The sequence below is a fragment of the Panthera pardus genome, unplaced genomic scaffold (genome assembly GCF_024362965.1).
Source record: "Panthera pardus isolate Hobbes unplaced genomic scaffold, ASM2436296v1 HiC_scaffold_26, whole genome shotgun sequence".
Taxonomy (NCBI): domain Eukaryota; kingdom Metazoa; phylum Chordata; class Mammalia; order Carnivora; family Felidae; genus Panthera; species Panthera pardus.
This window is the reverse complement of record NW_026526832.1, coordinates 16,279,202-16,404,020: the sequence shown is the minus strand read 5'-3', so window position 1 is coordinate 16,404,020 and position 124,819 is coordinate 16,279,202. Positions and strand designations below refer to the sequence as shown.

Below are 124,819 nucleotides of genomic sequence, written 5' to 3'. Positions count from 1 at the left end.
GAGCCGTCTCTGCTTGCCTGAACCAACAGGAGAAAGAGTATTACTGCCTTCCTTCACGTGGGATGGGCCCTGGGCAGGGAGGCACAAGCGTTGGGCTCTGGCCTCAGCTCAGCCTGCGAACCGCTTGTTGTGCAGGATGGGACAGGAGTCTGAGGCCTCTCTCTCGGCGGCTTCCCATGTGGAGAGGGGCGGGGCCAGGGGATGTGCATCCCGGGGTTAATTCTGGCCAGTCATTCCCTGCGGATCTGTCCGGTGCCCATCCTCCTTCCCGTCCTCATTCTAGAGCTCTCTCTTGTCAACCTTCCACCTTGACGATAGTTTTTCTACCAGATTTTGTCATTCTCTGGCACAGCTCAGCGTGCTCATTCCTCCTGGACGCACTTCTCTGCTCTGCCCGGAGGATGGTGAGGAAGTGACATCTCCATGGAAACAGGTGTTGATCCCACAGTTGCTTAGCGATGTGCTGGTGTGCTGCAGGATGATGTAAGCCGCGCTCTGGTTTCCCTAGGGGCTTGGCGTCCTTTGATGTGTCTGTACTATTGGAGTTGGGATGATCCCTCGCTTCTACCCTTCTTATGCAAAAGTAAAAGACAAAAAGAACTGGGAACTGAGCTCCATGGGGAGGAACAGTGTTGTAAGAGGAGCAGTGTTAGGAGTCACAGGTGAGATGATGGTGACACCTTTTGCTGGAGGCCGACAGGCTTGGGGAGCCTTGGACGTTGTGTGCAGGGGGGCAGCTGCCGGCCAAAGGAGAGTCCTTGGTGCTCCCCCACCATGCTGAGGGCGGCCACAGTGCATTTCCCCTCCAACGGCCCCTGTCCGCACCCAAGCTGCCCTAGCCTTTGGGACCAGAACGCAGACGGAAGCCTACACACCAGATCTCTAATACTTAAAATTGTAAAACAGGCCAGCAGATTGTTAAACAGAGTATATTCAATCCTCTGGCCTTGGCGACGTGGCAGGCAGAGTAGTGGCCCGCCGAAGACGCCCACGTCCTAGTCCCAGAAACCTGAGAACATGTCATGTTACATCAACATTGTAGGCAGAGTTGAGGCTGAGGAGTTGACTTTATGACACGGAGGTTTGTGGCAGATTATCTGTGTGAGCCCCGTGCAGTCCCAGGGTCCTCAGAAGCGGGAGAGAAAGGCAGAGTGGTGCCATGTGAGAAACCCTCGACCGGCCTCTGACGGCTTTGGAGATGGAAGAGGCAACAAGTCAAGGGATATCGGTGGCCTCTAGAGAAGCCTCTAGAAGCTGGAGAAGGCAGGAAGACAGATCGTTCCTTCGAGCCTCCAGAAAGGAACGCAGCCCTGTCGATAGCCCTGTCGAGACTTCTGACCCACGAACTCTAAGATAGCAAATCTGGGTCAGTTTAAGCCCCTGGGGTTGCGGTGGCTTGCTGTAACTGCAGAAATCAGTACAGCAGGCGTGGCCTGTGGGGATGGGCACAGCCACAGGAGACAAGAGTGGGTCTCGTGCTGGGCACGGCAGAGAGAGGGGCCTTCTTGCCTGTGTAAGTGCAAAACTGGTCCTACCACTGGAGGAAAAAAATGCCATTTCCTTCCTTTGGTAACTTTCACAAAACAAAACAGGGGCACTTGGGTGGCTCAGTCGGTTAAGCGTCCGACTTCAGCTCAGGTCATGATCTCACCGTTTGTGGGTTCAAGCCCCACGTGGCGCTCCGTGCTGACAGCTTAGAGCCTGGAACTTACTGCAGATTCTGTATCTCTCTCTCTGTGCCCCTCCCCACTCTCACTCTCTCTCTCAAATAAACATTAAAAAACAAAACAGAGGAAAAGAAAAAGCCCAAGCAAACCAAACTAGCCCAAAGCTTCCCCATAAAGCCAAAGCAAACTCTCCACGCAGCAGGAGAAAGTAACGCAGCTCTTCCGAGTGAGGAAAGACCGTGGGGCCTCCTGGACTGGCGTGCCCTTGCTCACTGGACTCCACCGCTAACTGACCGTGACCGTGTTGGGCCTCAGGGTTCTCACCTGCGAGATGGAACTCATCGAGTACTCTAGGCAATGAGGAATTCTCTTTTCCTTCCCTTGGTTATCCGGGCTAAAATGTTCCCCTCTCTCTATTCCGCGGACCTACGTCCTACAGGCCCAAGGCACAACGCACCTCCTCCAGAAAGCCCTCCCTGACCACGCTCGTCTGCAGTGCTTTCTGGCTGTAGTCCTCTTACAACCTTGCTTTCTTTGTGTATAGCGGCACGGTATGCAAACTTAGAATAAACTCATCCATTCGATGACTGTTTCCTGCCCCCAGTCACTAACAGAAGTGCAATGCTGGCCACTGCAGGTCTCACCAAATCATTGTTGGGCAGCTGATCATCAGGCTCGGGACAGCTGGGTCCATTCAAATGAAAGCTTGAAAGAACGTGTCAAGCTTAGGCTTACCTTCTCTGCAGACAGCTGTGGCCTGTTTGACCCCATGATCTTGGAGCCTCCCAGACTCCTCCTTCCCTGGGACCACTTTGTCAGCCTCATGTAGGCCCAGCCCTGCTGGGTCCCTGCGTAGATTCTTTCCTAAACCGGGGAGAGTTGAAAGTTCAGCGGCTCGGGGGAATTTGCCCTGGAGGCAGCCTGGCCAGGCTCCTTCGCTGGCCTGGAGCTCAGGTCTACTAACAGGCTGTTTTCCCCGGGGCCAAGCCCCGCCCCCAGCTCTTGTTCTAGTTGCCATCTGGGTGCTCTGGGCCTTCACAGCCCACCCAAGTTCTGTCTCTTCTACAACTCACCCTGGCTGGGGTCTGCAGTCCTGCTCCTGAGACCCCGTGTCTTCTGTATGACCTTTACGTGTCTCCTGCTCTCGGGACACCTATTGACCTGCCTGCCAGGACACTCACCCCCCACCCATGGCTACCCTGCCCTGTCACAGCCTCCCTCCTGTCCTGTCTCCTCTGTATGCATCGTGGCTTCCCAATAGGATTGACTTTACCCTCCTGCCTGCTCTAGATCCGCCCCACTCTACTTACCTTACCTGGTGCATGCACAGCTTCAGGTGCGGATGCCTCTCTGCTCGGCTCTGGCTTGTATCTCTTTTCATTCCTTAATTTATTTGTTCACTTAGTCAGCCATCCAGCAAATATATGCCTAAGGCCCGCTCAGTGGCAGGCAGCGTGCCAGAGGCTGGGTTCTGTGCTCCAAGCCCACGCAGGATTGACACCTGAGGCTTCCCCCTCTGTTCCTCCCTGAGCCCCCACGTGGATGGTGGATCTGATCGTGGCCACCTGGAGAGCTGTTTATACAATTACATTAACCGCACAAGGAAGAATAATAGATTCTATTAGCTTACAATGCTGATCTTGCTAGAATTCTTTGGTATAACAAGCACTGGTGATAATAAGTTAACCCATAAGTGCTACATTTAATTTTTAGATATGTCATTTCAGATGTGCCTTGAATCTTTCAAGAAGTCCTGGCTGAGACTTTTTTACATCCGGGAGTTGGGAGAGGAATTGTCTTCAGCCAGTTAGAGTTCAAGAAAAAGATCAGCTTGGCTGGCTGGCCGACGTGGCCACCAGGAGCAGCCCGTGCTGGCAGAGTGACCTCGGAAGCAAAGCGAGAGTGTCCGGCGAGGGTTGTAAATGTGTATCACGGTGTGAAGGTCAGCGTCATGTGGCGGCAGACAGCACTGCCGTGCCGTTGCTCCCGCGCTACAAAGTCAAGCTAGAAATCTGAACGCTAAACATGTTCACAACAAAAGCACAGCAATAGTTACACATTTTTAAAAAGCTGTATATTTATTATCGTATCCCACGGGGTATTTATACTGGCGACATTTGGCTCCAGCTCAGTGTTTAATACTTGGCCATTCTGCATTTGGCCAAGATGAGTGTTCCGTGCACCTCGAAAAGGATCTAATTGAGACTTTTGTGTTTCTTTCCTTGACAGATATTTTGTCCCAGTTAAAAATAGCGCTTCACACAAGAGCTGAAAACAGGCTTCTTCACTAAACGCTTCCTCAAGCTGGTTCTCAGCCTCCTCCTGAATCATTACCCTCGAGCCAGTTCGCTGAGATCTCAGGGAGATACACGCCAAGAAACGCCACACTTCCTCCGGGGAAAGTGCCAGCGGGTGCCCACCCCACTGCGGTCGAACCAGCCCAAACCAGGTCTACGAAGTCAGGCAGGGCTGTCCATTCCAGGACCACCTCCTGGTCTTCCTCAGGCGAAGAGGAAGGACCGCCCCTTCTGACCTGGTTGAAGGAACCTGCAGTCACTCCCGGGTCTCTATTTTACCACAGCCTGTTAGCAGCCCAGAATAGCTCCCGAGCCTTCCATTCCGTGCTCCGGGCAGAGTCTTGAAATGTAAGGAAATGGTTTTCGCAGTGTGCCGAGGAGGCAGAGGGGGAGGCAGGGATGGAAAATCCAAGCATCCCTCCCGAGTCACGGCGAAGAGGCAACCCATGTTTTCAAGTCAGTCTGGATCTCAAACATTGAGTGCCACTTGCGCGATGGGTTTCTGCCATTCTTCCCTCTGGGATTTAGAAGAAGTCGTGACAGCCTGTGGAACCATCCAGCTGAGTACGGGGACAGGTCCCTGAGCTGGCGGGAACTGTTACTGAGGCCTCGCCCACACTGAAGATCATAATGCCATGAAGAAAGTTCTGGCAACTCTGGAAACCTAAGGGAAAGCATGCCTGTCTCCCCCACCCCTGCCAGTATTCAGTCACATATGTGCTCTTCGTCTTCTGTATAACTTCCATCTTGGCACGTTTGAGAGAGAAGTTTGCTGTGTTTGTCTGCCCAATGGGCTGCCTTCGTTATAGATTGTAAATAACTTCTCTCCAGAATTTCAAGACTTTCTTTTTTTCTTTAGGATGACATTTAATATTTTCCATGCAGTTTGCCTTTCTGGGAGAATGTTCTCAGGGATGAGTAACTTTGGGTTGTCTTCCTTTCAACTGCTTTCCCTATTTTAAAGGTCTCATTCTTATATATATTTTTTCAAAGTGATACGTTTGATTTGAGGTTTTAGGCTGAAACCCAGCTTTTTCGTACAAATTCCTGCCCATGTGCCATTGTTTTATCTTCTAAATGAGCTGACAGAATGAAGCCTGCTGGTTAGCTGAGACCATTTCGGGTACTGCCTCTCGAAGTAAGGTCTGTGCGACACCCATGTCCACAATCAGTGTGCTTCCTGGAAATGCAGTCTGCTGGGGCTAGTTGCAAATATATTGAATGAAAATTTCAGTGGGGCAGGAGGAGGCCTTGGAATCTGAACTTTTCACAAGGGCAGCAGGTTGTACCTGTCACTGTGGAGTTTGAGAACCACCATTCCAGCTGAAGGAGCAGGAGTGACCTTTACCAGATGTCCTCCCCACCTGCTTTTCTCCACCCATCTCCTCGAGCTGGGCTTGGGTCTTCTTGCTGGCCCTGGTAGCTTTCAGTAACTTTCATACGGTTTGGAATCTTGACGGCCAGGCCGCAGGCAAGCTGCACTATCAAAGCTGGGCCCCATGGAGATGAATTTGACCAGGGTACCTAACGTGGGGCTGGTTAGGCAGAAGGGGGCGCTTGGGAGGTGGATGCTTCCCCCAGTTTCCCCCATAGAGGCAACATTAAGAAAATGATGACATTTGAACTGCACATGGAGATTAACAAACGAGGTTTCCCAAGGCTGTAAAGTGCCAGTCTAGAGGCTCTGGCCCGCCACCCCCCGCCCCCACCCCCCAGCCTGGTCTGGCACCTCAAGAGCTGAGGAGACATGCATTGGAGACAGCTGAGGAGCTGAGGAGACATGCTGAGGAGACAGCTGAGGAGAGCCTGTGGCTCTCATCCAGATAAGAAATGAATGGTGGCCTGTAGAAATAGAGAGGAGGGAACCAAACAGCACATATTGAGGGGAGGAATTTAGACTTAACCGATTGCATGGGGTGCCTGGGTGGCTCGGTTAAACGTCCGATTCTAGATTTCAGCTCAGGTTATGATCTTGCGGTTCGTGCGTTTGGGCCCCACATCAGGCTCCACACTAGTAGTGTGGAGCCTGCTTGGGGTTCTCTCTCTCTCTCTCTCTCTCTCTCTGCCCCTTCCCAGCTCACTCTCTCTTTCTCTCTCAGAGTAAATAAGTAAACTTAAAATACCCCGACTGATTGGATGTGGGGAAAAAAAGAAGAGAAGGTGTCAAAGGGCTGTGGGTTCTGAGCCCAGATGGCATGTTGGGCCACGGACAGAAGTAATGACAGAGCCCAGCCTTGTTGCTGCGGGAGCTACTCCTTCACTCCTCACCTCTCCCCTGTGTCCTGCCTGAACCCACATGCTCTTCCCTGGTCATCTGTTCCAGGCACTACTCTAAGAGATCTGAGGCTGCAGAAGGTAGAGATGACTGCTTTCCCCTCCCAGCCCCTGGGCTCCTGCTAATAACGGTGCATTTCCCTATTTTATTTTTTAGTCGAGAGAGGCACACACAGGTTATATACCTTGTTCCATGACTTGCCAGGGGCTGAGGTTGGGGATTTACCACCGGCCTTTTCATCCTTAAATCAATGTTTTGTGTGTTTTCACAATTATCACCGACATTTCCACCTCAGCCCACTGACAGATAACAGATAAATTTTACTCTTTCTAGCAGTCTTGCACTGTGGGCAGGTCAGGCTTCTCAAGTGCATTCTACGGGGGAGGGACTCCCAGGCTGAGAGCTGATGAGGCTGCACCAAGTCTCCTGGCCAGCAGGTGGCAGTACAGGGAACTACCGCCCTGAGGATGGCGCCCCCTTCTGCCCCAGCGAATCATCAAATCCCTTAGCCCAAAGTGCAATCGCTCTGTAACTTGCACCCCCAAATCGGCTTGCCAGTCCTGAATGGCAGCAGGAGGGGGTCCACTTCCAGGCTGCGCAGACCCAGGGGACAACTTTGGGGTGGGTTAGGTATTGTGGAGGCTGAAATTTGTACATTTTGAAGAGTGTCTTTAGGAAAAAACATGCACACATACACTATTGCAAATTTCACAGCAAACAGGGACTGTGCAAGTGAGGGGTCCTGGAGACGATGCTTCATTGTCTCCCCAATAACCTGCCTCTGCGTAGCCTCTGCGTAACAGGCTGAGCGCTGCTGAGGGCGCGCAAAGTCTTGGGTCACTTTTCCCTTCTGCTTGCATCTTGCCTGGCAGAAGTGCAAAATTACAGTATCTTTGCATTTGAAAACAGCACTGTCATCCCAGAGCCCTCGGGGCCCATTCTACATGTCAGGCTAATTATTAGATGATGAAATAATGGTTACAGTGTGTGCCTTCTGGGTGAGCTCAGCAGCTGCTAAAACACCCTGAGAGGCCAAGTGACATGTTCGCAAAGAGGGGAAGAACTGAGGGTTTCAGTTCTGAATGGTGAAAATTCCGAGCTGAAGCTGCCTCCAAGGCAGAGGATGGGAGGGAGGCTGTGTCCCTGGCTGGAGGGGCCTGCGGCAGGTACAAGCCTTCCCCAGGGAAAGGGTAGCAGTGGGAATTTATGGAGCCAGTTTAGCTCTTTGCGTGCATTGTTTCCTTTCATAACCCAAGCAACCTTTTAAAGTGGGAGCTATTATTACTGATTACTAGATGAAAACCGCAGCCACACAGCTGGTAAGTATTGGAACCCAGATCGCCCTGGGCTAGGATCCCCAATCTCTCCTGCCTTTTTTTTTTTTCCCCACGAACACCCAGAGGCCTCACCTTGCATTTATAAATGATATCCTCTGACTTCGCCTTTCCTGGGGACCTCCCTTGCGCAGGGCAGTATGGGAGGTATGCCACCAGCAAGACGACCCTTAGAGAGGGTTGCATTAGGTTGATGATTTGCAGATGTGCTCTGTTGAAACCTAGGAAGTCCATGGACCTTCTGGGAAGGGGGAAAGGAAAGGGAGGGGTGGGTGGGGAGGGGTGGATCGAGGGATAAGGCAGCTCAAGAAACTCCCCCCACCCGCCACCGCCCCCAATCCAACCAGAGCAGGGAGCTCCACCTTCACACGCTGTGCTGGACTGGGCTTCCTGATACACTTTTGCTGGAACAGAGGGTTCTGTGCGCCCCCAAACGTTTGCAGCTCCATGTGGACCCTACTAGCCCTGCACCCCCCACACTGGCTGGTTGGGTGGGAGGATTATGCCAGGTTATCCAGGGAAAGTGAAGGAACTTCTTTCTTACAGCAATCTGGTGAAGTTTATGAAGCCCTCTTCAGAGCAAAATTTTTAAATGCATTAAAGGAGAATACATCCGATTACAAAAGGCCTCCAATCAATCGCATGGAAATGCGGTTATCAAAATATTTTTAAAAACCTCAGATTTGTGATCCCGTATTGCCTGTGCTCTTTTGTGAACACATTAACAAGATCAGTGACAGGCCTGACAGGCACCGTAATTCTGAAGTCGTGATGAGCTTAAACAATAATTTAAGACTTCTGCAACAAGTGCGCTGTATCTGTGGATTCTACTGGTGACAAATCACAGACGCTGCTAAATTTGTCTGAGGTCCCTTGCATACATTCATCATAGCACTATGCAAAAGCTAGTGCTTTTAGAAAAGCTAAAGTTTGGCCAAGGTAGTGAAAAATAGAGATGTAAAAACCTTCCGTGGACTCCTTGAATTGTGCCCACAGGCCCTAATGTAAACCTATCAGCACAGGACGTGTGAGCTATTCAAATTCTCACCCATGATTCCGGTGGTTGGCATTTTCTTCTGGGTTCACGGAGCCCTTCGTGCTTAACTCTGTGCTCTAGGTCCTGGTGGCCAGTGCGGAGGGACATTTGTCCACATTTTCACTGAATTATGATCCAAGTGCCTCTGGCCTGGAGACCGTCCCTTGATGTGTCCCTCCACCTGGGAAAGCTGCAGGAGGAAGCCTGTGGGGTTCGTCGTAGGTCTGCGGCATCTGATCCATTGCCCCAAGACCAGCACACTCACTCCTGCCCTAGCCCATGCTCAGGCACACACTACAGGCTCATTCCCCAGGAGAGAGACTCCAGAAAGACCCATCAGGTGGCCTTCTCGGCTCTTTCAAAATAACAGAACATCGCTGCTGCAAAGGCATGGGACTAGGCAGCCGGCAGAGCTTCAGAGAACTATTTTGGGACAAGTGGCTTATTTTCTCTCCCTGTGATGATTTGTTTTCAGACTCATTCACAGAATGCCACGGAGGCCAGAGGAGCGGAGGAGGGGGCGGGGCTTCCTCCCGGCCCGTGGTGGGAGGAGGTAGGGGAACAGGGCTCAGCCTGCCTCTCCTGCTCCTGGGGAAGGAAACTGCTGGTGAGAGCAGTTTGCGAGAAACCCCACTGTGGTGGCCTATCACCTGTGGGGTGGCCCACCATTTGGCGGGCTATTGGCTCAGGCTGGAAGATGGAAAAGGGCTGAGCAGGGCTTGGAGAAGCCCAGGTAGCATCAAGAATGTCAGAGCTGGAAGGAACTGCAGAGGGCGTGCAGCCCACCCCCCTCGTGGAGCAGATGAGAAGTCAGAATATGGGTCCCAGAGGGTCGGGGGCGGAGCCAACACTGCCGGCCTTCATCCCCTCTCCTCAGGGACCATGTTCCTTCAGACTCTGCACGTTCTTGCTGACCTGGTAGTAAAGCGTACATTTCTCTCAACTCCTCCCAGCCTCTGAAGTGAGGCTCAGTCTGATGCCCCAAGTCCACTTCCGTCCACACCCTCCGACAGTGAGGCCTAAGCCCACTGAGGTCTGGGGCCAAAGGCAGATGGTCGGGCAGGCAAGTTCTCCAGGCCCAAGGCCACATGGTACGTTAGGGAGGATTGCTTGAGGCCCTTGGCTCCCTCTCTATGGGACTTTCCTCTATGCACAGCACCCAACCCCAACTTCAGAGGTCTAGTATCTGCACACCTTCCTCCCCTGGCCTGTGAGGGGAGGGGGGCTCAAACTCACGAACAGGGAGGTCATGTCCTGTCCTGAGCCGAAATCAAGACTCAGATGCTTAAATGACTGAGCCCCTCAGGCGCCCCTGAAGGATGTTTTGCTGGTAAAGAGTATTGGATTAAAATGGGTTTAAACTGTTCTGAGTGGTAGCCTTCTGCCAGAGGGAACGCTAGGAGGGGTCCTGGGAATCTGGCCCCTCCCCCGCCTCACCCCTGCAATGAAGGACACAGCCCTTCCCCCTACCTTGCCCCTTCCCCCAGTCTCTGATTTCCTTCCCAGGAGATGCGGACTTCCAGAATCTGTGCTCCTTGACTGGTCACATGCTCCAGCCCCTGGCAACCAGATCTGTCACCCTCCCAGGCCTGAGCAGTGAGCAGGGAGGGGACACAGCATTCGGACTTCCGGCTGCGAGGAGAACCTCATGCTGCCCCCAGGGAGAGATGCTCCGTGGCCGGGATGGGTCTCAGCTGAGCCCACCCGGGATAGCAGTTGACATGGAAGCAGATGGAAGTTTGCAGTTCAGCTTTCCCAACAAAAACCACTTGGAGTTTATGTCCACGAACACACCGTTCCACGTTTCTGCCCAAATTCCTCCCATTGCTGCCCAGAAGCCTTTCCATTGCAAACAGCCCTACCCAGCACTCGGGAGGTCAGAGCCATCCATCACTACCAGGAGTTTATTTCAACCGAAATACTTTAAGTCCCCTCTGAGAGCCAGGCCTGGGGACAGGCCTGGGGACAGAAAGCCAACACAGACAGGGAGGAGGGCAGAGGCCACCCTTTCGTGACCTCATTTTCAACTTTGTACCAGGGACACAGCTGTCACTTCACAACATGATTCGTCCTCCAGCAGACTTGCGATGTACAGATTATCACCCCATTTTACACGAGGAAACTGAGGTGTGGAAGGCTGAATAATATTCCCTCCCTGAAAAGATGTCCATGTCCAAATCCACGAACCTGTGAATAGTTTCCCAGACTTAGCAAAAGGAGCTTTGCATATGTGATTGGGGATTTCAGGATGGGAGATTATCCTGGATTATACAGACGGACCCGTGGAATCACAAGCATCCTTAGAAGAGGGCGGCAGGAGGGCCAGAGTCAGAGGAAGAGGCTCAGTGATGAACGCAGAGGTCCAAGTGATGCTGGGCCACCAGCTGAGGAATATGGGCGCCTCGAGACGCTGGAGAAGACACCGAAAGGGATTGTCCCCTACAGCCCGAAGGAGCGCCGCCCTGCAGTCACCTTGATTTTAACCCAGTGAGACGGACTTTGACGCCTTTCCTCTAGAACTGTGAGAGGCTAGAACTCGTGTTGTTTAAGGCACCAAGTGTGTGGTATTTGTTTCAGTAGCCCCAAAAAACTGATGCATGAGGCATTGCTCTCCTCAAGGCCACAGAGCTGGGAGTGGCAGAGGTGGCGTTTGAACCCGGGTCTGCCTGTCTCCAAGGGTTCGGAAGATGCTGAGACACTTTTCACCAGGGCTTGGAGCCCAGGAGGAGCTCTCGCTTGGCCAGGTAAGGGAGGTGGTCAGGCCCGCAGCAGAGCTGGAGGCACAGGTGCAGAGTCCCTTGGAGGGGGCTCCAGGAGGAGTCAGGAGCTGAGAAGGTGCTAGACCAGTGATGTCCACAACCGTGCAACGGCCCCAGGAGCCTCCTCCCAGAGGACTTGCAGCTCTGTGTTCCCACAGGGATCTGGACACAGCGGTGCCCCACTGTGAGCTCAGCTGGCTGAGCGGGCAGGGTGGCCTTTCCTTGGGCTCGCAGAGGAGCAGAGCCCAGCTCTGCATGACCAACCACGGGGCCTGGGAGAAATCACCCAGTGGCTCCTGTCCTCAGTTTCCCCATCGGAAAGATGGGGGCGGCTATAGCTACCTCATTGGGCTGCTGGAAGGGTCTGTTGTGTGTGGGTCGCAGGGGAGCCGAGTCTCAGCTGGCATGTAGTTCTTGGGCCCCGAGTCTCCCCTCCGTCTGGCTGGCAGGTGCTTCTGCTATACCGGTGGCCAAGTGATTTTGATGGCACCTTGGGTCTGGCCACAACATCTGGTAAATTCGCCTCTGTGGTGCTTCTTTCCTGTTCTGAGCTTCCATTCCCCTGTAATAGAGAGAAGTAGCCTCTCGAGTTCTTTCCCGTGGGGGAGACTTCTGGCAACCCTGCCCCTCTGGCCAGCAGCCCTTTAACAAAGGAGCACACCCCTCCTGCTTCTCCCCTTGGCCAGAATGCTGGGGGAGGCCGGGTACAGACGTCCCTCTGCGCTCATCTTCCTGACTGTGCCCTGGGAGCACAGGGACGCGGGGGACAGGAGAGCAAGAGGGGAGAGCCAGCACCAGCAGTCTCTTCAAGTGACTCTTTCCGGATTTGTTGGGAAAATTTCGTTTGGGGACACATCTACTCATGTGGCTATATTTATCTGTGAGAGAGGCAGGGTATTTTTGAACGGATGTAATTTCTGGCTCTTTCCCTAGAAAAGAAACTTCTCATTCCTATTCGTCTCTCCCTGCCTCTGTGTCCGCTGCTCACACCCTTCTTCTGTACAAACACTACATGCACACACAGACACACACACATGCAGACCCACACACGTACACACATGCGGCAGAAATGCAGATTCTCGGTTCCACAATTACTATTCCGAGACTCTCTGTGGTTGACTCATGACTACCTCGTGTGATAGACAGACAGAAAGCCTGGAGGGAATAGAAAAAGCACTGAAGAAATTGTGGCTTTGACATTTGTTTTCTTTCAATTTCACTGCACACTCACTACGCCTGAGAGAATGAGGTGAGGGTGGGAGAGAAGGACCCTAGAGCCCCCCCACACCCCCACCCCACCAGGCTGGGGGCAGGCGGGAGGCCTCAGGTTGTGATGAGCAATTTGTTCTCTGGCTCCAGTGAAGGCTGCTGGGCAGACGTACCCTGCTTGCAGCCCACCCCAAGCGGAGCACCCGGGTGAGGAATCTGCAGGAAGATCCCGGATGGCCAGGCAAGTTTGAGAGACACCGTGGTGACCTCCTGCAAGGATGACTCCTTCAGTTCTGCATTTAAATTGAAATAACAACTGGGAAGTCAATCAGGGAGGTGGGAGACTGGAAACGGGGCTCCGGGTGTCTGTAGCTACATCATGGACAGGTTGTCTCCGGATAGCGAAGTCACAAGGTTTTCTTAGAAGTTCCTCCTAGAAGGTTTATGATTTTCGGTTTTACATTTACGTCTCTTCCCAGTATGTAGCTTTACAGTAAGTTTAGTAAGTCTTGAAACCGGATAATGTGTGTTCTCCAACTTGGCTTTTCTTTTTTCAGAGTGGGTGTGGCCATTCAAGTTCCTTCCCCTTTCCATGGAAAATTAGCATCTGCTTGTCAATTTCTTTTCGACATTTTGCTGTGGGGTCTTTTTGACCCTGCACTAAATCTACAGATCGACTAGGAGTGAGCTGACTTCCTCACAAGCCCCCACTTTAGGGATTCCCTTCGTGCCTGTTTCTCAGAGAAATATTCTCTTCCTGCCCTTGATCCCCCTTTGTTATACGTTGCTGTTGGTTGTTAGCACTCCTTACCCTGGGGGTGAAGGTGGGGGTGGGCTGGGGTGGGGGGGACACTTTCTGCTGAGCTCAGTGTCAGTGTTAGGCAGGTGCGGTGTCCCTGTGTCTTTGTCAGAGGCTACTTCTGTCACCCTGTCCCTCCCCCTCCCTAGATTCCTGGTCTGTGTTTCCACCCCTCTGTGAGGGGTACAGCGTTTACTCTCCCTTTTCCTGGACACATCGGGTCCTCACCTGTGCCCTAAGAGTGACAGCATTTGCTGCCCTTTTCCCAGTGGCCTTAATTCTTTTTTCTAAGGGCTACAGGGAGTAGGATCTGTGCAGGCTTTGTCTTTTTCCTGAAGCACTGTTTGCCCCAGACCGGATCCAAGACGTTTGTTTGGGCTTCCCCACTCCTCCCTGCCCACTGTCCTTCTTGTGAGCGCCTGGTGTGGTCCATGGTGAAGGGAGTACAGGTGGCTGGGTCTCTGCTTCCTGCCTGCACCTCCTGAGGGACCTGTGCCTTCACGCAGGCCCCACACTTGGCCTTTAGCAATGTTCAGAAGTTTGGTTGAGTTCTTCTTTCCAGCTTGTATGGTGTCCAACATTTGGAACAGGTAAGCGAGCACCTGGGTCTTGTCTCTCCTTGGAGGTGCTTGTTTTCCCTAAGACTTCAGCTATGTGTATGCCCTCTACCTCACTTCTTGAAGGGAAGAAGGGGTCATTTTAAGGAAAGGGGTCATTTGGTAGATTATTTGGCTTTTATTTTTGATAATGGTAAGAGTGATGCTCTTTGCAGCAATCCTGAAGCCTTTTGAGACTAAAAGTCTAGAAGCTTAATTTATTGAGCGGCGTTAGGTGATCTTTAAAAATGGAATTTACGGGGCACCTGGGTGGCTCAGTCGGTTAAGCATCTGACTTTGGTTCAAGTCATGATCTCATGGTTCGTCTCAACTGACTGAGCCACCCGGGCACCCCATTCTTGTATATAGTTTTAAATTGAAGTTCTGAATAAGCTATACAACCACATGGGTCTCTGTTCAATAACATACAATAAAAAGTCTACCTCCCTTCCCTATCAATCCACCCCCCCCCCCCCCCCACTCTCTCCAGGAAGCCAGCGTCACAGCCCCTTTCTTACCGTTTCGGGAATATTTTAAGCGATGACCAGAGCAGACGGCTATTCTTTCACTTACTGCGACACAAGTGATCGCACACTGCACACTGCCTCTGTGTTTTCCCTGGGCAACCTGTGATTTGGAGACGGTTTCTGACCAACACAAAGGGTTTTCTCACTGTCAGGAGCTGCTGTCCCTCAGGGGTCCCTGCCTCCAGAGGTAGCCACTGGGGGGTGGGGGTGGGCAGGTAGACACTCCAGGTTAACCAGAGCTAACTAGTTCTGACTGCCTGTGAAGCCGCAGGCTCTGCCTTAAGCCCATTAAACAAATGACCTTAGTAAGTGCTCACAAGTATCCCTACGAGGCTCGAGGATCTTCAGCCCCAAGTAAGAGAGGAGGAGCCCGAGGCTCCAACTTCAAACAAGAGCATCTCCCGGACAGTCTTTCAGGGTGGAGGGTGGGGCCCCACTGGTCAGCTGCCCTGTCCCCACACCACCAGGCGCAGGCTGTCAAATGAGACCCACAGGAGGGAGGACAGAAGGCAGACTCTGAGTAGGACAGGCTGGTGGTCCCAAGGCGCGGTTTGGCCCAGATCCACTGGCCACCATGCCCAGCAGGACACACATGTGCACATGTGCCTTCCCTGGGGACATCTGGGGATGAAGGGATTAGAGGCCACGGAGCACAAATGCAATTGCTAAAGGAGTTCAGGCAAAGGAGGATTAGCTGGGGATTTGGAGGAACTTTCCCACAAACCACTGCGGCTGCCAGTGGCAAAGATCCCTCCGGGATCCGAAGAGGTCCTGTTGGAGGAAGCAGAGACAAGAGAACACTGCTTTCCTGGGGTCCTCGGCACCTCTCGGAGGGCCTAGGCTGGGCCTCGGGGGCCTTGACCGACAGGAGCCTGGGCTCGGTGGGCAAGGGCACCCTCGGGGACTCGGGGCCCTGGCTCCTACTCGCTTCCCTCCTTGAGCCTCAGGTGCAGGTGCGACTCCTGAACCCCAGCGGGCCCTGAGCGTGGAGGGCACTTGCCTACAGCTGTGGGGGGGACTGGGTTTGCTCCCGGCTTGGCCCCACTGCAGACGCTCCCATCGGTGCCCACGGCAGACAACTGTGCCCTCCACACATCCGTATTGCTCCCCTGCGTCCGGCATGGTAAGAGCTCAATAGACAGCTCCCAAGGATCTCTGGGAGGCTCCCGTTCCACGGCCCCATGCTGCCATCTGGCTGTCCCAGGGAAGGAAATGACAAAGATGAAGAGGGGATGAACGGATAAGGCTGACGCTGGGGATTGGACGTGGAGCTCTCCCCTGCACCTGTCCTCATGCTGTCCACTGAGCATCTCATCTGAGGACAGGATACCGAACATCGCATATCAACTCAGGTGCTATTGCCATTTGTGTGGCCGGAAACATCACTTGTGTTCTTTTACTTAATCCTTACCACAACCCTGTCGGGTAAAGATTTTAGTCTTTCCAACTAACAGAGGACAACAAGGTTCAGAGATGTTGAGTGACTTCCCAAGGTCACACAGCCAGGACATGGCAGAGCTAGGATTGGCACCATGATCTGTTTGGAGCCAAGCTCATGCTTCTTTGGGCTCTACATGCTCTTCCCAGAGAACCTCCCAATCCTCTGACGGGCTCTGGGCCAGGGGAGGTCACCTGGCAGGGAGGACAGGTCCGACCATGAGAGAGACTCAAGGGGAATCAAGAGCTGCAGCCAAGGAAGCATATGCTTTTGTCCTCCATCTGCCCTAGACAGATAGGGGCACAAGGTCATAGCCCTGCAATCTTCGACGTTATCCAGCCATTTTCCAAACAAGCATCCCATTTACAAAAGGTGGGCTCAGAAATGTGGATTCTACGGCACAGCCTGGGAGGAAATGTATGTCTCTGGGAACCTTAACAAAACAAAATTTTCATGCTGATGCTTTGGGTCCATGTGTGTGCGGTATTTCTCCCAGAGCATTTGAACTGTACTGTACAGAAAATACTGTCACAAGGAAAGACTTTACAAATTGGCTCATAGTTGGCACTCGGTAGTGAATTCAGTGAAAGAAGCAAGGAAGGAAGGAATTCCAGATGGGGAAACTGAGGCACAGAGAGGGAGAGATATGTTCCCAAGGTCACAGAGCTACCCCAGAGTTGGGTTTAAGACTTGGGGCTCCTGGGTGGCTCAGTCGGTTAAAGCGTCCAGCTTTGGCTCAGGTCACAGTCTTGCGGTTTGTGGGTTCGAGCCCCACATCAGGCTCTGTGCTGACAGCTCAGAGCCTGGAACCTGCTTCGGATTCTGTGTCTCCCTCTCTCTCTGCCCCTCCCCTACTCACGTGCTGTCTCTCTCAAAAATAAATGAACATTAAAAACATTTTTTAAAAAGACTTGGGTCTCCTGGTACCCCTCTGCTCTCTTTCCACCCCCTGAATGGCACTCGGAGTGGCTACTGGATCCAGCAGCTGGAGGGAAGGTGTCTGTCCCAGGTGAAGGCACTGAGGAGCAAGTGAGGATTTTAGAGCAGGGGAGTTGCCAGCCAGAACTCTGCTTTTGCCAGATAGCCAAGTCCTTCCCTGTTCTTTCATTCGGCTCTGAACACTTTTTTTCTGGAGAGAGGGAGGGACAAACTGATCTCACAAATCCTAGTCCTGGGCCTGTTATTATGCCCAACCCTGGGCTGCATTTGTCGCCTGTCTCATGACGTTAACGAGGTTACTTGGCCCAGTTCTCAATTCACTCAGTACACCTGTCCCCACCCTCCAGAGGGCTCCCCTAGCAGCCGAGGCAGTGACGGAGGTGATCATCAGGCTGCTCCCACCATCGGGGCCCTCCGGGGTCTGCAGGGGGCTTCAGATGAACCCCTCATTCAGTTACCATGGGCCTCACTGTGGGCCCCACGGGGCCGGGGCCTTCGATGTCACTATCCTACTTAATTCTCCCTCAGCCTTAAGAGGCAGTACTTTTTCCCTTTTAAATAGACATTGGTGTTTTGAGCAGTTTTAGGTTCAGAGAAAAAGGGGAAGTTGAGAGAGTTCCCGGATACCCTGTCTCACACGTGCACATCCTCCCACCGTGAACATCTCCCACCAGAGCGGGACCCTTGTTAGGTCGCCAGCCTACACTGACGTATCATCGTCTCCCCGAGTCCACAGTTTACCCGAAGGCTCCATTTGGATGCTGTACGTTCTCCGAGTTTGGACCAGAGGCGGTACTTTTAAGTGCCTGTTTCCAGAGGAAGGCAGCTGGGCCCGGAGGGTGAGGATTGTGCCACCCAGCCGAGAGGTGGCAGGATCTGGGCCTGGTCTGTCCCACTCCACACGGGGCCACACGGCTTCCTGCAGAAAGCGCCCTGTGTGGCAGAGGTGGCCGCTGGAGACAAGCCTGAGCGTGTGGAGCTGGTGGGGCCACAGACGCACGGAAGCCCACATCAGCCGATAGGGAGATGCCTTGCTTCTTGCGCTGGTTGGGCAGTGTGGCATGGGGGGGGCGGGGTTCAGTTGTCACCCTTTTGTGGGATTAAACAAGCTGCCACTAGAGACATGTCTGAATTTTCCCCCTTCCTGGATGTGATTCGAGAGGTGGCCATTTCTCAGAAGGATTGATCAGCTATTGTAACGTCGGCGCCCTCCCCACTGGGGCGCTTCTGGGGCCTCCTGGGCTGTGCTGAACCACCCCTCCCAGGGCAGCAAACATTCGGCCCCTCTCAGGACCGGCCTGGCTCTGCCCTGGCAGGACTTCAAGCCTGGAGCTGCTTCCTCTCACAAGGCTACGTGGGCTGCCAGAAGGGACATGGGAGAGGTGTTGAACCCTAAACCCCAGCTTCTTTGCCCTACTTTGGCTTTGGAGTGACACCCCGGGCTTCTAAATTTCAGCTCTGCCTCATATCTGTGTGGCCTTGGGCAAGACCCTCAGCTTCCTCATCGGATAGTGGTGGTATTAGTCTCACGAGAAGGTTTAAGGATTGGCGATGAAGGCACAGAGCTCCTGGCACATGGAATGTTCTCCAAAAGGGGGGGCCTTATTCCTGAGCCAGATGGGATTACCTCTGGCAAGCTCTAGCTCGGAAATGCCTCCCATCTAGAAAAGATGCCTAAAGAGGCTGCAAGACAAAGGGGCAAGGAGTCCCGGAGCCCAGCCTCCAATTATCCAGCTGACAAAAAGGAATCAATTCTACCTCTGTTACAGTCATTACAACTTCATCACCCATGAAGCAGATCCACGCGCCCTATTTGATTTTCATTTCAGAAACCAGCTATCAATAGTGACCTCTCCACGGGGTGCTGGGGCTGCAAGGAGCTTGTGAGCCTGAAGGCTCCCTCCCCCATCAAAGGCCAGGTGGCTCCTCACTTTCTACCTCTGGTCCAGTGGAGGTGATGCTCCTCTCTTGGAGTGCACCAGACCTTGGAGAATTTGTAGGATGTAGGGTCCAGCCTCCTCCCCCCAGGCTACTGAATTGGAAAGTGCAGAGGTAAGCCCGGGAGCCTCCATTCTTACCAGGTCTCCCCATGTCTCTGGTTTGGGGATCTCTGCCTCAGAGCATCCACTGGGCACCTGCCTCCCTAGGGAGAGAGTGCAAGAAGCAATGCCGGAAGTTTATGTGAGTTCACAGAAGAGGAGAACAGGATCTTACTGTCCTTTATCCTTTACAGAAGGAGGCACTGTTAGCGTGGTGGAGAAACACAGACTCTGGAGTCACACACACATCAGTTTGAACACCATTTCTATCCCGTATACTAGCTGCTTATCCTTCTCAGCTTATTCCCAGCTTTTCAGTGCCTTCTCAACATTAAAATGGGAATGCTAAAATCTATTTCAAAGAATTGTACGTGAGCTCTTATGAAATCCATGAGGGACATGCACAACACAGGGCCTGGCACAGCGTAGGTGCTTAACTCCAAACCCAGCTTCTTTGCCCTACTTTGTAACACTGGACCCCGTAAAGGTGTCTCAGCTGGTGCAATGCCAGCCCTGGACAGCAGAGGGTGCGAGAGGGACACCGCAAGGCATACGGAACAAGAACTCCCCCTCCTGGCTCCAGGGTGCCTTTTTCTTCCTCCAAGGACTGCTGGTGGCATCTGGGTCCCCTCCCCCAGGGTGCTCTCTCCAAGGAGTTTTGCTGGCACCCAGAAGGGGGCCTCCTGCACTCCACTCCAGCCTGCTGGTGCCCCAGTGAACTTCCCCACCACCCAATGGGCTGTAGCCACACTCTGTCCAGCATGGTCTGAATCTCATCCAATTTCTTTGTTCCTTCTTTGGGTAACTTCCCTCAGCCCTAGAGGTGGCAGCTGCTTCCTGCATCTTCTACACCTGTCTTCCTTAGAGTCCTCTATTGCCCCTTTTCATAGTTAACTACCTTTCACTAGCTAATAGTTCTCTGTATTAATTTTCCCTATTCAAACAGCAGGTGTGATTTTTGTCTCCCGACTAGACCCTGACTCATAGTAGGTGTTGTACAATGACGATTCACCTGCTCTCCATCTCCAAAAATGTGTTTCCACCTGTACTATTTAACGACCAGGGAAGATTATCACTCACCACATCCCCAACCTGAACCGGTGACTTCCTTTTCCGAGGGATTCCAGAGTGCCACCTCGGTATACCTCCCGGGGACGGTGCAGGGGGAACCGTGAGAAGTAAAGGGAAACAGACTCAGCGATGTCTAGCACTTTTGCAATTTGCATATTGGAAAAACCCAAGGTCTCTTGTGGAAATCACACACCACTCAAAGACTCTACTTTGGGAAAGATTAATAAGCCAAAGACCAAAAATTGGTGATAAGGGACATGGCTCAAGAGGTCGAGAGCCCAGCTCTTCCAGTATCAGAAATAAGGTGGGACTCAGGAAAGACCCAAACAAGCTCAACCTCTTTGTCCTCAGCTGTGCCAAAGTAGTGTGAACACCTGGGCCCGGTGGCGGGGTGGGGGGGGGGGGTCCTGAAGCCTCTGTACCAAATCCATTTCCTACTCTTTGTGGTTTGTGGAGTCAGTATATGGAGGAAAGTGTGTTAAAAAGAACCCATCTGCATTGTTCTTTAGGGATATATGAACCCTATGGACCCCACCAATGGGGCAAGATTCTGGCACCCCAAATGGACAAAACCAGGTGAACTGCCCTGACCCCAAAAGAAAGCTCAACAAGGCTTCTTTCTGGCTGGTTTTGTTACTTTCCCCCACCCCAGCAGCTGGCAGTCAGGATGGAGACATCCTAGGCCTGAAACATCTGCGGTCAATGGACCGGCTGTGTGGTCCTGTCTCGTGGCTGTGTGGAGGTGGGTGTGTGGCAGGACTGGGCATGATCACGTGGGTGGAACCCCAGGGCTCTGGTGGAGAAATCTGTCTGGGCTGTGCCTTTCCAGTAGGGACATCCTGCCCATTGTGTGGGCCTAAGATCCTTGGCTATATGCTATAAGTCACGGGGTCTCAGAGTCTCAGGGGACAAGGCAGCTGGAAGAAAGACATAAAGTCCAAACTCCTTGTTGGAAGAAACTGACTAAGGGCAGATGGAGAGATAGTTGCAAGACTGAGACTATAACCCAGGGCGCTTTACTCACGCCGGGGGTTACTATTTAGCGGTAGGGAGTAGGGTGCTTGGCAAGCGCTGAGTGGCAGACCTGGGCTGTGACTAGTGGAGATGGCCACTAGGTGTCACTGTCCCACCAGCAGCAGCGACCCACTGTGGCCCGATTCCACCTTCCAGGGGAATACCAATGCTAATGGCCAACCGTGGAGTAAAGGGGCTTTTGAATTTGGTCACAAACATTGTTGAGGAGCAGTGACTCCCAGGCCGAGGGAAGAGAGCACTGTTCAATTTGTTTCTCCAGAGAGTGGGTCCCAGTAAGAGCTGTCGCTGCCACAGCCTCCTTTTTCCTGGCTAATAGCTGCCCCTTAATGATGATTATGGATTAGAATCATTAGGACCGGGTCCTTTGAGTTTGTGATGTGGAAGGGACCTTAGAGAACTCCAACTTCAGCCTCTTCGTTTTAGAGAAGGAGACCCAGAGAGAGAAGGCCTGAACACACACACAGCTGGCTGGAGGCAGAACTGGGACTTGAGCCTTGAGCAGGACACTCCAGAGTCCTTGTCCAGTGCTCTGTCTGCTCCACCGTGCTCCCTTTCTTTGCATATTTTCACTCGTTTGTTCTCGTTAGCATGCATTGAGCACCTCCTATATGCTGTTTTCTTTTTCTTGTGGCAGAACCAAATTGGATACTCTTAAAGATGTAAGATATCAGTGACCAAAGCAGGATGACCCAGATGGGGATCAGTTTCTTTTCCCTTGGTCCAGAGTATTTGCCAACATCATCGACTCTTTATGCAAAACACGGAGGAAAGGAGACCAGAATCGGAGGCAGACAGGTGATAGGACAGTTCCACGGATGTCGCAGCTCAGATGGTGCATGCTCCGGGTGGGTGGGCTGGAGGTGCTCCTTGAGAGGGAAGGGACCTTTGGAAGGTGGATGCTTCGAAGCTGCAACAACTGTGGCCGCCAGGGGGCAGTGTTTTATCACATCCTGCGTGGTCGCCGAGTGTTATTTTTCCCAGTGCTGAAGAAAGTAAATCTTTTAGGGGAATAGGGGGGTGTTTACAATAAGAGTCTAAGCGTGGAAAAGAGAAAGATATATCGTCTGGACTTGAAATGATCTCTCAAAGTCAGTGATTTCATCGTTCTGCCTGTCTCTGCTTTCACTCCAGCAGCTATATAATTGGCATAGCTGTAAAGCTGGAGAATTATGTCCTTGGGTCCAACCCCCTTTCCTTCAGCTCTTCTCCCGTGGTGCAGAGTTGTTCATAACCCTAGGAACTCTCTGGGGGCTTTGGGCGGTCTCAGAAAGAATGGTCTAGAATCTTGTTAGAGATGCCCCAGCCTGTGGGGCCTCAAGCCAGTCCCCCTGCCTCTCCTCTGTCCTCCGCCAGGCTGCAAAGTCAGGCCCAATCACCCGTTCTGCATCTGCCTTCTCAGACACAGCCATCACCTGCTTTGCGGCAGCCCAGGGCTGCTGTACTCGCCATTGACCATTCCGCAGGGATATTAAGCACTTTTGGCTTGGCTTGGGGGATGGTTAATCAACAACCTTGTCAGAGTGATGGATTCTTCTAGGATTATTGCTTAATTAGCTTGTTTGAAGGGAAAAATAAAGCAGGACATCAGTCGTCTGGGGAGCTGGGAAAAGGGGGAGAAGGCAGCTGGGAGCGGGGAGGAAGGACTCCTGGAGATCCACCCGACAGCAGTGGAGTGTGGCTGGGGCAGTGCAGGTGGGAGGCGTTAAGCTGGGATTCATGGGGCATCTCAGGGCCACCCCGGCTGCATCGCTCAGTGGAGTCACAAAAGCAGTGACATCTGAAATGTCACCCAAAGACTACAGGCATCACTGGGGGAGCTTTAAATAAAAGCAGATTCCCAGGCCTAGCCCTAGACTTTCTGGATCAGAATCTTGGAAGCTTTTTGTAATGTTATCCCCAGTGATTTTGATGAGCAATGACGTTTGAGAGTTATAGGCCCAATATCGGTGTCGGGCAAGTCAACATTTTTGCTGGTAGTGGGTCTCCGATGACAGGGAGCCATCACCCACACCCCCGTCCACACCCATGGTCCATCTTCTTCTTTCCGTGATCTCCTGATCTGTCTTGTCCTCTGTCCCTCCCATCTTACTCATCTGTCTCTATTGTTCCCTTCCCAGGCCTCGTTTGTCTGCCCCACTGGAATCTTCCCTCTTCTTCTGGCTCTCCATATCATCTGCGTGTCTTTCCTTCTCTCGCCCTGTTTCTCTCTTTTCTGCTGGCACCTGACACTCCTTACATCCCCTTCTATATCCTCTCCTGTCTGGAAGGGACTGGAAGCCTGAGAACAGCCTTGCCAGGAGAGCTCCCGCCAATTGTAATGGGGTGGCAACTTCTTCTCTGCGCCTCAAGGATCTCATCTATAAAATAGCAAGGAGAGCCTGGCCTCCCTGCTTCCCTCATGGAGTGGCTGCCGCTGTAGAGCTTCTGAGAGTCTGGGGGTCAGGGGGCAGGTGAGGCCTCGTCATTTGTTCCTTGAGGTCCCTCACCCTTCCCCACCCTCTGCCTGGCACTGGCTGTGTTCCTTGCCCTCTGCCTCACTCCCAGGGACAACAGAGCCTGTTCCAGAACCACAGGTGAAGGCTGGCAGAGCCAGAGTGTCTCCAGTCCTGCTTTGGGGGATTTTCTTGACCTTGGCTGAAGGGTGAGGAGAACCCTGGGAAGGTACAGCCTGGGATTAAGATGCCTAGTCTGTCCTGTGCCAGGGCTAAGGATCAAGGCCCTTCCCTCCTATGGGGACATGAGGACAAAGTCTCCCCCCACCCCCACCTTCCAAGCAGAGAAGCCAGGTGTGCCCACAAGGCCCATGCAGAGCCTCCCTAGGCCCTCGGCCTCCAGTGCTTGTGTGGCTGTGAGAGTCAGCTTTTCAACTAATCAGCTGAGTAAACTCTGCCGTATATCCTGTTAGTTTAAAGAGAAAATGAGACTGGTTCTTGAGCAAAGCCTGTGAGGGATAAAACTACTATTTTGTGGACACCAATCCAGTGGGGCAGAGGCAGCATGGCCATGCTGGGCTGTTCACCGCAACCCTAGGTCTGCAAAATTCCTTCCTTCTTGTCTCCCAGGGCCTCAGAAGACCCAGAAGAAGTCTGGGGCGACATGTAGTTGGGGCAGCAAAGTGCACAGGTGTGTTGGTTTTCCACCTGGACATTCAGGTGAAGTCCTGCAGGAGGTGGGCTCATTCATTCTTTTGGTCTCCAGCTCCCCATCCCCCTCCCTTTTTAAAGCAAAGTCTGTGTTGATCTGTTGGTACCAGTGTTTCACATGCAGAAAATCTTATGTAAGAGAGCAGTCTGACAGCCCAGCAGTCTGAGTCTTTAGGCATTAGCTCTGTCTACCTCCTAAGTCCATGCTGATAACTGTGGCCAACTATCCTGACTAAGCATAGGGCCTGGAGGTGAAATGACCTGGTCCGAGGTTAGCTGTGTGGCTGTCTCTGCTGTACTACTGACATGATCATGAGCACTTTGCAACAGCCCCTGTAGGGTACAGCTTAGGTGGCTGTGCTTGTTCCTCATTCCAGGATGCATCCACTTCCAAATGCTGACTTTGTTCCTGAACATGGACGTTTGCAATGGCATATCCCTGCCTCGTTCCATCTGCCTTGGATGGTGTCTGTTCAGAAAGGTTACAACTCAGGAAGATCTCCACCCTCCTGTCCTCTTGAGTCCTATTTGTAGGACTCTCCCACTGGGGCATGCTTCCAGGAGTGCGTTCTCAAACTACAAATTCTCCTGAGTGGGGTATGGCCCTGTCACTCTCTGGAAACTCTTCTATGTTGTAATGGGCCATGATGTTTGGGAGACACCTTCATGGATAAAGAGGGAGGTAGGTACCTGCCTTGGTGGCTGGATTTCTCTTTCCCCATTTTTTTTAATCCACAATTATGATTCTACTTCTCACAGAGTCCAAGACCTTTGTAGAAACTGTGTTTTGTTTTGCCATTTGGCTGTGAAACAATCGGGATTCAGACAGTGGAAGTATGGTCATTCTGCGACATCCAGCAGACTTCTCCCTTATCACCCTCTGGACCCATGGGTGGGCAGACTGGCTCACTCTGGCTTTTCCTGGAAATGTATTGGACTGGAGGGAGGGGGCTGAGATGCCTCTTCCTCCCTTCTTTCCTACAGTGGAATGTCTCCTGCTTCATCTTCCAGAGCATCCCAGGCTGGAGTCCCGAAGTATCCAGAGGACCTGCTCTGTGACCTTGGGCTTACTAGAACCTGACCCAGCTGAGGCCCTGGCCCAGGCTCCTTGAAGGCAGCTTTGACTACGTTTCAGGGAAGGGCAGGTTTCAATGTGTCACCACCACAGAGGCAGCACCACCTGTTCCAATGAGAGCCAGGTTCTTGAGTGACTAATGGAAGCTTGTCCTAGAGAAAGACACAGACGCTCAAATGCAGAAGGCTAGGGGAGAGTAAAGAAGCTTTATCTTCCTTTGAGTGACCACAGATGCCTGGGCCTGTTCCCACAGATACTGTTTGGGACCACCCAACAACAGCAGAGAACCTGTACCACCTGCTGGTGAGGCTGGACCAGTTCCATTATACCCATGGCTCCCCAGTGGATGGGAATGTCTCCACCTCATTCTCCAAAATTCCTCGGAGGCCCCCTACCCACTTACTCTGCCCTTAGTCCGAACTGCAGCCCACTGGGTACCTGAGTGCCTGTGGCAGAGTGGAGGGAAAGGTGGGGAGATACTCTTCTGACTCCATGGATGGGTTGGAAGGGCTGAGACAAGAAGCAGCTAGAATAAAAACAGCTCTGTCCTCTGTTCCAGCAGGATGCTGGTCTGATGGCTGTGGATTCTGGTACAAAAGTGACTTTTCTTAAGTGCCCATCTCTTGGATGAAAGAGTTCTTGCATGGACATTTTTTTTCCTACAGCTATAATCAGCTAACTTTCCTGGCCGTGTGGTAAAGAAGAAGCCTTGATTCTTCTTTTCTATCTCCTTCCTTTTCTCTTGAGTCTTAAATTCTTGTCTCTCAGTCTAGTTACTAGGTTGCTTATTTATTTTTTCATACAAGTCTAGCCTAATGTACACAGTTTAAAAATCCAAATAGTATAACAAGGTGTGAAGGAAAAACAGCAGTCCCCTGTCCCATTTGTGTCCTAAATTCCTCTCTGCAGACTCTTTCTTCTGATGCCTACCTCCATATTTCTAAGTGATATGCCTGCACAGTTATCCCTGGAATTGTCAATGTTAAATGCCACTGACTGCTTACGCTGGAAGATTGGGCTGGCATGCTTCTAACCTATTCCATACCTGCTTTTCTCCATTCGATTCCCAATATATTTATGTAACTTTTTGTTAAATCAATAGTCAATTTTTATTTTAATTATGGATGTACTGTTCACTGCTGACTGAAAAAAACTCTAGAATCACTTTTCCTTTTTTTCCTATAATTCTTTGTTCTTCCAGGAGTTAATAATTACCTCATTAAAAAAAATCTGCTTAATCTATGTCATTATCCTAACAATTCTTCCAAAACTTTCCAGCAAAATTTAAAAATCCTTCTGAGCACAATTTTATCCATGAATAAGTAATCAGATAAACTGCTGATTCCATATTTCCCAAAGATCACTCTTCTGGCTCCTTGCTGGTCACTCCCTCTCCCTCTCTGTGGGACTTCCCCAGTCAGTGAAGGGTTGTGTTCTGATTCATCTGCTTCCTGGATGCCAACTCTTCCTCCTTCTTGCCTTATGTCATTGGAGTACCCAAGTCATTTTTTCCAGCTGGATACAGTTCTCTTTAAGAGCCAGGTGTGGAGGCACCTGGGTGGCTTGGTTGGTTAAGCATCCAATTCTTGATTTTGACTCAGATCATGATCTCACAGTTCGTGAGCTCAAGCCCTACATTGGGCTTTGTGCTGACAGCGTGGAGCCTGCTTGGGATTCTCTCTCTCCCTCTCTCTCTCTCTCTTTCTCTCTGCCCGCTCATGGTGTCTCTTTCAAAATAAATAAATAAACTCAAAAAAAAAAAGGCCAGATCTGGAAGGTTGGATACCCCAGGTTCTATAGTCATCTCCAGGTGTATGTTGGCCAAAGCAGGTAAGGAGTTTCACCTTGCTACAGGCAAATCCAGACTTCCATGTCTCAAAAAGAATGTCTTTGGTCTGCAGGATACAGGGGATGGATTTACTAGAATAGGAGAAAAATGTTGTTGGTAAATCAGCAGGATCGGGGCCATTGCCACTCACATTTCACTTTCATGCAGAGTAAGAGAAACTGGCCCCTTGCACAGGACAGTTTACTTCCATGTAGTGGTAAATTGTTACAAATAATAATCTCCTTAGATTAAAGCACTTCACTACCATATTGAGGGTAAATAAACATGAATGTGGATGACATTAGCTAGACAAACTGTCAGCAGAGTGTGACTACAGTACATTAAAACTCTAGACTTGAAATCAATTACTATCAATGTAGCCTTAATTCTCCAAGCACCATATACCAATGCATTGAGTTTTCGTATTTTTTTTAAGTATGAATTTGATATTTTAAAACAATGTTAACACAAACATTGCCTGCAAGATGATAATGGGGGTACATGCTTTGTTCAAAAGAAAAAGAAATAGATATGACGTGAGGGGAGGAAGAGGAGTTGTCTGATTGCACATTTCTATATCCTAATTTACTAAGTCAGAGCACAGCAGATGGGTTGAAGATGAGAGAGAGAGAGGGGGAGGGTAACAGAAATGTCCCAATGGGGGTACATGCCAGCTTGCCTGGTGGGTCCAAAGAGACTGATGAGGGGGCTTTAGTAACCCTAATCCCTGGGGAGAAGCTCACTTAGCTCCTCTGACAAGGCCTTCACTTGTTCCAGTGATAGCTTCATTGCTCAGAGGGCCAAATGAACAAGGAGAGGGAATTTTCCTTGTGTTGGATGTTGGCCAACAGTTAGAGTCTCTTTGCTAACCTGGGAGTGATGGAAATCCTGGAGGAAAGTAACTTTGACCTCATGGTAACAAACGAAGGGAATGTTGGGCAGAGTCGAAGTGTGCCCTGGACTCAGGAAAGCATATTTCAAATGGGTGAGAGGCTCAACAGGTCAGACAATAGCCTTTTATAAAAATATATATATATAGGTCATGATGTACTGGAGATTATAACAAGATAATGTTAATTATCTACTTTCTAGTAGTCCTGATGAGCAAGAAACTAGACAGATAGCTGGGAGTAGGAAGAACTGGGTTGAAGACAACATTTACAAAAGTTGGGACAAGAACAAATAAAGGAAGACACGAACCTGAAAGGGCATTTCTTTCAGTCATTTGGGAAGTTGTTATTGAGTAGTTTCTGTATGCCAGACTTTTGCTATGTGCTAAGGAGATAGCAGAAAAAAGACATATCTAAGCTGATAGTCCAGCAGGGAATACAGATATCAAGCAGGTAATTAAAGTGTGTCGAATAAGCAAACTACAAATAGAGGGGAACTTCCTCAGCTTGACAAATATTTAACATTATTCTTATTGACAAAAGACTAGGTATTTTCTCCCAAAATCAGGAACACCAAGCAGACAAGAGTGTCTGCTTTCTCCATCTTTAGTCAGGGTTGTACTAGAAATTCTAACCAAGACAATTAGATAAGTAAAATAAAAATGGCATCCAGATTGGGATGGAAGAAATAAAACAACTTGCAGGATTGCAGATGACATGATTTTGTATATATAAAGTCCTAAGGAAGCCCTTAAAAGCAATTAGAATAAATGAGTTAAGCATGGTGGCAGAATATAAGATCAATATACAAAAATCAATTTTATTTCTATACACTAGCAATGAAAAATCTGAAAATTTAATAATTTATAATAGCATCAAAAATACAATACTTAGGGGCGCCTGGGTGGCTCAGTCAGTTAAGCGTCCGACTTCGGCTCAGGTCATGATCTCACGGTCTGTGAGTTTGAGCCCCGCGTCGGGCTCTGTGCTGACTGCTCAGAGCCTGGAGCCTGTTTCGGATTCTGTGTCTCCCTCTCTCTCTGACCCTCCCCTGTTCATGCTCTGTCTCTCTCTGTCTCAAAAATAAATAAACGTTAAAAAAAATACAATACTTAGGGGGCACCTGGGTGGCTCAGTCAGTTAAGTGTCCAATGTCAGCTCAGGTCATGACCTTGCCATTCATGAGCTCAAGCCCTACGTCAGGCTCTGTGCTGACAGCTCAGAACCTGGGGCCCGCTTTGGATTCTATGTCTCCTTCTCTCTCTCTGCGCCTCCTCCACTTGCACTCTGTCTCTGTCTCTCTCAAAAATGAATAAACATTAAAAAAAAAATACAATACTTAGGAATAAATTTAACAAAAGAAGTACAGGACTTTTACAGTGAAAACAATAAAACATTGCTGAAAGAAATTAAAGAAGATCTTAAAAAATGTTCATGGATCATGTTCCTGTTCATGGATCAAAAAGCTTTATATTGTGAAGTTGGCAATACTCCCAAACTGATCTACAGATTTATTCAATTACTATCAAAATCCCAGCTGCCTTTTTTTTTTCTGACGAATTTGTCAGGCTGATGCCACAATTCATATGTAAACACAAGGACCCCAGAATTACCAAAGCGATGTTGAAAAAGAAAACAAAGTTAGAAGATGTAAGCTTTCTGATTTCAAAAGTTACTATAAAACTATAGTAATCAACACAGTGTGGTACTGGCATAAGGACATATAGATCACTGGGACAGAATTGAAAGTTCAGAAATAGATCCTTACATTATGATAAATTGACTTTTGAAAAGAGTGTCAAGATAATAAAATGAGGCAAAGAATAGTCTCTTCAACAAGTGGTCCTGGGGCAATTGGATATACACTTGCAAAAGAATGAGCTTGGACTCCTACATCACCAAAATTATCTCAGAATGGATCGAAGACCTAAATGTAAAAGCTAAACTATACAACTTGTAGGAGAAAACTATAGGAGTAAATATTCATGATCTTAGATGAGACAATGATTTCTTGTGTACAACACCAAAAGTTTAAGGGACACACACAAAAAGTAGGTATGCTGGGCTTCACTGAAATTAAAAACTTGTGTTCTATAAATGATATAGCCAAGAAACTTAATAGACAACCTGTAGAATGGAAAGAAATGTTTGCAAATCACATATGTGATAAGGAATTTGTAGCTAAGATTATAAATTCTTACAAGGGGGCAACAAAAAGTTAAATAAACCAATTTAAAAACGAACAAAGGATCTAAACAGACATTTCTCCAAAGAGGGTATACAAATGGGCAGTGAGCACTGAAAAGATTCTCATCACGAGCAGTCAAGGAACTGCAAACCAAAACCACAATGAGGTTATCACTTCACACTCTCTAGGATGGCTCTAATAAATATGACAGACAATAGTAACAGTGTTCACAAGGAGGTGGAGAAGTCAGATCTCTCATTCCCTGCTGGTGGGAATGTAAATGGTGCAGTGGCTTTGGAAAACAGTCCCTGAAAATGTAACATATAGAGTGACCATGTGACCCAGCAATTCCACTCCTAGGTATGCACACAAGCGAAATGAAAACATACATTCGTGCAAAGACCTGCATACAAACATTCATAGCAGAATTATCCACAACAGCCAGGAAGTAGAAACAACCTAAATGTCCATCAACTAATGAATGGATGAATAAAATATGGTGTATTTACAAAATGAAATCTTATTTGGCACCAAAAAGGAATGAAGGCTTGATACATACTGTCACATGAATGAAAGAAATCATTACATGACCACGGTTGCATGACTCCAATTATGTGAACTGTCCAGAATAGGCAAACCTATAGATTCAGAAAGCAGATTAGTGGTTTCCCAGGACTGGAGGAGTGGGGCAAAAATAGCAAGTGACTGCTAATGGGCATGAGGTTTCCTTTTGGGGTGACAAAAATATGTTCTAAAATTATATTGTGGCGATGGTTACATAGCTCTGTGACTATATTGAAAATCACTGGACTCTGTATCTTAAATAGATAAACTATATGGTGTGTAAGTTATATTTCAGTAAGGCCCTAAAAAAAGTATGGAGTGGGCAACAACAACAATAAAGGGTTTGTTACGATTAAGGAAGTGTGATAGTGAGTAATATGAGAATCCAATGGGGTTAAGACACAAAAGGATCAGGAGTTATGTAACCCCAGGGCCGAGTAGACAGTAGGGGCAAAGGGTGTGAGGTTGACAAAAAAAAAGAAATATCGGAGGAAATAAGGTAATGCTGGTCTGATGGGAGGAGAATGAAGGAAGGAGGAGAGACACAAGGTATGGTTAGATAGGTGGGCAGGGGTCAGATGATGCAGGCCATGTTCATGACTTTAGACTTTGCCTAAATAGCAATAGCAATCGGAAGACATTGAAGTGTTTCAACCTGGAAAGTGCAATGATCGGATGCACATTTTATTTTTATTTAGTATTATCATATTTTTAGTTTTAAAGAGAGAAGGAGAACCAGCAGGAGAACCAGAGAGAGAGAAAACCCTAAGCAGCGTCCATGCGCAGCATGAAATCCAGTGTGGGACTCAATCCCACAACCCTGGGATCATGACCTGAGCCAAAATCAAGAGTCAGACACTTAACTGACTAAGCCACCCAAATGCCTGTGGATGTGCATTTTAAAAAGTGGGCCTAGACTGCAGGAAATTGACTTGAGGGGAGTAGGTGGGTATAGGAAAATCAGAGGGAGCCGAGGCAAAAGTCAGGGCGAGAGATGATGTCTGAAAAATCCAAATGGAATAGTTTGAGGGGAAAGTGGGAGGTGAGGATGTGGAGACATCTTGTATGAAGTTTGGTTGTAAAGGGAGGAGAGAAATGGAGTTGTAGCTGGAAGGGAATATGAGATGGAGAAAGTTTAAAAGATAAGCATGTTTCAGTGGGAATTGGAAGACTCCAGGAGAGAGAGTTAGTATTCAGAATATGGAGGAGAGAATTCATTCAATCAGGCCCTTGTGAAGGGGGAAGTTAATGAGATCCAGAACATCCTCAGAGGCATATGCCCTCTAGCATAACAGGAGGAAAGTGGGAGATGGTGACAGATGAAAGTGAGTTTGTGGATTTGGAGGCAGAACTTCTTCATCCTCCTACCTCCAATCCTGCACAGCAACCCAGGAGCCAAGAGTGAGTAGATATACTTTAAGAATATGACATCAGAGGGCAGCGATTAATGAGGAAAATGGGAACACTCTCAGGGATGATGATAAGTGTTAATGAAAGAGACTGAAACACACATAACCATGTATCTTATACTTCCTTCTTACATAATGTTCAGAACAGGAAGTGTAGAAAAAAGTTAAGAGGGAATTGGGATCCTGTACAGGAGAAAGGATAATGAGAACTGTCCAGTTATTTCAAAAGTTCAAGTGTTAGGTCCTGCATGCTGAATTAGCTTAAAGACAATTGAAGAATCATTCCTGACGTTAGAAATCATGCAGATTGGAATAGGAATCAAGCAGATTGGAAATGGGAAATATTCAAATGTCCTATTTTTAAAAAGGAATGAAAGGGGAAGTCAAGAAAATGCAGGTGAATCTAATTAACTTTGATCTCTGCAATGTTTGTTAACTTGTACTCATTAAGCAGCACCAAGAGTTCATCAGGAAATATTTATGCTAAAATATTAAATATTATTTTTTTATGGAGACAGGATCTGCCTCTTGACTTTAAGGTGCACAATTGGGAGATTAAACAAAAGCTGTTTACAAAAATAATAGGGACCCCAAAGGTGCTGATCACAAGACCTGATCACAAGACCTCTACATAGCAGAATTGTGTATTTCAAAGGGACACTGGCATTTAGAAAATGGTCACCAATAGGTATCAGATAAGAATCAACAGGGATGAGTAAGGAGAGACCTCAGTGAGGCAGCAGAGCTATCTTCAAGTATGAGAAGGTCTTGCGTGTTCAGTCTTTTTTCTATGGTGGTCCAGAATAGAACTTGAAGCATGGGTGGAAAGTTCCAGAGAAGTAGACTGTTGCCCCTCAATAAAGAATACTTAAAACCTGGAGCTGTCCAATGATGGGGAGCACAAAATGTTGAGCACCCCAGTCCTGGAAGATTCTAGCAGACTGTTGGGGCTACAGTAGGGTGGGGTGTGGACTATGTGACTCTAGGGCCTGTTCCTTGAAAATAAACATGTAGAAGAAACGTGACATGGGCATTAATTTTTTAGCACACTCATGCTAGAAATATAGATGCTGATGCCTACAGATATCTGAATAGCTGCAAAGCAAGGCAGTGGTAGATCTCAGGCTGAACCCAACTCTCGACTCCCCAAGTCTGATCATTTCTATTGCTTCACACATTAGCCTTTCCTGTGATGAGTGATTGCCATTTCTCTTTGGAATTTCAAACGACAAATTCTAGAATGAAACTGGACCACTATTATACACCACATACAAAAGTCAACTAAAAATGGATTAAAGACTTGAATATAAGACCCGAAACCACAAAACTCCTGGAAGAAAACATCAGGGGTGAACTCCTTGACATGGATCTTGGCAATGGCTTTTTGGATTTGACACCAAAAGCAAAATCAACAAAAGCAAAAATAATCAGGTAGCACTACAGCATACCAGAAAGCTTCTGCACAGGCAAAGAAAACCATCAACAAAATGAAAAGGAAACCTGCCAAATGGGAGACAATATTTGCAAATCATATATCCAATAAGGGGTTAATGTCCAAAATATACAAAAAACTCATACAACTCAACAGACAAAAAAACAATAATCCAATTAAAAGTGAGCAGAGAGGATCTGAATAGACATTATTCCAAAGAAGACATAAAAATGGCTAACAGGTACTTGAACAGGTGTGGAACATCATTAGTCATCAGGGAAGTGCAAATCCAAACCACAATGAGAGATCACCTCACACCTGTTAGAATGGCTATTACAGAAAAGACAAGAGCTTACATATGTTTGTGAGGATGTGGAGAAAATGAAACCCTTGTGCCCTGTTGGTGGGAATGTAAATTGGTGCAGCCACTGTGGAAAACAGTATGGAGTTTCCCCCCAAAATTTACAACAGAACTATCATATCATCCAGCAACTGCTTTGGGGTATTTATCTGAAGGAAACAAAAACACTAACTGAAAAAGATATTTGCACCTCATGTTCACTGCAGCATTATTTGTAACAGCCAAGACATGGAAACCACCTAAGTGTCCAACAATAGATGGATGGATAAAGAAAAGGTGTTTTATATACAAAGGAATATTAGTCATGGAAAAGAAGGAAATCCTGCCATCTGTGACAACATGGATGGACCTTGAGGGCATTATGCTAAGTGAAATAAGTCAGAGAAAGACAAATATTGTATGATCTTACTTATATGTGGAATCTAGAAACAAAACTCATAGGTACAGAGATTGATGGTTGCCAGAAGTGAGGGTGGGGGTGGGGGGCAAAATGGATGAAGGTGATCCAAAGGTACAAAGTTCCAGTTATAAGACAAAGAAGTCCTGGGGATGTAATATACAGCATGTGACTACAGTTAACAACACTGTATTGCGTGTGTATTTGAAAGTTGCTAACAGCTTAAACTGTAAAAGTTTTCCTCACAAGGAAAGAGTTGTAACTATGTGTAGCGATGGATGTTAATTAAACTTATTGTGGTAATCACTTCATAATATATACATATATGAAATCATTATATTGCACACCTAAAACTAATACATTGTTAAATGTCAATTATATCTCAATAAAAAATAAATTAACAAATAACAATTCTAAATCCCTCACTCATGACTTTCAGGCCACATGCTTTCATGAATGTCCACTGCTCGTTCCATGCATGGCTTGAGGGAAACCTGCAGCATTAGCCTTGAAATTCAGGGGCGCTGTGCAGTTGAGCCCTGACCCACACAAATAAGGGCTCTGTAATCTCTGGGGAGGTTGTTCCCAGGAAGAGAGTCTTGGGTACAGTTCCTGCAGGAAAAGAGGAACTGTGCTCCTAGAAGGAAATGATTCTAAAGCTGCCACGTCTTACCTGGACTCTGGGGTCTGCTTTACTCCTTGCTTCAATTGTACATGACCAGGTTCATCCACTGAGAAATAAGCATCATTGTTATGACATAACTTTACATTTGTCAGCAAATGGTACCCTTCCCTCTTGAAAGATCTCAGTGTAGTCTCATAAAACTTTTCCAGCTAATTTGAACCCCTTAAGAGACCTCAACCTGCCCATAACAGCGTATATTTTGCTACTCTCTGAGTAGCTAAGCAGTGAGAGGGATAGCGGAGGTTGGCCAGCTGGCTGGGCCAGGAGGCTCTTTCTAAAGCTCAATGGGAGTGAGTTTAATGTACAGTGAGCTCAGCAGGTGTTCTTAAGTTCCCTCTTGGATTTATGACTCCCACATAATCCTCTGCTTTATTAAGCTATTGGGAAAAAAATAAAATCTGTCTGCCAAGATCCTAAAGCAGCCTTGGCAGCCAGTAATATATAAAGGCAGTAATTGGAGGTGGGGGGGGGGGGTGGGTGGCAGCTTGGCTGGCCTTGGACAGACTATCCAGTATCCGCAGGGAGAAAAATGCCCCCTGGAATCAGGAAAGGAGGGGTGGCCTGGGGCTGTGCCCTGTGTCTGGGAGGGGAATGTACCTCACCTCCATTTTTGTCAGGTAGAGTCCTTTTCCGTCATTGGAGAGGTTCTGGAAAGTCTCTAAAGAGGAGGAGAGGAATCAAGACAGGCCAAGGGAGATAAAAGCAAATATGGTGATTCCGCATACTCTTTCACTCTCCACAGTATGCCTGGCCTCCCTCCTGGTCTCTTCCCAGCAAACCTCACTCTGTGGGACAGCCCAGGGCCCATCTCTTCAGAAAAGCTCTCTGTCACTGCTTTGGCCCACATGCACCTCTCCCTCTTCTAGTGCCCTTGCACTTTGCACTCTTCTACACACGGCCAAGGGGATGTGTGGGCCCGTCTTATAAAGTACTCCACATGCAAAGTTTGGGGAATCTCCCTTGTCCAACTGAGAATTCTCTGGAGGCTTATGCCTCAGCCTTCTCTTCCGTACTCCCAGAGCTCTGTTCCCTCAGTCTTTATTAACCACCCAGCTCAGAGATGGGGGTTTACAGAGGTGCTCATGCCAGGGATAGTGAGGATTAGGATGAGGCCAGACCCCACTTCTACCCCAACCACAAGTCTCGAGCTATAGTATGGCTTGGGATTTCACATAGGATTTCATTATAAAAAAGTGTCCAAATGTTTGACCCACATAGTCGAATTTCTAGAGCCTTGGGAATGCTTTCCTGCCCCCACTTATCTACTTATGAATTCCTTCATCAGAGACCCCAGTCATTCATCACAAAACTACATAGTAGGTTTAAACTGTAAACACCACAGAGAAGAGACACAGTGATTAAATGAACTTCCCGAAAGAGACACTAAATAGGGTGATGAAGAAATGAGAGACCTACGACAGAGGAATGTACTGGACAGAACGGGTAAGGATGCAGGGTACCCAAATTGATTACACCGTTCCACAGGCTAATGCTGTTTCTGCCTCTCGGAGCAAGGGCTCCTCACGCAAGATGCCAACCACCCCACTACGGAGGCCTTCCCTGGGCCTGGAGCAGGAGGGCATTCCTGGTCCTCTCCTGTGTTTTTTTTTTGGTCATTGTGAAGGTCTCCAGGATGTCCCCCAGGTGACACTTACTTGCCATGGCTTCAAGTCGCAACAGGAAGCAGACCAGGCTGGGGAAGCTGACCCTGCCACTGTGATCACTGTACCGGAGGGTCATGAGATCCAGAAGCTCATTGCTGACGGAGGTCTCTGCAAGGAACTCTGGGCCATGGGGTGGGCTAGTGAGCGGGAGGAGGCTGGAGCAGGTCTGGTCTTCTGACGTGTAAAGTCTGAAAAACCTGCTCAGAATGGTGGCCTTCTACCACTGTTTCCTACTCAGCCTGGCTCAGGGGTCAGTTCACTCCACTTTGTACTTTTTTTTTTTAATGTTTATTTATTTTTGAGAGTGAGAGACAAAGCATGAGTGGGGAGAAGCAGAGAGAGAGAGAGGGAGACACAGTATTTGAAGCAGGTTCTAGGCTCCGAGTTGTCAGCACAGAGCACAACATGGGGCTTGAACTCATGAACCATGAGATCATGACCTGAGCCAAAGTCAGACACTCAACCGACTGAGCCACCCAGGGGCCCCATTCCACTTTGTATTTTTATGGTTCTATGGTTGCTTCCTTCTTGTTGGTTGCTGGGTCCCAATGACATTGTTCTGGAGTTTGGCCAGTTACCAACTCAAGATACTCAAGACACTGACTGCGCTGGGGACAATCATCTGCTAATTCCCATGTGAAATGGGAGCTTCCAGGACACCCAGAGTTTGCTCCCAGCCCTGCCTCTGTCAGGCCTCTCTCTGGGTGACTTTATAAAACAGCCTTGTTCCCTAACCCCATGACTGTGTGTGGGTCTTACAGGTGGGTGCTGCTAGTGTGAGCAAATGTGGTTCCTGGAAGTGAGAGTTTCAGTCCTAAGTTGGATCACCAGGAAAGAGGCTGGTCCTCAGAGGGGAGACCACAGTCAGAAGGTGGCCACGGGCAGGCAAGGTAGAGGTGCCTTGCTGTCCTGCATGTCTGGTTATGAGCTCTAGGAGGCACCAACCACCTAGCAGACAAGAGCAGACTAGCAAATGGCCATGGCTGCAAGCTTTGGTGGGCCAGCAGAACCTCGCAAGCCAAACCATCCATCAAGGGGATGAGCCTGGTGGCCTGTGGGTCCCATGCACCAGAGACATTTCGTTTCTCTAGCAGAATTAATAAAATGTGAATTTGAATGCCTTTAGATAGGATATGTACTCTCCAACTTGCCACATTCAAAATCACCCTCTTTTCTTATGGTTAGCTCCAGTGCCCTTTTCAGTTATCTGCTTGGTCCTTGAAGACTTTTTAATTGGATTCCAACTATTCTCTATCTTTCTCCCTTTTATTATTCTGGAGTCATTAGTGTGGTCTCCTATGGGATTTCATTTTTCTGTAGCTATTCAAGGGTTCTCGAAGCGTAGCCCCCAGATCAAGAGCATCAGCCTCACCTAGGAGCCTTCCAGAAAGACAAATTCTTCAGCCCCACCCAAGCTCTCCTGAATCAGAAACTTTGGGTGAGGGATAAGGCTCATCAATCTGTGCTTTAACAAGCTTCCAAAGAGTTCCAGGTTTGAGAACCGCTGCTGTCTACTATGAAGAATTAAGAGAAGGACAGATGCTAAGACATAAATATGCTTCTTCCTGCTCTCCAGGCTAGGAGTCACCGGAGGAAGAACCACAGAGTCCCTCTTTCCCTGGCATTTACCTGGGGGAATCTGATCTTACGTTTTCCCAAGGAAGGTGGCAGTTTCTGGACTTAACCTTTTTGTGATCCATTTCCTCCACTGGTACAAGGCAGATAATGACTCCTGATCACAGAGTAGTTGGGACAATCAAATGTGATGACGTGAGTGCAGGTTCTCCCTGAACTCTGAAGCTCTTAGGCATCTACGGTATGCTTATCATCATCCGAGGGCTCAGAGTGCTTGCACTCTTGAAGCAGACAGGTGTCATTTGATTTCATTTTGCTCCAAACCTTCTGTGAGGACAGTACATCCACAGGCTCATGGGTGTTTAACCCTGACAGCCAGATGTTGACATGGAAGTGTCTCTAAGGCAACCTTGAGTTTTGGTAGGGTATCAATCACGCAGGGTTATTTCCCTACAGTAAGAGTTGTTCTGGGATACAAGGCAGTTGGGAAAGTTGACTGGCACATGGGAACTCAAGTTGGGGAAGACGGAGACTGAGTCCTGAGCCTGGAGGCCCACAGATGCCGGTGTAAACCAGGACAGAGAACCTGTTGCTCTGTTTTCTCCTGACTGTCGGCACTGGTCTTGCCTACAAGCAGGCTAAGGGTGTGCACGCCTCTCTCTCTCTCTCTCTCTCTCTCTCTCTCTCTCTCTCCTTCCCTCCACCCACACACACATGCACACACACCCCACCATCACTGCTACCCCAATCATGACACCCCCAAGGGGCCCCTGCTTTACCCGCATCCTTTATAGCCTTCCACAAATCCACACTCAGGAAAACTCCGGAACGTTTCTGGATGTTCTGGAAAACACTCTGATTTGGGAAAAGAAGCAAGAAGTCCATGTCAGTGCCCTTGCCCACCTTAAAGAGGATGTCCTGGGCAGAGAGAGTTCTCAGAAATCCCTTTTGCATCCCTGGAGGCATAAACCTTGAGTGGATCCAGCTCAGAGGCAGCTCAGCTGAGGATGGGGGGAGAGGCAGGAATGGGCTCCATCCGGTGAAGTCGATCACACTGGCCGCCAGCTGCAGGGCCATGGGTTCCTCTCCCAGGCCTGTGCCTTCCTCTCTTCCGACCTCCTGTCTTTCCTTCCTCACCTCCTAGACTGGGCTCCTGACACGTGGCAGCTTGCTGCACTCCAGAGGCTCAGAGTTCGCTAAAGACTTTGCATAGGGTGGTGGTGAAGATTTGGCAACTGAACCACTGGGTTTAAATCCTGGCTTGACTATTTACCAGCTGTGTAACCTTGGGAAAGTTAATCTTTCCAGGCCTCAGTTTCCCACCCCCCTCCCCCCTGCAGCACCGTGCAAATTACATCACCTGCCTCATGGGGACTGTAGCTCAGGGTCAGTGAACAAATCTGTATGGAGCACTTAGGAGAGCGCCTTGCACAGCAGTGAGCACTGTGTGGTGGGTAGGCGAGGACTGTAACTTGGGTCCTAGCGCAGCTGCAGGAGGTAGTGACTCTAAGCCTTCATCTCTGTGCAGGGCAGCTCTCCATGCACCCGGGACTTTGCTGCCTCTCCCTAACTCTCCCCGGAGCCCCGATCAGCATCGCACTTCCCAGGTGAGGAAACAGGCGCCTGGGCAGGTGACTTCCAGGGAGTAAACATGCAAGCGCCACGCGACTGAACTTGGGCTCCTGGTCTGGGACCTGTGCTCAGCTGCCCACAGGAGCTGTTCTGAGGCAAAATACCCCCAGCCCGTGTGCGAGTGACTGAGGCCGACTGGGGCAACAATCACTGTGAAATAGCAGCCTGAGAACATTTTCGGGCCTTCTTTGACTTTTGATGAGTATAGAGCAACTCTCAAATGGGATTCGCTTGCTCATTTGGTCATGAGTTCGGTCACTGGTTCAGCAGTTTTGAGCGCCTGCTGTGTACTAGACACTAAGAAAGGCATTGGAGGAAGCCGATGACTATGAAGGGGCCCCTGCCCTATGATCTAATGGGGGGACACATCAGCCATTCCAGTGTCCTCAGAAAAGCCAAATGACTCCAAGCCAGGGATTAGGCGACACATCCTGGTATAGCCACATGAGAATGCTTCATCGTATTATTGTAGATTCGGGTGTTAGGAGCTGAGGGGGAAGCACCCAGGCCTGGAGGAGGCAGGCAAGGCCTCAGGGGAAGCGACTCTTGCGGCTGGACAATCAGTGTGGTAGATATCGGCCAGGCTCTACATCACACACCTGGGGTCTGAAAAGAGCGAGTGGGATGAGTACAAGGGCTTCTCCTGGACCCCAAAGTAGGGTCTCAGCTAAAGGGGCTTGCATACAGCTCTGATGAGTTCAGACCTCATCCTGAGAACAACGGTGAGGCCACAGGCCACATCTGTGATGTTGTCATATCTGGCACGTGGATGGGAGGGGAATGAGATGAATTAGTGCACCGGGGGAGTGTCTCAGGGGCCCGGGGAGGACGAGGAGGGCAAAGTGGGCTGGTGGCTTTACTAGAGTCCACGGTGACCCTTCTCTTCTCCAACCTCCTAGAACATTCCTCACCCTGCCACTTGCTCAAGCATTGCCTTCTAGTAGTGCATGTATGTCTCCCTGAAATGTGACCCTTCTTGAGGGCAGGCCTGGTGAGTTCCTCCTCTTTCATGCTCCTAAACCCTGTGGGGGTCAGGCACCCAGCAGATATTTGCTAAACTGGACAAAAAGAGAACATTGCCGGTACCTGGCACTGGACGAGACGGCTCCACAGCCTTGAAAACTCCTCTTGCTCAAGCCTCCCATTCACTTTGAGCTGGTGGGGAGTTAAGAGTTAACCATGCAGCATGCAGGGAGCAGAGGCCCTGCCGACAGAGCCGACAGAGCCGGAGCCGTTCTATCCATCAACCAGTCCAGTGTCACCTGGACATGGCCCCACAGCAGCCGGCTCCCACTGTGTCTGAAAGGGACCTGGCTTAGCTTTAATTTACAAAGGAAAATGGACAATCAGAGGGAGAAAGAAGCCCTGAGGAAAGGAGGTCAATATCACTTGCATCCAGGGGAAGAGAAAGCCCTGAACACAGCCTGTACCGGGAGGGGTGGGGCCCCTGGCAGGGGGGAGTGGGAAGGAGCATGAGGGGTCATTGCAACGCCTGCAGCAGCACGAAAGGCAAGTGCGCATAGACACAAATGGCATTAGAGCCAGACCCGGTCACCCCGTAAGATGGGTTTAATGAGAGCTAATGCGAGGAAAAGAATCCGACTCTGAGTTGCTGCAGGGGAGCGGGGGGTGGTGGGAGGAAGGGCAGAACAGACCTGTCTGTTTTGCAGGGGTTTGGCAGACCCAACCTCCCCCAGGGCCACCGGCCCCAGGCTGTGGGGTGCCGTGGGCCACTTTCATTAATCAGTGGGGTTTAGGCAGTGTCTCCCAGTGATTCCAAACCACAGCCAGCAGAGACAGGGCCTGATTTATGACTTCATCAAGAGGCCCTCTTGTTCGACAATGGCCGGCCTCCCATTCCCAATCCGGCCTTGTTAACAGTGAAGAAGTGGGGGTCGGCTGCACTCCAGGGAGGCCGTGTACACAGAGGGATGAGCCTCAGAGCAGCAGCTGGGGGGCATGCCCATGGGGGGCTAGTCTCTCCTGACTGGATGGGGCAGCAGGGGAGAAATAGCTCATCGGAGGGAGAAGTCAGGACAGGAGTCAGGAGACCTGGTTTTAATTCCCAGTCCGGCCACTGGTGTCCCTGGAACCCGAGCACATCTCTGGAGTGCTCTAGCCCCAGCTTCCACAGCTTCAGCTGCAGTCTGGTAGCAATCAAGGGGTATGGCTGCTGTGTAGATCAAGGCATTTTCTCCAAGTTTCAGGGGTTGCTATCTTCACTTAATGGGGACTTGGTGAATAAGGAACTTAATGAAGACTTGACCAGTGGCAAGGGGAAGGGCAGAAGGAAAATAGCCCCCTTGGTGTTACAGGGAGGCAGTGTAGAATGGTGTTAGGACATGGATTCCGGAGGCTGAAAACTCTTCAAACACAGGCACAAATTCTGACTGGCTGTGTGATTACTTAACAAATTACTTAACCTCTTTGAATTCCTTCTCTTTACTTCTTATATCATGGGGGCTTTTTGCAAGAACCACAAGGAAAGTCCATATACCAGTACTGTTCTTGGTGTGCCATAGACACTTGATAGATGGTAACTACTGTCATGGTTGCTATGCTTGTTCTGGAGAGTCAGTGCATTGGTATAGAATCCACAGAAGCCCAGACTCTCTGGTGAGCCCTTAGAACCAAAGAAGAGAAAACACTGAAAGCAAAAAGGTTCCTAACATCTGAATTAGACCCCTGGGGAAGCCCGCAGAGCAGATGGGCTCTTAAAGTTGCAAGAGGAGCCGGGGTGTGGGGGGCTGCAAAGGATACATCCATCAGGGCCACGATGCTCCGGCACTCATCCAAAGAGAAGGTGTCCCCTGGAGTTCCTGGGGGGCAGAGAACAGGAAGTATGGAAACGTCAGGGGTGGGGAGTGACACCAGACTGGCTCAGCAGTGGGCATGAGGTTGGGGCCAGCAATCCTGTGGGTCTGACCTTACCTCTCAGGAGCTCTTGGTTGAGAAGGCTCTGAAGCTGGGTTGCATCAATGTCCAGCCCCTGATCCAAACAAGAGAGGAATACAGGAGTCCCATCCATGCTCAGGAGCTGAGGGGCATACCTGCCTTATTCTGGAAAAGCACTCAGATTTCTAAGCCCTTGCTTCCCACCCAGTGCCCACCTACCTCTGCCATGAAGCCTTTCTCGATCGCTCCAGGCCATGGTGATACCCCTCCCCTGAACATCTGTAGTGCTCATCACTCCTAACGTTGGGTACCATGTGTGGGTCACCTTGCATTTATCTCTTCATTTATTATGGGGCCGGACAGCAGTGGTTCTTTCCTTTCTGCCTTACCTGGCACTTAGGAGCCCCTCAGGAGGAGTATTGTTGAATGAATCAACTCAGCCCTGAAGGTGTGTTTCCCCATCTGCCTCCAGGAAGGGATAGAGAGAAAATATGACTAGCGAGTGTGTGAGCATAAGTGTGAACGTGAGTGTGTGTGTGTGTGGTAAGAAGAGATGAAAGTGCCAGAAATCTAGGCTAAGACAAGCCGCTCTAATTGAGCACATTACTTAGCATTAGTTTTCCTAGCTACTGAAGCAAAAAGGAAGACATGGTTTTCCTTGGATTAAAAACGGGAAGCAGTGGAGGCTGAGGGGAGAGAAACTTTTCCCAGCCGGAACTTCTGAAGTTGTTAACTGCATTCGATTTTCTCCTAGGGACATTGAGCAGCTTTATGGGCGGTGTCTTCCATGATGATTCTATAGAGAAGCAGAGCCGTGCTGTGCATGGCCATTTCTTATGCGTAGGCTGGTAAAAGCTGAGGGGGTGATGTCACATCACATCAGCACCCTGGGAAAGCTTTACATGGGGGAGGGAGCCGGAGTGAGGTCCCTCAGCTGCTGGCTTTGCAGAGTGGTACTGGGTCAGGTGGAGGAAAGTGTCTCATTGGGTTCTTCCGAGAACCAGCACCCTGTAGATGACAGGCATGCTGTCCCCAGGGATGGCCTCACCACTCAACTGAAAGCAAAAGCAGTCCCACGGCCTGTCCTCATGGGAGAATCCCTCATAATGCCCCCAAGAAAAACACCCTAACAGTGTTTGAAACTGGCTCTCAGTCATCCCTCCAACATCTCATTGGCTGGGTTATGTCAGCAAAGTCAGCATTGTGTGCCCACCAGCAACAGAGTTCTTTCCTCAAAAGAATCATGGCATGCACTTGCAGACCAGTTGGTAAGGAAACTTACCATTACATGGAATGTAAGTTACCAACTAGAATGTAAGTAGCTTTGTGACATGGATGATGTCTCCTTCCTACTGCACGTCCCTCTATCCTAGGACAGCTTGTGATTTGGACCCTGCACCCAAGAACCACCAAAATGTTTGAGGAGATGAGGAATAGAGATGAAGGCTGCCTTAAGCAAATTCCAAAACAATTGCACATTTTCCTCCACCACTTCGATGTAGGATTCCTGAGGAGCTGATGCCAAATCTTTGTGTGGTGCTTAGAATGTCCTAGGTATTTTGTCTATGTTTGCCAATTGAATAAATGGTGGATAGATGGACATCACCTAACTCAGAGGCTGAGAGGTCCTTACTTTCTGGCAGGCAGACTTGGGTTACAGTACCATCACCACTATCATGGCTGATGAAGGTAGATCATGGTAGTGGTAGCAGTGGTAGGAAGTCACTGTGTTCGCTTGAAACTAAACAGATAGAAAGAGATCAGGAGAGAGGACTCAGGGAGTGCATGGACAAACATTTTGCTTTCAACTTTCATTTGAGGCTACAGCCTCTGAGGATTGCTTACAGGCTGTGCAGAATGATGCCAGGCTGGCCCTGTTCAAGGGTGCCCAGCCAAGAGATGAAAAGGGGCTGCAGTCCAGTCTGTTTCACTTCTGAGATATACACCTTGGCACAAAGCTGTGTGTGTCTTTTACTTTAATTCCTACAAAGGCCCCATATGGGCTACCAGTTATCCTCTATGAGGAGACATTTGGTTGTTATTTGGAAAAACCCTGATTAGGGAACCTGTACCATTTGTCATATGACAAATTATATTTTTTATTTCAGATGTGCAGGTGCATGAACCATGTTGAGGATTTTGCCATCTGCCCCTGAAAGAAGCTTGGTCTCAGGTCTCCTAATTAGGTCCTGTTTGTTGCCTTGGGGCAATAACCTTAGTTTGGACATCTGCTCTGGAGAAGCTAATCTGTCTTAATTCAATGTAGATTGACAGAGCACCTTCTCTGTGCCAGGGACAGTGATAGGTATTGGGGACAAAGAATGCATATGGTGCCATCCCTTCCTCTGGGAGCTCACAGACTGGGGATTATCATCTGGGAAGACTTTGTCTTGCATCAAGTGAAGTGCCTTCTAAATCAGCCAGATGTGGACCTGAATCCTGGGCCCATATTGATTTTAAGGAGTTCCATATTGAGCGGCAGCTCGTAACACTTTCCCCTCATGACAGCCACATTCTTCATTTCTCCTTGTTTTTCCCTCTGAGCCCAGGCTGCCTGAATAATTTCCCTCTCAGCAGCCTCCTAGTTACCCCATTAGCCCTCTGAATGCCTGGCATCCTTCCTGTCCTTGGCCTCTGCCTGGCCCAAGGCCGACATGGGACACATGATCATACCTATCCATCACTTTGCACTTCCCAAACCAACATGACTATTAATGGCAAAAGGCCCATTGTGCAGAGCCCTTGGCAGATGTTTTTATCCTGGCAAGTCAAGGAGTTCTTTATAACGGTTTATTAAACCATTAAGAAAAACCTCTGTGTACCTAGGTGGCTTGGCAGGAAAAATATCATTGGTGCCTTCAATGAAGCTGGCTAGCTCCTGTGAGGAATAATGTCAAGCTGGAGGGGGTGAAGATCAGGAGAAGGAAAGATTTCAGGGGGTATTGCCAATTACTTGTTTAAAGATTTAACCTCACCCCATAATTAGCCCCATTCTTACCAAGCTGTACACCCCTCCCAGATGTCTCCTAGTTCTGGTTTGGTAGCCCTATTAGTTCTGGAGACATCCAGGGAGAGAGACTGATAAAATGACCAACTACATCACTTTTCTTCTCTGTATCCTGATAAGGGCCTGGGATAAGTTTCCTTTCCTCTAGTCCCACCATCACTCATCCCATGCTAAAGACTGTACCTGGTGAGCGTATTTGTGGAAGATGCTTCCTTGGGAGCCATTTTCCAGAAGACTTGCCTGGATCAAAGGGAAAATAGTCAACATCAAATTTCTGTGGAAGGAGGCTACCTGTCTTGGACAGTGAAGGCACAAGAACCACTCCCCACACCTAGATCTGAGACAGAGGCTTCATCTAGCAATCGAATAAAATTTGTAGGGGAATGGAACACTGGAGTTTGTGGAAGAGGATTGGTTCCAGCCTGACACTGGAGGCTTGGTCTTTCCCCTCTGCTCTGCCCCTTTGAGCCATCATTGGCCCATGATGATGGTGTCTCTTCTCACTGGTCAGTGCTTTAAGGTAAGAAAGGAGACAGAAGTTCTTGGGCATGGGATGTGGTCAAGGAAGCTTGCCAATCAAACCTTTCCACATACCTACCTTTAGTGTTGTAAGGCTGAAATTGCTGCTTGGGTTCCTAGAAAACCAGGGAAACAGTGTGACAAAGGATGAAAAACTCACTATTTAAAGGAGGCTTGAATATGGAGGACACCTTAGGTGGCACTGGACATTTATACCAAGGATCTGAGTGGAGAGACTTCAGCACAGCAGGTCCTGAAGTGGGCAGCCATGATAGTCAGCAGACAGATAAACATCATAACCACATATCTAGTCTTTTGATTGGACATCGTCTGGTCTTCAAATTATTTAGCAAATGGTTCCTTTTCACAACCAAGTACACATGCACAATGACCCCCATTGCCAAGATGGCAGATAAGCTTTGTCTTATGTTCCAACTCTGGTGGCAGAGTGGCTATCTGGCATACTGGACCAAGGCCTCATCCAAGCTCAATTGTAAAGATGGCCATGATGAGATCAATGTCTGCCTCAGGTCCAACAGGGGGTAAGATGCCCAGCAGGGATATGTATTTGCTGATTCCAGTCTTGACCACTGACTTAGCAATGAAGACTCTCCATGATTGGGCTCTGTCTTTCAGGCCCATATTTCACTGTCTCCCTGATGTACCCCACCTTCTGGTCACATTTCAGACAACTGCCAGCCATGCCATATACCACCTTCCTGTGCATATGGCTGACATCACTTCTATTTCAATAGGCTCTATGCTCACCCACTTCCCTGATTCTGGTCATGCTGTTTTCTTCAACCTGCACTACCTTTTCCTTTAAACATTAGATTATGTTTTCCATCAAGGGATAGCTCAAATGTCATTTTCTCTAAGAAGCCTTCCTCAATCCCTCTTGCCAGATGTGGGTCCTCTTACTCTGTCTTCCCATGTGACTCTGCACTCCCACTGAGCAATGGCCACATCCTGCTCAATAGTCTACTTATTGGTAGAGATTCTCTTGCCACCCTTTGTGGTGGGCTTCTTGCAAATGAGCCCCCCATGTCCCCTGATGCAGTACATGCTGCACAGGATGACACAATGTGTTCTTATAAATTTAAGTGAAATAAAACAGTTTGAAACCCAGAGTTTCTGTACCTGTCATCATCTGGCATTTTCAGGAAGATCCGGAGCAAAAACTCAACTTCTCTGTATGTGGCGATGACCACCACGTAGGTCCCAGGGCTCAGACTGAAGTACTTTGTGAGGTTGCACTTGGTTTTAGAAACTATGCCCTTGACAGCATTTCTGAATTGAGAAAAGAAGGTGGGTGGCAACCTCTTCCAGAAGGGCTGGAACTGGAGGAAACATGAAGATGGTCAGAAAGCCCCTTGTGTGCATACGCCCAGCCCCCAGGAGAGCCCGCCACCTTCCAGACACCACATCATTCACCAAAACAGCATTACAGGCTCCAAAAAGGGTGACACTGCTTACCTGGACTTTCAAAATGCCACAGAGTTCAGACTGTCATTTAATAGAAACACTGACATCACAACGAGTGTAAAAAAAAAGTACGGCACATGGTTTCACTTCATTAAATCCCACAGTAGCCTGGGTTTTGGGGTTTATGTCTCTGCTCATATATAAAGACTTCCATGGAAACTAGTGAAGTTGTTCCAACACTGAATGACTTTTGGAGCCCCAGAAGCCCCTTCCCTCCTGAACCTTCCGCAGGATGCTTTGGACTGTATATAGCACAGCAGAGTTGGACTCCTTTATTCCCTCCATTTCATCTTCCCAGCAGAGCCCTGGAATTTCTTCTCATTGGAGAATAATAGGTCCTGATCATTTTCCTTTTATTTCAATATTTTCTTAGAGATAAGACAATAAATATAATGCAGTTCCCATTACCAGATGTCACATACATATTACATAATAAAAACCCCTTACTAAATAAATTTTCCCCAATACAGTCGAGCATGGGGGTTCCATCTAGAATGGTTATGCAGCGTGAAATGATTATTTGTGAGCTCTGCCTTGGGGAAAAACAGGGAGAAAGGGAGAGTTTCTTTTCAGGGGGTGGAGACAGGGCTGAGCTAGGAGATGAGACAGGAGATAGGTCACTGTCCTGGGTGGGCAGAAAGGGCTGGGTGGAACCTCCACCGTGACTTTGCTGACACTAACAGTGATCCCAGTAGGTTTGGAGCCTCATTTGCTTGAGCCCTTGTGGCAAAAGCAATGATGGGAACCATTCTACTCCAAAAAGTCAGCACTGCCCTGTGGCTCTGGGTGTGTGCGTGCATATGTGTGTGCGCGCGCACATCCATGAGTGTGCACAGAAGTGTGTGTACCTCTTGCAGTCCAGAATTTCTCTGCTTCCCTGCTCGCCTCCCTCCACTGGACTCTTGCAGCCTTTTCCAGGCTCCCTATCTTTCAGAGCAGACTCACTCAGTGGCAGCAAGAAGCATGAGTAGGTGGCATGGTGGTCTAGTGCTCAGAGGACCAGCAACGAATTAACACAGGCCTAGTTGCACAAAGACCTGACCCTGTAGTTCCAGGGATGGGTCTTGTACCTTTTCCTGGGCCGAGTCCCCACTCCTTTCTCCAGCTCTGGGAATTAAAACACTGATCTGTTCCTTGTGCCCAAGTGCCTCCCTTTGAAACCCTTTAAGAAGCTCCGCTTCCATGACCAGGGTGCCCAAAACCAAAATCAGATCCTAAATTCAACTCTGTGGCTAGGCCACTGGTATCAGGGGCCTCCTTGCTGCCTGCTTTCTGCTTGGGCTTCTGAGTATCCCCTGCTTGAAGATGCCCTGTCCCTGACCTCTCTCTACCTATTGGGGCACCCCTGGAAGGCCCAGAGGAGCTTCCCTGGACCCACCAGCATGCTACAGGGACTACCTGTTGGCTGTGACTTCATCTTGCTCCCTCCCTGCCATCCTTGGTCCCACACCTGCCCTGGCAGCAACAGCCCCACAGAGCCCACATCCATTTAAGGAGTCTGAGTGCCTGTAACTCCATCTGTCCTTCTCCATCCTTACTCTTCACTCATCCTGCACCAATGCGGGGCCTGCTTAGGAGAGGGAGCAAATTTGGTTGTAAGAGAAGCTAGATATGCCCTGAGGTGCATTTGCAGAGTGTGTATCCTGTTTGTGGTAGATCTGGGGGTGATGAAGAACATGAGGCTAAAGTCCCTCTAAGATGCCATTAGCTCTGCTTCTTTTCTTAAGTGGGAAAGAAAGGGCTCCATCAGTGTTATCTATTGGAGGCCAAATGCTTGAGGATAGTTTTGTGGTTCCAGACCCTCTTAGATGTCAAACCAGAGAGCAACTCAAGGGGTCCAACCCCCAGAACAGGACAGCAAACACACGTCCTGCACTGTTGACCTGTTCAGAGATTCTAAGCTTGCATCCGTCACAGGACATAACAAGAATAAATTTGCAGCCACGAAATAGCAAGAGATGTGCCAAAGTTATGGTGTTAGAAGAGGCATAATGCTTTACCGATGCACAGCAACAGAGGCAGGAGAAGGGGCTGAACCGTACCTGAGGGTCGACCTGTGGGGAAGAGAAAGAAAGGCAAACTTTCTAAACCAAACTCAGGGGCAAGCAGATCCCAACAGCCCAGCTCCGGACCCTGCATTCCTTCTTCCTGGGCAGCCAGCCTGTTCCCTGCACCACCCAGGGGACGGGACCATTACTCATCCCCTGTGCAGAGATGTGAAAGAAAACCTGACCCACTGTAGGTTGTAGGGGGCTCAAGGGGGAAGGAAACTCAGCTCAGCCAGGTGTGGTTACTCTTCACAGCAATGATGATAAAAGAGAAGGGAAGAGAGAGATGTTGACAGGGTTGGAGGTAAGACAGAACCTAGATCAGATGTCAGTTTCTCAACATCAGGAGTTCCAATGTGAAGAAACTTCTTTTATTTCATCATACCACTGAAAGATATGGTGGGAATTTGTTCTAGGCCCCCAGTGTTCGTAAGGAATGTCTGTGTGCATCTGAATTGGGAAATGCCTACTTTTAATCTTGAACTGAATATTGCACTGAGGACACAGCCCTATTTTCAAGCCACTCTGCCATCTGCAAGATGCTTCCATGTAATGTGTTGGATTGTCACGGTGACCCTGAAAGCAGATACTGAGACCCTGTTTTATGGATGTAGAAATAGTTCCAGCAGTCTAAGTGGCAGAGAAGGGAATAAAGCAAGCTGCTTTGCTTCCTTGGTGATTAAGACCCACCACCCGGCAGTGTCTTCTGCAGTTGGTGTGGGTTTCGGTTCTTTTCCTCTGCTGATCCTGCCTAACACCACCCACCCCAACACACACAACCATGTGTACAGACCACCAGATTTTCCCAGGAAGACTTTTCTGGAGCCCAAGAATGAGCTGGAAGCTCCCAGCTTGGGAGAGCAGCTTTGGGGTGAAGATGAAATGACTTGTCCACCCTTGTCCTTTTTCTCTGTCCTGTCTTCTGTTTGCATACCACCCATGTTTGTTCTGATGCAAGGCAGAGCAGTGCTTCCGTAGGAGTTGGGAGTCATGGGACCATGCCAGGGTAGGAAGGCCATATACATTAGTCGTGCAAGCAGCACTGCCCGCAAACACCATCAGAGCCCTGCAGACTTCTGGAGGTCTACTTGCTGGCATGCACACAGCCTGTTTCTCAGCCAAACTGTGAAAGGAACCCAAGTGTCTCTTGAGCTGCCAAAGACTAGATGGTTCTCTGGTGTTCAGCTCAATCAGGATCCTGTAAGATCCATTGGGACCTCCTGGGAGCCTGAAGAGACCTCAGGTTTGAGTTCCTTTTTAGCAAAGTGTACAGCTGAGAAATGCATCTCTGGCTGAAAAGTAGATAAATGGGCTCAGCAGTGTTTAAAAACAGATAGGATTATGATCTTTCCAGGGCTCCTGAACTGTAAAGACTTTGGGCAAACTGGTTAACACAAGGCTGCTATGATGTCCAGCTCTGGGGCACCAGACTCACAGGTGGCAATGTGAACAGCATCCCCAGTTGTGCAGTGGGGCAGCCCTCTTTCCCTCTGTGGGCTCCTGTCTCTCATCAGAAGAGGGGTGCAGTCCTGCGTGGTGCCCTGAACTATTAAACTATTAAATCCTGGCTGAGTAGACCAGATGCCTCCATTCCTTCCCAGCCCCTTTCCTTTGTTCTTCCCAGAAATAAGAGTTGGGGGTACTCTGAGGATGAGAATCCTCTCAGAAGGCACCTGAATCATTTGGGATTCTTGGCTGGAAGCAAGAGATACCAATCAGCGTGGGGTGAGCAGAAAGCCATTTATGGGAAGTCTAGAGGATGCAGCTGAGAAAGTGGGTGGGAAGGAGGGAAGACAGCTATGCAGCTGGACACCAGCCCAGGATCTGCCTACACTGCTGCTGCCGGGCCCCAGGATTTGCTGTACATAATCCCTCAGCTGGTTCTACCACTTTTAATGACTTCCTCAAGAGTCCAAACCCAGAGTGACCAAAAGGGGGGGTGGGCAGGCATGAGAGGAGCATCTAATTGGACAAGTCTGGCTCACACACCTACCCCATTTGCAGCCAGGGGCTGGGGAGAGAGAGTATTTGGTCTCTTTGGTTGCCGCAGTGGGGAATTAGGCCCTGCCTTCTACCAAGTGGAAGAGAGCGTTCAGGTGTCTGGTGGTGAGAAAGATGACAATTGTCTACTATTGCATCCTTAGATGTTCTTTTCCAGCCTCAACAGGTTTCAGGCACCTCAGAAGTACTGTGCCAAACCCCAACATTTTATTTTCCATTGATTTCATGCAACTGGGAAGCAGAAATGGGCTCAGAACAGAACCCAAAGGGCTCTCCTCCTTCTAGAGCCAGAATCATTGTTTTCCTTCAAGCTGGGAGCATCACCAGGAAAGCAAGTGCCTCCGCCTTGCTGAGAGACCCAGACCGGGGACCAGGAGCTCTGGTATCAAGTACCTTCCCTTCTAGCTGGACCTTGGGAAGGTCACTCTTGCTCTCTCAGCTTTGGCTTTCATATCTATAGAAGTAGTGTTTGAAGCGATAAGTGTGAACATGCTGAAGTACACTACCACCATGAAGTCTTCTCATTGGAGTGAACTACAGCCAGGACTCAGGACTGCTCCAGCATGAGCAGAGTACCCAGGATCCCTGCCTGTCATACATGGGTTGACCCATGGTTCTGACTGTTGCCTTAGTCTCAGTGAACAGGAATGAAGATTATTCCTAGGGATGCTATAATCAGAGCCCCAGCCACAGAGGCTTGGAGGACATCTGGTGCCCAATCCCCAGCTCTGCCATTAACTCTGACCATATCACTTCACCTTGCTGGGCCTCAGTTCCTTCAGCTCCACTATAAGGACAAGGGATCCTAGCATTTGATGGGTGTGGTATCATAGTTATCCAGGTCAGTCCATAGAGGGTGTGGAGCATATGATTTAAGAACCATACACTTTATCTTTGGGATGCGTTAATTTGGTGGGGCACCCAGGTGGATCAGTCCGTTAAGCGACCGACTTCGGCTCAGGTCATGATCTCACAGTTTGTGCATTTGGGCCCTACCTCAGGGTGTGCGCTGACAGCTCAGAACCTGGAACCTGCTTCGGATTCTGTGTCTCCCTCTCTCTGCCCCTCCCTGCTTGTGCTCTCCTTATCAAAAATAAATAAACATTAAAAATTAAAATTATTTGGTAAAGAAGGTGGGAGCAGAGGTATCAGACTTTCTTTAGTAACACTTTTAAGTAGTCTCAAAAAAACAAAAAAAAGAATTCTCCCATTAGCTCCTCCCAGTGGGATGGGTGCAGGCTGGTGGGTGGAAGGATGACCCCTCAGGAGCTGCAAAGGTGGTTGGGAGGGCCATGGGTGTGAGGAGGGGAGGCCAGGTAGAGAGAAAAACCTGGCTTTGGATGAGTGGCCAAGCAGATATTTGCAAGCCAACCACCAAGACTGGATTTTGGTCTAAATACAAGAGAAAAACATACCTCCTGGTTTTACATCCAGGATTTATTTTTTCCTTTAAACTCCTCCCAAAGTTTAGCCAATGATTCTCAAACTTTCATGCACGTAAGCAGCACCCAGGGAGCTCGTTACAATGCAGACGTTCAGACTCCAGCTATAGAAGTTCAGATTCAGAAGGTGTTGGATGGTCCCAGGAATCTGCATTGTTAAACAGTTGGTCTTGGACCAGACTACTTTTTGGATAACAAACATTTGGGCTTGCAGCATACCAGGAAATGCTGACAAGTGACACGGTTCGGAGGTGTGTCCCTCTGTGAACTTGGACTAGCCTGATCTCCTCTCAGGTTTTCCTGTAAATTTAGAGTTGAACCAGGTGAACTCTATAGCCCTTTGGGTTTTATGTCTGAGGTAGTTCATGAAATCTCCCAGCCTAGTCAGCTTCTCTCTCTGCACAAGGAATACACAAATGTCCGAAAGGGCAAGCCCCAAAGCAGGCTGCCTTACCTTGAATACCTTGAAGGTTAGTGGAAATTTCTCATCTTTTGCCTTTAAATTTTGCGGCATGATGTTGAAGGACATGACGACATTGTTGTCTTCCATACTCTCTGGCACAGAGAAGATGAACTGCGTGTCCCTCAGAAGTTCTTCTGCATGAGAAAGAGCAGTCACTGGAGCTCAGTTCAGCTCCTATGACTCCCAGATGGGGCCATGTTGGTTCAGAAAGCTCTGGTGGGTTGTATTGGACACTCTGGATTTGGAGACTAAGGGGCAGGCCCCAGGACCCACGACTACTACTTATAGCACAAGCTTCTTTGTTTTGTGAGCCTCTGTCTCTTCCTCTTAAAAACAAGAAGGGGAAGAATATTCCCCACTGGGTGAAATGTTTCTTAAGGTTGAGGGCTATTTTTAATCATAAGTGGAATTTCAGAATCCTCAGGTATGTATGAGCTTACACACTGGCGATAACCATCAGAGCCTGGAAATGATGTCAATCCCCAAGCACCAGGGGAAACAGAGGAAAACAGGCAGAGAGATGGTAATTCATAGCACTCCACTACCCAAGCATGCTCCTCGGAGCCAGGGCAGGAGACAGAAGGAAGGTGAGGACTGTTAGATTCAGATACATGAAAGAATGAAGATAAGTCAAGATAGAGCTGAAATCAATACACATCCGCAGGTTCGGGTCACAACTGGGAAGCTCTGAGAGGGGAATGAGGAGACACAGAGGCTTCCTGTGAGGGCTAGACTACATAATGCATTCAAGTGTACTTAGCAGTGCAGGGCAGGTGCTCACGCACTGGCTCCCTTCTCTCTTTCTCTTGCAAAGAATCACTAAGAACAGCCCCAAGGTACCGTTTTGGTTAGTTCATTGATATGCACTATATCCAGGGAAGGGGACTTTGGCCCCACAGTCAGACAGATGGGGCTCTGGAAGGTGAATCAGTACATTTGCTACCCAAGTATGACTCAGGAGTTTCTTAGAGTCCATCCATGACCACCAGAAGTGTGAAGATCCTTTAGGTTGAAAACAGGGGCACCCTGGGGTCATTCAAGCAAACCATTCTCAACAGGCAGGTGCTGGGGAAAGGGAATGCTCATGTCTAGGTGCAAACACACCCACATTCACACTCACACATACGCAAACTTGTTTGTGTAGCTTCTCCTATAGACGATGTGTGAGCACGCTCAGGTTCATGTTCATAGGGAGCTATTTCACTCATCTGTGTCACAAATGGGGAGCAGGAGGTGCAGCGAGAATATGTGACCCTCCCAAGGTCACACTTAACATTTACCTCAGGGGAGCCCAAAGACAGGTTCAGAGGTGCCCACTTCTGAGATCTCAGTATGCTGTTACAGGATGTACCAACCAGCATGGGACAGGAATATTCTCCCTTATGTCTGGATGGGGCAAAGTGATGGTTTAACCCAGGCCCCGACTTTTGCCCAGTGTTGTTTCCACAGCTCCCCACCATTCTGGGTAATGACTGAAGAGTGGTCAGCCTGTCTTTCTGGGAGGCATGTGGAAGTCAGTAGGACAGTGGGAGAGCAGGACAGGGCAGGGGAGGCACACTTGAGATTCTCCCACCCAGCCCACCCAGCAACTGTTTCCCTTGGAGAAACACAGCTGTCCCTTTAGGCTGACAGATTCCTCTCCTTTCAAGTTCAGGCTAATGGTCCAGAATCAAAAGCCACTGAGACTTGAAGCCAGGACTGGGCTAGGGCTGGAAGCTTCCATCTGGCAGAATCATTACCAATGTCATCACTACCTGTGGTGTTTCCTGGAACTTCATGGTTCTTAAACATCATTTGGGACCATCTTTCAGGAGGCATGTTTCCATGGTTTAGACTGACTGGAAATTGGTTACATACATATAGGCAGGAAAAGTTGTCTTGGAAATCTTGACATGACATCCTGTTATAAACAGATACACATCATTTCAGTAGTTTTATCCCTAGGGTGGGGGTTCCCATCTCCCCACTGTACCTTTGTCAATTCTAGTCTCCATGGACTTACCACTGTCCTACCCCAAGACAAGGGCCTCATTCTGGCTCATTCACTATCAAGTACCTTTCTGTTCCCTCCAGGGGTTGAGAGAATAGGACAGAATAAAATTCTGGGTTCTGCATGTCTCTCTCATGGCCAGAAGGATGGCTCTTGTCTCTCTCTGCTCTGGGTCCTATACACTGTTAAGAAACGCCTTTCCCTTGGTTCCTTTGCCAAATTCATTGCTGAATCAGAATAAAATGGGTTCAATACCTAAAACCCCATCTTGTACTGTGATTACAGTGGAGATATTGGAAATATTTTTCCTTTCTAATTGACATTTGTCTCTTGGCTTCTTAATAACTTAGACCCAGTCTCCTCTTCACACATGCTAAATTTTATTTAAATATGTTATTAAGTAAACCACAAACCTCTCAGGAAATGTCCATATTATCCTTTAAGATGTGAACACATGGCAGAGAATGGGTTTTTAAAACATCTAGTCCTGCATAGCTGCTGGGCGAGGATATGGATGTCTCACTCAGAACTCTAGAGTCAGGGCTGGGAGATTAATACTGAATTGATCTTTTGGAAGACTCTGGAACCCCAGGGTGAGACTGTAGGTCCTAATGGGATGGCGTAGAAGATACAGGCATGATAACCAGGCATCCTGGTTTTCAGGAAACTGTTGATTTCAAAGGTTTGGTGTCAGTATTCCCTTTTGCCATTAACATTTCCTGGAAGTTCTGATATTTCAGACTGAAATACCTTTCACACAAAGAGAAAGCACACAAATAATTTCCCATCCAAAGCTTTCATGTCTTGGTGGAAAAAACAGTCTCCTTCTACATAGGTCTCTACAAAGCTAATCTCTAGTCTCACAAAAGTGTAGGGAAAGGGGGAGGGATTGAGGGTGTGGGCAATAGTTAAAGTTTTAAAATGTAACTTTAAAAAAAAAATACCAAAACTCGCCATCGTCCTTATTCTCATACAGCAGTCTTCTCCATTGGTGGTGGGTTTCCTGCCATTCTGGTGACCTGGGCACACAGAGACAGACCACAGGGTGAGATCTCCCAAAGCGTTTCACCTCAGCAAAACATGCCCCAGCAGAAGTCCTGTCCCTCATTCATTCTGGGGGTGCAGGTGGAGGGGGTCATTGTACCTAGTGAGAGGATTCGGTCATTCTCTGTAGGCTGGTGGCTCCCAAATTGTCCCCAGCACGATCCTCTTTCCTGAGCGTTAGATGGATACATGCTAGGGGCTATGCCACATCTCCACCAGAGCCCATAGTGATCTGGAAACCAACCTACCCCAAACCGTACCAGTCCTCTGTTTCCTCCCATTGCTCAAGTGGAAACTCAAGAAGCCACTTCCTCGTGCTCCCTGACATCCAAACAATCACCAGATAGTAATGATGTAGGATTCCACCTCTGAAACCCCTCTCAAAACTATCCACTTACTTCCCTCCTTCCTGCTGCCCTCCTAGTTCAGGAAGCCTCATCTCCTTCTTGGACTTCCCACCTCCCTCCCCATTCTGCCATCAAAAAGAATCTTTCTAGAAGAGAAATCAGATTCTGCCATCTCCCTGCTTAAAATACCTTTTCTTCTCAGGATGAAGCTAAACCTCCCACATCAGAACCTTGGCCTCTGCCTACCTCTCCAGCCCTACCTGAGCAGCTCCCTACTTCCCCACCCACCCCACACTTGAATTCTACCCTTAGATCACAATTGTCCTCATCTCCTTAGTAATACCTGTCCTGCCCCCATCCTGGCCTTCGCCATGAGGCTCCCTCTACCCAGGAGACTCTTCCTCCTTTCAGTCCTTTAACCCAATGTTATTCCTCTTTCCTCCTAAAAGGTACCTCTGCTGGGAAACCTTGACTGTTCCCCTGTGGTGTCTCCACTTCACCTCCAGAGTCAGTGTCCCTCCTTGGGACACACACGGCACCCTGTACCATTCCTGTCTCAGGACTTAGTGCCCTATGTTCTAGTGCTTGTGGATTTCTCGCTGTCCCTCACTAGACTCCGAGTTGCAGGAGCTCAATGAGCGTCTCTCACCATTACCTGATCACAGGGGCTGGCACAGGCCTTGGCAAACAGGCATGAAGCAGTTTTCTGCTTGCTTAATTTATACAGTTGTCCAGTTCATTGGGATCATGTTTTCCAGAAGCTAGTCCTAGGGTCTGTGAAGGAGGAGGCCCTCACAGGCAGAAGGGAGCAGCTGTCGCTCCCTCAGCCCCCTCCTAGTGGCAGAGACATGTGCATAAGCAACAAGCCCCAGAGGCACAAACATGCAATGAATTTATCTCTAGGAGTGGCTTGTACCGAGGGCCTGGGTCAGCTCTGTGCTGGAAAAACAAGGCAGGGACCACCACTCAGACTTCGGGCTTTCAGGCCGAGCCAGTCAGATGTGTTATTGTAAAATGGCAATTTTATAATTAAGTGATAATTTCATTTTCTGCAGTGCGTAAGGGAAAATAAATGTAGTGTAAATCAATATGCTATCGATTCACGCAAGTTTGCCTTTAAGTGTGTGCGTCTGAAATTTCAATTATAGCAGAGATTGGACCATTCAGCTCCTTCTATCCATTTTCACTCCTTAAAAAGTAGGGGGGAAATCGACCACCTGCATGGAGACTTGGCCCTGTTTCTGGTGGGAGATGGTGAGCCTAAACGCAGCCGGTGTGTGATCCTTCAGAGTTAGTGTGGCCAGGTGTGCTCCCGTTCCCTGCTCTGTACACGACTCCCCTGTCAAAGGGCCTTCACAAATCCTGTGCCCATAGGGTGTAAATCCAAATTTATGAGGTGGCATTGGGCTCTCTGGCCCCAGCCCCCAGCATTTCTTTTCCAGGTTCTGCTGCCGCAGGCCAGTTTGCTCGCCCCAAAGAACACACTGTAAGTGATCCCAGCTCAGCACAAGGTCTATACTTCCCCACCTTCCTGGTGACCTCTTCCCAGGTGAGTCATGCTTTTTTTTTTTTTCTGTTTGAGTTCAAGTTCGACTCTGTGAAGGTTGCCCTGAACATGCCAACCCGTGGGAAGCTTCTCTTCCCTAATCTCTGGTGCCCCTTGCTGCCTTCACTGCTCATGAGATATTTAGCATAGGGGATGTGGGCAAATTATCAACTCAGTTAAATCTGTTGCCTCTTCTCCTATGCAAGGCACATGTGTCATTGACGTGTGCTCTTCCTTCACTACAACCCCAACAGCCAACCCAGAATCAGGGATTCTGCCAGTCACAACACCCCTGGGCCATATTGGCAACTTGGGGTAATGACTGAGAAGAACTGGCAAAGGCCAGAGGTTAAGATTTACCCTGGGGGAGGAAGGAGGCTACCCCAGGGAAAGAGGAATGAATAAAGGCAAGATAAAAGGAGAAAGGGGAACAGAGAGTAAAAACACAACGCTCTCCAGTGGTTCCTGCTGTTGCAAGTTCATCCCCCTTCTGCTGAGGGGATTCAGCAGCCCTGTTCTCCAGGGGGCATCTGAGACCCACAAGCTTCCTTCTATGAATCCATGTTGCTTATTCCCTCCCTTCCGCCTGCCCCCCCCCCACCCCAATGGACATTAATCTTATGTTTGCCAAGTGCCCACGTGAGCTAGCACACGCCAGCTGTTGGGGCTCAAAGAGGATCAGAGTGACCCTTGCCACAGACCAGCCTGTGGCATCATGCCAGGTTCTGGGCAGCCAATAAGCAGGACAGGGACACTGGCCAACTCTGTGTTTGCCTTCCAGAATGCACTTCTCAGTGTATTGGTTTTTACTGCTCATTGGGTCCTGTTCACCTGTTTGTCTGAATGCTTTGCATTTCCTTTCAAGTCTTCCTCTCTTTCCCACCACTTCCCCTCCCCTCGCCCCTTGCTGGCTGCCTTGGGAGCAGGTAACCTGTCACTGAGTGACCTATCACTGGCCATCTCATTCTTAATCGGCAAGGGGGTGGGGACCAAGGATCAGTCTTCTTGGCAGCTGAGAAATGCTAGCCTCGTTCCAGGGAATCACTGGCCACAGAGCTGGTCCCCATTGGCCAGCCAGGTCAAGAGAGTAGCTGCCTGCGACATAGCCAATGGGCATCTGACACTTACCTCCATTCACTTCTATGAACAAGGTTGAGTCCAGACATCAAGTGGGAGTCCAGATCAGTAGGGAGGATGGACAACCCAGGTGGCCAGATCTTTGGCTCAGCTCCCCAACTGCCCCCCAAAATGAAGTCTTTTCCTCATGGTGTCATCAGGATCAGAATCGCATGGGATCCCTTTATGGGATGAGGCTCCTCCTCTCCATCTCTCTCTGCCGATAGAACTTGGCTTCTTTCCTACTCCCTCCCCAACCCTCAAAAAAAAAAAAACAAAACCTAATTCTGGGTATGTGGGTTCACGGCGCTGGACTGTAACCTTCTGGGGGATAGATACTGGGTCTTGTCGTCTGTACATATCCCACAGTACACAGTGCACTTAGTGCAGAGAGCACACAGTCGGTGTCTAATAGATGCCTGGTGAATGGCATCATGGGAATATGATTTGGGCCCACAGCCGCACACCGGTGTGAACCAGACAGGCCTGCAGTGAGATCCACAACAGGGGAGACAGAGGCCACCCTCTGGGGGCGGGATGTTCTCTGCATACCAGATCTTCAGGAAGGGTAGAGACAGGGTTTCAGAAGCCATACCCGTCTGCCCAGCGCCCTCTCCATTCCGTGTTGCCCCAGGGGTTCCACAGGCGGATAAGATCCTCCCAGCTCCCCCGGTATTGAATCTGCAAAGAACAGAAAAAGAAACTCTCAGGACTCTCCAGCAAAAGTCAGCAGAAAGAGGGGATATGAATGCAGCTGTTTTTTACCTCCAAGGACTAATTTAACTTCTGACCTCATTTGGCTGCAGCCAGAAAAAAAAAAAAAATTGAAAGGAAAAAAAAATCAATGTGTCTCTGCTGCCTACGTGGGGTGGGAATGAGGGAGGAGGAAATGGCCCCTCTCTCTGCTCAGCACCTCAAAGGGTGGGCACAGCTTCATCATCCCGTATCGGTGCCTCCTGGAATGTGGGCTGAGACGTCAGAGCAGGTCAACAGCATGTGGTGCTACAGAGGGGACAACCTGATGGGTCCCCAGCCTCCTGCAAGTCCCGTCCCCACCGGTCTCTCCATTCGACAGACAAGGCTATTTCCCTGCCTGCGGCCCACAGGCAGCTGTGCCGGGGTCTCCACGGTGTGGTCCTGAGCGACAATGTGGAGGCGGCAGACCAAGCAGGAGTGGGATGGCCTGGGGGGCAGGAGAGCCCCTCATAGCTCTTCTCAACCTGCACCTTGGCACTGCCCCAGGCCCCCATTACCCGGCCTCTGCCAGCACCACGATGGGCTGAACTTCTCTTCCTTCCCCAGGCACCTCCTGGTCACCAGCTCCCAGATACGGAGGCCAGCACACGTGCTTCTTCGGGCCACAGAGGCCAGAGGGCAGGACCGTTGACAAGTTACAACGGAATAGTTCCAACCCTTTGAACCTACATTCCCAGATCCAGAAGCCCTCGGCCTGGTGGGGGGAATTAAAGCATGGTTCTGTTGTAGGCATGACACTGATCTGTGCTAAGGTCGTCTGTGGAGGCCAAGGCCTGCAGGGGTGAGAGAAGGGCCTCACTTGCTCAGTGGTTCCAGGTCAGAGGCAGCGGACAAAGCCAGAGTGCAGGGTCACCATATGCAAAAGAAATCCGCATGTGAAGCCGGGCTGGGAGCCAGGTGCCGGCTGAGAGCATTACATCCTTCACCCCTCACCCCCACCCCCCGCAGTGGATGTTTATAGAACCCTCGTCTTGCACAGGAAGAAACGGAACACCAGAGAGGTTAAGCAACTTTCCCCAGGCCACAGAGTAAGTGGCAGAAGAATTCTCACTCCAGCCACTGTCAGTCTCCTAAGCCCAGGCTCCTGATTTGGAGATGGGAGCAGATAACGGCTTCAGCAATCCAGGGCCAGCCCACTCTCTGGTGGGGCCACAACCCTGACCTCGCATCTCACCCCTGGGTCACCTGGCCATGGCCCATGTCATCACCAACAGGGCAGTGCCATGAAGGAGCAACGCAGTGAGACAAGGGCCAAAGAACTTGGCTTGGAGAAGGTTCTTTTCCATCCACTTCTATCTGGCTGGCGCCGTAGGGGAAGGTGCTTTGGCTTTTAATGCCACATGGGAGAGGAGAGGCTCCTGGCACATGCTCAGGTTTCCCACCCCTCTCTGTCCCACCCCTAGGCACTCTAGGCTTTGCACACACAGTCGATTTATTAACTGGCAGTGCCTGATGGAGCAAGGGCATGAAAAATGGTTGCCCGGTGGCCCAGAAAGCTTAATGAGCCACCCTCAGTGCCTAACATAGTCGGGGCTCAGTTGGGCACAGGGGAGACGAACGGCCAGTGAGTGGAAGGAGCCGTAAGCAGGGCTAAATGAGGCATGCCGATAAACACTCACCCCCTTGCCCAGGGGAGGCAGCGCGGAGCTAGGTGCATAATAAAATATGCCAATCTCATTTATCTTCCTGTGTCCCGCCCAGAGGAGGATGAGCAGATTAAAAAACACACTGCATTTATGGGCTGGTTTAATCTTAGCACTTGTGGTCAGTTGTCACCTCCTCTTTCTGGAGGAGAAATCTTTAACCAAGTCAAATTCCTGGGCCTTGGCAGGGAGGTTCAGGAGTCACACTCAAGGCCAAGGTCACAACTACCTCTGAGAATGAGCACTTGTTTCACTCTCCTGGCTACTTACTATACCCCTGGCCCTGGTCAGTTCCCTCAGAAAGGGTATCCCTGGGTGAGAGGTGACCCGTGTTATCTAGTGTAGGATAATATTGCCTCATGTGTATTCTATTAAATGCTAGTTCTGCAAGCTGTTAATAATTCTTCTGAGAAGTGGTTTCATGATTAATGGTAGATTAAGACCAAGCTGTCCCTGTATTGTCAGTACTGGCCTCCTTAGAGCCTTTAACATGCTAATATCCACTGTGAATCTCCAAGGGGATATAGTGAGCAGCATTTCCCAAGGGTATTTGGAAAACTGCTTTCACAGAGGATCTCACCAGGCTGGACTCCTTACAGCACATGCTAGGAGGTGTTAGCAGACCCTGAGTGGCAGGAGGGGAGGGAGGGGCAGGGGGGATGGACCATCCAGGACAGTTTGATGGCCAACACTAAAGGGGAGGTGTCCTGTTTAGACCACTCACTGTGCTATAAGAACAACTCCTAGTGTGTGCTGTGGGGGAGCCAACATTCAGGCTATGAACAGAACCATCAGGAACCCAAACCCTGATTCCCGTATTCACCTGTATGGGCTTAGCCCTATGTGTTCACATGGTCACTCTATAACCTGGCAGTCACTTTTATCCCATGCCCAGCTCTGCGGGAACACACATTCCACGGCCATCTGGACCTCTTAATTCACAAGTCCCTTCTCCCCCATGTTCAGAGGAGAAACATAGACTGTCTCCATGTATAAATGGCCTTTTCCAGGAGTGGCAGAGACAGCATGCAGGTGCCATGGCTCCTTCATTCCATGCCCAGCACCGATATCATTCTTCGATCACAGCTTTTCCACTAAATCTGGAAGCAGTGCCACAGTCTTGTTCACACATAATCCAAGCAGCACTGCCAATGGATCCAGGTTGGCACACAAGAAAACCGATTTGCTACCCGTAGCCTAGACTTTCCACACCTGGGACAGGGAGTCGTGGGAAGCAGAGTGTCTGTATATGGCCTGGAGTGACGATGGTACTGGCCGTCCCCACTGAGAATTCTGAGACGGCCTTGGGAGAATTCAGGGGAGGAGAGTCTGGGGCTGCTGCGTCTAGGATCTCTTCTGGCCAGGGTTAATCAGGACAACCTCCTCTTTGCTTGTGGGAAGAAATGGATTTTGAGCTCCTCGTATACATTCTATGATGGAGGCGGAGGTTCAGTGACATCATCTTCACAGGCCAAAGACAGATGCATTCATTCACTCATGCAAGTGTACTCATCCATTAATCCAATGAGCATTTATTAGGTACCTACTGTCTCCCAGGTGCTGTGCAGAAGAAGCATTTTGTGATGGATCTCCTTAAGGAGAAGAGTATAAGGCAGAAGATACTATCTCTGTTTTGTGGAACACTTGCCAAAACACAAAACGATGAAGCAACTGACCTTAGGTCCCCGGACAGGAGGTGGACGGATACAGGGAGAAGGAAGGCAAATGTAAGAAAGCATGCCAGAAATAGAACCCGACACCATACATTTTATGGCTTATAAATACCTGTGAAAAATGTACCCTGGAGCTTGGACCACTGTCTCTCAGGGCCCAGAGGACATCATCAGACCCCATGAGTTGCGGGAAATAGAGAAGACCGGGGAACGTGTGTGGGAAATCACTGTGTGTGGGAAACCACACAACTGTGTGATAGGCACAGAGGAACTGAGGAGACATGGTGTCTAGGCCCAGCCATTTCAAGTAGCTGTGTTAACCCTGACCTTCCCCTCACAGGCCTCAGCTTCTCAATTATGGATGGAGGAGGCTGGACTTTAGCAGTGTTTTCCAGACCAAATGATACTGCACGCAGTAATCACATATACTTTCTTCCACCTAAAGTCAGTTTCTGCATCAATGGGAAGAACTGTGCTCCTCCTCTGCCCCCCCCCCTTTTCCATGGGAATAAAGTCTAGCTGGGCATATGGCGGCCTAGCTAGAGAGTATGTTTCCCAGACTCCCTTGGGCCTCAGCGTGGCACTTGGTTGATTTCGGACTAATGGGATCTGAGAGGAAATGGGGTGTGTGTGTGTGTGTGTGTGTGTGTGTGTGTGTTCTGTGATGCGTGCTTCTCTATGGATGTATAACTGTCCCCTGGTCTCTTCCCTGGCTGGGAGAGGAGGGACTTGGAGCAGCTGCCCTGGGCTCACGGGTAAAGGCCCCATGTTGCAGATGACAGAGCCACCTGTCAGCTCTGGGTTTGCCCGCTTACCTCAGAGAGAAATGAACCTCGTTTGAGCCCCTGTATTTTGGAGTGTCTTTATGGTAGCAGTTTAGTCGGCACATAACAAATAAAACCCTTTCAGAGCAAAACTTGCCCCAGTCAATTGGGTGGCTCATTCTGTTTTCCTTTGGGGCTAATCCCACAGTCTAGCTAGACACTCAGCCTGCCTGAGATCAGGTCAAGAATGGCAAGATCGCTAGTAGGCATCTGGGGATAAAGATGCCGGGCACCAGAGTTTCTGGATGAATAGAAGGAATATTTGAGGCTGTCCACATTGAGCTTGCTGAAGGCATGTGATGCTGACCCCTGCTTAGAGGAGCAAGAAAACAGGGCTCAAACCCTGGAAGCCTTACCCACTCGGCTCCGGTCACTGTGTAGGCATGCTGACTCACCAGGCCATCTTCCATTCTCCTGGCCTCACCTGTCGGCTTCAAAGGACGAAAGCAGACCAAGCATTAAGCATTCACAGGCTCTTCAGAAAAATAGAAAAGCACAATTCAATCAGCAGCTAAGCTGTGGCGGGATGAAAAGCATCCCACTGACTCACACTGGAACGGCATATGTTCTTGGAACTCTTTTCTAGAGAGGCAGAGTTTGAAGGCTGCTGGGTGGTTGAGGCCCCAAGCATTTCGTACCTCAGGAAACTGCCCCATTACTGACAGAACCCCACTGAGTCCCAAGGCTGACCTGGACTGTGTGCTCCTCCAGTCACTGGTCACCAATGACACACAGCACAAAACACGTCAGTGGGGCATTCTGGGGGAGTTGGGAATACCCACCACCCCTGTGCCATGAGTAACTAACTGGGATGCAAAATGCATATTAGTTTTCAGGTGGCATTTCAGATTGGGGGTGTGTGACTCAAAGCTCATGTGTTTACAGGGTAAAGGAAACATCCTCACGGATAGGGGGCTGGCTGTCTCAGAATAGACTCCGAAATAATTTGGAGGATCACCCAAGCTTTTCAAAATGGGACACACTGACCTTGGGATGCTGTCTTTGGAGCCGGTGAGAATCAAAGAGCGGCCCAGTCACTCCAGACCCCACTGCTCACATGAAAGCACTAGGTAAAGGCTTTGGAGTCAGGCAGCAGCATCTGAACCCTGATCAGCCACTTGCTGGCTGTGTGATGGTGAGTGTTTTACTTGGCTTCTCTGAGCCCATTTTCCTCTTCTGTAAGTGAATTCTGCAACCCCTCTCTCAGAGGGAAGGCTGCTGTGAGGATTCAATCAGGCGGCCTCAGTGAAGGATGGTCTCCATGCTCTGTGATGTCTGCTTGGCCATGCCCCTGACTACCTGAATGGGTTGGTGGCTGGACATTCCTGGGCGAGGAAGGGCTCCACCCAGTGTCGGGAGTCTACTCACCGAGGCCGGGGTGCCGCAGGTCACCAGGGAGCCTGCCTTGGCTGCTGTCTTCAGCATCATCACCAGGTCAGAAGGAAAGGAGTGCAGGTCGATGCCAGTGACCACCCCTCCTGTGAGGTCCACCAGGGCATCAGGAAGGAAGCCGTAGTGCAGGTTGAGATAGGACCCACGAAACCTGGGAGGGGGAAAGTCACAACCGCCCCTGTGGCAACTTTGGTGAGATGCGCCAGGCAGGGAGGTTGCCCACCTGACATCCGCATATTACCCAGAGAAGGAATGCCTGATCTGCACCTGCACTAGGGCCATCTGCCTTCCATTCACTAAGATGGCGTTTCCAGCAAAGTGCCACTGTCCTTCCCCTGCTCAGCTGAGGCTGGGCAGCCTCACAAGCAGCAGTATTGTGCAGAGGTCAGAAGTGCAGGTGCTGGAGCCACAGGGCAGGGGCTGAATCCCAACCTCTCCTTATATTTAACCGCTTAACCTTGGACAAGTTATTTAACCTGGCATGTGGCAAGCCCTCAATAAACACTGGATATTCTGGTGATGAATGTCCACTGTTTCCTGTTCAGTTTAATGATAGTGGTAAGTACTCATGTGAGGGATACTGTGCTAGGCACAGGCTGTTCAAAGATGGGCAACCCCCTGTCCCTGCCCTCCAAGAGCTCAGCCAATGACCCTGATGCCTGCTGTGGCCACATGCAGCCTCTGTTCTCATGTAGTGTGAAGCATGGTCCAGAATTCCTACTCTCAGGACTAACCCACTCATCCCAGGATCATCAGGGATGTTAGTCAACTTGACTGAAGGTAACACAGGTGAGGACAAGTCCTACATAACATGACTTCAAAGCAAGCCACCTGGAACCCTCGTACATGTTCTGTAAAGCACTTCTTCCCACTCTTGTGTGGGGTTTCTGCCCCTGCCCAGGGTTATCACCTCATTTCACTTCCTCCCCATTATCCCCCAAACCTGAGTAGCCCCAGTCACTCACTAGAGAGGCTGACAGATTCCAAATTCAAGAGCCAAACCACTCGGGTTCAACTCCTGTCTTCCCCTCTCATGAGCTCTCAATCCTGGGCAGGAAGCTGAGACTTTCTAAAGCTCCCCTTGTTCATTGGGGAGTGGGCATGTAACAGTCCATGCCTCGATGGGCTGCTGTGCCCCTTCTGCCAGTTCTTGCATGGATGACATGCAGAAAGTATCTGGCTTGCAGAATGCATGCTTGTTACATCACTATCAGGCACAGCAAGGCCACCCTCGCTCTGCTTCTACCTCCACAACTGTTACTTCTTTGCAACAGCCCTCTGCCATGGGGACATTTCCCTTAGAATGTCTACTTTCTGCCCTTGGGGTTCTGTTTGCTATGAGAGTGAGTGGATCATCTTGGAACAGAGAAGAAATGCCTGAGGGCCCAGGGAGAGCTTGGGGAGGAACACACCTCTGAGTTTATCCAGGTAAGGACAGTGGGATGGGCATTCCAGGGAGGAAGAATCCCCGAGCCAAAAAAGCATGGTGGAAGGGAGCCAGTGATGGTGCTCCTGGAAGAGAGGCTAGATGGACCACTGAAGCAGGCCAGACAAGGGCAGAATTGTTTTGAGAACTCAAGTTCCTGTCAATGGGGTCAACCGAAAAGGCTCCCAGGGAACCCTAAAATACAGGCAATGCAAACCCACAAAGGACATGGAGCTGAGGCCAGGCAGGGAGTGGGGAGAAGACCCTGCCTTCTGGTCTCAGAGCTGCCCAGTGGGAGACTTCCTCACCACTGCCCCTGTCACTCAGTCTTCTCACCAGAGACCTTCTCTTCTGTCCCTGGAGGGATAAGCCAAGGCCAAGCCCCTCACAAGCTGGTGGCAATGTGGGGAATCTCTGACCATGGCTTTCTTTCTCGTCCTGTGAATCAGGGAGGGGGTCTGGGTCTGAGATCTTCCCTGCTGCTCCTCCAGGGGGCCTTCAGCCTTCCCTTCCTGGTCCTTCACTTGGAAACAGTAAGGTTGACTGGGTAGGCTTGTGGGGTCCTCCAGACCCTCTTATCTCACTATATCTCCGCCTCTGCCACTGGGCGTCACTCAGAATTCACATAAGTTCGCTTCAGCAAATACATGTCAAGTAGCCAGTCAAAGCAGGACAATGTCCCAGTCACAAATGCCACGGAGAGCTTAAAAGAGTCTTTTTATAAAAGAAAGCTCTGGATACACAGAAGGGCCCTTCTACAGAAACTGCCATGCAACAGATTGATCTCAACTCGTTAAAACTGGTTCTTAATCTTATCTTCCTATCTCCCTAGACTCTTTGGGGTATTTACTTAGTCAAATTCAAAGTCTTATTCAATGACCTTATTCAATTCAAAGTCAAATTCAATGACCATTATCAAAGGGTCATGCCTAGTTGGGGCTGAATGCCTGACTCTTGATTCCCCACATGTATTCTGGCTCTGGGTCCTAGATTAGGAGGGGCTTTGCTGAAGGTACTGGAAGTTCACAAAGACTGGGGTTCTGGAGCCCATTCTAGAACCCACCAGTGTCACCTCCCACACTGCAACAGCCCCATCTAGATGCCCTCAAGAGCCCTCTCTGGCTTTAAACAGGGCTGCATCAGAGCCATTCCAGAAAAGCAGCCCAGGCCCTGTCCTGATACATTGGCCCACTGCTTTGGTGTCTATGGGCCTCCTCTGATACCTTATACTTACACCAACCTACAGTTGCCACAGAGATACTCAATGCGTGGGGAGGCCAGCTGCCCCTCTCTCACTGTCTCTCCACCATGTCCACAAAGCCTGTCTCAGCAGAAGCTGGGTATTTTGACAAGGAGTTATCTCTCTGCTTCACAAACATGAGCTCACGAAGACTGCTGATGCTTCAGAAACATGGCAACTATTCTTAGCCCCCTTTGCTGACAGGAAACAGAAAGGGAAGAAAGATAGAACTGTGTTCACCACACCTGTCATTACACCTTGTCACCTGAGCCCAGGAATTCTGAGAGCGTCTTGTTCTCGTCTCTGTGCTTCAGCTTCATTTGGGGGAAATGTCTATCTGCCCAGCAATGCTAGGAAAGAGGGATGAATTTAGACATCTAAATCAGAACCAGAAAGGATGCTGAGATGCTGTGACTCTTAATTGCCAAGATTCCATACAGGATGATATGCAGCCTATCAGATCTTGTCCCACAATCTCCTATTTTATGACTTCTGGGGACAAAACCTTGCCAACATAGATCTGACTCAACCGATTCGTTTCCAGACTCCTCAGTTGCAAGGAGAGTTGAAAGTTTAGAATGCATGTGTTCACTGGCCTACATTCTTGGCGGGGGAGGGAAGGAGGGTCATCTCCATCTGGACGAATGCGTTCTCCATGTTTGTGCTGTGGTAATTGTGTGCCAGACACTGAGTCCCAAAGAAGCAAAGAGACAAATCTTTTTCCTATAGAACTGACAGCCTCAAGGGATGATGGAAAAGCACACAACAAGTGGAACACTTGACCTTGGGCTGCTCATTTCAGTGTTCTGAGCCTCAGTTTCCTCATCTTTCAAAGAAGGAGGTAGGGCTCGAGACTGACAGAGGTCCCCTCCAGCTCGGATAGCTCAAATTCTATTGTGCTCACTCCTGCATTCCATGATTTCCTTCTTTGGTTGGAGGGGAAAGCTTTTAAACAGCTTACTAGTTTGAAACATTTTATCCTCACTAGATTTCTTTAGGCAGTAGAATGTGGATTCTGGGTCCACTTTCCCATTTTCTTTTCAAGCTGAATGATTGCTTTAGGTTGACTGTTAACAAAATGGGGTCAAAGTCATCATTTCATTCCACAAGGTTTCTAATTCTCCAAGTGAACTGGCATGCTCCCCTTTTCACATAAGGGAAAAGCAAAGCCCTGAAGTGGGGAGGGCTGAATCCACAGTGGAAAGAAATGGCAGTGTTTGCGTAAGTCACTTAGAAACAAATTAACCTCCCCAAATATATGGATTGGTTCAACAACCTTGGCTGTTATCTCGGATTCATTCTCAAATGCTAATGAACAGCTCTTCTTGACACTGGAAATGAGCAACAGCTTTAGTTTTTCACAAGTAGGCTTGACAAAAAGAATGCAAAAAAAAAAAAAAAAAAAAAACCTCTTGAGATGCATGGCTGTTCAGATTGTAACCTCCAGAAGGGTAGGGACTGGGGTGGTCTGTGGGGTTGTTGGCATCCTCATGGCGTAGGACTGAACTCAGCAGGGTCTTCAGTCTTCCTAACTGACGTGCCTGGGTCAAATAACTGAAAACCCCAGCAGATTCCAGCTAGTGACTACCATCACATCACTATTTGGAATTTTGGCTTCCCAATCTGTAAAACGTGGTGGGTCATGGTGATCTTTGGGGAACCCGATTCTATGACACTCCAGTAATTCATTTGCTCCTGAAAGTGATGGTCCTTTTGTCCCCTAGCATTGATTTCTAGCTCTGATGTGTCCCTCACTTGTGTAGGTCTCTATGACAGTGACATCTTCTATACAACATACAGTTTTGCTCACACCTATTGAAGCCAGTCTCAGAGTCTTTATCCTAGTTCCAAGCACAGTGCCTGGCCTATGGTTAAATGCCTAATAAACATTGTCTGAATAGATGCAACTCAAAGAGGCTAAATAAAACGTATGAATTGGGGTGTTTATAAGTCATTGAGCTTGTTAACACTAGAAGGTAGTCTTTGAATCATGGTTCTTGAACCATATAATAAACAGCAATTCCTGCCCTGTCCCCCCCACACAGATACAATCTCATAGTGGCCATTCCAGGCCCCCAACTGCCCCACCTCATTTTGAACTGTCCTGCCCCTAGGTCTCTGCTTAAATCCTTCCAATAGTTGGGAATAACTTCCAACATGTCCCCTTTCTCCTTGCTGAAATTCTACCCATCCTTCAAGGCCTCACTCAATGCCATGTCCTCTATAAAGTCTAAGCCTGACTCTATGAGTCAGAAAGTCGATTGTTTTCTTTCTCTGTCCTCTGATCAGACTTTGACCTGATATTATATTTTATTTGGGCTCTTATCCCAGCCCTTGAAATAATAGTGTTGTTAGTACATATCTCTGTCCAGCCTTGCCCTGCCCACTCCTTGTTAAGTGCCTCTGGGTTCCTCCCGTGGCTCCAACAGAGCCTTGCATACAGTGATTGTTTATGAAGGATGCCCAGCTAGGTGGTAAAGGCTCTGATGCTCCCAGGGAATCATGTCATTCAGCAGAGCTGCCAAAAGTCCTGGGGCCAGCTGCTGTGGAGCATCCATCAGGACAAGCAGCTGGGCAGGTAAGGCCAGCATCGAGGCCCTGTGCTGAGGGGTGGGCCATCCTTACTTGGCATAAGCTTTCTCCAGCAGGCAGGGCCAAAACTCTTGGTTGTTGTTGCGAGGATGCACAAAGAGATATTCCCTGTTGAGGATAGGCAGGCGATCATCAACCACCACTTCAACCCACTGGCCACACTGCCAAAACTAGAAGAGAGATGAATATATGCCTTAGTAGAGCTGCGGCAGAAGGGAGCTCCAGGACCCTGACCCATGCCAAACAATAACCACTGTCACCACATAACCTCCCCAGTATAACAACAAACTCTATCCAGAACAAAATCCCAGCTGAGGTCAGTGGACAGGGGCCTGGCATGTCGACTTCACTTGACAGATGAGTCACAGGCCAAGTGAGTCAAAGAAAATACATGCTGAGAGGAAAGAGACTTGGGTTTTTGTTTGACTTTGCTACTAACTCTGGCCTCACTTTGGCGGGTCCTTTATGAGCTTCAGACACACAGGAGACTCTCCAAGTATATCTTGGGCACAAAAGGGCAACACAGGGAACAGTTGCTGAATAACAAGGAGAATGGTAGATACCGAGTATTGTAATGGGGGACAGGAAAGCCTACCAGGGGCTAAAGGCTTGAGGGAGCCAGCAGGATTTAAGCAGGTGGCAAGGAGGTAGGAAAGGCATCCCAGATGGCAAGGACAGTGTGGGCAAAGGCCCAGAGGCCAAATGATGAAGATTGCTCTGGAGGACTGAGCAGTGAGAGCCTCGCTCTGGCCTTCCTCAGCTCATGTGAAGATAGTCCTGCCATCAGAGTAGCAGAAATCAAACTGGCTAGCACTGCTACTGCTAAGAGCACAAATGAACCAGATGGTTCTCTCCAAAACAGACTGCTTTAATCTTCAGTGTTCAACTCTTAATGGTTCACCTGGGGACATGACCAAATGAGGAAAATTCATAACAAAGCCAGCCTTTGGGAGTTTCTTGGCTGGTCTGCCCTGTGCTGGATAAGCAGCAGGGCTTCCAGCTTCAGGCTTGAGTCTTGATGAAGGCAAGCCTATGACAGGTGGGCTCAGAGTAAAGCTGGGTGGATGTGATCTATCATCTGCTTGGCAGTGACGGGAAGCCATCCACATGGCTTTTTCCACATCTGGGTGTCCCAGATGTTGGGCTGTTTCATCCAGCTGAGGATGCACTTCACAGTAGAGGAGACTGAGACAGAGATGTCAGTGGAGACAAAGCAAAGAAGATGTTTTCATGGTCATTAGTGAACTCAGTGCACTGCAGCTGGTTCCGGCACAGCTGTGGATTTGTGTCCCTACTGCAGTAAAATGTGTAGACAGGTGAGGTTAAAAGCCAACAGGGGTGTTACTAGGAGGAAGGTCATGAAATATGTTTGGCACACCAAGGAAAGCTAGAAGTGGGGTACTGGAAAAAGAGCCTGATCTGAATTTGGGGTTTAACTGGATAGCAAATGTAGTAGACAGTGGCCAGTTACTGGAACTGTGCTTGAATACTGGTTTTACCTTTAGTTACCTGAGCAATAGACGTTGGGTAAGACACTGAATTCTCGGGTATCAGTTTCCTTATCTGTCAAGTGGTGGTAAAGTATGAACTTCCTCATAGGGCTGTGATTGGGATCTGATGATATTGTGAAAGTGAGATCAGTTTTGAAAGTAGTAACTATTTTTCAATAGCTTCTTTCAGGACCTTGGATAGTGCCTGGTGCAGCATAGACTGGAATGAGTAGTCCTGGCTTGAATGAGCTCCTCTGGTTGGTTCTCCCTTAGAATTCACCTTCACCCCAATATTCCCACATGAGTAATGCTGACCAAACTTGCTCTCCTTATACAAAGGGAACACCAGATAAGATCATTGTTCCCAGAAAGGATGCAAATGGTCAAGAATGAGGTCACCAATCTGCATTTCCTGGTTCACCTCTACTTGAGTAGGGCTGGCATCTGAATAGTGTCTGGACCGTCTGAGAAGCATGCTGGTGCCATTTTGTCAACACCCAGGTGTCAGACAGAAGCCAGAAATATTTTGAGCAAAGTAGCCATGTTGCCTGGGCACTGGGCTCTTTCCAGAAAGCAGTGCCAAGTTCAATACCTCAGCTGTTTCTGGAGAATTGTGGAACTTTCTCACCATTCGGAAGGGCAAAGAGTGTCCTGCTTGTGCCTCAGTTTCTCCTAACTACCTGTTACTACCAACACTGGCAGTCTAAGGTGAGCTCAGACAGTAAAACTTGCATCTTCTAGCTCACTCCTTAGTCAGATCCTTGGACCACCAGGATGAGCATCACCTGGAAACTTGTTAGAAGACCTAGTATGCAATTAGTTGGACTTTAGGAAGAGAATACAAAGTAAAGGAGGACACCCAGAAAAAAATGAAGGGAAATTTAGCTGAGCAGAAAAAGGAGTAAAGTCTTCAGAATGAAAGGGCTCAATGAATTCCAGCCGAGATTAGTTTCAAAAAGGCACACATCTGGGCATACTTCAGAGAAATTTCTGAACACCAAGGAGAGAGAGAAAGTACCTCTTATAAACTTGAAAGAACATGTTGCATACAAAGCCAAAAGCATAGATTGACATTGGATTTTTCTTCTGCAACATTGGAAGCTATAAGACAAAGAAATAATTTTTACAGACTCTTGAGGAAAGGGAATGTGATCCAAGAATCTCAAACCCAACTGACATATCATTCTTAGGCAAGGGCAAGTGAAAAATACTCATGTGATCAGAGGAAATTATTCAAGGAACTACTACCTAATGAGGATGAAATTAGAACAAGGGGAAATAAGATAAGGGGAAATGAAGGGTGAAAGAAACAATGGTGAGCAAGGAGTTTAAAATATACTTTTATAAAAGTATATTTATAGAAATATGGAAGTGAAATTGATAAGGAACAGATGAACAAAGATAGAACAGAAAAATGTAAATAACAGGAAGCTGAATTAGCAATATGAGCATCAGATAGAGAAGAATCCAAAGCCCAACACATTAAACACAATAAAGAGTGATATTGTGTGAGCTTTATTCCAACAAGCAGATAGCAAGAACATAAACCTTTGGGCACCACAGAATAAAACAGGAAAAGGTTAAAGCTAAAACATCTGAAAACATAAGAAGGACGTTCCAAGGTATAACTTTGGGGAAGAAATTCAATTCACCTCTTTTAGAATTTGACAAATCAAGCAGACAAAAATGAAGTCAAGATAAAAAAAGTTAACTGCAGACACAACAATCTGCAAATCAGAAATCTTGACTTCATATGTAAAACCTCTGATCACTGGATATTCTTCTCATATGTCCATGAAGCATTTGCAAAAATTGTTGTAGATTTGGCCATGAATAAAATTTTAATAATTTCTCCAAATGTAGAGATTTTATGAATATTCTCTGATCATAGTTTAATAAATAGAATATAAACTATAACCAAAGCTTAATCAAAACTAAAAGTACATTGCCTTAAAATTAATAAAAGACATTTTATATCAAAACCTATAAGTAGATAATATCTCATATAAAAATTTATGGTTTTAAAAGTTTTCATTATTAAACAAAAAGACAGAAAAGTGTACAGTTTCAGAAAACAAAAAAAAATAAAATTAACAGAAAGTAAACAGTACTTAATAAAAATAAATTGAAATTAGTTATATAGAAAACAAAACTCCAAAAGAAAAACAGAATAATGAAAATCAAAGGTTGATTTGTTCAAAAACCAATAAACAGATTGCTTTGGCTAAGAAAACCTGTATTATGAAGAAAAGGAAAAACAAAAACATAGCACAGGGATTGATAAAGTGGATTTAACCATAGATTAGAAGAAATTAAGTGAATTTTCAGACAATCACATAAGCAAATTTTGGGCAATAAATTTGGTCTGAGAGAAGTAATAGTTGGTTTTCCTGGCAAAAAAAAAAAAAAAAAAAAAATTTCAAGATTAACCCCAGAAGAAATAAGAGACACAAGCATTTTAATAGCTGTTGAACACATTGGAAGAGTAAAAGAAATCATGTTGAAAAAGGAAGTAGTTCCAGATCTTTTAACTATTGTCTATTTTACTTTCAAATATCAGATAATCCATGATTAACAACCATTGTTCAAATTATTTCAGATCAAGATATGCAAAACTCAGTGGGTTCATTTTAAAAAGCCAACATAACTCAAACATGGTAAAAACAACAACTAAAAACCAATTCTACATGTGATATAGATGCAAAAATTCTAATAACATTTTTAGCAAATTGAATCCCACAGTGCATTAAAACAATGGCACACCAGGAGAAAACATCACTAAAATCAGGAAAAGGCAGGACTTTATTCTTGTCACTCTTACTCAAAATTGCAAACTTCTAACTAATGGGACAAGGACAAAGGGCAAAGTAAGTTCTATAAATAATAAAAGTAGTGACAAAATTATCTTTATTTGCAGAGAATATTCATTAACTAAAAAATCCAGACTCTACTAAAGAAAAAAAAAATTGGAACTAATTAAGGAATTTGGTAAGGTGGCTAGATACAATTTAGTATTTAGTAAGGAGTGGCTTTCCTCTTACCAGCAACATCTAGATAGAAATGAGGGGGGTGCCTGGGTGGCTTAGTCTATTGAGTGGGCTGACTGGCTTAGGTCATGATCTCACGGTTCAGGAGTTCGAGCCCCGCATTGGGCTCTGTGCTGACAGCTCAGAGCCTGGAGCCTGCTTCAGATTCTGTGTCTCTCTCTCTCTCTGTCCCTCCCCTGTTCACACTCTGTCTCTCTCTCAAAAATGAATAAACATTTAAAAAAATGAAATGAGGGGGAAATCTCATTCACATTGGCTGCAAAATTGTAAAATATTTGAGAATACGTTTAACAAGAAGGGTGTGACACCAATGTGGAAGCATAGCTATAACATTTTATTGAAGGGCATAAAACTAGTTCTGAATGAATAGAAAGATATACCATGTTTCTGGAAAGGAATAATTAAAATAATAAAAGTGTAATGTTTCCAAATAAATACATACATTTAATGCTACTCCACTCTGCATCACAGAGTGCCTTTTCTTTTTAATTAGACACAACGATTTTAAAATTCTCATCAAAGAATAAAAGCGCAGGAATTACCAAGATATTTTTGAGGAAAGAACAATGAATAAGGAAGGAAAATTTACTCTGCCAGATGTTGCAACTTACTCTACAGCTACTGTAATCAAAATAGCAAGATACAGCACAGGAATCAACACAGACAAAAGCTCTATGATGTGCAGGGTTCTTGATTAATGACTTTTTTTTTTTTTTTGCTAAGTGTTTCTGCTATTTCTTTTTATTTGTTTACATGAAAACGTTTTAACTCCCAGCTCTCCCACGTGCTGCCAGACCTTGAGCTCAAATCCTTTCTTAGAGGTACGCAAAGTAACTAACACACAGGTGAGTCTTCCATTGTAGGCTAGCAGACCATGAGAATATTCAAGATACTCGCCTGCCTGTGCTCACAGAGAACCTAGGTGAGAAGTGTCCCAGTGGTGCACATACCCGGAAACGGAAGATCCCTGCGTAGTGGCATGAAAAGCTTTGGTCCATCAGGATCTTCTGCAAGTGCTGTGGGTTTTGTGTCAAGGAGCCCAGTGCTGCCAGGAACCAGCAATCTCCTGTGAGGGGATGGAAGCCATGAGAGGTCTACTGAACACATCTGGAAGCCCCACTCCACACATTTCGTGGGTCTTTGTCACCAGAATCCATACACCTTCTTCTGAATAATACATTCCTTTTCTGCCTGAGAGAGGAGAACTGGGGAAGGGTTCACTGGGGCCAGTTCCAAGCAAGACAGAGAAGGAGCTGGTGATGATGTGGGGGTAGGGGTGATGGGAGTTGGGGTGGCTATGAGGAAGGTAAAAAGGGACGGGGGGGGGATGGTGATGGTGAGGGAAGTCAAGAGAGCCCCATCCAGGAGTGCCTGGGTAGCTTACTCAGTTAAGTGACTGACTCTTGATTTCAGCTCAAGTCATGATCTCAGGGTTCATGGGTTCGAGCCCCACCTCAAGCTCTGCATAGATAGTGCAGGAGCCTGCTTGGGATTCTCTGTCTCCCGCTGTCTGCCCCTCTCCTGCTTACATGTGCACTCTCTCAAAATAAATAAATAAACTTAAAAAAAAAACTAAAAGTGAGCCCTAGCCCGGCCTCAGCAGGGTTGTTGGGACAACCTGCCTCTGATTCGCATCTTGCTAGAGCTGCCCAGAGCTGAAGTTACAGGAAATCTTGTTGCCAGTGTGAACAGTCCATCCACACAGCACCAAGGGTGCCGACCTTGCATCCTCAGAAGCTGGGGTAGAAATCTGTGGGTCTGGGTGGGCACCTCCTTCTGTCTGTCCCTACCTGGAGGCTGACTTCAGGCTGTCTGCCCTGATCCAGGGCCAGGAGGAAAGACGTTGAGTCCTTACCGGCCTCTCCTTGTTGGATGTCAAATCTGCTTGCACCTTCCAGGATGAAGTGAGGTTCTGATTTACCCTCTAATATATCCTTAGGCAAGAGGGAGAAAAGCCATGAGCATCTTTCATTCCTCTGTGTCCCCAAGTGGTACCCAAGACATCACTCATTTCGTCTTTGAGGGTTAGAGGTTAATTCTTAAACAGGTGCTTAAAATCCGAGTTAGAAAAGTTCCCCTCATTCTTCAGGTTTGATTGCTATCAGGAAGGCAGATGTCAAAGGGGCATATATGTAACTGACAAGACAGGCAATAAATGTACAAGCAAAATGCAGGAAAAGATAAACATAAATAAAGGCTCAGGATCCTTACATCAAATAGTCAGCCATCCTAGTCCCAACTAGCAGTGTTGTAGTAACAGGTTATAAACAAACAAACAAAAAGATACATTTGTTAGAGGACCCTTTTAGAAACATAATAAAGCATTCATTGTGACATGTCCTCTCTCAGCAGTAGGGCATTTTGGGCTCCAGGTTCGAGTCCAGCCACGCGCTCTACCGGATGCAAGATGTGTTACTCCGACCTTTGTCCACTCCCGGGCTAACTCACAAACTGATTCTAGAAGACCCCAGGTCCCTTATCTTGGGTACTGTTACTTGGAGCCCAGTCGTGCCCCAACCTCTAACACACAGAGCGCGTGGCAGCCACAGAAAGGGGTTTGCGAGAGGATTCTGTAGTGCTGCAATATCTAGGGAGAATTTGGGGAACTCCCAGCAGACACAAGGATTGTGAGAGTTCCTGAAGGGGCTCCCATGGGTCAAGGAGCCCCAGGGAGCCCCCAGGTTTTCCCTACTGGAAGTCTGCAGGATTACCCTCAGCACCCTCTCTGTGCAACTGTCCCCAGATTTCTACTGCATTTGCATACTTTGGTCATTGTTCCTGTATCATTTCTTTTCACATTGACGAATAAGTCCCCCCAGAGAACAGGCCCACAAAGTGGAAGTGGATTTATTTGCTCAACAGCCATAAATGTACAGAGTCCTGTGCTTTGAGAGACCTGTCGGCCCTTCAGAAACTGCCAGTTTCCTGGTGGAGATGCCAAGAGGCAAACAAAGGCGTGCAGGTTTGCAAACACCTCAGCCCGGCTTGTGTGGGAGGGGTAATTGCCTCACTAAACCTGTTCCCACTACCTTCTCTACAAATAACTGGCCGTCTCACATTCACCAGGAGAGGTGCACCCAGGCTCAGACCCTTCCCAGGTAGAGGCACCAAGCTGGCCTGCCCTTTCCCCACATCTGGGCTCCAAGCTGGGCAGCTAAGTACCCGTATCTGGGAGGACGCAGGGACCTCCCCCAACACAAGCCAGCAGCACAGAACTCTTTGCAGGGCCATGGAGGGAGTGAGTGTCCCCGTTCCAGGACAACTCCAGGCACTTCACCCAGCTGTCCCCAGCCCTTCTACTGTGGAAAGGAGGTAAAGATCTCACTAGCATTTGCTGTCACTGAGCAGATGCTTAAGATCTTCCACTCACAGGAATTAAAGAGACAGGAGGCCAGTGGGCTTGGATGGGGAACAAAGATAGCTTTGCTCAACTTTCCTGACCTGCCTGAAGCCCCAGCTCTCCTCTGCTGTTTGCTCTGGTTTTCCCTGCAGTGTGACTGCAGAAGGGGGGTGGGCGTGCTGAGAGTCATGGAGACAGACCCAGGGTGGAACCCTGCCCTGCCTTCTCCCTGGGTGACCTTGAACCACTTCCTTGACTTAGCTGAGCCTCAGTTTCCTCATATGTGAAAGGGAGACTCCGGTGGCAAAGCCATTGAGGCACTGACTACCTTGCTGAGGTCCAGGGGCTTTATTCACCCATCGTCTCCCACTAGCCTTGCTAAGCAGGAGTTTTTCCACCTAACAGATGAGGAAGGATGTGGATCCTTGGGACATCGGACAAGGTACATGTTCAATAAATATTGATTCCCTCCTGTAATATTTGCAAAATTCAAAAGGCCATACTCACAGACAAACCCAGAGCCTCAAATGCATTCATTATTAAACATGATAGAAAAAAAAACATGAATTAAACAATCAACTCATAGATGTTAGAAAGACAAAAAGAGTGTCAAATAGAGGCAGAAAAAAATGATTAAAGACAATTAGTGAATTCTAAAATAGAAAAACAGCAAGACCAATAAAGCAAGTAACTCACTCCATTTGGGGAAGAAGGTTTACATAGACCCAACCTTTAACAAATACGGTAGGGAAACCCAACTAAAATTAGAAATAAAAATGAGATTTTAGCAATATAAAAACATGACATAAAATTCTATACTAATCAATTTAAAAATAGTGATGATTATCCGACTAAAATTAGCATGGCCAAAAATGATTCAAGTTAGTCAGTAAGCTTTAAAAGATAACTTTGCAATAGTATTTTCAAATGATCAAAGAATATCTCCCTGACAGCTCTGTGAAGGCTTTCAAGTACACAGGATTTCCTGTGGAGTTCTCTCACACTTTCAGGGAATAGGCCATTCTTGTATCACTTACAGTTTCAGCGAAAAGAAAGAAAGGGAAGGAAGGGAAGGAAGAAAAATCCTGCCACCATTTATTTTAAGAAGCCAGCATAGCCTGGGACAGTGAAAGCACAAGAACATACACACATTATAGACTGATTTCACTTATGGAAATATACCAAAATAAAACACATGGCAAATGAATGAACAAGAAATTATTAAGACTAACCCACTATAATCAAGCAGGGTTTGCCCTAGAAATGAAGGACGCTGATTTTGTATCAGGATATATAATAATATAAAATAGCATTTACATGCACCAAAGGAAAAACAATTTATATCCTTCTAATGAATGCCACACAGGCATTTAATAAATTCACAACTTTCTATGATTTACCAAAATGTTAAAAATTAAAATTAAAAAATTGTAGCTAATTAGGAACAGAAAACTATTTTCATGCTATGAAAATTAAATGGCAATTATTGCAAATCAATATTCAACATAAAGTTTACTGGTAAACACTGGAATTGTCTTCATCAGTGTTGGGCACAAGACCAGCATCTATATCTCCTATCCTCTGAGCTGCCCATTCCTTCCCCACCCTGGGTTTTAGAGAGGTGCTCGATGATCTAAAAAGTGCAGAGGTAGGAAGAGATGGAAATTACACCCAGAAGCATTTTAGCCTGCTGGGCTGATTTGCTGAGAGAATAGGTAAAGATGAATGGATAAAGAAGATGTGATACACACACACACACGCGCGCGTGCACACACACACACACACACACACACACACACATACACACATACAATGGAATATTACTCGGCAATAAAAAAGAATGAAACCTTGCCATTTGAAATGACATCAACGTAGCTAGAGTATATTATGCTAAGCAAAATAAGTCAGAGAAAGAAAATACCGTATGATTTCACTCATATGTGGAATTTAAAAAGCAAAACAAAGATCATAGGGAAAAAAAGAGAGGCAAACCAAGAAACAGAGGATTAAGGCGTGCACTTGTGATGAGCGCCGGGTGTTGTAGGGAAGTGTTCAATCACTAAATTGTACACCTGAAGCTAATATTATGCTGTGCCAACTAACTGGAATTTAAATTAAAACTTAAAAAGAAAAAAGATGACTGGGAAGATGGCAATGTCCGCAGGCGTCACCAGGTGGGATGGGCACACCAGGACAGTGAAGTGTGACAAGACTGGCAAGTAGTAGTCTCCACCCTGAGTGTGACTCAGAATCACCCGAGACCTTCGCTGCCCTGGAGGCTGCTGGCTGCTGCCTCTCACAGCCTGGATTTAGTAGGTTAACTGGAGGTAGTGTTCAGCATTTACACAGTAACACAGAAGATTCTGAAGCCCTGCCAGGGAAAGGGGGCAGGTTCAGGGAAGCTGAGCAATTTGATTACAGATCTGCAGGGAGAGGGCTGTGAACCAGGCAGTGTGGCTCCATCGTGCTCAGATCTCTCCCCTGCCCCCAGACCACGCATGCAGATAGGGGATTCTTGGTGTCCATGTTCTCTGATTCTGCGAGAGGGGCCCTCTGGAGGGTCTGAAACGTAATTTGTACAGGAGAAAGGTGTGATGGTTAATTTTATAACTTGACTGTGTCAAGAAGTCCCCAGATATTTAGCTAAACATTAGTTCTAAGTATGTCTGTGTTTCCAGATGAGATTAACATTTATTTGAATTGAGTTCAATAAAGCAGATTTCTGATCCCTGTGTGAATAAGCACCATCCAATCCACTGAGGACCTGAATAAAACAAAAGGTAGAGGGAGAATTTGCTCTTTCTCTGCCTGATTGATATGGGTAATATCCTATAGGATATATAGATATATAATAGACACACACACACACACACACACACACACTATTGTTTCTGTTTTTTTGGAGAACCCTAATACAGAAGCCATCAGCAATAGTCATACTAAGTAATCTTCCCAACTTCTGCACTGTGAAGTCCTTTCTCGAGGCAAATTTTGGGACAATCTATGTTATCTTATGGATGCCAGAAGCACATATAATGCAAGAACCCCTGGAATCTTAACAAATACCCTCTGTGAAGTGGTACCAAACCAGGCATTCTCCTGCAATCGCTTCTGGAGGGGTGTCTTCCAATGCAACATCACTTGCTATGTTTTGGAGTGATTCCTGCAATCATTTTGAAGGCTGCTGTTAGATGAGGGAACATCAGGGTCAGCATCTTGGCATTCAGACACAGGCTAAATATATCATTCAGAGGGTGGGCAGAGTTCAGGCTGGGCCAGGTGACAGAGTCACTCCCTTTACTATTTTTGCTAGAGAGCTTTGTTTTATTGGCATCAAAGTTCTTTGGCTCGATGGCATTTGTTTGCTGGCAGGTTTACCTTGTCACCTTCTGTTACCTGTTGCCTTCATAACCTACACTCCTGTGTCTACTTTGTCAACACTTTCCTTTTCTGAAGAACTCATTTGGGACCTAAGGTAAATCATTTCTAGTGAACAATCCTTTCAGAAACTCCACTCTACTTAAAAGGTCAAAGTTGTTACCTGGGTAGGTGATACTTCATTTTGGGATGGCCACAGGCCAGGATCCACAACGGGGCTGGGTTATGAGCTCTGAGCACCCATAAGACAGCATGTTTCAGGCCTACAGCCATTCTTCAGTTGAGAAGCAAAATGATTCTCCCAAAGTATGGGGTCCAAGATGAAATTGCCATCTCTCAATCTGATACACATTGGTGACCCTGCTGTGAAGAATTGTATCTATATTTCTGTGCTGTCCAATATGGTAGCCACAAATCATATGTGGCTACTTTAAATGAGATTAAGGGGTGCCTGGGTGGCTCAGTTGGTTAAGTGTCCAACTCTTGGTTTCAGCTTGGGTCATGATCTTGTTGTTCGTGGGTTCGAGCCCCGCGTCGTGCTCTGTGCTCACAGCATGGAGCCTGCTTGGGATTCTCTCTCTCCCTCTCTCTCTTCCCTTCCCCTGCTTGCTGGTGCGCTCTCTCTCTCTCTCTCTCTCTCTCAAAATAAATAAGTAAGCTTTCAAAAACTTAAAAAAAATAAATAAGATTAAAATTTTGATCCCTCAGTTGCATTGGCCACATTGGAAGTACCAATAGCCACTTATGACTAATGGCTGTTGTACTGAACGGTACCAAAAGAACCTTTCTATCATCACAGAAAGTTCTCCTGGACAATGCTCATCTACTGAACAAAGATAATAATATGATCTACTCACAGGGCTATTATGGTAATTAAATGAAATGTCATATGTAAAGTGCTTAGATTCATACTTATTGCATGTACATACTTGATAAATGGGATTTAGCATTATTTATGGAATTAAAATTCTAAAAGGAAGTCACTTTAGCACCAACTTTCATTCAGGAAATATCAAATAGATACACCACGTACAAGTCTAATTCTTAGCATTGTCTCTTGCTGACATGGGGTGGGGGTTGTAGGCAGTGCAGAGGCTCATGAGGAGTTGGGTCTCCTCAGTGCCATTTGGTCAGTGCAAGGTCACAGGCTGTTGCAGAACCTGACTGACTGCCACTAGGGTGGGGGGGGATGTGAGAGGTGGGGTGGAAATTTCTTAAACAAAGAGAAACTGAACGAAGCAAGATAAGAAGGAGCTTCTACTTCAAAGTTCCAGCAGCAAAATGGATTAGGTTGATTGTTAGAGGGAGAGCAAGAAGGAAGGAGGGAAGGAGAGAGAGGAACGGGGGAGGGGGGGAGAGGGGGAGAGAGGGGGAGGAGGGAGGGAGAGAGGGAGAGAGAAGACATTATGGGACATTAAACAACCTTTCTCTGCCAGGCATAGAAAGCTGAGTTTAGTTGTATGCCAACTCTTAGTCACTCTTAGTGAATCTACCAAGCCCAGGTGAGTATTCAAGGTAGAATGATATCCATGATGGTTTAGCACTTGCTTAGAATATGGAGCTTCCCCATTGTCCTTCCAAGCCTTGAATATGGAGATGGCCTCAGGAGACTTGGTGCCACCTCAGCCATTATACAGGTGAACTTAATTTAAGGAGTGCCATCCATACCTCTGGACAGTGACTGGGCAAGCTCTAGAGTGGGAGGCAACCTTCTGAAAGTGGTGACAGGCAGCAGAACGTGAGAAGAAATTCTCTCCACACTCCTTGTCAGCCTCCCCCTAGGACCTCAAATGGTTTCATCTGACCTACATTTCTCTCTAAATGTGTTTGCTGAAATTAGCTGAGGGCTGATGCTGGCTGGACTGTGAAAACCCATGGATCCAAAAGGACAGCCCCTGAGGCTGCTACCCTATGCCATCCCTCCCAAATTAATTATAGCAACAATAGCTAGTGTTTAGTGTTTGCAATGTGCTAGACTCTAAATATTATCTTCATTTATTCCTTAAAATAATCATGTGACGTACAGGCACAACATTTCATTCTTACCTCATTCTTTTCCTCCTAAAAAATGGAAAGCAGGACACAACACAGAGATTGATTCCTGGTTACCTAGATGAACTAGGAGTCTACTGGTGTACAAAATATTATTTGTAGCAAATAGGAACTCAGAACACAACATGAGCTTACAATGAGGCCTTATGGAGACAATATAGTGTGATAGGAGTACAGGTTTGGAGATAGACTCTAGGGTTCAAATTCCAGCTTTACCATTTTGGGCATGTTACTTAACTCTGTTTCTATTTCTCATCTGTAAAGTGGGATTAATAATAGTACCTCCTTATAACATTACTGTGAGGATTCAATGAGTCAAAGGACCTAAAGTTGGACCTACCATATGGTCAGCACTATGTAAGTGTTGGCCATTCCAACTAGGATTGAACTACACTGGCCATGGCTCCTCGTCCAAGGCTTTTCTCAGGCACAACTATAAGCTGTGGCACTTGAGGATGTCACCATGTGGAAGGGGTGAATTCAGTGGCTTTCTTGTCTACCATTCTACCTGTTAAGCCAGTCAACCTACGGAATCTCAGCTGCACATATGGAGTTTGAAACCCATGTCAGGGGCCTGTAGATAAAGTCATTCCTTCATCCATTCACTCACTTACTCGTTCATTCAAATCCTAACAGAGTACTGTCGGGCACACAATCCCATGTGAAGGAAAGTGCAGCATATGGAGGCTGGACTGTCACCTCGTGCAAGTCACATCCCCTGTCTGAATCTGTTTTCTTCTCTATACAACTGGGAAAGAACAAAGGAGACAAAGTAGAACAGGACACATGGAAAACTCAGGAAAACACTATACAAATGTGGACACTGTGACGAGGGACACAAAGACATTTGTCTCAGCTTTTGGCTGAGGAGAAGAGTGGGAGTAGGACGTATCTTCCTCTATTTCAGGTTCCTGGAAGTATTCTGTGGAAGTCATCTCACTTCTGTTTGCCTCAGTTTCTCCTTGCCCCCAAAAGATAAAATTTGAGATGTTGCTGAAATCAGATAGTAAGAAACTCTGAACCCTTCCTAAATAGAAATGTTATAAATTCTCCAACACTATAAATATGGTCTTGTATCTATTGCTCAGCACCTTGTAAAAAAGAAAAAAAAGAACATTTCTAAAAGAATCTCAGCTTCTAAAAATAACAAGGGGAAAAAATATATAACCCTTCCAAACTTTAAATAGAGTTCTCTGTTCTGCTCCCCTTCGGAGGGGAAGGCCAGAAGAGGATAATTTCTGGGGACTTACTGCCTCTGGCTGGTGAGATGGATCCTAGAAGCCTGAAGCACCACCATCTGATCCTGAGCCCCACCTGCGCCCTGCTCACCCTTCCCTCTCCAAAACTACAAATCTGCCCCCTTGACATCAGAGCAAGAGTCGGTACCTCCAGAGTTTAATGTCTTATTTTATGTTATCAGAAAATATCCTTTTTGTATAGCCTAAACTGGCTTTATTGAAAGTACTCAGGAGAGTGTTTGGCACTTAATCAGTGCTTGGTAACACTTGCTGATATCATAATCATTAGTTTACTAGACATTATCTTATTTTCTCTTGTTCTAGGTTCTGCTGGTTGCTTTTGGAAGCAAGAACAGGAGGATTGGCCTCAGGATCCTTAGAGTGGTCCTTACCTGGATCTTTTTCCCTAATGAGATTATAAGAATGGTCAGTGGGCTGAGAAATATTTCTTGGGAACGAATATAGTTTAGAAAAACCAACAGGGCTCATCTCGCCACAAGGTTGAGTTAGTGACCAACTACTGGCATAGGGATTTGAATGTTTCCCTGAAAGATCTTCCTAATTTGATGTCTAAAATTCTTTTATAAATGATCAAGCCTTTACAAGACTGACAATACATATATAAATGAGAGGGGTGAGGCAATTATTTAAATTCATCCTATTTTATCAGTGACTGACATGATATCTTCCCTTTGACTAAATTCTAACAGGGGAAAAGAAAAAATAAAGACAGTGGTACCTGAAGAGAATAGAGTGATGAAGACTGACAGATGGGCTCAATTGTGGAGATGGAAGAGACCCTAGAGACCAACTACCACAATCTTCATACCCATGGTTTCCCATTTCTCAGATGAGAACACTGAAGCATGCAATCTAGTGATGTGCTCAGTGTGAGAACTGGGTTAGAACCCAGGGGTCCTGGTTGCTGGTACAGGGTCCTTCCATCCTACTGATGATACAACACTATAGCTAAGGGACCAGATAAATTTCATTCTCCTTCCTATTTGGTTTGGGCCACCCTTGAAAACCAAGTCACGTGCCCATCCTTCTTTCAGTAGGAGGTACCATGACAGGCAGTTGAGAGGGTCCAGGAGCTGGGTGTGTTTCTGGGGGGCTCACTCACCTTTGGCCGTCTCCACATCAGGCTGGAGAGGTTTTTTCCCTGGAGCAGCTGCAGACCTATGGAGGAAGTTTCCGCAGGGAAGGTCTCATCCTCAAACAGCAGACCTCTGCTTAGGCAATGATCCCGCAAGAAGTTGAAGTCTTGGCCCTTGAATTTGATGACAGGGGTCTTGGCTAGAGTCTCCTGGTTGTGTGCCATGACTCTCCTTAGAAGATGCCTAAGGCCTTTTCCTTCTGGTAAGAAAGAGAGATATTTTTAGGAATAAGCTGTCAAGTCCTTTGCATCATTAGATGTAAGCCTTGGAAAGGCACTCAGATGTCCTCCCACTACTTTACAAGTGAGGGGACTGAGACCCCGAAATGTTCTGTCCCCAGTGACACATCTAGTTGGTGGGTGATCCCAGACTAGAATCAAAGCATCCTCTTCCCAGTCCAATTTTCAATCCGCTCTACCGAAGAACTACTCAGTATGCTCTTATGTGCATGAGAGACTATGGGGGGTGTTTGTACATTAATGAACATTTATTGAGTGCTGACCTGGTGCCAGGCACTTTTCTGCATGCTGGCAATCCAAAGATAAATACGACATGATCTTTATCCCTTAGGGGCTCATTATCAAGTAGGAAAGACAGATAAGACATTTAAACAGCTAGCTATCATTCAACAGAAAGTGTCTAATTAAAAATGTGTACAAAATCCTGTGGTTATAAAGAGGAGGGGCCATGAGCTCCCAGGAAAAGTCTAGGATGACTCTCCCACAGGCAGTGATATTTGAGCAGGGCCTTGAAGGAAGCAGAATGTGCCAGATGGAGAACTGGTTTTATATATATATCTATATATCTATATATATATATATACACACACACACACATATATACACACACATATATACATACACACACACACACACACACACATATATATATATATATATACACACACACACAAATTATTATCTATATAATTTAGAGTATCAAGTGCACAGAGGCCCAGGAGTTGAATTGGAAAAGTCATGGGTGTTAGAGAGAATGGAGGGGTGGGCAGTCTGGAAGGGTCAGTGGGGGTAGGAGCTGGGGATAGGGAATGTTGGCAGAGAGGGCCAGGAAAGTAGGTTGGAAAGCTGGATTGTGACATGTTTTATGCCCTCTGCAAGCACTGCAGGGACACTGAAAAGGTAGGTCACAATCAGATCTGTGTAAAGGATTGTGGAGTGAGTTAAAGGCCACATGGAGGGGATGGATAAGGACTGTGGCAAGGAAGAGGTTAGGAGGCTGTGCATGTGCTCGTGGGAGGGACAATGTTAAAGCATTAGTAGTGAAAATGATGGAGAAACAGACCCCAGAGTCATTTTATAGGTAGAACCAATAGGATTGCATGATGAATCAAATATGGGGTTAGGGGAAGGGGATGTGTAGTGAGAAAAAGAAAAGGCAAAGTGGTGAACAATCAAATGGGCTTTAAAGTTTGCTTTCTGCTTTCATCACCTACCTACCAGTTCCAGAATTTGGAGTTAGTATTCAAGCCTGCAAACCTCTTTCTCCATCTGTACAGATAAATGATACCAACCTCATAGAGTTTGCTGTGGTATCAAATGAGGTTCAAACTAACATACCAAGCAGAGTGGCTGGCATACATAGGCACACAATAAATGTTGACCTCCCAATTTCCTTAATGATATGTCAAGGAAATCTAGCATTTCTTATTCAGGAAGCCATAGGGGTGTGACTGATGCCAATGACCAAAATGTGTATCACATCCTCCATCTGTGAGGGAAGCTGAGTTGCATCTGAATTCTGAATGCACACTTACTGGCTATGGGACTTGAAAAGTCTCCTTAGCCACTGACGTAGTGCTTTTCAAACTTCTTTGAGCAGGACACGGAAGACCCAAGACCATAAAACCTATGGACCTATCCATTCCTCCTTAACAGCAGAAAAGGAATCAAGTGATGATAAAGAACTAAAGAGGGAAATAAATGAACAATTCATGAAGAATATGAGCTTACATTCAAGATCTTGGATCATACAAAAAAAACCCCACACAAACTCAAAATAACTTAGCAATGTTCTTATAGTTAACATATAATAATAATATGTTGTAAATTATTTAGATAATACAAATTCAGAGGCAGAATATCATCTATAATGTGTCACTGTACATGCATATGCAGAGGGAATTATGCATACAAATGTCTAGCAAATGAGGTAAAAATAATTTATATTTGAACTATTAGGTTGGACAATAGGAAACTTCCATTTTTTTAGGTCAAAATTGTTCAGGGGCCCTGGATGTTTCAGTCGGTTAAGTGTCCAACACTTGATCTCAGCTCAGGTCATGATCTCAAGGTTTGTGAGTTCACGAATTCAAGCCCCAGCCCCACATCGGGCTGTGTGCTGACAGTGTGGTGCTTGCTTGGGATTCTGTCTCTCCCTCTCTGACCTTCCCCCTGCTCTCATGCACGCACACATACTCTCTCTCACTCAAAATAAATAAACTTTTAAAAAGTTGTTAAATATAGTCCATTTCGTATGGTTTCACCTAAGGTAAAAATGTTTTATTTGGTTTAGCCCAATATGTTACATACATTTCTCCAATCAAGTTCTTGGAAAATAACAGGTGAAAATACATCTATATACCTCACCACTCACTATAGGGTTAAGAGGAGAGCCACCACAGATTATATAAAAAGCTGAAATAACAGTAAGGTATCATTCAAGAACAAGAAAACAGTAATAGAGATTGATTGCCAATTCAGGACAAAGGCAATGACACCTGATAATGGAGAGTTGTGAAAATTATGGGTCTTTCAGTTCTGCACATGCTCAGTGACAGTGGAACCAAGACACCATTGCCAAGCCACGTACCTCTCAGTAAAATATTCAATGAGAGTGTATGATAAACTCCAGTATTGAGCTGATTTTAGTTTAGGAAACCCAAATAGTTGCTCTTAATAACATAATTATGGGGCAGCCTTTAATTGCATGTAAAAGTGAGTCGGAAGAATTTGGCTTGACCTCTCCGTCAGAGTCTTGCCAAGGCCTTATGTTTAGGGATCAGTTCCCAGGCCATCAGTAGGGCCCCCACCGCTCACTATTGCATGGTGGACTGGTTAACTTTAGGGATCCCTGTGTAAGCCTTGCTTTCCTCATTTGTGAAATGATGACAATAATGTGCCTGTTACAGAATTGTTTTAAGACTCAGATGAATCTGGGCTTGTCAAGTACTTAGCACTGTGGCTGGTAAACAGAAAGTGGTCAATAAATAGTGGTTATTAGCATGATTATGATGATAATTTTGATTATGAAAGTACTGTGCAGAGAGCCCCACACCTTCAGAGATGAGAACTTGCTCTTATTAATGACATCTAGTCTCAGACGAGCTTGCAGGGGTGATGCATCACACGCAAGTGCTTAGCTTTGCTACTTCTCTGCACCCACTGAGAGCCCAAGAAGGAAAAGAAAGACTCTGGGGGACAGGCGGCAGGCCTGGCTGTCTGCTGGTGGAGGAGGTGGTCCGCTGCTCTGGGAGAGAAGAGAACTTTGATGGGAAAAAAGAGAAAGCAGGCAGGCAGGAGAGAGAGGCTCCCTCCTCCATGCACAGACCTCAGACCTATCAGGTTCACTGTGTTACCCCCTGGGTTGCTTATGGCTTTTCCAGGGGACAGCCTGCTCTCATTTTCTCAAGCAGGAAGGGTCTACAGAACTTGACATTTCACTTTTGTGTGCAGCAGAAAAAGCCAACCAACTCTCTCTCCTACCTGTCATTTTAGGGAGGGATTTTTTGGCTTATTTCTTTTATTTTTCCATCTTGCTTCACTGTGAAAGGTAAATAAAGGCAGAAGACTCAGCTGGCTTAATTTAAAAAAAAGAGAGAGGGAGGGATAGAAGTTCTACCTGCTAGTCAGGATAAAACTTTGTCTTACCTCTGGTTTATCTCTTGAGTCTAGCAAGAAAAATGGCACAGGAGCTGGAAAAATGGCAAAAAGAGTTTATATAAGGTTCTTAATGAGAGAGACTGTGAATTAATGGATTAAGTTCAGAACTAGAGTGAGAAGCAGGCGAGAGATGCAGTTGGTGGCTATAAAACCTGGTCTGCTCCCCTCAGTGTCTATGAAGTAAGTTTCACTCAGTCCCTGTTGTGTCTTCTGCTGAATTGGGTGACTGTGTTAGTCTGTTGAGCATGCAACAAAATCCTGCAGAGTGGGAGCTTAAGCAATAGACATTTATTTCCTCACAATTGTGGAGGCTGAAAGTCTAAGACCACGATGCCAACACAGTCAGGTTCTGGTGAGAACTCTCTTTCTGCCTTATAGACAACCACCTTTTTGATGTGTCCTCACATGACAGAGAGAGAGTGTGCGCTCTCCCTCTTCCTTGTCTTATAAGGCCACAGTCCCATTGGAGTAGGGCCTTCTGCTTATGACTTCATTTAACCTTAATCATCTCCTTAAAGGTTCTATCTCTAGAAATAGTCACAGTGGGGGTTAGGGCTTCAATATATGAATTTGGGGGGAACACAATTCAGTCCATAGCTGTGACTAACCCCAGGCTGTCCCAACAACTCTCTGCCCCTGGGAGCACACTTTAGGCAGTGTGCAAGCAAAGAGGAAAGGGGGCATATCAGAAAATAGGTGAAGGATGCCGGTAAACACAAGTGAAAATGACCCAACAGCACCAAGTGTATAAACATTATTCAATTTCGTGGAAAGACAATAAGGGCTCCTGAATGGCAGAAATGTCTTAGATGATAGTATCTTTGGTCTGCCAGCACCTAGTGCCAGGTCTGGCACATAGTGGGTATTCTATAAAATTCTTGTAAGTGTTGGCAGAATGAATGCCACATATTAGCTATTTTTAAGTGTGTTTGGTGGAGCAGAAGCCTCCACAGAGAACAGATTCGGAGGTCAAATGGTTTGGAAAATATTTCAAGTCCAGTAGTCCTCATGGAGATTCACAAAAGCTTCTTCAAAGAACTGTTCAATAAAAAACAACAATGACAAAAACACTTATTTAAGCTTGCCTTCAGGATTTTATACATACATAACCAGCAAGTCTTTTTTTAAAAAAAGTTTTTACATTTATTCATTTTTGAGAGACAGAGCACAAGCGGGGGAGGGGCAGAGAGAGAGGGAGACACAGAATCCAAAGCAGGCTCCAGGCTTTGAGCTGTCAGCACAGAGCCCGACGCAGGACTTGAACTCACAAACTGCGAGATCATGACCTAAACCGAAGTTGGACACTTAACCAACTGAGCCATCAGGCACCCTGCAAGTCCTTTTGTTGGAAAATTCCTATTAATATATGGGAAAGATGCAAAAAGTTAAATGACTTCAGAAAAAAGAAATAAGCCCCAAAGTTAAATGACTTCAGAAGATTCCAACTCAAGTCCTCATTCTGCCCCTTATTAGCCACAAGATGCTGAGAAAGTTTTCTAAGCACTTAGCACCTCATAGAAGGTGGTCTTGGATGCATAGTCTGAATTTAATTGGGTTGATTCCTGCTTTCTTTTTTAAATCCATGTTCTCCAGAAAATTATAATAGGACACAAAAGAATAAGAACAGAGCCTCAGATGGACATGTGATCCAATACCAAAAGCTGTGACTTATGTGTAATTGGAGGCCCGGGAGGAGAGAATCAAGATAGTAGAGTAGAAAAAGTTTTTTGTAGAAATGGTCAAACTCTTCCCCAGTTTGGAGACAAACTTTTGAATCCAAGAAGCTTGAAAAGTCAAGAAAACCAGGACTAGACACATCATAATCAAGCTGTTGGAAACCAAAGATAAAAAATGTTTGAAAGAGCTAGAGAAAAATGACACATGAAATTGAAGGGAATAATGATGCAAAGGACTCCAGATTTGTCACAAGAAGCCATGGAGGATGGAAAACAGTGGAATAACTTTAAAGTTGCTGAAAGAAAGAGATGTTAACACAGAATTCTGTGTCCAGTGAAAATACATATCAGGAATCATAGTGAAATAAAGAGATTTCAGATGAACAAAAACTAAGGGAATTAATCATCCAAAGACAATGCTCCAGAAGGAATGATGAAGGAAGTTCTTCAATTTAATAGGCAATAATAACAGGGAAAACTGAATTTTCAAGAATGGTATATGGTAAATATATGAGTAAATATGCAAGACTGTTTTTTTCCTCTTATTCTTTAAAATACATATATGTGTTTAAAGCAAAAATTAAAACATTGTCTGGAGATGCTTCAAAGTATTTGGATATCATTCATATGACTGTAACATAAGGAACAGTAGAAGGGAAGTAAAGCTAGCCACATGGCTGCAAGTGTTCTATTTTACATGAAGTGGTGCAATAGAATCAGGAAGATTGAGTAAGTGTATTATAATCCCTATATAACCACTAAGAAAATAATAAAAAGAGATATAGCACCCCCCCCAAAAGACAAAAGATGTGATACTAAAACATGCATATTCAAGTAATCAAAAAAAAAAATCAATAAAGAGGGAACAGTGGATAACATACAAAAAATAGACATAAATCCAAGTATATCAATAATTACATGTTAACTTTAGTTAAAAGGCAGAGATTCACAAAGGAGATAAAAAAGCAAAACTCAGCTATATGCTGCCTGTGAGACACACTTTAAATAAAAAGACCAGATAATTTGACAGTAAATGGATGAAAAGAATTATGCCATAAAAACAGTAAGCAGCTCTTTCCCATCTTGCAAGATGGCGGGCGAAAAAGCTGAGAAGCCGGATGCTAAGGAGAAGAAACCTGAAGCCAAGAAGGCTGATGCTGGTGGCAAGGTTAAGAAGGGTAACCTCAAGGCTAAAACGCCAAAGAAGGGGAAGACCCACTGCAGCCGAAACCCTGTCCTAGTCAGAGGAATTGGCAGATATTGCCGATCGGCTATGTATTCGAGAAAGGCCATGTACAAGAGGAAGTATTCAGCAGCTAAATCCAGGATTGAAAAGAAAAAGAAGGAGAAGGTTCTTGCTACTGTCACAAAACCAGTTGGTGGTGACAAGAATGGTGGTACCCGAGTGGTTAAACTTCGCAAAAGGCCTAGGTATTATCCTACTGAAGATGTGCCTCGGAAGCTGTTGAGCCACGGCAAAAAACCTTTTAGTCAGCATGTGAGGAAACTGCGAGCTAGCATCACTCCTGGGACCATTTTGATCATCCTCACTGGGCGCCACAGAGGCAAGAGAGTGGGTTTCCTGAAGCAACTGAGCAGTGGCTTGCTACTTGTGACTGGACCTCTGTCCCTTAATCGAGTTCCTCTGTGTAGAACACACCAGAAATTTGTCATTGCCACCTCCACCAAAATTGATATCAGCAATGTGAAAATCCCCAAACACCTCACTGATGCTTACTTTAAGAAGAAGAAGCTGCGTAAGCCCAGACACCAGGAAGGTGAGATCTTTGACACGGAGAAAGAGAAATATGAGATTACAGAGCAGCGCAAGTTTGATCAGAAAGCTGTGGACTCGCAAATTCTGCCAAAAATCAAAGCCGTTCCTCAGCTTCAGGGCTACCTCCGCTCTGTGTTTGCTCTCACGAATGGAGTTTACCCTCACAAATTGGTGTTCTAAATTTCTTACAAAGAACCTAATTAAATAACAGATCCATCTCAAAAAAAACAAAAAAAAAACCAAAAAAAAAAACCAAAAAAAACCCCAGTAAGCATAAGAAGGCTGAGGTGCATATTAATAGATTTACCAAACAGACTTCATAGTAAACAGTATTGCCAGGGATGAAGTGGGGCATTTAATATTGGCAAAAATTGATCAGGAAGAAATAAAATCATTAATGTGTAGGCACCTAATAATACAACCAGAAAATACATGAACCAAAACTTAACAGAATTAAAGTGAGAAATAAATAATTCCACAATGATAGTAGAATTTAGCACTCATAGTTTAGCAACTAATAGGGCAACTAAACAAAAATTTTAAAAATCAGTGAAAACATAAAAGATCTGGATGACACTGTTAATCGCTTTGATTTTATTGGCACATACCACTGTACTACATCTAAAAATGCAGAGTATACATTCTTTTCAAATATATGAAATGTATTCACCAAAACAGAAGATACACGGGGCCATAAAACCATGTATTTCCAAGGAGTGAATTACACAGAATATTCTCTAACCATGACACAATTAAAATTTTAAGTTAGTACTAATAAGATAGTTAGGAAACCCCAAATACCTGGAATTAAACACACTTCTAAATAATTTATGAGTCCAAGATGATATCATGATGGCAATAAGAAAACCCACAGACGTAGAAGGAAGTAAGTAATACAGACAAGAGCACAAATTCATAAAAGAGAAAAACAGTAGAGAAAATTAGCAAAGTGAAACTTTTCCTTTGAGAAGACCAACAAAATAAATAAATCCAGAATCAAGTTGAGGACAAAAGAGTGGGAAGACAAGTCACCAATATCATCATTGATAAAGGGTTTATCATCATAAATCCAATAAATATTAAAGAGTTCATAAGAGGCTACTACTACGAAGAAACTAATGTGAAAAAATTTGCTGTGATGTGAAATGGATGAATTTCTTGAAAATTACAAGGTATCAAAGTTGACCCAAGAAGAAACAAAATTTGAATAACCCTATATCTAACCAAGAAATTGAATTTGTTAACAAAAGCTTCCCCCAGAGAAATTCCCAGACCCAGATGGTTTCACTGGTGAATTCTCTTACACTTTCCAGGTCAAAATAGCACCCATCTTGCACAAAGTTCTTCAGAAATTAGAGACGGTGAAACACTGCTGAACTTACTTTATCAGGTCAACAGGAGACTAATAACAAAGCCTCGCCAAAGAATCCACACCCCCCAAAAAAATTATGGATCACTATCCCTCATAAACAGAGACGGCAAAGATCCTTCACAAAATTTCATCAAATCAAATCCAACAATGTAAAAAAGAAAAGAGAAAGAATAGTACATCAAGGCTGAGCGAGATTTATTTCAGGAATGTAAGGTTGGTTTCATGCTAAAAAAAAATCATTGTAATTAACCATATTAAAAAGCTAAAAAGAAAACAAATAATTAAAATTATTTGACAAAATTCAACATATATTTATGATAAAAAACTCTCAAAGGAGAGTTACCTAGAAAAAGTAAAAACATTCTCAGACTAATGAAGGGCATCTATAAAAATCTACAGCTAAAATCATAGTGACAGAAGAGTATTTTTCCCAATTATGATCATAGTTAAGGCAAGAATGCCATTGTCACGTTTTTTCTTTCTTTCTTTTAAAAATTTTAAAGTTTATTTGTTTATTTTGAGAGAGAAAGTGCAAGCAGGGGAGGGGCAACGAGAAAGAGAAGGAGAGAAAGAGAAAATCCTGAGCAGGCTCCTCACTGCTAGCACAGATCCCGAAGAGAGGCTCGAGTCCCCTAACCATGAGATCATGACCTGAGCCAAAGCCAGAAGCCCAACCAACTGAGCCACCCAGGTGCCCCTGCCACCACTTTTTTTTTTTTTTTTTTTTTTTTTAGCATTCATAATAACCATTTTTACTTAACACTGTATTGGAGGTCCTAGCCAGCTCGTTAAGAAAAGGAAAAAAAAAAAATCAGGAGGAAAAATGGTCCTTATTTGATATTTTGATTGTAGAAAATTCTAGGAAATCTACAAAATAACTAACAGAATTAATGATTGAATTTAGCAAGATACAAGGTTAATATAAAAAAATTAGTTATTATATTCTAGCAGTAGGCAATAGGAAAACAATAGCATTCTATTAAAAATACTTGGAAAAATATCTAACTAAAGACATCCAAGCTGTCTGCATCAAAAACTATAAATCATTGCTGAGAAAAATTAAAGAAGACCTAAATAAATGGGGAGATGTATTAGGTTCATTAATTGGAAGCCTCAGTATTGCCAAGATGGCAATTCTCTCCAAATGTATCTACAGATTCAATACAATCCCAACTGAAATTGTAGAATGCTTTTTTATTAAAGAAATGGATAAGCTTACTCTAAAATTTACACTTAAATTCAAAGGACCTAGAATAACCAAAGAATTTTTTTTTAAAGAAATATTTTTTTTAAAGAAAGTTAGCCAACCCACCTTCAGCTGGCAAAAAGATAATTAGATAGACCAATGGTGCAGAGTGGAGAATCCAGAAACAGACCACAACATAAATCGTCAATTATTTTTTTGACAAAGTTTCCAATTTTCCAAAGTTTCCAAAGATTAAATGGACATAGAAACACCTTTAAAAAAAAATGATGCTGGATCAATTGGATATCCATATGGGAATCAAAGTAATCACAAACATAAAGATAAAACTTAAAATTATAACACTTTTGGGGTGCCTGGGTGGCGCAGTCAGTTAAGTGCTTGACTCTTGATCTCTGCTCAGGTCGTGATCTCACTATTCATGATTTCGAACCGGGCCTTGGGCTCTGCTCTGCAGGTGCGGAGCCTGCTTGGGATTCTGTATCATTCTCTGTGCCCCTTCCCAGCGTGTGTGTGTGTGTGTGTGTGTGTGTGTGTGTGTGCACGCACGCTCATGCTCTCTCTCTCAAAACGAATAAACAAAAAAAATTTTCAAATTGCATTAGAAGAAAACAGAACACTTGCATAGAGGAAGACACAGGAAAAATGTTTGCAAACTTAAGGGTTGGAAAATATGTCAGTGACAGACCACGAAAAGATGAGCCTTACAAGAAAAAAAAAAAAAAATGCATCAGTTAGACTTTATCCAAAGCGTGAAAGACACCATTAAGAAAACAAAAATGCAAACCACAGGCTAAGAAAAAATATGTGTGACATACGTATCAGGCAAATGACTCATAACCCAGAATATACAAAGAACTCTTTTAAATCAGTAAGAGGAAAAGAACCCTTTAAAAATGGTCAAAAATCCAAACATTTTCCCAAAAAACAAAAATAGGCAATTACCGACATGAAAAAATGCTTTACACCTTAAGTCATCAAGGATATGCAAATTATTACTACAATGAGATAGACACCACACACTCATTACAAAGGCTAAAATTTCAAACGCTGACCATCCTATGTGTCCGTAGGGAGAGCAAACAACGGAAACGTTCGCACGCTATTGGTTCGTATGTGACACGGTAGGACCACTGAGTGGAATTTATGGGTTTGTCTGTGCATATATTCAACCTCACTGAATATACCACATTATTTTCCAAGGTTGTACCAATTTATAATGTCACCAGTAATGTAAAAGAGTTCCCATCACTCAGTCTCCTCACTAGCACTCGTTTTTGGCAAATGTCTTATTTGTACCCATCTGATGGGAGTAAAATGCCAACTCCTTGCAGTCTTAATTTCTGTTTCCCTGCTTACTGGTGAGACTGAGCATCTTTCAATATGTTTATTCTTCATTCACATTCCCTCTTATGTGAAATGAATATTCATATCTTATGCCCATTTGTCGACTGCGTTGTCTTTTTCTTCGTGATTTGTAGGAATTCTTTATTTACTTTGGATAGTCATCTTTTCTTGGTCACATGTGTTGCAAATATCTTCTCCCAGTTGGTGGCTTATCTTTTTACTTCCTTTACTGTGTCTTTTGATGAACACAGATACTCTTCACTTTATACAAATATAAATGTGTTACGACTATTTGCTTAGAAATTTAATTTTTATAAATTGAGCCAAATGTTAATACTTATGGGAACTTAATATAAGAAACTTTGGGAGAGAGTCTCTCTTTTAAAACAGGAAGTTTAGGGGTGCTTGGGTGGCTCAGTTGGTTGAGCAACTGACTTCGGTTCAGGTCATGATCTCAGGGTTTGTGAATTAGAGTCCTGCGTTGGGCTCTGTGCTGACAGCTCAGAGCCTGGAGCCTGCTTCATACTCCGTGTCTCCCCCTTTCTCTGCCCCTCCCATGGTCATACACTGTTTCTCTCTCAATAATAAATGTTAAAAAAAATAAAACAGGAAGTTTATTTGCAATTAACACATTCATTCCCCTAAAGCATGGATTTAAATTAAAAAAAAAATTTAAATATTTTATTTATTCTTGAGAGAGAAACAGAGACAGAGACAGAGCACGAGCAAGGGAGAGGCAGAGAGAGGGAGACACAGAATACGAAGCAGGCTCCAGGCTCTGAGCTGTCAGCACAGAGCCCGAAGTGGGGCCTGAATGCACGAACTGGGAGATCACGACCTGAGCTAAAGTCGGATGCTCAGCCGACTGAGCCACCCAGGCGCCCCTAAATTTTTTTGTATAATTCTATAATAATATGTTTAAAAAATACAATATTCACAGCAACATTCTGAAATGGACTTGCAAAGAAACACTTTGACTACTTAGGAAATGATGCTCAGGTTTCTAGAAGCAAAGATCACCTTATCAAAACCAATTACATAACTTTCCCTCTTTTTCTTTTTTCCCTTCCAAAAATAAAGTTCCTTCTTTAGAGGAACAGAAGAATGCCACATACGTGTGGTCATGTGAGTTGAGATATAGAGAGAACACACCTTGATATTTTTTGAAAAGTATTTGATAAAATTTCTTTCTTCCCTGTATTTATATAAGGTGGCAAAAACAAACTCGACTGAAAGACTGGGTTGGTTGTATCCTGTAGTATTGTACGGTCCAGAAATACAGTGTAGTATAGCACAGGAGAGTATGCAGAAGTCACAATTTGAGGCAGAAATTATGGATGAATAATTCTGGATTATCTCAAAATCATTGTACTGTGATAATCACAGAACTCTGTCCCTTGTCCTGTCCTGTTTAACATTTGTATCTTAATCCTGGATGAAGATGTTGGCATGAAAATGAAGATACTTTTCAACTTTTCCATCATTTTAATGATATAAAGGAAGAACAATTATCCAAGCAGATGGCAGATTTAAAATTCTAAAGGACCTCCAAGCTGAGAACATGGAAGTTACCCAGGGAAACTGCAAATCTGTCTTCTCATTTAAAAGTTAACTGTGCAAGTAAATAGTGAGTGGGATTTGCCTTGGCTCAGTTTCATTTTGAAAAGATTTTGTACGGCTTACTTGGCTTCCTATTGTGAATGAGGCAATGTGGTGAAAGACGTGCCCGCCCTGAGCTGCTGCCACAGCAGGAAGGCACTGCTGTAGACACCATGGGAGCTTCTGGTCCTGTACAAAGTTGCTCTTGACCTGTGGTGGACATCCAGTCCACTGTGTTCAGTTCCGGGGGTGGGGGTTACATTTCAAGCAGCACAGCAATGGTGTACCCTTAATGGTAGCCAAAGCAGGGTGTTAGGGTAGCTAGCACAGGGCACCTGGCCAGAAGAGAGCCCTTTGCTTGCAGTCAGGGTTTCCCAGTTCAGTTATACCTGCCTGGAAAAGACAGGGATTTTTTTCTAATGGCACAAGAATGCCATCACCTAAACACACAAGGAACCTAGAGATCACTTCCTGGGAAGTGGGAGATCTAGATGTGTTCACTGGGAGAAAGACAGACCGAGGGACTTACAGGGACTGTCAGACCCAGCCCAGAAGTTCTGTTCCCAGCCCTCCAGAATAATCCTGGTCTGAGAGAGCACAGATTCAGCCACCCCTGGTCCCACAAAAATCAAGCTCCCTGTTGCTGTTTGTTCGACGTCACCAGGGTTATGTTCCTATTCAGAAAACTGGGTTTTGCCTTGACCTTTTAAAAATAAAAAAAAAAAAAAGACCCATGAGATGGTGGTCAAGAGCATGTGGAATCAGCTTAAAACTTGAAACTTTAGTTTGACTTCAGATATCGCTTAGTGACTGAGTGATCTTGATCAATGTTCTTACTATCTGAGCCTCCTTTACTTACAAATAAAATGGGCTGGAGGTGGTGGTAATAAAACCAGCCTCAGAGCATGAGGTAGGTATTAAATACCAACATTCTTTTAAAAAAAATTTTTTTTAATGTTTATTTTTGAGAGAGAGAGACAGAGTGCGAGCAGGGGAGGGGCAGAAAGAGAAGACACAGAATCTGAAGCAGACCCCAGGCTCTGAGCTGTCAGCACAGAGCCCGATGTAGGGCTGGAACTCACGAACTGTGAGATCATGCCCTGAGCCGAAGTTGGACACTCAACTGACTGAGCCACCCAGATGCCCCAAATACCATCATTCTTATTAAGGGCTCTGTGTGGGAAGTAAGAGCTGTGTGGTAGGTCTCCTGATGATCACGCTGTCAGGATCTCCTCAGGTGCCCACTACCCTATCCATGAACCTGAGCCCTGTAACAGGCGATGGGCAGCCCAGGCATTAGCCAGTTGCCTCCTGGACACCCAACAGTAGTTTTCTCCGGGTCCCCAGAGTGGTGCCCAATAGCCTAGCACATGTGGCTAATGAGCACTTGAAATATAGCAAGTGCAACTAAGGAACTGAATTTTAAATTTTATTTTATTTTAATTAACTTACATCTAAATTTAAAGATCTACACTGGCTAGTGGCTGCCTTGGTGAACAGTGCCGAAGAAAAGATCTGTGAATGGCATGGATGACCATGTGCGCTCTCCAGTGGCGATAGTCAAGCTGAGATCGGATAAACTTAAAAGCAGGGGGGCGGGGTGGTGCAGAAGAATCCTTGCATTGGACAGATCCTTTCAAGAACTTTGACCTGCAGGGGTTCTCTCAACTGCTTTTCCTCAACATCCAAGTTTTGCCACCAAATCATCCAGTCACTTTCCGCCAGCACCTCTGCAGGCTTTACAGTGACAGGTGCAGGGCTTGCCTCCAGGAGGAGCTTAGCATGTCCCAGCAACAAAGGGTGATTGGGTGATTCCGTGTGCGTTTTGTTTTCAATCAGCTAAGAAACGGGAAGCCCCGAGTTCAATTGTTCCCTGCCCGGGAGTGATGCACACAGCTCTCTCCTGGCTGGTGTTTTTCAGAACAATGGAAATAAATCTGATGTAATGTAGCGGAACACGACAAGGGATGGTTTTCCCCTTAACAAATACTCGTTTGAAATGGTGCCCAAACCCTGCACGAGGAGCGATCTATTTCCCACAACAGTGTTCCAGCAAAACCCATTACTAATTCCACAACTCAAATTAAAACTAACAGAGCTTGAAGGCTGGGGCTGACACTCTCTCTGCTGACAAGGAGCAAGAAGAAGGGTGGGGGAAGGGGCCCTGTGCACTCGCGTGTGTATGTGTTTAATTACACTGTTTAACACATTGAGAATAATTTAGCCACCCGAGTGGAGAAAATAAGGCACTTAACTGCTCTCTGGCGGAAAAAAGCCCCGTGCAAACCACTTTCAGCTCTATGACACCTAGGTAGGCACACTTCAGGGCTTTGGAGAGAGAGCAGGGTGAAAGGAGGGAGAGGTAGATAGACTATGCCAGATGAAGGGGGAGAGAGAAGGGGGAGAAGGAGAGGGAGAGAAGAGGCAGGGAGAAACCGAGGGGAAGAGAAGGAGGGGGAGGGGAGGAGTAGAGAGAAAAGGAAAATTTTGTGCATATACAAATCAGCTGGGAGTAGGGAAGGCCCAGGACTATTTCTCAAGGAGACCTAGTAGGAGGTAGTGTGAAGGTGAAAGTGAACATAAATTATAGGTTTTAAAAAGATACTTAACACCCACACCAGTGCTTCTGCTGGGTCACTTCCTGACTTCAGAATCATCTGAGTTTCCTTGCCTTTGTGGCCTGAAAGCCGCGAGTGGGGTGTGTGGCCCCTGGAAAGGCAGCCTCAGAAGAAGACTATGTGGGCTCCCTATGCAGGAGAAACTGAGGCTTAAGACCAAGGAAGAGAAGTTTGACCTGCATTGGGAGGAGATTCCTATCCAGCTGCCAGCTTCAAGGCTGGCAACCGGGCCCGCAAGCAGAGTATGTCACTGTCCCCACCAAGGGGCATCTTTTCTGTTTCATTAGGGCTGAGAGGTGTCTGAGGTCATTACCCACCAAGGGCCACAGGAGCCAGAGAAACGCAAGAAGGTTCTAGCATGGCTGTAGATTTAGAAAGCTCCCAGACCTGGAACAGTTACCAGAGAAGAAAGTGCTCGAACTCTCCATTGTCTTCCAGGAGCTCTGGGTTCAGCATCAGGGCTGACCGACCACCAAGGAGAGCACAGTCTGGCGAGGAAGAGGGGGAGAGAGACAGCACCAAAACAGCTCTGTGGTCCATAGAGGTGTAGCCCCATCCTCTTTGCTCCCTGGTGCCCTCAACATGTAGACCCAGCCTCTTCTGACACCCAGGGTCTCACAGGCTCAGAGACCTCAGCTGCTGGGTCCCTCTCCCACCCTCCCACCCCCACCACCAGGAGCTTCTGTGGGGTAACAAAACGACTGCTGGCCAGGCAGAAGGGAGTTTGTGCCGCTCTGCTGAGGCTGTGAGCTGTGGGCAAGCTGTCCCCTCCTCTTGCCTTTGGAACACTCAAAAGGCTGGACTTCCTTTTAGGTGCTTTTCAACTGTTATGTTGTGTGTTTCTGGAACAGAAAACGTGGGTTCCCTAAATGATATTGGTGGGCAGACAATGAAATCGGAACCCACTGAATATATTATCCCTTTCTGTTAATTTGGGTTTGTCATGTGTGAACATAAAAAAAGAAACTTGCCTTTGCATAAAAAGATACTCCTTCCCATCCCCCAAGTTCTCTGATACGTGTCATTTAATCACAAAACAAGCCTAGAAAATTCCCTAGTGGACTGGCCATATATTCTGAGGACAAGGCAGAGCATTCCTTCTGGGTTCTCTATGTGCCCCCAGAAACACGATGTCATGTTTGGTATGATCTTGGGATTTCTGGGTGTGGATTTTTTTTTTCCACCCATAAAGAGAAGATACTTTCTACTTAGCTAATTCCAGCTCCTTCTTAAGCAAATTAGGGGGTTTTAGGACACTGGGGACTGTCATGTATCAAATTATAATCTGGGTCTTTAAGAGGTGCAATTTCTTCTTTTTTTTTTTTAACATTTTATTTATTTTTGAGACAGGGAGAGACAAAGCATGAATAGGGGAGGGTCGGAGAGAGGGAGACACAGAATCTGAAACAGGCTCCAGGCTCTGAGCTGTCAGCACAAAGCCCGACGCGGGGCTCGAACTCACAGACCGTGAGATCATGACCTGAGCTGAAGTCGGCCACTTAACCGACTGAGCCACCCAGGCCCCACCCCCCCCACTTTTTTTTTTTTTTTTAAAGCATCTGAATTTGTTCTTCAGCAGATTACAAACACAGTGGTTTGAAATCACACGCATTTGTTATCTCACAATCCTGTAGGTTCAGAAGCCTGGAATTATGTGCATGGGTTCTGGGCTCAGAATCTCACAAGCCTGAAATCCAGGCGTCAGCCTGCTGTGTTCTCATCTAATGTTCAGGCTCCTCTTCCAAGCTGACCACAGTTACCGGCAGAATTCATGTGCTGATGGTTGTGGGACTGAAGTCCCTGTTTCCTTGCTGGCTCTCAGAAACCATGAAGAGCTATTTCTGACCCATCCCCCTACCCAGGGAGCCCAACCCCCACAGGGCTTACCTCCCAGAGGCGTGAACCAGAAAGGGTGTGCCAAGGACTGCGCACACTGGGGTTAGGGACTTTTCTCTTTTTTTTTAAGGTTCTTTGGAAATTGGTTCTACATTTAGATAATCAATGTATTCTTAAATGATTTCCTCTTGGCCTATCTTGAAGCAGAGGAGGACAAAGAGAAGGAAATGGATGGGAAGGAGACAAAGTGAGAGGAGAGGGGGGCAGGGATATAGAAAGACAGAGACAGCAGGTGGGTGGGGGCGGAGATCCTAAGGGAGAAGGGGAGTGCAAGAAAGGACAGAACCTACTACTTAAAGTCCTTCTCATGCCAGCCCAGCATCCCGGGTTCCTGAAATGGAGCCCACGCATCCTGACCATTTTTTCCCCCTCAGATGCAAATAAAACAGATGTAGTAGTGGACACTCCCAAGGGAGTGCTCTGAAGTCCCCTCCTGCAACAACAGGCCCATAGAGCAAGTTCCGGGGCACTGCCTCTGGCCACCGCACAGGGATGCCAGCAGCTGGACCTCAGGCGTCCCAGTGCACGTCTGGCATTCCTGGGCATCTCAGGCCCATGGAGGAGGCCACAGGAGCGATGGGCCAGAGCTCTGGACTGGGAGCCTACTGCTGGCTCCACCAGTGGCCGCTCCCCACTGTGTGGGGGGGGGGGGTGGCAGGGGTGGGGAGATAGGGTCAGTAGCACCAGCAGCCAAGCACCCTAAGGGAGAGACTCCCTTTTCCAATCAGCTCCAGGACGTATGACAATGGTGTGTCCCAAGCTGCTTGCTCTGAGACTTTTCTGAAACCAGGGTTCCGCCCAGGTGGATGGGGTCACACTTGTGGGGTTGGGGACAGGGCATGGACCAGTGGGAGAGGAAAAGTCTTTTGAAGGGCACCTGAGTGGTTTAGTCGTTAAGCACCCAACCCGATTTTGGCTCAGGTCATGATCTCACTGTTCATGAAATCGAGCCTGATGCGGGACTCAGCACTGACAGCCCAGAGCCTGTTTGGGATTCTCTTTCTCTCTCTCTCTCAATAAATAAACATTAAAAAAAAGTTTTTCAAAAAGAGCTCCTGAATTAAGTATGTCAAAGAGCACCACAAAAGAAAATGAACTTAGAACTTGCATGTGTATAAATGTGTGTGCAAAGGTGAGTGAAGCTGAGAAAAGCAGGTCGCAGGGAGTTCCCATACACCTTCCTTTATTCTTTCTCACCCTGCCCTTAAAAATTGCAAGAAGGTGGCCAGAGCATTAGAGGGGGGTTGGGGTAGGAAGGGGAGACAAGGAGGAAGAGGAGCAGAGGGTCGAGGCAGGCCTTCGAGGCCCTGAAGGGAGGGGAAAGGCAGGTGGGAGAGGGACTGTGCCTGCAGAGCCTCAGCTTGGGTTGGGCGGTCGATGCCTGAGCAGGGTGGGAGTGGGGGGTGGGCGGGTAGCAGATACTGCCTCAGGAAGCCTCAGCCTCCCTCCCCCTGCCTAGGCAGGCTGGCAGCCGTGTGCCAGAACAGGCAAGGCCCCAAGGGAGCCATGGGGAGGCCTGTGCTCATCTGGAGAAAGTGACATGGTCACAGGAAGAAAGGAGGGTTTGCGGACAGTGTCAGAGGGAGACAGGGCGCTGGATCAGAACAGGCTGGGAATTAAAGGAATGTGCCCTCGGTGGGCAGTGGTGGGCTGTGGCTGGCAGTCCAGCGTCCTAGAAGCCAGCCCACCCTGAATGCCTCTGAATTTCTCCCCCAGGCAACTTTAGTACCTGAAAGGAGGCTGGGGATCTTGGAGATGGGGCATAATGACATAGCTCAGCCGGCTGGCAGTCACTTCTGGGTGAGGACTGGACTGGGGGACAAGACTTGATGTTTGGCGAGGAGAACCGAGCAAACATTCCTAGGACCCCTCCTACCTCCAGCACTGATCCAGATGTGGGTCACTGGCCGCATCTCCTAGAGGCCGATGTGTGGTCACTTCCGATGGAGACACAACCCTAGGGGCTGTGGTCCACAGGCCGTGATGGAGTCTGGCTCCTTCTCTGAGCTGCGTGAGGTCCTGGTCAGGCCTGATCTACAGGTATGGGAGGCGGGCACAGCAGAGCTGATCCAGCCAGTGATCAGAGGCAGAGTACTGCCCGAGGGACCATCATTTCAGCATAAAATTAACCAAAGGTCCTGGCCAGTCTCAGTTTTAAAGGTCCCTTGTGGCTGTTTTGGCAGCGTAAGGATGTTAACCCCAGAGTCCAGGGACTCCGAGGGAGCCCATCTTGGGTCACTACCTCAGGACAAGACACTTTTTGCATCTGCCATACCCAGCAGGGGGGAGGCAGTGGGATCAGCCTTCACTTCCTCACCCCTCCACCGGCTCTTAAAGACCACCATTTGTTTATTAGCTAAATAGATGGTCTCTGAGCAGGAGGAGAGGATCTTCAGCTGCCTTTCGGCGGGGAGCATCACAGTTCAGGAGGGCCTGCCAGGCCCCTTAGGGATCACCTTGTTAACTATCTTAGTTATTAAAATAAGGAAATAGGGTTCGGCCAAGCTTTCCTGGTTGTTTATTGGGAGAACTAGCTTTGCAGACTGGCCAGCAGATGTGGCCTACCGTGATATTACAGAATTTTTTATTCCAAATGGTTCCTGCAAAGCAAACAGCAGTGCATGGTAGTGAAGTAGTCCCCTGAGAATTCGGGGATGAAGACAGAAGCAAGACTCAACCCAGGGTGGCCTGGGCCCCAAGCAGTGCTTCCAACCAGGCTCTGGGTTTGGAAAGTGCAGGCTTACTCAGCTTAACCAGTTTCCCTGTTTTGTCCCCAGTCAGAGCCTTTTATATGCAAATCTGAATCAGGACTCTCCTGGGAAGGAGGGATCAGAGACACAAACAGATTATATTTGTAGATTATGTTCCCATCACCCAATGTGCTAAGTATTGAGTCCTCCCACAGGTGTCACGCACAAAAACACAGTTTAGGTCCAGCTGGATACAGGTGGGGCAATGCGAGAGAATGTGCTCAATGGCTATCCAGATAATGCCACCTGGGGGTCAGCCAAGTTCTGTTTCTTTCCCAGGACAAACAGGGCAGTTGGCAGGTTATAACCCAACTAGAACTCCAGAGGGAGAATGTCTGCGTTTACTCTGGTTAGCTTGGGTTCAAGCATAACAGCTAGAACTCAGTCTCCCTAAGAAGAGAATCACATCTCAAAGATGACCCAACCTTAGCAGCCACAGAGGCACAGGCAGGGACTGTGAAGCAGCTGTTGGGGTAGAAGGAACCACCTGAATCTCTGAAGTGATCAGTCTTGTGGTTAACCCAGATTTTTCAACTTTGTTCTTGTAATTATTAAGCTAGAGCATTTGAAAACAAAAGGCAAGGTCTGGGCCCCATTCCTTCCTTCTGCAAATATTAAACATGTGCTATGTGTCAGAAGTTGAACATGGGTGGAAAAGGTGATGGGATTCCTCCCATCAGAGTATCCCTTAATGTCAACATTGCCCTTGCGCACAAAAGCAAAGATCCTGTCATTGTAGGAAATATGCAAAGCTGAGATGATCTTCTCTTAGGGAGTCAACTCATCCCTTGCCCTAGTTTTCCTTAAAGCTTAACCTTGGACCATTTGCTCTAGTGGGAGGCTCAGCATCTGCAAATTAAGACGCTCTCTGGGGAAATTCATATGCTCACTCAGGTTTGGACCACCACCTTGGTCCAAAGCCCCGGGAGGTCACCAATCACACCCTACCTACCTGTTTCCTAGATGAGCGCATCTGATGTCAGCAGTATTCCAGGTCAGGACTGGCTCAGCAGCAGCAGCTTTGTGGGATGGAGAGTGGCAGAGGAGGGTGGCAGGTGAGTCAGCCCTGTGGCAGAGTCCCAGAGTTCCGGGTTCTTCCCTCAGGCTCTTCCTTATATGCGCTCACCAGGTAGTGCCCCACCTTAGTTAAACAATGTCTCCTGAACCAAGCCTCAGGGCCTCCTGGAGGGAGGACAGTGAGTTTAACTGCAAAGTCTTCCAGATACTTCTTGGCCCAAGCTGACTGTCTCCTCCCAATCCTGGCTCACTTCCTGGAGCCCCCAGCTGAAGGTACAATTTCTTGGCTGCTGGATTGTGTTTCTCTCATTGTTTCCAGATATTTCAGTTTCCTTGTTTCACTATGGGAATCAAATGGGTGTTTCTACAGAAACCCCCTTGAAGCACAGAGGAAGTGCTGAGAAGAAGCTCCAGGAAGCAGCCCTCCTTGCACCTCATTCTCACACAGGATGTGCGGTTGCCAGGTGTTGTACATCCAGAGGGCCCACTCAGAGTAAATCACATCACCTGGGCTTTCTGTTGGCGAGACCATCTTCTTTCCCCAGATAGGTCTCAGCACACAATAACCCTTGGGTGTGGGCAAGGTCTCTGTATCATCACTGCTTAATGGATTGGGGAGAAAGGGTCAAGGTGCTTCCTGACTCCAGAACCCCGAGAGCCCAGCTCACCCTGTGTTGTAGGTGAGAATGGTAAAATAGGGAAAGCAAGAAAAAATGTGGAAATCACCAGGAACCGCTGTGACTGGATGCATCCCCAAACTGTCATGGCAGGTAACAGAGGGATTTAGAACCCGGAAGGAAGATTAGAGCACTGGGAAGTGTGGCTGAGTCCATGGCCCCTGGGAAGTAGCCAGGTAGATGTGGAGGGGTCCCTCCGGTGACTGGAAACTCCACAATTCTTAGCTATCTGACTTGGGCAAGTCCTTTCCCTTCTGAGGCTTGGTTGACTAATCTGTGAAGTGAGGGTTATGACCCTTGCTTCACTTCCCTCGTATTTATTTACAGGGACACCTGCACCCCAGGGAACACACTCTGCTAGAACTTTCACTATAAATACAGTCTGTAATAAACACACTATTTTATGAATATAATTAATGAATAAATAGACCTCAATCTGTGTGTGTGTGAGCAACATGATTTTACTAATAGGGTATGCAATCAAAAACATTTGAAAGCCATAGTTTCCAAAAATATGGTGTGAAAATGCTTTAGAAGGCCCTTCTCACATAAGCATATCTTGAGACAGAGACTAAAGAAAAATAACTGGGAGTTTTCCTGCTTACTGATGATGATTTCGTCTTCTCCCATTTCATCAAATAGTTGTCCCCCACCCCCTCAGAGCAGGCACTGTTGCCCCAGAGGCATTCTTTGGGAGTATTGAATTACAAGGGGAACTGTTTCCCAAAGGAGAGTTCTCGGTACCAGGAGACAAGAGCTCTGGGTGATAGCTGTGCTGTAAGAACAGGCGAGTGGGGCTCTGGAAAACACTTGTATCAAATCCAAGGGACCGTTTTCTTTTGGGGCTTTGTTGGCTCTTTGGTGTTCTCTCTCCTCATTCACATGTGCTCTTTAGAAGCCAACCCTCAGGGATTTGTGTGTTTCAGAGAAATCCAGGGGATTTAAACTGGGTGACCCTGAGTCGTAATTTTCTAGCTGGTCTTCCTCCAGGGCAGAAGGAAGTGTATCATGCCCCTCAAATCCTTCCCACGAAAGGCAGTTGGCATCAGCTCTGAGATGCAGTTCTTTGGTCCCCAAGTAGGACCCAACTCCTCTTGCACGGAGTCAGGATGGCCTATAGGACATGAGATGTTCACTGTGTCACAAGGCCCAACCATGCCTCCACCATCACTGCCGAGTGCACAGACCCTGCTGTAGCTGCTCACGCCTGGGCCACCGGGGCTATGCCTCCAGTGCCCACTGGATGTAAGAAATGCAGCCATCAGCCCAGGGCTGTAGTCACCCGCCCTTCCTCTGCCAGTGTCATGGTGTCCTGACCATCCCTGAGGCTGCTGCCCACACCCCTGTGGCTGACACCTCCCGCTCTCAGTGTCCTACAGAACTGGCAGAGAAATTGCTCTTTTTTTCAACCTCCTCTGAGCCAGGAGAAAATCTGAGACAAACTGGGCTCAGGGTCTCCTTCCATGCTTTGTGAACCCAGGCTACATAGTCCTTGAACTAGTCTTGCCCATGGAAAGTCTACTCTCCCTTGGAATGACTTGTTTCTCTGGAGAATGCTCATTCATTCACGTAGACACTTCGGAGTGCTCCCTCTGGCCAATGTCTAGAGACACCTCAAGATACCAGCTCCTGGGACACACGGTTCTTCCTGGCTCCCTCCTCTGCTGCTGCTTCCCCTTCTCTCTTTCTTCCCTCCACCTCTCTATTCTAGGTCTCTGGCTACTTCCCTCCCCACCATCATTCCAGGCACCATGCAAGGTCCAGGAGACACAGCAGCAAACCCAGTGCACATGGCAAGCCCTGGCTGCTCAGAGTCTAGTGAGAGAGACACATGAAACCAGTAGCCACAAAATGAATTGGAGGATTTTACTTGTGATCAGAGGGGTAGGGGGGTGTGCACATCTACGAGAACCTAAATCAGGTAAACCTCATCTCCACTGAGGAGTCACGGGAGGCCCCCTATGGAGGGACAGATGGAAGAGGACCTCACCAAGAGAAGAGAGTGGTAGAGGTGGTCCAGGCAGGTGTAAGAGTGGTGAGAGAGTACAAATCCCAGAGGACAGCTTGATGAATGTTTCATGACATGAAACCCATGTTATTAGCACCCAGGTGAAGAGAAAGGGCATTACCAGGACCCCAAAGCCCCCTTTGTACCTTTACCCATCACAATCCTCCAGGATATCCCCAAGATAAACTGTCTGCAGTCCTGTTCATTTTGATAAGTTCCATCCTGTTTTTTTTTTAAATAAGAAAACAAATACAGCATTGATTTAGGGGATTAAATCAAATGCCCCTGAAAAATATGCCAGGGGACTGTTGTGGCAAGCCAAACAGGTATTCAGAGTGTTTGCCACATAGTTAAAAGATCATCTGACAGATTTCATTATCTTTACATTCCTCTGTGGGTAGAAAAAAATCAAGTCAACAAAGTGAGTTGATGTGTGTTAGTGCCAAAAAGTATGAAGTGGCCAGAGGCTCACCTAGCTTGAGTTTGCTGTGCAATGGACTGTGTTCTGGATGGATTATGAACTGCCCCAGTCATATTCTTAGGCTCAGAGAAATAGGTGAAAAATCCAGCATTATCTTCAAGAGAAGCATTATAAGCCCACAAGTTTTCAAATCATAGTGTCCTTGCCCTACCACTTACTGATTGTGGAATTTTAGAGAAGCTACTTAACTCTAAGCCTGCTTCCTCAACTCCAAAATGGCCTAGATAATAGAATCTAACTCAGCAGACATCATTGAGGATGAAAAAAGCAAAGACAGGTAAATTGCTTCATGCTAAGTCTGGTACACAGTAACTGTTCAATAAATGGGGGCCATGATTTAGTAAAAGCAGACATAGTTCTCTGCTGGTGGAAGTTTAGGAGAGCTAGTTTGGAAGAGAGGGGGTACTTCTCAGGTGGAAACCAGAGGCATGTAGAGGAAGGACCAGATGATAGCCCAGATCAGAAAAGGACAGCCTGATGCTGACAAAGGGAACATCCAGAGACCAGCAAGGGAAAAGGAACTCATTTTCACTTGTTTCTTAAAGCTCTGTTTCAATAACAAGTCAGTCAACACATGGTTAAGTATTGCCTGGAGAAACCAACAGAGACTGGCATGACACATTTGTTTCTGGTGTTGCCACATGTTGCTGAATTGAGAAAGACAGAAGCATTTGGCCAAGGAGAAATGAGCTCTGCTACTGATGTGGAAACCTTAGTAATGGGTGCGCTGAAAAAAAAAATGAACCTCTTCCCTGCCTTCTGATGTGGTGGCTGTCCTGGAGAGGGCCTGGAGAGGCCCAGGTCCCATTGTGCTGAAGGAGCAGGAAGACAACACTCTAGGAGACGTGTGTGCACATCAGGGCAGGGTTATTGGGTGATTGCTATGCCTCCTTCAGTGTTCCAGCATCCCTCAGGGTGAGCTCCTTTGGTGAGCACCCAGGTCCATGAAAGTCCAAGGTGGGCACTGTCGTTGCAGCTTGAGGAGGATGCACAGACCAGGACTGTTCTGGGACTATACATGGGTGAGGAGACGGGAGATAGGACTGCCTTTGTTACTTCCTTCTTTGACTGCATCTCCAGTAAACAAGTTCTCAGGAATTTGAGGCAAGAAGGCTTAGGTGAGCCAACACATGGGGGTGGGTTAGGGAGGGTTGGAGTAAGTTGTATTGCCTACTTTCATTCTTTAGCTAAGCCGGGGCCTTGTGGAAAACCTATCCTTTCTCCTGAAGGGAAGAAAATGGGGTGGAGTAGGGACAAGTAAAATAATAAGTGCACAAAGTTAGTGCAGAATGGCCAAAAGACAGAGGAAGGGCTTTTGGTACACAGGTGGGGAAATGTCACACTTGCCAAGGAAGTTGGTGACCAGTCTCTGGGGTGAGCAAATGTTGGGGAGGAGCAGGGGGCATGCCCAGAATAAAGGACCAACAAGCAGGTTCTTGCAGGGACTAGGAATCCATCAGATCTGAATCACCAAATTCACATTGGGCTGTAGTGGGACCACTTAATTTTTAGTCAGTTGCCTTGAAAAGAGGACCTCAGACCCACCCAATGGGAGAGACCCTTGGGACCCTCTAAGAAAATGATCCCGCAGAGTCAGGTTAAACAAGTGCAGCTTCCTCCTATGGATTTCTGGGCTTCTCCATCTGTCCTCCAACATAATAACAAGAAAACTAATTAAAAAGGATGTCTAAGGTCATTTGGGGGGTACCAATAAAAGAGGATGTCCTGAAGAGACTTGTCTCCATCTAAGCCAGTCTTGAATGTGACAAAAATACTGTAACAGGGCAGATAAATGAATCCCCAGAAGGAAAAAGGAAAATAGGCAGGAACCTTAGAGAAGAAAGAAAGGGGAAACCCTGGGGCCTGAAGTAGCCAAGGATCCTAGTGAGATCCTTTACAGGGCTGTTAACTGTCCACTGACACACTATCTATGAAAGATAATCAAAATAATTTCATTAATATGGATCCTGGCACCATCACAAGGTAATGAAATGAGGAAGTTAAAACTGCCAAGTGTTACTGTGTATGAGGAATTCAGAGATGCCTCATAAAGATCAGACTGTAGCCAAGCTCAGATATGCCAGTGATGATTACAGAAAGCCAACAAGGGAGGTCAAAGAAATAGTTGTGCTTCCTTGATAAGAAGATGCTACTGGGAGGTTGCCTACAAACCTATTAATATCTATTTTTATCCATCCTAGAGCCATATTTGTATCTTGAGAGGACAATCATTGGACAATGGGCTCAGCTAAAGATGAATACAGAGTGCTCCGTTGCAAATCCTAAGTCTGAACAATCAAGCTTTATTCATTTCTTGTTTGCTCATCATATTAACCTTTTATTATGCAAAGCTGTCAGTTCAACTGCACAATGCAAAAAAAAAAAAAAAAAGAATATTGGGGACAACTCACAAGCGATGTTTACCGTAGCTGATGAAAGGAAAAAAGTTTCTAGCAGATTCTAGAAAGAATCTGCTGAAGAGGATTCTCCTGCTCATCCTCGGATCCTTGTTGGCAAGCTGATCTGCTCATCGGGGACCCTGAACTGACTCCTACTCTAGTGTGTGCTGGAAAGTGTTCCTTTCCTTTAGAGGAGGCAAAATTTTCACGCCAGTGAACTCATGCATGAGAGAAAGCTCTCTCGGGCAGTGAGCTCTCAATGGTGGTTCTCAAACTTAGACACACAAGATTCACTGGGGGAGAGTGTTGTTACAAAATGTAGAGTTTTCTGTTTCGGTTTAGGGTGGGGCCCGAGAATCCGCAGGTAACAGGCATCCCAGGAGACTGCACTGAGGATCAATCCCTGTAGTGACCCTGGTGGCCGCTGGTCCACTGCTTAGAAAAGGCCACCCACTCCTCACATGCACACATGGACCCTGCCAGGACACTAATGCTGTCAAAGGGTCACTGGGCCTTCACAGGGTCAGGAGGTAGGGCTGCCTCCTGTGAGCATGCCAGGGGCCCTGGAAGGGATCTACAGTGGTAAGTCAGGGCCTTCTGGTCACAGTAAACTTGTAGAGCAGATTTTAGGGGCAGTTGTTAGACTGCCCTGCCTGCCCACCGCTGTTAGCCAAATGATTCTCAATCCTGACTGTGCGTTAGCATCACCTGGAAAGATTTTTTTTTAATTATTCTCCCCCAAATCAGTCAAGTCAGACACCTGGGGTTGAGTGAGGGTGCTCCTGGCAGTCATATATTTTAAAAGATCCTTGAATGATTCTAAAGTGCAGCCTGGATTGAGAACCATGGGTTTAGTCTTGCTCTTACCTCCTTGGGTCCTTCTCTCCTACTCCCTCATGGGTAAGGGCATTTCCAATTGCTCAGTGCATGAACTACCCCCTCTGACTACTGAAAGGCCCCAACTCTGCCACCCCATCCAGCCTGCTATTTCTCAGAGCGCTCTATCCCCCCAACCCCAGGCCTCTCTGCAGAGAAGACCCTCTTCTCTCAGTGTGGTACTAGGGGAGTATGCTAGTTTTCAGGAGTCCTGGAAGGAAAATGTATATTTCTGTATCTCCTTCATTCATAGCAGGCAAATGATTAATGGTCTCAGGTCTTAAGGCAAGTTCCCTGAGAAACAGACTCTGAGAAGGAGATTTATGTACAGAACGTTTACTGGGGAATGCTATTAGGGTCAGTGCCTGTGAGGCAATGAAGAAAGAAATACTGGGAAGAGGGAGGCACTGGGCAGAAGGGCTTGGATAGAGGCTGTTGCAACAAAGGTCGCAGAAGACCCCATGGTGGTCTAGACTCTGGATGGACCTTAAGAAGGATTCCACTTTACATGAATAGACATTTTTCCAAAGAAGACATCCAGATGGCTAAAAGACACATGAAAAGATGCTCAACATCACTCATCACCAGGGAAATAGAAATCAAAACCACAATGAGATACCACCTCACACTGGTCAGAATGGCTAAGAATAACAACACAGGAACAACAGGTTTTGACAAGAATGTGGAGAAAGGGGAACCCTCTTGCACTGTGGGTGGAAATGCAAACTGATGCAGCCACTCTGGAGAATAGGATGAAGGTTCCTCAAAAAGTGAAAAATAGAACTATCTTTGATGCGCCTAAGTGGCTCAGTCATTTAAGCATCTGACTTTTGCTCAGGTTATGATCTCAAGGTTTGTGGGTTTGAGCCCTGCATCAGGCTTTCTGCTGTCAGCACAGAGCCTTCTTTAGATCCTCTCTCTGCCTCTCTCCTCTCCCCGCCCCCCTCTCTCCCTCAAAAAAATAAATAAACATTAAAAAAAAAATAGAGGGTCACCTGGATGGCTCAGTCAGTTAAGCATCTGACCCTTGATTTTGGCTCAGGTCATGCTCTCACAGGTTGTGAGGGCCCTGCATGGAATTCTCTCTCTCTCCCTCTCTCTGCTCCTACCCCTCTCATGCCCTCTCTCTAAAATAAATGAACATTTAAAAAAAAAAAAAAAAGAACTGCCCATGATCCACCAATTGCATTACTAGGTATTTACCCAAAGGACACAAAAATACAGATTCGAAAGGATATATGAACCCTGATGATTATAGCAGCACTATCAACAATAGCCAAATTATGGAAAGAGCCCAAATGTCCACTGACTGATGAATGGATAAAGAAGATGTGGGGTACACACACACACACACACACACGAATATTAGTCACTAAAAATAATGAAATTTTGCCATTTGCAACGACGTGGATGGAGCTAGAATGTATCATGCTAAGTGAAATAAGTCAGAGAAAGACAAATATCATATAATTTCACTCATATGTGGAATTAAGAAACAAAACAGATGAACATATGGGGGGGAGAGGGAAACCAACAATAAGAAACTCTTAAAGATAGAGAACTGAGGATTGATGGAGGGAGGTGGGGAGATGGGCTAGATGGGTGATGGGTATTAAGGAGGGCATTTGTTGTGATGAGCTCTGGGTGTTGTATGTAAGTGATGAATCACTGAATTATATCCTGAAACCGATATTGCACTGTATGTTACTTAACCGGAATTTAAATAGAAATCTGAAAAGCAAAAAAAAAAAGAATTGTTGCACTTTGAAGCATGAAGGCAAGCCTTTTATATCCCCTATATGGACCAGTAACTGGATGTAGGCTGCCTTTGGGGAGGCAATGTGACCTTGGAATGGGTAACTCTTCAGTCAAGGACAATTCAGGGCAATACCCGGAGTCTCCCTACTTGACTGAGAGCCACCAGCTGTCAACATGCAGCAGGTAAGGGAGTGACATGTGGGACTGAATGTCCCAGCCCCGAACCAGGATCTACCTGTCATACCACTTTACCCACTGTACCAACCATACTCAGGGTCTTTATTTTTTGAGAGAAATTTTCAGTAGAAATGAATATCTTACTACTTTGCTTGAGGAAGAGAGGCTTCTCCATGGCCTTGAGAGGCCACCTGAGTGTGATATAAAAATCTCTGGATTTGGATCAGAATCCCAGCTTGGACCCTTACTTATTTTAGGCAAGACATTAAAATCTCTAGGCCTCCATTAATTTGTCTTTGCAATGGGGTTGATCCATAAGTACCTTGCAGAGTTGCTGAGCATTAAATACAGTGGGTGTGCAGTATCTGGGGCAGTGGAGTTTGTGTGAGCTGGGTTTTGCCCACCTGAGCTGTCTTTCTCTACAGGAACTTAGGAAAAGACTTGTCTCCAATTCATGCTGCTTGTCTTGGTAGCTGAGATGCTGACAGAACCCTGGTGCTATCCCTGGGGAGACAGTTGCTCCATGTTTGGTCCCAGACTTGCTCACTTCTCAGATCCTCACTCTTCTCACTCAACAAATGCCTTGTCCAGTTTGTCTTTAATTGGTGGCTTGGCAGGAGGGCTTGCAATCTGAGTGGAGTGTTGTAATAGTAAACAAGACTCCCCCCTGGGTCTGAAGAAATTTCAAAGTCAAGGTGAAAGACAACCACCAGTGAGGACAAAGAACTGACTCAAATTGGATTTCTCCTTCATCAGTGGGGTTGCCAGTCTCCTAAATGATATTCATTATGAAGTTGACTAATAACCAACCTTAGCAAAAGGCTGTGAGACTATAAAAATAAATGAGACTCAAAATAATATATTCAATATGATTTCCACTACGTTTTACAATGGTTCAGGAAAATTCTGGAAGCAAAAATGTCAAGATGTCACGATAACTGCCTCTGCATGGTAAGACTGTGGCTGATTATATTCATGCCTTCTTTACATGTTTCTATAGTTTAATTTTTTTCCATGAGGATCAGGGGGTGGAGAAAGAAAAGGAAAAAGAAAATGGAAAATGTGCTCCCACCAGTGGAAAGGCACATGCCAGTGTTTCCCACCAGCTTCTCTCACAGATGATGATGGGCCTGTGGGGTGGAGGGAGGGGTGTGCAAACCTGGGTGTCTGTCTCACTTCCCCGGGGCTCAAAATGTCTGTGTGAGGAGATATTAGCAAAGCAGACACTTGTGCTAATAAGCACTTGGGAGCTTGGCTGCTGCATGTTTTGGGGGAGACTTGTTGTCAGCTGCTGGCTGCCTGTGTGGGTGTGTTTCCTGGCCCTCACTGGATAATTTTGTCACCAAGGACAACATTTGTTGTTCTACATGAGCAGCTCTCCCGGAGAGACAGAGGGAGGGCCACTGTTGGTCAGGTACCAGGGCTGAGGCAGAAGGGTAAGAAGGCTGGTATACCAGATGTGTGAGGAGATGGGAAGCTGTAAGTAGCACTAAGGGGCATGCAGAGTCCCAAGGTAGTGAGGATGGGGCTTGGATGGGCCCTGGTAAGTCCCATCTGTCCTCAAAACATAGTCCAGTTCCTGGTGTTAGAGAAGGCAGTTCGTTAGGTTCTAACAGGATACCTGGAGGCCAGCAAAGAGGAAGACAGGGCCAGCTGTCGGGGAAGAGGCTGGTCCTGGAAGTACTCGAAAACAAAACCACTAGAAGCCAGATCAAACCAGACACGCCCAAGATGGTGGGTGACATAGCAGGTAACCCCTAAACAAATAAGGAAGAAAAAGCATGAAACTCTACTTCCAAGACATCCCACCCCAAGTCATGAATATTTGATCCTCTTGTTAACAACCGGCAGTATTTTTTTTTTTTTAGAGAGAGAGACAGAGAGAGAGAGCAGGGGAGGGGCAGAGAGAGAGAGGAAGAGAGAATCCCAAGCAGGGTCCACACTGTCAGTATGGAGCCCCAATGTGGGGCTCGAACTCACAAATGGTGAGATCATGACCTGAACTGAAACCAAGAGTCACAGGCTTAACCAGATGAGCCATCCAGGTGCCCCAACAACCGACAATACTTGTAGAGAAATCTGATAGGAACTCGAACCCCTCCAGTGCATGAAGCTCTCTCTCTCTCTCTTTCTCTCTCTCCCACTCACATCTCAGAGTGTACTTCTGCTTTAATAAACTTTCCTGCTTATATTTCTCACCTGCTGTGCTATATCTATTTTTTAATTCTTTCCCATAACGAGACCAAGAACCTGACACATTTGGGACAGGCTGGGTTGAGGCTTCAGGGCCCAGGGTCTCCCCAGCTCAGCTGGCAACAGTGAGCCTTGGGACCTTTGGGGACAGATATTTTCACTGGCTTCAAGGGTTTTTCAAATATTTAACCCATTGAGAGAATCCTTAGCAGAGAGCCAGGCACGTGGGGAACGGACATCAAATGGGTAGGTGTTGATGAAGGGGAAGAGAGATTTTAGAGCTGGAAGACAGTCTTAAGATCACCTTGTCTTGCCGCTTTGTTTTACAGGGGAGAAGTTGAGCCCAAGAGATGTTAATAATGAACCTGGAGTGACCCCTATCTGAATCAAGACCAACATTCTGCAAGGGTAGGCTGTTGGAATGTGTTGTGAGTTGAATTATCTGACCCGGAATAGGGTATGTTGGAATCCTACCCCCCAGTACCTCAGAATGTGACCTTTATTTGGAGAGATGGACGTCATAGAAGTGTGTAAGACACACTTCTGTGTGTAAGGCAAAGCACAACTCTGAACCCACCTGAAGAGCCCTGGCCTGGAAATGGGAAGATGGAATAGATTAGTCATTCTGAATATAATTTTTCTTAAAAAAAATCAGTGGAACTGTTTCTTCAAATTTTAATTGGAAGGCCAAATAAATAAAAATTAATAATTTAAAAAAATGCATTGCTCTGTTTAAAAGTAAGCAAAAGACTTGAACAGATATTTCTCCAAAGATGATATATTAATGGCTAATAAGCACAAGAAAAGATAATCAACATTATTAGTCATCAGGGAAATGCAAATCAAAACCAAAATGAGATACTGCTTCATACTCACACGAGTAGCTATTATACATAAAAAAAAAGAAAATACCACATATTGACAAGGACTTGGAAAAACAGAAGCCTTGTACACTGCTGGTGGGAACGTAAAATGGTGTGGCCACTATAGAAAACAGTCCAGAAAACACTAAAGAAAGCAGCTGCTCAAAAAATTAGATACAGAATTATCATATGACCCAGGAATTCTGCTTCTGGGTATATATCCAAAAGAATTGAAACCAGGGACACAAACAGATATTTGTTCACGGCAACATTATTCACAATAGCCAAAGAAGGAAGTAACCCAAATGTCCAGTGATAAATAAATGGATTTTATTTTTTTAATTTTAATGTTTATTTTTGAGAGTGAGAGAGAGCGAGAGCATGCAAGCAGGGGAGGGGCAGAGAGAGAGGGAGACACAGAATATAAGGCAGGCTCCAGTCTCTGAGTCGTCAGCACAGAGGCCGTCATGGGGCTTGAACCCACGAACCATTAGATCATGACCTGAGCCGAAGTCAGAAGTCAGACGCTTAACCAACTGAGCCACCCAGGCACCCCTAGATTTTTAAAATGTGGTACATATACACAACAAAATAGTATTTAGTCTTTTTTCTGAGAATGTTTATCATGAAGAGATGTTGAATTTTGTAAAAGCCTATTGCTCAACAGAGAATTTCATTTTTTTTTTTTTTTTTTTTTTTTTTAGTATTTGGTCTTAAAAAGAAAGACAATTCTGACACTTGCTACAACACAGGTAAACCTTTAGACTTTATGCTAAATGAAATAAACCGGTCATGAAATAACAAATACTATATGTTTTCACTTGTATGAGTACACAGAGTGGTCAATTTTATGACATGTATATGTTAACATACACACACACACACACAGACACACACACACACACACACACACACACACACACAAGCTGCTCTCATGGAATTGTTGAATTTATTTTTATGTGTTTGGGCTTCCAAATAAGTTTCACTCCTTGTACCCCACCCTAGAGGTGAAGTCCCTGAAGTACCACAGAGAGATCTGAAGGAAATAGATCTAAGAAACCCTGGACTCCTAGATCCAGAAGCTTGTTCCACCTCTCATCTCACAGGAGTTCATGACCTCTGCTGACCTTTCCCTTCTAGGGGCATTTTACCTCTGCGATATGTCATCAAATACTGTAAACTGGAACTTCCTTTCTCCACCCTGTCCTCCCCTTCCTTCTTCTCTAGTTAATAAATACAGGGTTTCATTTTCCAAGCTACAAGTCCATTCAAAGAATTATAAAGAAAGAAAACGCCCTTTCTTAAGAAATTCACTATCAAAAGTGAAAATCCTTCACAAAACTATTCTTCCTATGCAAACAAGATCATAAAAACAGATGCATCTTATTTCTAAGAAATACTTATGTCAACAGGAAATATGTATTTGTTTTTGAGTCTGGTTAACCATTTAGGTAAAAGATCCCACCTCAATTAACCAGGTTGATCACAGCAGGACCTTCAAACAGTTTGATCTTGACCCTTCAGGGATTTGTGTAATTTAAAGGTATGCTTTTTCCTGGTTGATCCTGGGATAAAATTGGCTGTGGACTGTGGGATGAAAGGAATTTCTCTTGTTTTCAGAATTTTATGTGAGAATGAAGCTTCTAGAAGTTTTCATAGCAAGGATTTTTCTGTTAAAACAAAAGGAGTGAGGAAGTGAACCTAAGCATGACAACTCAGAGAGCTGTGATCTACTTATATAATTTTTTGAGACAAACTATGATTTTTAGTTTTTAATCATTTATTTTTTATTTTATCGTATTTGGTTTTATCCCATTTTATTTTTTCAATAAGATTTGGTAAGATTTTGCTAGACTTAATTTGGGCACAGTTTGGAAACTTGCAGATTTCCCAATGTGCACTGGTCCATTTTTGCAACTTATTTTAAAAATGTATTATTTAGGGGCACCTGGGTGGTCAGTTGGTTAAGCGACTGACTTCAGCTCAGGTCATGATCTCAGGTTCATGAGTTCAAGCCCTGAATCAGGGTCTGTGTTGATAGCTCAGAGCCTGGATCCTGCCTCAGATTCTGTGTCTCCCTCTTTCTCTGCTCTTCTCTTGCTCACTCTCTGTCTTTCTCTCTCTCTGTCAAAAGTCAGTAAACATTAAAATGTATTTTTTTAAGCTAGTTGGGTCCTTGGGAAACAAATATGCAGATAGTAAGAAACAGCACTGGTTAACATGCAGGCAATCTCTTTTTCACTGTTAGATTATCTTCTTTGTGATGATTCCAGGTATTTGGGTTTGTCCATATGTGTATAATCCTTTAAATGGAGAGTCTGCTAAAGAGAATTTTGTTTTGGAGAACACTAATTGAAAGGGGTTATAAGGCATCATGGTAGAATAAGATGTCCCTCATTTTTGTTCCCCCTGCCAAAAAAAATAATTCAGCATCTATCCAGGGAGAAAGGTGCCCTTGTGGAAGATATGGGATCCAGTACCATACACCAAGAAAATTGGGAGAAGCCTTGCCTACCTGTACACTAGGTAATATGCATACAGATCTTGGTACTGGTTGTGGTACCTGCAGTGGCCCAAGAATTGGCTCCAGTCCCTCTTAGCTGTAGTCTGAAAATCCGTGAAAATTTGGAAAACTGTTGTAGACAATCACCCACTGACAAGACAGTCTTTGTGGAAGTCCAGGTTTCCAGAGTAGAAGCTCTGAGACACTATTGGAGAAAAAAAGAAAGGAAGGAAGGAAGGAAGGAGAAGCAAAGAGAGAAAGAAAGAAAGAAAGCAAGCAAGCAAGCAAAAGAGTTTGGACACATTGGAGAATGCTGTTAGTAAAGACTGGAGGAAATGACGTCTACTTCAAATATGAAGGCAGCAATGCAAAATTTTAAGGAACACGAAAACTCAAGGATACATGATACCACCAAAGGATCAAAATAATATTCCAGTAATCAAGCCCAAAGACATGGAGATCTGTGATTTATCTGGTAAAGAATCCAAAAGAGCTATTTTAAGGAAACTCAATGATCTACAAGAAAACATAGAAAGACAATTCAATAATGTTGGGAAAACAATAAACAAATGAGAATGAGAAGTTAACAAAGAGATAGAAATCACAGAAGAGGACCAAACAGAAATTCTGGAGCTAAAGAATACAATGAATGATGTGAAAGTGCAATAGAGAGCACCAACAGAAGAATGGGTCAAGCATAAAAAGGAATCTGTGAGATAGAAGACAGAACTTTGAAATTATCCAGTCCAAGAGGGACAAAGGAAAAAGAATGAAAAAGAGTAAAGTAAGCCTACATGATCAGTAGGACAACTTCAGATGAACCAATTTGCAAATTATTGGAGTTCCAAAAAAAGAATAGAGAGAAGAGGAGGCAGAAAGCTTATTTAAAGAAACGATGGCTGAGAACTTCCCAAATCCGGGGCAAGACTTGGATATCCAAGTTTACAAAGCTCATAGGTCACCAAACAAAATAAAATTAAAGGGATTCTCTCCAAGCCACTCTATAATAAAACTGTCAAAAATCAAAAGCAGAGAATCTTAAAAACAGCAAGAGAAAAAAAAATAAAAAAGCTTGTAACTTACGAGGTAACCCCCATAGGGTTATTAGTGGATGTCTCAGTAGGAACCATACAGGGTAGGAAAGTGTGGGATAATATATTCAAAGTGCTGAAGGAAAAAATCCTGCCAACCAAAAAATTCCATCAAAGTTATCCTTAGAAATGAAGGACAGGTAAAGACTTTCCAAGACAAAAAAAAAAAAAAAAAAAAAGATGGAATTCATTCATCACCACTAAATCTGCCATAAGAAATGCTAAAAGGAGTTCTTCAAGCTGAAATGAAAGAATACTAATCAGTAACATGAAAACTTATGAAAATATACAATACACTGATAAAGGTAAGTAAATGGTCAAATTCAAAATACCCTAATACTATAATACAGTGCTGTATCAATCACTTAACTCTAGCATAAAAGTTAAAGGATGAGCATAATAAAAAATATCTATAGCTATAATAATTTGTTAGTGGATACACAGCATAAAAAGAGATAAGTTGTGACACCAAAAATGTAGTGTTTTTATATGTGATTGTTATCACATTGTTATCAGTGTAAAATAGACTGCTGTATCTATAAGATATTTTATACAAGCCTCATGGTAACTATGAAAAGAAAACCCATACAATATTCACAAAAGGTTAAGAGAAGAGAATCAAAGCATTACACTATGGAAAATCAACTCATAAAGGAAGGTAGCAAAAGAGAAAGAAAGGAACAAAAGAACTACAAAAAGCTAGAAAATAATTAATAAGATGGCAAAATAAATCCTGACCAATCAATAATTACTTTAAATGTAAATGGATTAAATTACCCAATGAAAAGGCTGAATAAATTAAAAAACAAAAAGATCAAATTATATGCTGCCTACAAGAGATTCACTTTAGCTTTAAGGACACACATAGGTTCAAAGTGAGGGGATGGAAAGAGATATTCCATTCATATGGAAATCAAAAGAGTGAGGGTAGCTAGCTATACTTTTATCAGACAAAATAGACATTAAGCCGAAAATGGTAACAGGAGATAAAGTCATTCTATAATGATAAAGGGGCCAATTCATCAACATGATATAACATAAAATAAACAACCTGACTTTACACCTCAAAGAACTATAACAAGAACAAACTAAGCTCAAAGTTAGCAGGAGGAAGAAAATCATAAAGACCAGAGTGGGGAAGAAAGAAAGAAAGAAAGAAAGAAAGAAAGAAAGAAAGAAAGAAAGAAAGAGCCAGAAAAAAAATAGAAAAGATCAACCAAACCAAGAGTTGTTTTTTTTTTAAATATAAACAAAATTGACCCAACTTTAACTAGACTATGAATGAAAGAGAAGGCTCAAATAAAGAAAATAAAAAATGAAAGAACAGATATTGTAACTGATACCACAAAAAATCCAAAGGATCATAAGAGATTAATATGAACAATTATATATCCATATATTGGATAACCTAGAAGAAATGGATTCATTCTTAGAAGCTCAAATAAAATAAAAAATGAAAGAAGAGACATTATAACTGACAACACAAAAATACAAAGGATCATGAAAGATTACTATGAGCAACGATATACCCATAAATTGGATAACCTAGAAGAAATTGATACATTCCTAGAAGCATACAACCTACAAAGAGTGAATCAGGAAGAAATAGAAAATCTGTACAGA

At 46.5% G+C, this 124,819-nt stretch overlaps 2 protein-coding genes across 3 annotated transcripts; one reads left to right on the top strand and one right to left on the bottom strand.

Annotated features, from left to right (window-relative positions):
• Window positions 1-25,416: 25,416 nt before the first annotated feature.
• On the bottom strand, window positions 25,417-108,369 carry CAPN13 (calpain 13). Of its 2 annotated transcripts, XM_019448248.2 has the most exons (24): window positions 108,106-108,369; window positions 90,903-90,946; window positions 86,982-87,214; window positions 77,706-77,784; window positions 76,801-76,916; window positions 71,347-71,483; window positions 66,032-66,206; window positions 65,020-65,094; window positions 60,363-60,448; window positions 56,659-56,733; window positions 55,479-55,624; window positions 53,716-53,858; window positions 49,813-49,824; window positions 47,426-47,625; window positions 46,365-46,401; window positions 45,950-46,006; window positions 42,796-42,853; window positions 42,625-42,683; window positions 40,951-41,019; window positions 39,012-39,087; window positions 36,649-36,777; window positions 35,596-35,651; window positions 34,982-35,039; window positions 25,417-27,159 (listed from the first exon to the last, which is right to left on the bottom strand). In XM_019448248.2, exons 3-23 carry the CDS (start codon window positions 87,177-87,179, stop codon window positions 35,013-35,015), a joined length of 2,010 nt encoding a protein of 669 aa, XP_019303793.2. In that variant the 5' UTR covers window positions 87,180-87,214; window positions 90,903-90,946; window positions 108,106-108,369; the 3' UTR covers window positions 25,417-27,159; window positions 34,982-35,012. The 2 variants fall into 2 exon arrangements, with proteins under 2 accessions (XP_019303793.2, XP_019303785.2); XM_019448240.2 differs by lacking the exon at window positions 90,903-90,946.
• Window positions 93,665-94,577, top strand: LOC109266342 (60S ribosomal protein L6-like). Its single transcript, XM_053891033.1, has one exon. It carries the CDS (start codon window positions 93,681-93,683, stop codon window positions 94,545-94,547), a length of 867 nt encoding a protein of 288 aa, XP_053747008.1. The 5' UTR covers window positions 93,665-93,680; the 3' UTR covers window positions 94,548-94,577.
• Window positions 108,370-124,819: the final 16,450 nt, after the last annotated feature.

Excerpts from the sequence above, each read along its gene's own strand:
- LOC109266342 (XM_053891033.1), top strand. The coding sequence starts at position 93,681 with ATGGCGGGCGAAAAAGCTGAGAAGCCGGATGCTAAGGAGAAGAAACCT.
- CAPN13 (XM_019448248.2), bottom strand. The coding sequence starts at position 87,179 with ATGGCACACAACCAGGAGACTCTAGCCAAGACCCCTGTCATCAAATTC. Across the intron at positions 71,484-76,800 it reads CAGGGATCTTCCGTTTCCGG|TTTTGGCAGTGTGGCCAGTG; the intron begins GTATGTGCACCA and ends TCTCTCTTCTAG. Across the intron at positions 60,449-65,019 it reads CAGTGACCGGAGCCGAGTGG|ATTCAATACCGGGGGAGCTG; the intron begins GTAAGGCTTCCA and ends TGTTCTTTGCAG.